General features: G+C 31.8%; 12 protein-coding genes, 1 long non-coding RNA gene, 1 other non-coding gene and 2 pseudogenes across 28 annotated transcripts; 5 read left to right on the plus strand and 11 right to left on the minus strand.

The window, feature by feature from the left end:
* Nucleotides 1-2,121: 2,121 nt before the first annotated feature.
* On the minus strand, nt 2,122-2,877 carry LOC114168927 (albumin-1-like). Its single transcript, XM_028053907.1, has 2 exons — nt 2,731-2,877; nt 2,122-2,593 (listed from the first exon to the last, which is right to left on the minus strand). Exons 1-2 carry the CDS (start codon nt 2,780-2,782, stop codon nt 2,262-2,264), a joined length of 384 nt encoding a protein of 127 aa, XP_027909708.1. The 5' UTR covers nt 2,783-2,877; the 3' UTR covers nt 2,122-2,261.
* A 1,221-nt stretch (nt 2,878-4,098) lies between these two features.
* Nucleotides 4,099-8,494, minus strand: LOC114168567 (ribosome-recycling factor). 3 transcript variants are annotated; one of them, XM_028053444.1, is made up of 9 exons: nt 8,267-8,494; nt 7,991-8,195; nt 5,596-5,739; nt 5,388-5,503; nt 5,196-5,287; nt 5,037-5,058; nt 4,888-4,956; nt 4,654-4,722; nt 4,099-4,567 (listed from the first exon to the last, which is right to left on the minus strand). In XM_028053444.1, the coding sequence occupies exons 2-9, from the start codon at nt 8,187-8,189 to the stop codon at nt 4,487-4,489; spliced, it is 792 nt and encodes a 263-aa protein (XP_027909245.1). In that variant the 5' UTR covers nt 8,190-8,195; nt 8,267-8,494; the 3' UTR covers nt 4,099-4,486. The 3 variants fall into 3 exon arrangements, with proteins under 3 accessions (XP_027909245.1, XP_027909244.1, XP_027909246.1); XM_028053443.1 differs by having other exon boundaries at nt 7,991-8,222; nt 8,339-8,492; XM_028053445.1 differs by having other exon boundaries at nt 7,965-8,494.
* A 9,706-nt stretch (nt 8,495-18,200) lies between these two features.
* LOC114170036 lies at nt 18,201-18,759 on the plus strand. Its single transcript, XM_028055504.1, has one exon. It carries the CDS (start codon nt 18,341-18,343, stop codon nt 18,692-18,694), a length of 354 nt encoding a protein of 117 aa, XP_027911305.1. The 5' UTR covers nt 18,201-18,340; the 3' UTR covers nt 18,695-18,759.
* A 12,194-nt stretch (nt 18,760-30,953) lies between these two features.
* On the plus strand, nt 30,954-42,401 carry LOC114169113 (transcription factor TGA2.2). Of its 11 annotated transcripts, XM_028054140.1 has the most exons (13): nt 30,954-31,145; nt 31,794-31,960; nt 35,331-35,428; nt 37,011-37,087; nt 37,203-37,400; nt 37,662-37,733; nt 37,826-37,885; nt 39,387-39,464; nt 39,595-39,646; nt 39,797-40,068; nt 40,882-41,130; nt 42,013-42,167; nt 42,270-42,401. In XM_028054140.1, exons 2-12 carry the CDS (start codon nt 31,860-31,862, stop codon nt 42,157-42,159), a joined length of 1,404 nt encoding a protein of 467 aa, XP_027909941.1. In that variant the 5' UTR covers nt 30,954-31,145; nt 31,794-31,859; the 3' UTR covers nt 42,160-42,167; nt 42,270-42,401. The 11 variants fall into 11 exon arrangements, with proteins under 11 accessions (XP_027909941.1, XP_027909934.1, XP_027909942.1 ...); XM_028054133.1 differs by having other exon boundaries at nt 42,013-42,401; XM_028054137.1 differs by lacking the exon at nt 30,954-31,145 and adding an exon at nt 31,216-31,234 and having other exon boundaries at nt 42,013-42,401.
* A 424-nt stretch (nt 42,402-42,825) lies between these two features.
* Nucleotides 42,826-44,452, plus strand: LOC114168203. Of its 2 annotated transcripts, XR_003600638.1 has the most exons (6): nt 42,826-42,908; nt 42,994-43,235; nt 43,408-43,497; nt 43,798-43,948; nt 44,036-44,126; nt 44,215-44,452. XR_003600638.1 is itself a non-coding variant. In XM_028052940.1 (5 exons), the coding sequence occupies exons 3-5, from the start codon at nt 43,812-43,814 to the stop codon at nt 44,323-44,325; spliced, it is 339 nt and encodes a 112-aa protein (XP_027908741.1). In that variant the 5' UTR covers nt 42,826-42,908; nt 42,994-43,235; nt 43,408-43,811; the 3' UTR covers nt 44,326-44,452. The 2 variants fall into 2 exon arrangements, 1 of the variants encoding a protein (XP_027908741.1); XM_028052940.1 differs by having other exon boundaries at nt 43,408-43,948.
* A 4,980-nt stretch (nt 44,453-49,432) lies between these two features.
* LOC114168289 (NADH dehydrogenase [ubiquinone] 1 alpha subcomplex subunit 6) lies at nt 49,433-51,990 on the minus strand. The gene is made up of 2 exons (XM_028053041.1): nt 51,659-51,990; nt 49,433-49,943 (listed from the first exon to the last, which is right to left on the minus strand). The coding sequence occupies exons 1-2, from the start codon at nt 51,869-51,871 to the stop codon at nt 49,758-49,760; spliced, it is 399 nt and encodes a 132-aa protein (XP_027908842.1). The 5' UTR covers nt 51,872-51,990; the 3' UTR covers nt 49,433-49,757.
* Nucleotides 51,991-53,050: 1,060 nt separating this feature from the next.
* Nucleotides 53,051-58,081, minus strand: LOC114168312 (peptidyl-prolyl cis-trans isomerase CYP22). The gene is made up of 7 exons (XM_028053076.1): nt 57,822-58,081; nt 57,150-57,173; nt 55,958-56,045; nt 54,504-54,596; nt 54,042-54,074; nt 53,884-53,940; nt 53,051-53,400 (listed from the first exon to the last, which is right to left on the minus strand). The coding sequence occupies exons 1-7, from the start codon at nt 58,004-58,006 to the stop codon at nt 53,290-53,292; spliced, it is 591 nt and encodes a 196-aa protein (XP_027908877.1). The 5' UTR covers nt 58,007-58,081; the 3' UTR covers nt 53,051-53,289.
* A 3,727-nt stretch (nt 58,082-61,808) lies between these two features.
* Nucleotides 61,809-64,780, minus strand: LOC114168558 (putative disease resistance protein At3g14460). Its single transcript, XM_028053433.1, has 2 exons — nt 63,759-64,780; nt 61,809-63,665 (listed from the first exon to the last, which is right to left on the minus strand). The coding sequence occupies exons 1-2, from the start codon at nt 64,462-64,464 to the stop codon at nt 61,909-61,911; spliced, it is 2,463 nt and encodes an 820-aa protein (XP_027909234.1). The 5' UTR covers nt 64,465-64,780; the 3' UTR covers nt 61,809-61,908.
* Nucleotides 64,781-66,358: 1,578 nt separating this feature from the next.
* On the plus strand, nt 66,359-68,247 carry LOC114168559. The gene is made up of 3 exons (XR_003600696.1): nt 66,359-66,460; nt 66,562-66,631; nt 68,031-68,247. It is a non-coding gene; the product is annotated as an uncharacterized LOC114168559 (long non-coding RNA).
* Nucleotides 68,248-70,955: 2,708 nt separating this feature from the next.
* On the minus strand, nt 70,956-74,773 carry LOC114168557 (annotated as a pseudogene).
* Nucleotides 74,774-76,146: 1,373 nt separating this feature from the next.
* Nucleotides 76,147-77,712, minus strand: LOC114169390 (putative disease resistance RPP13-like protein 1). The gene has a single exon (XM_028054531.1). It carries the CDS (start codon nt 77,710-77,712, stop codon nt 76,147-76,149), a length of 1,566 nt encoding a protein of 521 aa, XP_027910332.1.
* Nucleotides 77,713-80,890: 3,178 nt separating this feature from the next.
* LOC114169603 (putative disease resistance protein At3g14460) lies at nt 80,891-85,533 on the minus strand. Of its 2 annotated transcripts, none has more exons than XM_028054842.1 (3): nt 81,906-85,533; nt 81,315-81,416; nt 80,891-81,189 (listed from the first exon to the last, which is right to left on the minus strand). In XM_028054842.1, the coding sequence occupies exon 1, from the start codon at nt 85,447-85,449 to the stop codon at nt 81,913-81,915; it is 3,537 nt and encodes a 1,178-aa protein (XP_027910643.1). In that variant the 5' UTR covers nt 85,450-85,533; the 3' UTR covers nt 80,891-81,189; nt 81,315-81,416; nt 81,906-81,912. The 2 variants fall into 2 exon arrangements, with proteins under 2 accessions (XP_027910643.1, XP_027910642.1); XM_028054841.1 differs by having other exon boundaries at nt 81,270-81,416.
* Nucleotides 85,534-93,298: 7,765 nt separating this feature from the next.
* On the minus strand, nt 93,299-98,100 carry LOC114169604 (annotated as a pseudogene).
* Nucleotides 98,101-102,698: 4,598 nt separating this feature from the next.
* On the minus strand, nt 102,699-116,981 carry LOC114169060. The gene is made up of 7 exons (XM_028054081.1): nt 116,708-116,981; nt 104,168-104,412; nt 103,862-104,074; nt 103,680-103,772; nt 103,502-103,603; nt 103,068-103,418; nt 102,699-102,830 (listed from the first exon to the last, which is right to left on the minus strand). Exons 1-7 carry the CDS (start codon nt 116,937-116,939, stop codon nt 102,759-102,761), a joined length of 1,308 nt encoding a protein of 435 aa, XP_027909882.1. The 5' UTR covers nt 116,940-116,981; the 3' UTR covers nt 102,699-102,758.
* LOC114170903 lies at nt 114,491-114,597 on the plus strand. Its single transcript, XR_003601257.1, has one exon. It is a non-coding gene; the product is annotated as a small nucleolar RNA R71 (small nucleolar RNA).
* Nucleotides 116,982-137,253: 20,272 nt separating the features above from the next.
* On the minus strand, nt 137,254-141,103 carry LOC114168241 (putative disease resistance RPP13-like protein 1). The gene has a single exon (XM_028052987.1). It carries the CDS (start codon nt 140,948-140,950, stop codon nt 137,399-137,401), a length of 3,552 nt encoding a protein of 1,183 aa, XP_027908788.1. The 5' UTR covers nt 140,951-141,103; the 3' UTR covers nt 137,254-137,398.
* Nucleotides 141,104-144,179: the final 3,076 nt, after the last annotated feature.

Raw genomic sequence — 144,179 nt, forward strand, 5'->3', positions numbered from 1 at the left:
TGTCGTTTCTTGCCGCATTATTAAATCTCCATAATTTATTATCCTTTATATTTCATATTATTAATCTGCGATTAATATAAGAAGGAGAGTTTTTCAAAAGTATGTTTTGAAAAGTTTTTTATCTTTTGTTATCTCAAACGCAATTCGTAAGGAATTTTGCTAAATGAAACTTTGCTAAATATTTTAAAAGTCTTAAACATGTGCAATTTAACTCTATCTTCTATTTGACTTATTTTCCAAATATAACATTTTCTTTATCAACAAGAAAATTTATATGATATATAATATTTGTAGGAGTACAATCTAAATTAAGACATTAAAGTCTAGATGACATCTTACACTTAATATTCTAGATTACTTAATATTCTAGATTGTAATATAAATTTTATAGTTATTCTCATTCACTCCTCAATCACCTTAAAACATGGTTTACTAACTTCCAAAATATTAAAATTAGCTCATTTCAAGCCTATAAAACTGGTTTATTGCTTACTTCAAAAATAGGTTGGAATAATGACAATAGTCAGTTTAAAAGACCCATTTATTCTTTGTTTCCTAGTTCATCTCTTCAGTAGGTTTTTCTGAACAAGGTCTCAATAAGACACATTTTTTAAAAAATTATCTTTTTATTACATTGGATTAATATAATATGAAGTTGTTCGAAAATAAATTACTATGAAGGAATCCAAAAGTTGTTTGAAAATAAATGACTATCAGATGATATATGAGTTCATTTGAAAACAAATGACTATCCCAGTATAATATAAAGTTATCCAAATAATCTGAAGTTATTGAAAAATAAACAATTATCAAATCAAATCAAAGTAGTATAAAGTGATTTGAAAATGAACAGCTATCATAATAATCTATAGTCATTGAAAAATAAATGACATTAGATCAAAATTATCTAAACTTATTTATTTTCAACACAAGCGCAAAATAAACACATTAGAATAAAATATTAAATTGATTACATAGAGACCCATTAAAATAAAATATTAAATCGATTACAGAGGAATTGTTTACTTTGGTCGTTGATGTGACTTGATTATCATAATTATTTTTTAATAATAAGGTCTTTATTTTTTATTAGATATTGATAAATTATTTTTTAGTCTTAATTTTTTTAAAATAAATATATTGATGAAGAATAAAATAATATATTCATTTATTGTAAGATAATTGAAGGAAAGATATCTTTGTTGATGAAAATAATACAAATTTACTTCTTTATCTATTTTCAAGCATGATACTAAGAATTTGATTGTCAGAAAATCATTTCTTAAGATTCAAAGAATTATAAATTGAAAGTTCCATATTAATTCTTTAGAATTATAGATGTAGAGTTTGATATTAATTTGTTGGAACTTATTATACGAAAACTTTATTATCAAATATGAGAATATATGGTTAAAAAATGAAATTAAAATTTTTTATTTAAAATAGATTTTATATCAAATAAAACTCAGAACTATAATTTTTTTAAGGAAAAACATTCAATAAAATTTTAATAATAAATTATATATACTTTTATTATATTAATAATAATAATTAAATGTATAAAATTTATTTAATTATGTCACTGTCGATGGACCACTCCACCACATGCCACACTTTCGTTCTTATTAGGTAAAATTCAAAATTCATTTAAAAATATCCTCGTATTAAAGAGAGAAAGCCGTGTATAATACACACAACAAATCGGTATTCAATGTAAAAAATAACGAGTCTGATGCACTTAGATTTAAATACATTTTTAGTCATAGACAAATTCCACATTAATAACGATATCCTATCCTAAATCGAATTTGTTTACATCAATAGTACGTGAAAAAATGCAAAGCTTGGCCCATTGTCTGAATAAAACAAGCGTGTCGTACAGTTGTTTTCAACAAAAACCTCCAGAGTCACGCACAATTAACAACAAACTTTTGGGATTAAAACGTTCAAACTGAGTCTAGTTTTTCTTTTGGATTACTTCTTGTTTATCTGCTATAAGGTTCAGTAATTTTAAGTACCCAATTGTTATATCAGGTTAACAAAATGGTTACCCATTTTCTTTTTCTTGATGGTAACTATTTGTCTCTTTTCTTTTTTTTTCTTATCGATCAACAACAAAAGAAAACATCAGAACCTTTTTGTTTATTAACTCATATTCCAGGAGTCTACAGCCACCAACTACGAGTTGGAAAGATCACTCTTTTTTTTTTCTACAGAAGTAGATTCATCAAAAGCTTTTACTAACAGTAGGCATACACATATTACTTGGTGATTGTTGCAGGCATGGCCAAGAAGCCTTGAAGTGCTTTAGAATCAGAATGAAAACACCAACCATAATCGATGTAGTTATTGGGATAACGAGCACAGAAATTTCCACTTCCTTTCTTCACGCATTCATCATCAGATTGACATAAGTTGGGGTGTTCTTCTATCATCTTTGCCACAGAAGAAAATCCACTTGGATTAGTGCAGAAACCAACAAATAGTCCCATAGGGATACACCGACAGTCACCGGACCCACACGGTGGCATCTGGAACGGTGAACAAGGACCTGAGCAGACAACTGCTTCTATCTTCTTCATCGGAAACATTACTAAGAATCATGTTTCAATGTCAGAACAAATGAACACGATATATCTATAATAATGCTGTGTAGTTCTGAAACATATATAAACAGAAATGATGAAAAAAATATGAGGAAGAAGAAGAATGGAATAGAATGCTACGTACTGGAAGTGGCAAGCAGGAAGAGAGCCAAAGGAGCAAGCCTCACATAAGCCATTCTTTGATTCTGCAGATATTGTTATTGTGAGTTTTGTGATGTGTTATGGTATATATGTTGTTGCATGTAGCAATTTATAGGCATTAGTGTGTTCTCTTGGACAAGATTTATGGTGGTAAAATAGTTATTTTTTACGAGAATCTGGTGCACTGTGAAGTTTTGTCATCACTCTTCACGTTAAGACAGTAAATAAATTGTCTCTGTTCAGTCGTCGTGGATCATAGGGAATGGATGCATGCAGCAACAAAGACACGTATCATCATTTCATGAAAACTTAGTACAATTCTACCACCTAATAAGTGCTATATTAACTTGTTTCAACTTTATTAAATTTAATTTCACATTTTTTAATAAATTCTTACATTATATATTTAAAAATGTTAACTTTTAAAAGAAAAGATATATAAAAGAGAAATATGACTTTTATATTTATACCTATATATATATATATGTATGCATATAGACAAATTTGAGTTGTTTGGTTTCTAATCCGCCAAAAAATTTATAAATATATAAATATGAGTGTATTTGGGATACATCAAGCTGTTTACATGCAAAATATATATATAATGTATAGAACTAGTTTAAAGAAATTGCATATTAGAAAAAATAAAGATGATATTCTATCTTCCATCCAAAATAAGTTAAAAAAAAAAAATCAATGTCACCGAAATTATAAAATAAGGAAATGAGAACTTCCGGATTACTACTGTTTTATAAAAATATCTACTACAGTATACATATTATTAATTAGTCTTTAAAATTGAGTAAAGACAATCTAGGTTAGAGATTCTGTCATTCTCTTTGTCCTTTCTATGTAAAGACAAATCTAGGTTAGAGATTCTTTCATTCCCTTTGTCCTTTCTATTGTTCTTTAATGGTTCCCTAATTTATTTTAGTTTATTGTATGTTGTCCAGATGCTGAAAATTTTGAATGTTGTCCGGATGCAGAATTACAATTATTTTTCTTGGCAAAGTGTGCCTCCCTAGTGATCAGGGTTAGCATAGATAATGATTTAATGTTTGAATTATAAGATTAATTTAAAATATTATAATGGAATTAATTGTGATTTAATAAAGTATAATGATTTATTAGTTATTATATAAAGTTATAATAAAAATGAAATAAAGATAAAATAAAATTGATTTGATGAGCGTTGGTTTATTAAAGAAGATTAGGATTATTTCTCTTGCTATAAGATTATGATTAAATTGATTTGAACTCTCGGTAACAAACGTTATAAAATAACTGATGAAAGAAGTGAAAAATTCCAGAAAACATTGAAGCAATGACAATACCAAGTCTACCAAACAGGTGAAAGTGAAACACTGAACTTGATGCCAGCAAATGCTATATCATTGACTCGTAATTGAGTGTCAGCTTCAATTAGCTTATATTCCCCACTTAAATCTATACACAGCCTCCATGGTTAGAACAGAAAATAAACAAATTTGGACTGGGAGTTACCATAAGCACAATATTTTGATCAACCACAATACAGAGGGACCTGCACCAAGGCACCAAGGTTGCAACTCCAAACTAAATAGGTTGAAACTGGGGGACTCATCTCTTATGTATTCAAAAAATTGCCAGAACACTAGAAGAATAGTCCTTAATTCTAATAGACCAGATAAATTCCATGCCCTATAAAATTATAAGGAGAAATGAAACAGTGAATTCTCCCCCAAAAAATGGCACCAATCTCAGCCTTGACTAACTTCCTTCTCTTTTGCCTTGCATACATCTTCCGCAGTCTTGATAAACTTTTTGGTCAAATCATCAACCTGTAAGAAGGAAATATCAGAAACTAAACTACCAAAGCTGTGGAACTTCGTAATCATGTAAGTTGCAATAAGCATATGTAAGTTACTTCTTTCTCCAGTCTTTTTATGTCATCTTTGGGGAGACTTGAATACAACTTCTTTATCGCATCCATTGCCTAACGAATAAAAAAGTTGAATCAGTTCAAAGAAAGTTATGGCAAACTTTTACAGCTAAGAGAGAATTCCAGTTTTTTCCACAATTACTCTTTTCGCAATCCCTTATATTACTGAAAGGTAAACCTTCCGATAAAATGTCAAGAAATACGAAAGCCACACCAAACCTTTTGTCGAGCTCTTCTAATACTTTGACGAGCATCTTCACATGATTTAGCAACCACCTTAGCCATAGCCTGAAACAAATGTCAAACAGAAGGATATAGCAGCATGATAAATGTGTAAACAATAACTAAATGGAGTGTAACGAGTTTACCTGCATGTGCTCCTTGGTCAATCTGGTCATTTCACGGTGAAGTAAATTAGTTAATTGATATTGAGCTTGAAAGTCAAATTTTTAATAGGTACTATATTATCCAACCAAATTCACTCTGGCAGGCATGAGTAACTGAATGTCATTAGAATGTGTGCTTACGGTGGAATAACAGCAATCAATCTTTCACCGTCTGATTTAGGATTTAAGCCCAATGGAGACGAAACAATGGCATTCTCTAATTGTTTAAGTGTCTGCAGAAGTTAGGAATACCATATTAAAAAGTAATACTAGTTAAGTACTAAGCATTCTACAAAAAAGAAATAACAAACTCCAACTCCCAAGGTAATGTACCTCTGGATCATATGGATTAACAGACAAGGTTTTTGGATCTAGGACTGAAACAACAGCAAGCCGATTCAAAGGCATCTTCAAACCACTAGTTTCGACAATAATATGATCAAGCATTCCTGTAGAGGCATGCATGCAATTATCATGTTTGAGTACTATCTATCAAGGGACACAAATGATCTATAAAGAACTATGGTTAACGCAAATATACCTGGGGATGCCCTTCCTGTTCGTAGCTTGCTTAGTTCTGCCGATAACGCAGCCATTGCAGCCTCCATCTGTGAGACAGCATTTCCCTTGATGGTAGGACCAACGTTTGGTGGAACTTCAATTGTACTAACACCCCCTTCATCCCCTAAAATGTACAAACCGCTGATAATTAAAGACAATGCTTAACCACCATGGAACTGTTATGAATCACAAGAATACAACTCCGCCTTCACTGATGTTATTTCATAAACACCTTGTGGGCACTACATTAACAAACAAGAAAAAAAGAGCAACCAAATTCTGAAGAGAAAATTCAACAAACGTCAATACTCGCACCAGCTGGTCAAAAGAAATGGAAACAATTGCAACATCTCTTCATCAGAATGTGCACAAGTATAGCTTCCAGGGAGATGAAAACCATTGACTAGAGCAAAGATGAAGAGTTTTCTCAACTCCATTTTTTTCAAACTTCAAAGCAATACAACAGCAGATGCAGAAAAACTTTTCTGTAAATCTTCTTACAGGCTAAACCCAACATCAACAACTTGGTAACAAAACACATAATTTCTTTTCACAATATATATTGAGGTTGAGAGAGAGGGAGAGAGATTGCAACGCTAGATGATTCTTGTGTTTTTAATGTGAGGAAAAAATTAAGATCAAACCTTAAGAGAAGAGAATGAGAGTGAATATGAGTAAAAGGTGTCACTACAGTGGAAAAAAACATCTTCAAGGCATGTGGCATCGCTCTTATATCATGTTAGAATTCATGGCTCAATGTTGAGAAGAGAATAATGATAGACTGAGATTAAGATGTGTATTGATTAATAAAAGGTGATTACAAAGAACCTTTATATAAGCAACAAACTAAATATTCTACTAACAAACTCCTAATTAACCATATCTCTAATTATCCAAGAAAACTCGTGCATCCAATTCATAAAACACATCTGGGAAATTTAAGAAACTGTCCCAAATTTCTCTTATTCTTCATTTTCAAGAAATTCCATAGTTTCATTCAGTTTTCAAAAATATTTCTCATCTACAAGCAACCTATAATTTATGCGTCATGCTTGAAATTTAAACTAAATTCCCATGAAAAACACGAATCAGCACCAACAAAATTCACTAACAACAGAAAAATCAAAATCCAAGGAGTAGAGTGTGTTTATCACTCAATGGAGAAAATGTAGGTGCAATTCTTTAAGCACCTTAGGTGCTATTCTCCAGTCAAAATTAAAACAACTCATTATTAATCATTCACTTTAGAAGTTCCTAGAATTTAGATTCGAGCTTAATTCAACCTCAAAACTAGCTCGTGGGGTGAGAATTAACCCCACTTATATACACGAATTTAGACATATCACTAAGATCTCTAACACACCCTCCATGTTGATAACTAATAATTTCAAACATGAAGTTTGTGGGAGAAAAGTGTGCAAGTGGTCTGGTAATGGATGGTCCAATAAGCCTAACAACAAGTTGGATGGTAGACTTTGATATAACATTAGGATTTGAATTTAGGTCTACTTCCGCATCAAAGGTGAACTTGCCATTACATATATCATTAGTCAATGTCAGATATCCAATAAATGTTGACATTAATTGATAATTATACGCTAATATACTTTAGTCTTTTATCTTATTTTTAAGGTTCATTTTGTCCCTTTATCTCTAAAAATACGTATTTCGCTCATTTATCTTTTAGAATTGGATGACTTTGGACCTTCTAAAATGGTAGTCCTTTTCGATTTTTGTACATAATTTTGAGCTCATTTTTTATTGATTCGATATATAAAAATCACTAGATTCCCACACATGAAAACCATAAAACACTACTGGTGCTCAAACCTAATAATAGCTATAACAAGGTGAAAAATTGAGTCTATCGAGCATCCGGAAAATTAAAAGAATCAGATCATTTTCTGATTATTTGGAAATCTCAATTTTCACACAAACTTTACATTGTTTATTATCCTTTCTGGTTCAAACATCAATTGGATTTCAAAGTTTTCATACAAGTGAATTTCATTGAGACAAGTTTACAACTTAGAGTAGTAAAAAATTTGGTTAACAATTGAAGTCAATTACTATTTCGGAAGGGTCAAATTAATCCTAAATTAAAATATAAAGGACCACAATAAATCTTAAAGTTAAGATAAATAACCAAAAATATTATTTAATCATTATTATAAGACTTTCTAAAGTAAATCATCATTATAAGACCTAGCTAAAACTCAAATTTTAGGTGAAAAACAACACTAAAATCACCTACCAAACTGTCTCTACAAGTCCAAATTCAATTCCCCTCCTTCAACTAAATCTTCAAACTCAAAACTAAAAACAAAAGAGTATAAGAAAAAATGTTACTTTTCCTAAGAGAAGTAAAGACGTACTTGACTTTCGCCCTTTGGCGTAGGCTCTGCGACTTTCCGCAAAAGAATTAGGCGCGGCCGGAATGGTGAACACTCTGCTGCTATCACACACTTGAATGGTAGACACGTCACGAGCACAAACAACACGGGAGGCTCGGACCCACAACATGTTTCGGTACGAGAAGGCGCGTCTAACGTAACCAGACATCACCGTATTCATGAGCCCTTCTTTGATTCTTGTTAACTTCAGTGTCTGCCAATAATTGATAACGAAGGTAACGCTCTACAGGAATCAATTTCTTACAAATATTGTGAAATTAAATTATGGAAAGTTGATATCTGTGTGAAGAGAGAGAAAAAATCGCTAACGTTGACAATCTGATTCCGGTGATCGAAACGATGACTTGTCTCTGTAACTTTCGGGATTGATTTTAGGGTTTATGGAGTTTTAGGGATTATGGGGTTTTGGAGAGAGCCGTTGAAATGGGCTGGCCGGCCGGCCGGCCAGCCGCCCACTGCCTCGGCCCAAAAGCTATCAGGAGTGATCAGTCCGTTAATGGATTTCTTCTGTAACCCCTTGTTTTCCTTATGCACTCCCAATGCGCTTCTTATCCTTAAAATCTACTTTGATATTGTGTATAATATATATATATATATATATATATATATATATATATATATATATATATATATATATATATATATAGATTATTTTTTTGATGAAGAAAAATTTTATGCATTGTAGAATCTGAAAGTTTGTTTTACTTTTCTGATTATGTAATAAAAAGTGTTTTTTTTTTTTTTATGTAAAGAATCATTTCCAAATTGTAAAGTTTGATAGTGTTTTTCGAAATACATAATACAAAACATAAAAATAATCTATAACACAACACATAGATAAATATTACAGCTACAAAAATGACGTTGTGACGACAAGAGGATAACAACAATAAAAGATGGTGGTGAAAACTACGAAGGATTAAAAAATAATTGTGATCCCTTAATTTAAATCATAGCAATAATTAATAAAATAAAAATACTAATGGATTACATTAAGAAAATTACAAACTTCGAAAAATCCAAAGCAATGAATGATGGAATGCATCATAGAATGCATGGTCAATACTGTCCAACAAAATTAAAATAGAAATGTTTCTTTAGGAATTGTGTCCATATATTAATCTTAAGAGAATTACACTTTTAAGAATTTTTTAATTTTAATATAATATAATAAAGTTGTTATAGTCATTAAGCTATTGTGTTTGTGTATTGAACAAAAAAAGTCCCGGTTTCTCTCTTGAATTAATTTTTTTGTATTATCTTTGCTATACTTTTAAAATATACTATTTTTAACATATTAAAAATATGTATTTTAAAATATTAAAATTGATATAAAAGAAAATCTAAATTCGCTTGTGTTTAATTTCAACCGTGCTTAAAAGAATCAGTTTTAGTCGTGGCCGCCAAGTTGTTTGTTACATTGAATGGAAACCTCAAAATCCAAAAGCCTAATTAAGGTTGCAGTTGTGGGGTCACAGGATACATATGTGGCTCAAAAATTTAACGTGAGTCTTCACCTAAACCTAATTATGTTTTTTGTTTATTATTTTTTTTCATCTTATTATTGTTTCTCCGTCAAACTTTCCATTATATTTTCAAACATGCCTTTGACTAACACTACCTTCTTCAAGATAAAGAGAAGTGAAATGTCGATTTTTTCTTTTACAAAATTTATTTGACACGAAATTAAAATTTAGTATATTTTTTTTCCAAATTTTAAAAAATAATAAATATAATCCTTCTAATTCAATTAGGTTACATTTATTTAAAAATTAACAATTGAGCTATTTACATTGTTAGATGAGTTTCAACTTAAATATTAATCTAAAATATTATTTAACTAAAAAAAGTTATATTAATTGGCTAAAAAAATTATTAATTTATTTTTAAAGTTTAAATACTAAATACATCAAAGTTTAAAAAAAAATTCACGTCCTAATTAAGAAATTACAAATATGTTTAATTAGTCCTAAAATATTTTATATTTCTTGTGACACAAAATTTTATATATATATATATATATATATATATATATATATATATATATATATAATTGTTCAAAAAAGTTGTTTATCTAATTTTCTAACGGAACTTTCATAAATTTGAGTTACTTAAAATTGAAAAAAAAAGTATATTCATAAATAATAATAAAATTTTATTAAGATATTTTAATTGGAAATGTGATTATAGAAAAATCTAGAAATTAATAATACTTTTAGCGTCATAATGTATAATCTCTCTATTTTTTATGATATTAAATTCGTTAATATTTTTTTTAAATTAACAAAAAAAAAAACGACATCATTTTGAATATTAAATGTTAACACGTAAAATATAATTAGCCATAACCTATATCATTATTATTGTAATGTTTAATTTTCTTATTTGCTATATTCCATATGTCATGATACGTAATTATACAATTCTATAATATTTTTATTTGTAATTTTCAGTTTCATGTTTTGAGTTTCGAGATTATATCAAATTTTTATTTTTTATGATTTATATTTTATCAGTTTTTTATATACTTTTTATTTTTTAATATATAATTTAAATGTGATTTGGCCCATTATGTTCGGAATGTAAAAAAAGAAATATACATTAAAATGTTTATTCAAATTTAAATATCCCTAATTTTTAGTCAATCTTATTCAGCCATGTGAGTTTGTCACCTTTTGGCATCTCTATATTGATTTAAGTCTCCCACCACTTTTTTCTTACAAAAAATATTTTTATTAAATATAAACATCATTATATTTAAAGTGAAATATCTTTATTTCATATTTTAATAACTGTGATTAACTATTGTAAGAAAACTATTAAATATTAATATAAACTGAACCAAGTGGTTGAATAGATTTTAGATTTGTAAAACTAATAGTTTTGAAAAAACAAAAACTAAAATGTCAAAGTTGTAGAACAGAAGTAATGGTTTTTCGAATTTCACTCCTTTGCAAAGTGATGTAATATACCTCATAAATTATGTTTTATAAAAAAAATTGTTAAATAAAAAATTCAGTACTCATCAAGTTAAAAGAGTTTAATTTTCGTATCTATTGACGTAAAAATATTACAAGTAGTGGCAATTAATCATTGATTGTTCTAGATATAAAATTTAGAGTAATTAATAAAAGTTAACTTTATCTATAATCAAAGGTGAGTTTATTTAAAGTTTAAAAATAAAATGCTTCAGAACAAAGCTTTTATTAATAAATTATTATTATAAGAGCATAAATTATTTATGCTTCTTTAAAATGAAAGAGAATAATAGCATTTAAAATTATTTGCACTTTAAAATGTACTTTCAAATCAGACAAGTTGATTGTACTTGTTCAACTAATGATGTACTTAATTAATTAATGAGTAAGAAAGTAAACCATGATCAATTCACAACTTGAAAATGTTCCTCTCGTAACTGCACAATTCAAATTTATCTTCTTTTTTTTGTTAATATTATCATTTTTTTATATTAAATTATAAGGTTTTTTAAAGGAGTTTCTTCATAACTTATTTTCTAAAAAATATTTACTTTTTTTCACATACTAAAATTGCTTTATGTCCGAAATAAAAATGAAAATATATAAAAAGATTTTATAAATCAAAGTTATTGAGGTATTTGTATTGTATACGAGTTCCTTAAATTTTGTTTTCGCAATTTTAAAAACACTTAACTTTTGTCATAAAAAAATTCGATATAAAAATCTATATATTTCTCCACATCGCTCGTTAAGTGAATACACCATAAATATTCAATAATAATAAAATCTGAGTCAAATTATAAAAAAAAAAAATTACATCACTTTCTATCCAAAATCATAATATAATTAACATAAGACAATAAATATATGAATGTTTTTATATACATGTTATTAATTTTTTAATATTTACACTAAACTGACCACTTAAATTTTCTAACCATCAATAACACTAATTTTCCGTTATTTTTCTAGCAATACTATCACTACTCTTCATTTATATACGAACAATTTTATTTGTCACGATGGAGTTAATCCTAGAGTCATTCATTTTGTACGCAGGAAACGAAAGACTAAATAAAATAAAGGTATTGCAAAAAAATAATTAATTTATCAAATCAAATACTATGCAGTTTATAGTACTATCAAGTATATTTTAGTGTCCACATGTGACTAAACAACATAGAAGAAATGGTAGAAATAATGTATTCAAACAAACTGTGTAACTTTTCATTGTTATCAGTCTATCTAGAACCTTTTAGGATTTTCAGTCAACTTTGTTCTTTTCAAAATTCAAGACCAAATGCATCATCGATCATGCTCATGGTTTTATCAAAAAAAAATAATGTTAGAAGTTGATGTTAAGTCTAACTCAACTCCATAAAATCAGTTTTGTAAGATGAAATTTGCACATCACACTTATATATTGTGAATTGACCTTATATCTAGTCGAAACTTTCAACAAACAAATAAATGAATTTAAATAATTTTTTATTTTTTATCATAAAAGACAAATTCAATAATATAATTTATTATATATATATATATATATATATATATATATATATATATATATATATATATATATATTCATAATATGATTATCCAATTAAGAATTAAGGTTATGAGTTTATATAAAGGATAAGAAACGAAAGATTTAAATTTCAATATTTATATGTATAATTTTATTTTTTTATTCGTATTTATGGACTTGAGATTATGTTGTATTAATGTTTCAACTCTCGGATACAAAGAACATTTCTCATCTCTCGTATAAAACTCCACCCAAGAATGTTTAATTTCTAAAAGACCATTTGACATTTTTTTTGGATCTTGATAAAAGTTTTCTTGACCATAAAAATAAAGGGTTAAATTACTCTTTTGGTCCCTCTATTTCTCATGAAGTTTCAGTTTGGTCCTCAAGTTTTTTGTTGTCTCAATTTGGTCCTCATTTTCTTAAAAATGACTCAATTTGGTCCTAACAGTTAACTTTGACCAGACGGTGTTAAAGTCAATGCCACATGTCGATTTTTGGTTTTTTTGAATTTTTTGAATTTTTTTGAATTTTTTTGAATTTTTTGAATTTTTTTTGACACGTGTCACTTCACCGTTGTGCCACGTGTCAAAGTGACTCAATTTGGTCCCTATATTTGTTTTTAGTTTCAATTTAGTCCCATTTTTTGTAAAAATGAAGCAATATTATCCCTCCTTAGATTGAGACTCAATTCAATATTTGTATACAACTTATGATAATATTCTTAATAAAATTGATATTTTAATTAAATATTTGTAGAAATATTTTTAAATAAGTTTTTTTTTTAGTTTTATTATTAAACAAAGTTAAACCCCAAACTTAATTTCAAAAATTAACAATTTTGTCATTATATATAAAGGCATCAAGGGTATCATATTATATAAATTTAGTAAAGATTAAAAATCAAATAACTTGTCACACATAAGTTTATGAACTAAATTTCAAGTTCAAAACAAAATCAAAGTCTAATGTTTTGTGTAGAATTTAAAGTTAATTTAAAATATTTATTGAAATATTTAACAAAAACGTTAATTTTAGTAAAAATATCACCATAAAAGTTATAAAAAAGTAAATTTAGTGTCAATTTGAGGAATGACAATATTACTTCATTTTTACAAAAATTGGAACTAAATTGAAACTAAAAATAAATATAGGGATCAAATTGAGTTATTTTGACACATGACACAACTTTGAAGTGACACGTGTCAAAAAGAAAAAAAATAAAAAAAAACATAAATTGACACGTGGCGTTGACTTTAACACCGTCTGGTCAAAGTTAACAGTGAGGACCAAATTGAATTACTTTTAAGAAAATGAGGACCAAATTGAGACAACGAAAAACTCTGAAATTTTATGACAAATAGAGGGACCAAAAAGGTAATTTAACCAAAATAAAGAAAAACATTTTCTTTCTTTTAAATTAATTATGAAGATCCTACCTTTTGTTTTCTTATAATGCATTTGACGAATATTATAATCACGGGACCACACAAAGATTAAATCTATTTTGTCACCTAGGAAATTTCATAAAATTGGGTATGTGAACATTTTTTTTCTAAATATGAAAGGAGACTATCTATTCGTTCATCATTTAGTCGTGTGTTTACTTTTGTGTTTGTACGAGTGGCGAAGAAGAAAGATGATAGATGAATTTTGTTTTTTTCTTTTAATTGATTTGTGTGAATTTGCAAATGTGGATTTGAGGGAGGAAGCTTACGAATGATTCTTGCCGAAATGAGAAGAATAATGGGATGGTGAGAATCAATTCTCATTGAGAATCGGTTCTAGAGTTCTGAGTGTTATAAATAGTGAGTCTAAGTTTTAAATTGAGTAAAAATAAAAAAGTTGAACATCATATAAGGATGAAAACCCATAGACCTATTGTCTTAAGGTTTTTAGTTGAAATTGATGTCAATCCTTTATATATATTGGGCTCATGTCTTAATGGCATTGCATCTCTCCAGTGATTCTCTCTCGAAAGACGCAATAGTAGTATCAAAGCCAAAAGTTTGTCTCGGAGACCGGCTTAGACGAGTTCCTGTATCGAAAGTCTTCCTAACGAATGGTCAGATAAGCATATGTCGTTATGTGAAGGGGTACTGCGCTCTTGAGGAAAAATTATTGAGAATTCAAGTGTGAGTCTAAGTCCAACATTGAGTGAACATGAGAAAGTTGAGCATCATATAAGGATGAAGACCCATAAACTCATTGTCTTAAGGTTTTGGTTTAAGAATAATGTTAATCCCTTATATGGGGTTGAACTCATGTCTCATTAGTATTGTATCTTCCTGATAATCCTCTTTCAGAAGTTATTAATAATTTTGATTTATGGATGAAATTTTGTAATTATCAATAAGTTCATTTTCTTTAATGTAATCAACACTCCACCTTACACTCAAGTAAATAAAGAAAAAATATATCATTCATAAAAACCTTCGAAAAAAAACCCTAAACTTTTGATAAAAACAAAAGATTTTATATTAATAGTTTATACAAATAGAATATGTGTTGGGAAAAACGCATCACCTTCATCCCCAAAAATCACTTTGCTAACGGCGAAATAAGAACAACACAAGAAATAAAAAAATATAATGTGGAAACCTCAAAACTGGAGAAAAATCATGATCATGTCTAAAGACAATTAGAGAATAACATTATGTAAAAGTTTGTACAACACATAGACTACCCTCTCATGCCCTTTGCACTAATAACTCTAAAATTTAGCTTCTCCCATTCTTCTTCCTTCATGTTAGAAATTTTTCCTTCATATCAAAAGTTCTCTCTTTCAACGCCTTGTGTAATCCATATTGATTCAACACATCTTTGACTTGACTTTGACACAAGCCACAATTCATCCTTCCATTAAAATTTTCTCTCTCACATTTGACAACACTTGCAAATGTTATTGCAGCCTCAATAACCAAGGATGATTCTCCAACAATAAGAAATTAATCTTTTCTGATGTGAAAGATTAAGCTAAGATGCAACCACAAAGCATTCTAAGAAAAAAATCCTACAAAACCATAGCTTTAGATACCATTTGTTGGGAAAACGCGTCCCCTTTATCCCTAGGTTCACCCGACTAATATAGAAATAAGGTAAACACAAGGAATACAAGAATATAATGTGTAAACCCCAAAACTGGAAAAAATTACAATCGTTGTCTAAAGATAATCAGAGAATAATACTATATAAATTTTTGTACAACATATACACTACCCTTCCACGTTCTTTGATCTAAATACACTCACACTTTCTAAAAAAAAAAAAATTCAACCTCACAATATTCTACTACAAAAATATATAAAAAGTCAAATATAAACTTAAAATATATTTGACTGAAACAAAAAATACCATGCACCTAGAATTAATTATATAGTTACCTACCACCCCACTTTTACTTTAGTTTATCCTAAACTATGTATAAATATTATGCGTACATTTCTTTATCCTTAAGGAGCATATCTTTGAATTTCTCCGATCATGGAGACTGGTGTATGCGTATAAAATATGTGATGTTCTTTTTTCTTTGTCTAATAAAAACAATTTACTATAAATTTTTATGATATGCATGTCTTGAGAAAATAAAAATATAAAACCTGCTCCATCTAGCAAAATTAATTTACCAGAATTGTCTTGTCCTTCTTATCCAAGTATATTAATATTTATGCATACTTCCAAAGTCTCTCTTTATCCAGAACATGTTTCTAGAATGAAAAAAAGAATCGTTAATTTAGTTTAAGAATATATCGATTGTATAAATAAACCTAAAAAGTCCTATCTTTGAACATAAAATACTTTCGTTGAGAAGATGAATTAAAATAATTTTGGACCATTTGGTACCAATAGTCCTCTTAATTTTAATTAACTATAAAAAGTGTGTTACTGAACAAAATCGTTGGATTAAAACAAAGTGATATTTTGTTAAAAAAATTATATTCCAAAACAAAAATCGATAACGTACTATAGATACAAAAATATTTAAGACTTAAAAAAATAATAATTTGAAAATAAATATAAAAAGGGGTAGATTATTATAACACATATGAGATCAAGACAATTTTATAAACTTTTTTTAGTCAAAAATAACCCCCAAAAATAGTTATTCTAATTTCCATATTGTTAAAATTTATTAAAAACTAAAAAAAAATATATTAAATTAGAAATGAAACTAAGAAGTCTAATAATATTAATAAATTGAAGTTTACACTATAAAGTGTGCTACAGAAAAAGATTAAAAATAATGTTACTAATCCTTATCATATTTATAAAGAGAGACATTAAATAATATATAATAATAATAATAATAATAATAATAATAATCTATAAATGGGTATCTAAAATTAAACTCTTTCAATGAAGGTTAGCCTACAAAGGGACAAGGTTGAGGATATTTTATGTTTTCTTTTCTATCTTAGTAAATTACATGGAAATTTAAAAGCAGAGTTCCCTGTCACCAAATCTTATCTCAGCAAAAGAAAATATAAAACAAAGAAACGTCACTTAGTTTCTAGGGTTTCCATGCACCGAAGTTTATCTGAATCTAAGTCATACAAGGCTGCGCACGTGCGAGAATCATTCATTGAACAAGAACAAATAATCATTAAACAAACGTTAACAAAGTGGTGTCACAAGTCTCGGCATACACACAGCACTTACGGGTCACGTAAGCATCCTAAGATCTCATCCTCTAGATCAATCAATGTCCCCAAAATATTAATATCCAATTCATAAAAATCTTAATCATATATATCTTACAAAAATATAATTAGAATCTTAAACTTAATGCCAAAACATATTAAAAAACTTAAATTTAAAAAAATGAATTTGAATCTTAACTTAGTCCTATAAAATTGATATGTGATCTAATTCTTCTTTAATTAATTTAAGATTTTTAACGAGAATGTAAAACAAAATATTAATAGTCCAATAATAATTTAATAATAAATGATACAATAACATCCGACAAACAATAACTTTATTGTCATCAACTTTAGGATTAATTAGTTGGATAGTACTCATTTTGATCAGAGTGTGATTTTTGTATCCGTTTTTAAAGATATGTCAATCTAATCTTAACAAAAAAATGTCTTAATCAGGTACCTTTCAGACAAATACAAATATCAATATTTAATTTTGCAAGTCATTTTAAAAATATCAATATTATTAATGGTGTTAATAGTTTTTGGCTGAAAATGACCTAATTGAAGTATTTTTTCAAAAGTTGGGACTCAATTGACACATTTTTAAAAATAGATATCAGACTAACACATTCAAATAAAAGTGAGTATCATCCAACGAATTAAACCTAAACTTTATTTGACTTTAATATTATATTTAAAAATGTATTTTAAAGTCAAATTTAATTTCATAAAATCGACTTATAAGATAAGATTTGTACTCACTTATATATTTTAACCGAAATCTAAAAGAAAAAATTATAAAATAAAAAGATAAAATATCTCTCTAGAGTACGGATGGAGAGAAAATAAAGGATGAAATTTGCATTTAAAACAAAAACTAATAAAATTGATGTCATACTATTGCTTTCATGATTTCAATAGTCAAAATCATGATTCAACTTTTTCAAAGCTTACCCTCTTTCCTCGAAGCTCCCTCCTTGACCAACACCCTCCATGACCCATCTCTATAAAAAGGCTTCATCAATTTGTGCATTTTATATTCAACGAATGCTATGTGTTGTGAACCATAGAGACATCATAAACACACATCTCCACTTTTTCGTTTTGTTCTTGTTCGTGTTGTGTCTAGTAGTAGCACATTGACACCCCCAATTGGACCATGAAGAACAAAAGGGCAAGTAGAAGGGACAAAAAGGAGATCAAAGTCACTTATATTTCGAGCCCCGTGAAGGTGAAGACCAGTGCCTCTAATTTTAGGGCACTCGTGCAAGAACTCACTGGCCAATACTCCAATGTTGCTGAAACCTCCATGCCCATGGAAGAAGAAAATGAACACTTGCAGAGACTGGTTCACAATAAAACCCTTCAACGTGAGGCTCAACAATGGAGGGTGGATGAGTGCACCAACTTGACTATGAGACCTGAGTATAGTGAGTTTCTCTCGAGATCTTTCATGGAGCCATTCAACCAACAACAACTTCAATACGATTTGATGAGTTTTGACATGTCGTAGGTTTTGGTCTTGTTCCATATCCATCGATATATATAAAATATGAACCTCTATGTTTGTTTTTGATCTTGGTTTATCGATCTATTGTTGAATTATTGATGATGTGAATAGAAATTAAAAGGGGTTCGTGTATGTATACGGATTCTTAGTTGTAGTTATTTAGATTGTGGGATGGAGGAGGAAGAATGAATGAATAAATAAATACACCAAATTTTGAAAATATGTTATTTTTGTCAATATACATATACGATAAAATTGTTTATTTCTTTCAAAACTTAGATTATTGATAAGATTTTTTTTAAGTGTTTCAAATCTTCTTCTAATTTGACTAAGTTTATATGTAAATAATAAAAAAACTAATATTTTAATGACTTATGTTCTTAATTATATATTTTTGTCTACACAACTCTATTTGAAATTATGATTACGGAATTCGAAATCGACGTGCTTGAATAATATAACCTAGTTTCTACGTTTCCTTGCGGAGGAGGAAATCTGAATATCCTAATAATATTTTTTATTTAAAATAAAAATGAAAAAGGACAACTTCAACGTGTCTATTCAGAATGCTGCTTTCCCAATTTATCATTAGCCACGTGTGTTTAGTATACGCGGGAATATGGAAATAAAGGAACAATTAAACTATTACACGAGTGTTATTTATAGAAGGGAAAATATAATGAAAAGATATCTCAATAATATATTTTATGAAATTATTGATTTCATTAAGTACGAAGGAATAATCATTGTTACGAATTCTTAATTGAATGCCCACACTCATTTGATGTAGAAATAGGATAGTTATGTACAACGACATGTGACTGATTTCCGTTCATAGGTATTATTTTTATTTTTCTCTATGTTATTAAATATTGATAAGGACGTTTTTCTCACTAGAATCGTATTTATTGCAGTGGTTTGAAGTTTTGTAGCATTATTAATTATGATGGAAGTAGATACAAAAATTATTAAAAAGAATTATCATCATTAAACTATTTGTAGAGATTTTAAATTTTTTTTAACATAAGCTATTTGAATATATGTCAGTGATTGTCAAATAAGCGTATATTTCTACTCACTGATGGCTATGAAGTGAGTTAGCCTAAGTTAATTTTAAATTTAATCAATTTAATTTAATTTATTCTTGTACTGTATGATCTATCGATAGATCGGCCAAGCGGACTAAGGTCAGGCGGACCTCACATTGGACGCTGAGGCGACAATCCTATCGGAGTCTCAACTTTGAACACGCTAAATCGGCTATCTCGTCGGTCAGACGAACTAAACACTCCCTCCACCTTCATCTCCTCTTGAACTTTGTCTCCATCTTCATGGAAACCCTCACCTATAAGGACACCTGTCAGGCCGTACGACCCTCGATCGGCCGGCCGAACCAAAACTTGGATTAGTAAGTTAGAAATTAATTAAGATAATACAAGTCAGTAATCAAGATTAAAAAGCAATTGGACCATGATTAAGGAGCCTTAATGGGCCCCACACCGAAAACTATAAATAGGGGCCCAAGGTAGGTTGGTGAGGATCTTTAATTTGCATTTATTACAGCAGTTACGAACCGATCGGCCTTAACTAAGCATCAGAGCCTTTTATACAGGTACACCGATCACCCGCATCACCGAACGGACGAGAAGAAAGATGGTATTGAACAGAGGATTCAACGAGCTAATTGAAGAGAACGCGGATAAAAAAGATTAAAAAGTAATTTGAGTATGGACAATAGATACTGCTCCCTACACCTGAAACAATTCTTTTACGAGTTAAAAGATGTATAACTCATATCGAAGTTGAATGAATTGTTTCATTTAAATATATTTTGTTGTCCTAAGTTATATACATTTTATATATTAAATACAATAAAAAATATTGACTCACTAAACATGAATACTTATAATATTTCGTTATCTTAGTAAACATTAATAATAATTAAAAAATAATATTATAAATATAGTAAGTAAAAATCGAATTATCAAAGTATTTATATAATTAATTATGCCTTTCTTCAAAAATATGGAAAATTTTTGTATGAGTCACTATATTTTGTTTTTTATTTAAGTCTTTTTATTTTTATATTTTCTTCTCTAAATATGTATTTCTTTTTTGTTTTTGTCTTTGTTTATGTTGATTATTTTCTTTTAGCTTCTATCAAATATATTTTAGGGGGATTAATTCAAAAAATATATATATTATAAGGACTAATTGAAAGTAAAATTATTATTATATATATATATATATATATATATATATATATATATATATATATATATATATATATATATATATATATATATATATATATATATATATATATATATATATATATATATATATATACTAAAAAAACTCAAATTTCTTGCCAAATTTTTTTTTTAAATTTTTTTGCAAGAAATACTTACAAATTTTGTTATGAAATTATTTTTTCAGAAAATTGCTGCCAATTCTTTTGTAAAATATTTTGTGTAAAACACTTTTTGCAACAAATTTTGTAGGAAATACTTACGAATTTTATAATTTTGTAGGAAATAATTTCCCACGAAGGTAAGAATTACCTGTCAATTAAGATTCTTAGAAAAAAATAGTAGGAAAAAGTCTTTTCTTACAAATGTTTTTAACAAATTTACAAGAAAATTCTCATATAACATAAGAAGTTTTAGTAGTGATATATATATATATATATATATATATATATATATATATATATATATATATATATATATATTTCTATCACGCTTAACAGTTTCACATCGTTTCCCAATCGAGGTTTAAGATGATTTAAATATTCATTTCTTGTTTTATCCTCTGAGACATTTTTTAAAGACAAAATTGTGACGAATCACACATTCCAAAATGGATAATGTTATACATACTAATTGACAATAATTCTATCATCCAGACCCAATAACGAGGTTCTAAGACATTCTATCATCACACTTAAGATCATAATAGTTTATATATATATATATTTGAAGATGACTAAAACAAAATAATAAGAAGAAAGTTTTTTTTTTGTAAAAAATACGAATATATTTAAGAAACTAAAAAACATAAAATGACACTATCAACTAGCTTAATCCCCACTCATTAAACCTATGATGAATAGTTACGGTTATGTTGTCTTTGTTAATGAACTTGAGAAGAACCTTCGTTTGTGAGCATCAAATAATGAAGAGCTAGAAAGTGTGGATTTATGAACCTATGAATAGGGTTTGCGTGCAGACAACGTACATATATACATCAATGCTACATTAGTTTTCCATTTAGATGGTTAAGTCAAGCACACACCATAGAAAACTAGGCAATGGAGAAATGACACTTGATATGTATATACGATGCATCGTATGTATTCACATATTTGTTTTAGTCGGATTCGTGTTGATTACTATTTATTTTCACACCTCTTAAATGCCCTTTATTTCACTTCAACTAGTTAAAAAATTCGATCAACAATAACACATGAAAAATATATAAATTTCATTTCATCATTCAGGTTTTTAAAATTAAACAAAGTTTAAAATCTTCTTTTTATGTTAACATCTTTTGTTGTACATTTTTATTTTGAGTATAGATGAACTAATAATTTAGACTCGAATATGATGAAATCATTGATATGATTATGTTAGAGGCGATTACTAGGAAGTAACTTATCTTAGCTGAATATAGTATAAAATGTTTAAAATGTGACATGTAAACTTTATTAATAAACTAAATTACATAAATGAAAATATTCAATTAAAGTTCACATTGCTTATTCGGAATTAAAAGTCATTCCAACCCGACAAATGTATAATTATAAAGAGAAACGTGACATATGCTAGCTACCAATTAGGAATGAAATTGTGGAAAAGTTTGAAGAACAAGTATATCATAAATTATATGACGTGTGTGAATATTATATTTTTTAACATTATATGTTTTTTTATGTTGAATCGAACGATTATCACTAAGTCGAAAACAATAACTATTAATTAGGGTGTAACTTTTTTATTTAAAGATGTAACAACACAAATGTCACATTTCAATTGTGACTCGGTGGCCTATGTCACGGGATAATTGATGTCACCTATAACAATTTACCCTCAGCAATTGTCCAATTAGGAATCTCACTAACACTTTCATAAGTCATTTAGACTTATGGATGTTAATACGATCATAAGTGTCTTTAGTACATGAAAATGTTTGAGATATTTAGGAATTTGATTATGTATTTTTCTACAAATTTGTCATTAATTAATTGAATTAATTCTAATTTTACTAGATTTTTTGTTGTATGTTTTATTGTGGGATTATAATGATAGTGTCTTGGTATAAAAATAGGTGACAATATGAATATAAGTTTGTTTCATTGTTTGAGGACTAAGTGTAAATTTCACTTTAAAAATCAATTTTATAGGATTAACTTAAAGATAGAACTAGTTTTCTAAGTCTTTACATATTCTTTTTGAATTACAAACAAATATTTTTAGTAAAATGTATCGTTACTTATCATTTGAACTTAATTTAATTTAGAAATGATAAAGTAGGTCGGAGTTGACATTGATATAAGAGGCGAATTGATATCTTTAAATCACACTCAAACTTCTTAGTCCAATGAATCACTTACGAGGTGAATTAATCTACCAACCATTTTTATATTTAAAAAGTTAAAATAAAAGATAGACTAAAAATTAACTTATTTATATTGTATTAGTTGAATTATGCTATAATGTACAATGTATTAAACTTATAAATTAAGTCTCAATTACTAACTATAAAGAAATAATTTAACATGTAAAATTAATAATCATTTCAATATATTCAATTGGAGATATTAATTAATCAATAAAAAAACGTTTACATAATTAAATGAGTTTAAATATATATACATACATATATATATATATATATATATATATATATATATATATATATATATATATATATATATATATATTACAAAGTATAGGATTGTATTCCCATGATCCCAATTCCATTAATTAGGTATTCTAATTATCACAATTATGCAATTTTAATCTTCAAAATAGGTGTGAATCCATATATGTAACATGGTAAGATTTCAATTTAAACATGGATTATAATCATAAATTGCAATTCTGGATGGATTTAAGTAACATAATTAGAATGTAGAAGACTAAATTTCCGTCGTTGAAGATCTCATATCAATTAAACATATTTTTTTTTACAATATATAAATGAGTGCAAACCTTACTTTATAAGTTAGTTTTGTAAGGTTGAGTTGGGTTTAAAGTCCACTTTTTAAGATGATATTAGAGTCATCTGAAGTCTATTCTAGAAAAATTTGTTGTTTGTTGGACTTATTGTATAACTTGTTTTTGGACAACTATCGGATCACTCATTAATGTTTATTCTCAGACTTGAGATACATATACCTCGACATAAGGTGAGTGTGTTAGAGATCCCACATCAATTAGAGATAAGACGATTTTGTAGTATATAAATGAGCGCAAACCTCACATTAAAATTCAATTTTGTAAAGTTGAATTAAATTTAAAGTATGCCTTTTAAAATTCACATTTACCAAGACGAGATACCTATCTAATTGCCGCAATTGAAACATGAAAGACTAAAATCTCAAAATCATCTCATACAAAATTAAGATTCATGAAATTATAATTCATAAAAATCATTAATGTTCCAGGTAAAAAGTATCTTGGTAATTCTACACGTACTGAATATATCACATATTTCAGCTTATTGATTTGAGTGTCAGAGTATCTTTATATATTCAACTAACAATTGGTCTAACCAGCTTGTTGTCTGTATGTGCGGGAACATCTGTACATTCTCGTAAGAGAGATCAAGACTTCTTAGGACAACTCGGTTTCATACATGAACAATTAACTTTAATAATCATATTGTTTAAAAATTACTAAAATATATTTGAGTGATCATAAATATTTTTATAATTTTTATGAAAATAAATAATTAATTTAAAATTTTTATTAGTTATTTATCACGTTAAATATTTATCAAAGTGGAACTCTTTTATACTAAAAAAAAAAAATAATTTCCCACTCTTCTATGAAATCAATTTTATAAGCAACAAAAAAAATCTCAGGAAACATTTTTATTTGTTATTAACTGTCCATGGAGACACTTCCAAATAAACATCTTTTCTCTTTCGAGGTTTCACATACAATGTATGAAATCATTAACTTAGTCCACTAAATGATGAGTTCTTTACTAGAGTTTGAAAAATCTATCATACTTTTAAAAGTATTTGAACTAAAAATCTTAATCAAATAAGTTATATAAGTAACAAAAGAACAAACAGTAAAGTGAAACTAAAATAGACAAGATAAGAAATATGAAAAAAACGTGTAATTTTTAGTAAGTGTATTATTAATTTACTACTTGAGCCAATCTCCAAAATAAAATATTAATTAATATGAAACTATGAAGACACTTAATTTTACACAAAAACCAATATTATTTTATATACTAAGTGTATAAAATTATGTTCGATGGCTAATTAGGGTGTGAAAGAGAAATCCAACAAGCTAACTAAAAGGATTTAATCTTACAACACAACTGCTTTGAAAAAAAAAAAAACTGTTTGGTAGTATATGTTTGGCAGAATTAGTCCAATTACTAAGCCATTGCTAAAATGCAGTTTAATCCTTAAACATTAATTCAAGGAATGGATTAAGATCATTTGCATTAATTAAATATTTGTTCAAACTCATTTTAGAAAAATCTATTTTTTATCTTGAAGAGGTTTACTACTATAAATTTTCGTATTACATGAGATTTTTTTTGTAAATTTATTAAAAAAATTATAAGAAAAGACTTTTTTATGCAATTTTTTTAAAAAAGTTTAATTGGCAGATAATTTCTTTGTGGATAATCATTTCTTACAAAAATTATTGCTAAAAGTGTTTTATACAAAATATTTTGCAAAGAAATTGATAAGAATTTTTTCTAATTTTTTTATAACAAAATTTGTAAATATTTCTTGAAAAAAAATTTTAAAACAAAATTGACAGAAAATATAAATTTTTTTAGTAGTGATTATTTTTTAATTTATAATTGAAAGAAGAAAAAATATCAATTCAATCTTGTTTATTTGTTTCACCTTTTTTTTCAACAAAATAATATTATGATGATAAATCCTAATTATGTAACAGGTCAGTATTATCACTAAGCAATGATGGTGTGTGGTTGATATGTCTGAACATAAGAAGAAATTAAAAATATTGGTATTCATTATTTTCTTTCACTGACCACCACATAGATACACAATACAAGAAGACTTTCTCTCAATTCAACTTTAATTGATTTGATAATTTCAACTAATTGATGCAGGACAAATATATACTTTGAATGAAATAATTACAAAAGTGAATTATGTACGATTTAAAGAAACACAATTAGTGTTTATAAAAATGTTATATTTCCACTTATAAACATTTTTCAATTCATTTTTCAACCCACTACTTTTATATTGACATTTCTAAAAATTTTCTGTAACATTAAGTTATAGATAATTTAATTCTATGGATTCTCTAACGTTTTGAAATATCTGGAGGACCAACAAACTTAAATATTCATTAATAGAAGAAATACTACTAGATTTTGTTTTTTCTACATATTGTAATGCTTTTTCTTCACATTTTCCTAATAAAATCTTAAAAATAATGAGCTTCTGGACATTCGTAAAGTTTCACTAAATATTTATAAAAAAATGTCCAATAAAATATGTAGAATTTTAATACTAAAATAAAATTATTCTTTTAAATTTAATTTTAGAATGATTATTTTTTGTCTTTATTTTAGTTTTTTTTCCTAATGGTAATAATAAATAACTCATATTTAATATTACATGTTTAAATATATTTTAACTCCTTTAAAATTGGTGATTTCTTTACTTGAAGCATTGCATTTTTTTTCTTTATTGTTCTAAAATAAAAAAAAAATTAGCTACCAACCATCACACATCATGTTTGTTGAATTAATCTATTTGATTTTAATACATTATATCATCTAATAGTGGAACTTAAATTTAAATATTTAAAATATATATATATATATATATATATATATATATATATATATATTACTTTAGTTATATCTTTAATTAAAAGAAAAAATTAATATTTACATTTAGAAAGTATTTAAATAGAAAATAGAAAATAACAATATTTTAAATTGATAGTGTTGATTTGTACATAGTTTGGTGCGTTGGTTTTAGTGAATAAAATCAACTCTCCCTAGCTTTAATTTTGTTTAATCCTCAAATTTTGTGTGTTTTTGTATTATTTTGTGTTTTAGTTATTTTATGTTTGTTTTACCTCTAATCTCTATTTTATGCTAGGGGTGTCAGGAAGCTCTCACATTCCTCCTTGGATCTTCTCCTCCATTTATGATGATTTTCCCCCTTTTGGGATTGGAGAGGAAGATGAGTTGCAATTTGGAGATGGAGACACGAATGAGAGGCGTAATTGGAGCATGGAGCGGTTACCAAGAACCTTAGGAGAGAGCTTGCATCTCCTATATGGTTTCCATTTCTTCCACCATGGAGAGCTAACCATATTTGTTAAGATTAGATGTAATAAATTGAATCTTGTGTATTTTGTGATGTTAATACATATGTTTTTTCCATTTCAATGTTAGTATTTGATTTCTATGCTTAATGCTTGTCATGGCTTGATCATCCATGGCTTGATTGTTGGTTCTTGAAGTGTTGGAAAATGTCTTTTGAACCTATAATTGAAATTGAATACCTAATAGAGGTTGTATCTAGGGATAAAATATGATTCATTAGTAATCTTAAGACTCTTGAACTTAATGCATGATTTCACTTGTTGAGATTTTAGGAATTGGAACTTGATGACTTATCATAGGCTTAAAGTCACTAGGGATATGATTTAAGTATATTGGTGAGTTGATTTTAGCTTGAATATGGGATTGAGATGTTTGTGAATGCATGAGAATGAAGTGAATGAAATATAGTCTTAATTGTATATACTCTGATAAATTTATGTTGTACACCAACTGTTTGATAAAATTAAAAAAAAAAAGTTTCTTTGTGTTTTTTGGAAATTTTTGCTGTCTAATTGAATTGTGAATTGTGAGAGTTGTCATGTGTTGCACAAGTCTATGTGGAGAGAACAATATTTATTACTTGTTACGTATAATCGATGCACTTATCGTTTTCTGCTAACATAAATAATGTTTTTAAGGAACACATAACAATACCAACCTTTCAAATTGTTGATACACTTGAATTATATCGTTTCCTGATAATAATGTAGAAGCTGAATGATTTTCTTTAGTACCATCAAAAGCTTTTGTCTTATTTCTCCAAGAATGATCAAGTGGCAAAGATCAACCGCTTCCCATGTAACATTTTTTTTTTTCATTTGGTAACCTTAAATATGTTTTTAGTTCCTTAATTTTCAGTGAAAATTAGAATTAGTTCCTCTTTAAAATTTTTACCAAATTTAGTCCTTAAACTTTAGGAATGCGTGAATTTAGTCATTTTAACCAAAATTTGGTAAGTTTATTTGGCGTTTCAAACATGTTCATGATATCATTTGAGTTGTTTACACCATTTAACTCATTTCTGTAGTGTAAACAACTTAAATGTTACCATGAAAAGATTTTGCAACATCAAATAAACTTAATAAAATTTGGATAAAATGATTAAATTCATGTATTTTTAAAGATGGGGGACTAAATTAGGTCAAAATTTTGAAGAGGGACTAATTCCAATTTTTAGTGAAAATTAAGGGATCAAAAATATATTTAACCCTAATGATAATTATATTAGTAATAATGAGAGGATACAAATTATAATATTTTATTTTTATCTATTAAAACATTACTTTTAAAATATCATATAACATCATTTACTAACTTTCATATCAAATCCTTTCATTTCTTACCATCAATTATCTTAATCCAAACAATCTCACATTCACCTCATTTACCCACTCCCAAATCCATCTTCAAATAAAGAAATCTTTCCTCTATTCTTCTCTTTTATAAGAGAGGGTAAATGAGAAATCTCTGATCTTATATACTCGTAAAAATCTATACTTTATTTTTTTTCTTTTCACTTATATATAAAAAATAAAGAGGATTGACACTAAAATCATAGTAATCGTGAACTACGAGCAAATAGAACACCTTTCAAGAGTATCAATACTGTTACATGAATTGTAAATGTATGAATATCACTACAACAAAAATTACTTTAGGCTACAACACAAAACCGTAGCTTAAAGTAGGAAAACCGTGGTCTAAAATTTAGGCTTTAGGCCACGTTTTTCCAACCGTGGACTAATTTGGCGTGGCCGTAGGTAATAAGTCACAATTCTTTATATTACACATATTTGAAACCGTGAATGAGAGTGAGTGAGAAGTTTGCTACTGACTTGTTCGTGAGAGTGAAAGTGAACTTTTGCAGATGAGGAGGGACGAAATTCATTTTACTTTCAAGAGGGAGGGGATAGAAAGTTTTTTGTGGGATTTGTTTAAGTTTAGTTCACATTTTTTGCTTTTAGGTTACTTTTTTTAGTTTTTAGATTTTAAAGTTTATTTTAGTCCATGTTTTGAAGTTTTATACTACATTTTTAAATTTTAGTCCAAACTTTTTAAAGGTCACAGTTAAATAAATGTGAGATAAATATCTATAGTTTTAAAACTGTGACTTTTTACAATCCTTGAACTACATGTATAAAATTGTGGTTTTTTCTATGTTTAGGTTACACTTTTTTGCATGTGGACAAGAGTAGTGTGGACAAAAAAAATTGGTAGTTCCTAAAGGAATAAGTAACAAGTCAAGTTGTTACTTGTTGCTACACCTGAGACTGTTATCTTAGGTGCTAAAGTGTGGGTATTTTGTATTCATTGAGCAAAGATCGGTTCTAATTGTATAGCAGTATTTGAAAACATATCTTAAAGGTGTCCTAATGCATTCATGGTACCATTATAAATATACAAACCAAAACTGTGAAAACAAAAAAAGATACATATCCAATTAAGATGTGATATGATTGAATCGTGATGTCTAAATACATGATCTAATATATCGTTATATCGAATAGTCAAATCAACAAATGGGATCGAAGTGAATGTATAATAATAGACATACAACTAATTTCAGAACATCACATCTTTGTCACAAAACAGGGATCGAAGTGAATGCATAATAATAGACATACAACTAATTTCAGAACATCACATCTTTGTCACAAAACAGAAAGTAACTATGTCAGTAAAGCTCCAACTTCTGATTCTCTAACACAGTAAAAATCACTTTCAAAAAATTATAACGAAAAAAAAAATTTAAGCCACATATAGAAGTAAAATATTATCCATAAGAATTAAAAACAACTACACAAGGTTAAAGTAACATGTTAAAATTAAAAACCTTTTCTAATTAAAAAAACTAAAGAAATAATTAAAATTAAAATTTAATAACCAATGATATTAAAAATAAATTAAAATTTATAATTAGCAATGATATTATTGAAAAAAATAATAATAAACTATAATAAATATGTTCCGATTCAATTCCTTCAAAATACTTGTTCAAGTTTCCATAAAGGATTGCATTTAACAATAATCATGTCTTTTTAAGTAAGATTTCATTTTAGGTTTAGAAAGGAATTTAGATTCATTTTTTGTGTTCTTCTAATGTTGGACAGCACAAAAGAAAATCTGTAGAGAATTTAGACTTTTTAGAAAGATAATTTTATTTATTAGAGGGATCTTATTTTATTCTTAACATGTCATTTTTTCTCTGTAATTGTAGTCTTTAAATTTAAACATGTAATTTTGTTTATTTAATTTTGCATATAGTTTCTTTCTTTTACTTTATCCAATTGAATCTTGAACTTAATATATTTACCAAAGATACCTTCAAGAAATAATTTAATTAACGAAAATGTAAAACTAAAACTGTAACAAAAACTATTTAATTTTCAAAATTTAGAATAAAAATTAACAATAAAAAATTTATGAATTAAACAAAAAATATAATTACAAATTAAAATATAATTATTATTTTAAAAAACCTCTAATACATGATTCTCTAGCAGGAAAACAAATTGATCATCAATCACTTTTTTTTTTTAAAACTATTGAAATGATGCTACCAACATAGTATTGAAAATTGTTTCAACATAAAAATGTCAAACGAAAATATTAATTATCACAAATAAAATACTGATAATAATCCATGTTAAAGCACTAAAACATTACCATGAAATTTTTCATTAAAAAATCATTAGTCCTTGGAAAGTGGAAGATTTTAGCAGAAGAAGACATCTAGAGATTGGTTTCATCCCTGTTCCTCTCTCTCTCTTCTCTTGGTTCCCTTCTTTACTTAAAAGCTTAAAATCCAATAACTACAAACAAAGTTCAACAGTACCATCATCATACCCATCATCATCATCATCATCAGAATTCCAAGGTGGGTTTGCTTCATCTTTTACTATAGTTTTATGTTGCATGAGTAAAGACTGTGATGTTCATGGTGGATTTTAGTGCAACTGGGACCAGGTGATTTTTGGAAATTTGATCTAGTTGAGCTTAGATTTGGTGTTTGTTTGTTTATTTATTTTAAATTCTTATTTTATTTTTCATTTGGGACATCTGGGGTGGTGTCAAATTGGTCTTTTTCTTCTCAAAGTGTGTTGCTTTGACTTTGGAGCACTTCGTTTGGTGGGCTGTGTTCTCATTCTCGGTAAGTTGGGGCGGCTTGTGGGTGCACACGGATGTGCTAAAGTTTGCACTTTTTTAACACACGTTGGTGATTTTTTTTCTCATGGGAGTTAATTCTGCAGCTTAAGGGTTTTTCTTGCTGCTACAGTTTGTGATTTTGTTTTTCTTTCTCTGTGGTATTCACCGTGTTCTTCTTATTGGCATTCACTTTCTGGTTTCTAAGGATGTAATAGCAATTTCTGTTTTGGGGTAGGGGGTGTTAGGATTGGTTTGTTTAATGTTTGTTTCTGATTCTGTTTTGTTTTGTGCTAGGTCTTAGAATTTCCTAGTAGTTGGTTTTAACTTACTGAAGATGCCATTATTTTTATTGAGTTTGTTTTGTTTTGTTTTGGGATAGGGGTTTTAGGTTTTCATGTTTTGTTGAGCTACTGGGGAATTGAGGATGTGGTGGTGAAAACGATGTATGGGGAGTAGAACTACCGGGGGTTTTGGTGTTGAAGATGACAAGGGAGCTGAAAGAGGAATGCCGAGCTTCAATTCTGAGTTACCCATTTCCAATTCTAGGTAAATTTCCTCTTTGCAATTGTTCTTGGTTTAGTATTTGCATAAATGGGGAAATCTTCTTTTTCTCTTCTATCATTTTCTCTTATTTCTGCTGAATTTTTTGTTGTGAATCTTGGTTTTACTTATTAATTGTAGTAGGTCTTCATGCGATGTTTGCTTACACCAGTGGTACATGAGAAATTTCTTTCTGTTTTGTATTGAGATGTTTATTGGTCCTTTAATGATGTTGGGTGATACTTAGAATACCTATAACATTGTGATTTTTGTGGTTTCTTGCGTTTCTTTTGTTTTGAATAGGGAGTAAATAATACTAAAGGGCTCTGTTATAGTTATCAGTTTGCTAGAATAAATCTATACAAACTAGTGGTGCTCAAAATGGACTCATGCCCTTGTAATTGGGGATAATTACGTCTCTTCTAGAATCTCCAATCCTCGTGAAGAAGGTATCAGTTCAAGATCCTAGGGATATGAGTAGGGATCCACATAGCAACTGTTCTCACAAATGCAGCAGTTGCTCAAGATTTAACATAAAAACTTCAGCTTCAGTTGGGAGCCTGAACCTTGATAATAGTTTGTGGTACTATAAGGTATGTATATACTCCAAGATGGACCCCATAACGCCCTTGTAAGTTTTCACTCGTTGGAAGAGGGCTAATTCAGCCATTTTGTAAATTTCTAATTAGACAATATACTAGAGATAGGAGTACAAGTTAGTTGAGAATGAGCTTAGTCTAGGTGAGAGATAACACTTTCTCGTTTTCCTTTGGAATTTTCATTGGACCAGAGGTGCTATCCTTGGCTGGGAGCAAGTATTGTTCTTACGTTTTAGTGCTTTCTCTATTTTCACAAATAATATAATTCTCCTTTTTTCGTTGGATAGGTGCGAATACCTATCAATTGGTGCTTGTATTGAGAGTTATTTGGGGTTGAGGGAGATTTTTGTTCTATGCACACTTGCGTGGCTTCATAATACTCTGATGTTGGAGACTTTTGTGACAATGTTGAGAGTTGTTGGTCTTATCTTGGTAGTTGTGGCTGGAGACTTTGGGGGAAACTAAGAATAATCAACTGAAAAGACCGTGACCTTACTCATGATTGTCATAATATCACTCTCATAGGGAACCATATTGGAAATCTACGTCACACAACAAATTATACAAGAAACTGGATCATGTAAGAGAAAGTAGTCTGCAAATTATTCATGAGGACTTAGGAGAATATGTAATGTGTGCATGATTACTATAAATGAGTATCTTTAGATAAGTTATTTCACAGAGAGGGTTGAGAAGTGGGAGGATTAAATTATGATATATTGGACTAGTAAATAATTTGGTACAGTTGGCATAATGAGTGGGTTTCAGTAGCAGCCACTAGCAAATTTCTGTGTGCTATGGTCTCATTTCATTACCATGATATAGGCATATAGCCTTCAATAACCCATTTTTATATGTAGAAGCAGAATGCTGTTTTTCTTTTTGTGTGAAAAATATTGCATAAAAAGTTACCTCTGTTTTAACCTCTGTTCCTTTGCCCTTTGAGACTATATTTTCACGTGTTCTGTTTTTTCTTCTTCCTTCATGCTCTGTTCGATTGAGATAATTTACCATTTCAAAGGAAATAGTAAGATGGAATAGGAGGTAATAAATGCATTCTTTTGGCTTGATTCGAGAGTGAGTAAAAGCGATTATTTGCGGGATGTTACACTTTTACAATCTCGCCTATTATGAGCAGATTTAAGAGGATTATGTTACGAAAGAGAGAGCTGGATCCGATCCATCCATCACGTGTGGAACCAATCCATTTAACAAGGGATTCAATCCCTATAACGTTGGAATTGATCCAGTAGAGAAGGGATCCGATCCCATGTATTGTTGGAAATGGAGGGGATCCAATCCTATTCTTTGCAGATCCGATCCCTAGTGCTGGATCTAATCTTCATACGCTAGAACTGATCCGCTTCGTGGCTGAACGTTGTTGTTTTGTCTTGTTTGCAAGTTTTTTTTTACCATTGCAGTGGTAAACAAAAATTATCAAAAAAAATATAACTCATAAAATTATCAATTTATACTACTTATTATATAAAGGGCAAAATAGTAATCTATCTTTTACTTCTATTAAAACATTTTTTTAATCTATCACATTAATCAAATTATTCACAAATTTTCACAAACTTTACTCCAAATCTACTCTAAATCCCTTAAAAAACAACACACAATTCACTCTCAAATCCACTCAAACCCATCCACTCCCTCTCTCTCTCAAATTCATCCACCCAAATGAACACACCTCCCGGTTCACGTTTTGCTAATTTTTATTGATATGTTATTTCTCTATTAGTTTTATCATTGTCTTTCAATTTTTTTTTTTTGTTTACTTCATTACTATGTTTTATTGCTCCTAAGTAGGTAACTTTGTGTAAACTGTGGTTTATCATATAGTTTAAATTTGTTTAATTTTGGGTAGTTTTTTGAGTATTTACATGTGTAGTTTATACTATTTAGTTTGGATTATAACATTTAAAACAGTAGTTATTGCACTTCTCTACATCCCGCTATATCATTTTAAGAGTTGCTAGCCGCCCAATGCTATTTGAAATTGATAACTATTGGGTTGGGGTCTGGGAGAGAAATTAAAACTACTAGAAAGTATGCAGTGTTTTTTTGTAAATGAATTTGAGCTCGTTATAAGATTGTCACAATAGTTTTTTGTGCTATAGGAAATTAAATTTGAATTGAAATTTAATTTACTGCTTTAGTTAGACTTGTTTTGTTTTCTTGTGGGAGGAAGGCACATTTGTTGGTTGAGTCAATTATTGGCCTGGTCAATTATAATTTTCCAGGCTGAGAGGTTGGTGATTTGTTCTCTCTTTTGATGTGTAGTTCACATGCGAAGAGACACATTGTTAGTATCCATTTAAGCTAAACAAAAAGGAAGATTTTAGGTATATCTCTCAAAATTTAAGGAATCTAAGTTTAACCTTCAGCTTTTATTTAGGATGTGTTATGATTTAGAATAGAAGTGCCCAATCGCTTGTTGTTTTTCTGTTCTATGTTTTCAGCAGCTGTAAAGAACAAAATTTGAGTGATTGCAAATAATTGATTTCCTCTTGGATTTTCTTTATGGTGTTAAAACCGATACAATGAGTTAGATATTTTAAATTAAGTTATAGCATCGTGTCATGATTTAAGAAAAGACTGTCATAATTCTTTGAACTTGTTTTGACAAAGTTTACTGTATGCCATTGTCATGATTTGGAAACTTCATCCTGTGTTCCACTTATAGATGACTTCTGCTTTTATCGATTTTTCCCAACAATGACACATAAAGACTGCCACGTTTTAGTGTAATTCTGACAACGCATAATATTCAGTTATGCAGAGGGGAGCACAATTGATTCTTTTCGTGTTTCTGACTTTGGTGCATTTGATCAGCCGTATCGCGTAGAGGATGCTGTTGGCCTTAGTGGAAGTAAGATTTCTGCAGTCAAACATAACCAAGTTTACATGTAGCTGTCGATATGTTGTATTATCTCATGTTATGATGCCATCAAATTATCTTCAAAAGACCTTTTTTTTTTGTGTCTAGTTTTTGATTACCATTTCTAAAAAAAAAGGAGTTGTGCATCTGTGGAAGGTTGCTCTTTCTTTGTCTCGAGGTTGTAAATTGATTTCTTTTTGGCAAGGAGTTCTGATCTGTAGCTTTGTAAGGATTACATGGTAATTGCAAGAGAGTCTTATTACACAATATAAGAGTAATAAACAAAGAGCTGAGAAGTTATAACTCCATGAAACAAGTAGTGACAGTTAGGAAGGTTGTTAAGGTCATCTTGAGTAAAATAAAGGGTTTTGGACCAAGAGATGAGAAAACTTGTTGTTGGAATAAGAGTTTGAGAAAATTAAGAAACAAAAGGAAGGCCTTTAAAAGGTTGAAAATTGAGCAAGGTATCAAAAGGCTAGAAACAAGGCAAAGGAAAACTGAGTGAGGCCTGATCCAAATCTTTTGAGGACTTTTATTTAGACCACAGGGACAAAGAATGGAGAGTAAAAGATGGAAAAGCTTGCCAAAAATAGGAAAAGGAAATCAAGAGATTTGAACTATGGTACATGTATCAAGGATGAAGGTGGAAAAAATTTGGTTATAGATCAAGCTATCAAAGAGAAATGGGAGAGTTATTTTATAAGCTTTCAACAGTGGACAAGGATTAAGCCTTAGTATGGAAGCATAGTAGTGAACAGCAGTGCGGTGCGGCTACTGTTGAAGGTGATTTTCGTTAGCAAAGTTTGCTATCACCAACTACTATCACCACAAACGTTATTGTCACCTGGAAAACCCTCTTCCAGTCCTTTTCTTTACCGAAATCCCAATCTGAGTCAATATTGCCACTACCTCACCTCTCCACCAGCGCGCTGTTCCAATTCCACTACCTCAAGCCCCCTTCAAACTAGCTTCCTCTCTAACTCTGTTAAAGTAAATCCTGTCGCATCTTTAAATTCTAGGCAATAGGCTTGAAAGTCAAAACATGAAACCCCATAGTGTACGCAATTAAGAGTGCCATACCTATGTTGGCATCATCATCAAAAACAAACCTATCATTGTCCTTACTCTTGGCCTTCTTGAGAACCTCTTGAATGGTGGTGGAGACATTGGGTTCATGAAAAGGCTTCCCTTTGACCCAACGATGTTCTTTTGGGGCTTGTTGGGTAAGGTTCCAAAATCCAAGAGCAAGAACTAGTATCCCCTTCATTGTGTTGGTGACCATGGGGTGGGCCTGTGGAGAGCTTGTGCAGTCGAATCGATGATTGTGTTGAAGGAGAGGTGGGTGTAGAGGGTGGGGTTGGGGTTTGATGGGAGAGAGGTGATGAAAGCGAAGAAAAGAAGAGTAGAGAAATTAAATAAATTAGGGAAGAAGAGTCTCGTGAAAATAAAAATTGAACGCTAGTCAGAAATCGCCCGCTAGAGATTAAATTATTTGTTTTCTTAATTTGTCTACAAATATGGTTTATTTTATAGGCTTACCTTTGCTAATGATTTTTCCTAATCATGGATTCAGACCCAATTTACAACTCACTAAAAGTAAGTAGCCAAACAATTTCTCCGGGTTCTGTTCCCATTAGTAGCCTTGGTCAGGTGAGTTTCTCTAGTTCTTTTCATCCATGAATTTTCTGCTCTAGTAAGTGAGGTGAAATTTTAGCTGGGTAGTATGGCTCATTTTCTACTTTTCTGTATTATCTCTTTGATGTAGTTGCCAACTTCACTTGATAAAAGCCCATTGACGAATCAAACAGAGCCGCATAGGTTGCGATTACAGAAGGTTCAATCATCAAATCCTGACACTATATTAGTTGGTAATACAGATAACCAGGAGGAGTCTGCCATGGCTGATGCCAGTCCCAGGACTGATATTTCTACAGATGTCGACACTGATGACAAGAATCAGCCGGTGATGTTTCTTTACCTTATGTGCTGTTTTCCCCTTACTGTTCAACTGATGCTATCTAATGTTCTTAACCTAAATTTGGCAACCAGTTCAGAATGAACTTTTCAACAAGTGCCCAATTGCATGATTGAATTTAATCTACAAAGTGTTCAAATAAAATGTTGGATCATATACGTTATTTTAAATCTGTTCCTTAAATCAGCAAGAAACTTTGGTGATAGATATTCTTGATAATCTAACATTTGATGTGCCCTGTGTTTGCAGTTTGATAGAAATCAATCCCTTGCTATTGTTTCTGACTCTAGTGACAGGTCAAAAGATAAATCAGACCAGAAGGTATATTATAAATTTTATTATATAGAATGTATCTAGAATTCCATATAGTATTTGTTACTTGATGATAATTTTTTTTTAAAATACTATTGTAGACTCTTCGCAGGCTTGCCCAGAACCGTGAAGCTGCAAGAAAAAGCCGTTTGAGAAAGAAAGTATGGATTGTGTTTACTTACCTTTTTTGGTTATTACCTTTTTTGGTTAATATTCATTCATATAAATGCATATATTTTCTTGCTTCCCCGTGTTAATATGGTTATTGTGTCATATTGTTTTTTGGCTGTGCAAATATGAAATAACTAGTGAATGGCCCATTGTAGCTCTCCCTTTGCCATGCATTTTTGTGTATATGACCATATTCTTAGAAAGTGGATTTGAGTCTAATTTAACTTTAAAAGATGGTTTCGAAGGTATAGATTGCCCCTAAATTTTATACTTTAATTTGACTATATCTCTTGTCGATATGAAAATCTTTAACATCCTCCCTTATATCTAGAATTATACATCTTAAGCATGAAATGAAACTTGATACTTGCACATGTCTGATTTCAACTGCAACTGCCAGGATGAGAGTTGTGTCTAGAAATTATGAGGCCTGAAATTTATATTCAAATTTTACTTTAATTTATTTTTATTATTTTTAATTAATTTCAAAATTATTGATCAAATTTTTGTAATTAAATATTTTGAAGGTTTCACTATTAATATATAAAATACCAAATTCATTTAATGCATTCATTGAAATAAACATTTTATACTCTTCGAGTAATTTTAGTATAAATGTTTTTAAGCAATACAAATAGTTACGTGGTCAGTATTACGTTCAAACAATGCAGAGTATAATCTTTTGATATAAAATAATATTTATATTTGAGTCTGAATTCCTTTTTATATACTTCTAGCAATATCTTTATTAAAAAAGAAGATTAATATAGTATTTTTTTCATCTACTTATTGTCTAAATTTAAATTTTAAAAATTCAAATTCATGTTATTCAAACTTGCTTTCACTTGAATAGATGTCAATTAGTCTGATATGTATATAAAAGAATCTTTAGTTAAATGTGTAGTTTTATTATCAAAATATCTCTTTTAATTATCAATATTGGATTCATTGATTAAATTTAAACATATTTTTAATAGCCTTTTTTCAGAGAAGGGTAAAATCCAAAATAAATGCAACATAATAAACCAAGCCTCTTAGCCCAGTGGTTGTAATGCCTGCCCTGAGTCCAGGGGTGTTGAAAAACAAGTTTTTTACACTTATATTCATATCTCTAAATTATTCAATCTTACTAGTAGATATATTAGCAAATAATATAGCATAATGCGAATTTCTTTCGTTATTGGTTTGGTTGTTTTCTTTTTTGTTGGAATCTAAAGAAGATGCTTCGTAGCAAAAAGGAACTGGAAATTGATGTATTACTTTCTTGTTCAGTATTGTGCTTCCAGAATTTTTTTTTTCTTGTGTTTTCTGTCAAGATGATTGCTTTATAGTTGGTTCAATGGTTTGTTTATAATGTTTAAGCTTCTTTGGCCTCTATGGTAGTTCTAAGGAATAATTATGTTTACATGACCACTTTCTATTCAAATGCAAGGAAAAAGACCATCAGGCTTAAGCTCATTTTCCTCATACTTCTGTGGCTTCTTTACATAGGCTTATGTCCAACAGTTAGAAAGCAGTCGCTTGAAGCTGACCCAACTAGAGCAAGAGCTTCAGCGAGCTAGGCAGCAGGTGAGGTTTTAGTTAATCCTCACAGTTAAATTCGGCATAATTCTATGCTTTCTTTTTCTCTGCTCTTGCTTGTTGTATGACATATTTCTTGGCAATCATGTTTAATTTTAAACAAAATATCTTGTTGTAGGGTATCTTCATATCAAGCTCGGGTGATCAAGCACATACATTGAGTGGAAATGGTATCCCACATCTAAAATAAGTTACTCGTTGCTATTGTTTGAATATTGAAGTGTCTAAAACATAATAGTATAATGTGTCTGTTGTAAGCATTGTTATCCATAGTTATGTTTGGTTATCCATACCATAACCATCATTACATTATTTTCCAGGGGCAATGCAATTTGATGCAGAATATGCAAGGTGGCTGGAAGAGCAGAATCGACAAATAAATGAACTAAGAGCTGCTGTAAATTCTCATGCAAGTGACACTGAACTGCGCATGATTGTTGATGGTATATTGGCACATTATGATGAGATTTTTAGGCTGAAGGGTGTTGCAGCCAAGGCTGATGTTTTCCATTTGTTGTCTGGTATGTGGAAAACGCCTGCTGAGAGGTGTTTCTTGTGGCTCGGTGGTTTTCGGTCATCTGAACTTCTCAAGGTGAGGTTATACTGATTCTTTTCTTTCCAGTTGTCATGGTAGTAAAATTCCCTCATAGGAATTTGGGATTATTAAGTTAGTTGCAGAATATTGTGTAAAAGAACTTATGACATTCACATGCTAGGTCAGTTGTTGAATATATATTTCTAGTTGCTGTGGTGTAATGCACTATTGCTGGTTGGTCAAAATTCTAAGAGAGTGATGTTGGCCTGTTACATAGGGCTTCTTCTTTACGAAATGTGAGAATGCTGCTGTTGATGCCTCTGTGGTTTTGATTTTTCTCTTGATCAAGGATAGAGTTAGTTTTACTTGTTCCTCCACACACAAATGATTAGGGTTAAATTGTAGGAAATACAATACGCATAGTTTCTTTTTGCCCCTAGAATCTGGCTCTGCCTTTTCTCACTGTAGTTCAATGAACAAGCCTAACTGGTATGCTCCTGCATTATCAGTGTTCTCAGCAATTCTGTGTAGTTAAATTTCAGCCATAATAATATTTTGCTGTTATCCATATATCTGCTATTTCTTTAAATATATTAATAACTACAGTTCAACACCCTCCACCATGTAATTTTCATGTGTTTTGTAATCAATTGACTCTGTATCTTTTTGACTAATTTCAAAGATATATACAAATATCAATACAAGAATGAGAATCTGCTAGGTAGTGGTAGCCAAGTGCCAAAAGAAGAATAATTAACATGTGTTCTAACCTATACTCCAAGTTTCTCATAACTGTGACAAATTAGTTTCTCATAATTTTATAGATTCCTTACATTTGGATTGAGTCCTGCAAATTTGGTTGTGTTGCAGCTGCTGGCAAATCAATTGGAACCTCTGACAGAGCAGCAGCTGATGGGTATCACCAACTTGCAGCAATCTTCTCAACAGGCAGAAGATGCATTGTCTCAAGGCATGGAAGCATTGCAACAGTCCCTTGCAGAGACACTGTCCACTGGAGCACCTGCCTCATCTGGTTCATCAGGGAATGTGGCAAATTACATGGGTCAAATGGCTATGGCCATGGGTAAGCTAGGGACACTTGAAGGCTTCATTCGGCAGGTACATTCTTCTTCTGCTTCTCTACAAATACCTTGGCACAGTGGTATGGTTTTGGTGAATAATTGAAACAAATCTTTCACTGCATCCTTGATTTCCTAGTTTATTTAAAATTAATAATCAACATCCTATTATAAAAAAGTAAGTTTGTCCCTAAACCAAATTGTGAGGTATTTCGTCTCTGTATTTTATGAAAGTCATGTAAAATATCCTGCTCGTCAAATGACATGTGGAAGTTAGATTATAGTCTATAGTAGAACTCTATTTATATATGGGAAGCACTTCACATGTTTGTTCAGAAAGATGTTTTCCACAACTTTTATAAATACAATTTTTATAATAGTTTGAGGATGAAAAACATATTTAACTCTATTATTATTATTCCATAAAGAATAATTAAGATGTTTATAGATGAGATATAACATTACACTAATATTATTTCAAGTTATAATTAACAAAAAAATGTCAAAACAGAAACATGCCAAGAGGATAATAATATGATATAATTTCAAGATATGTTTAATCAACAAAAGATTTTTGGTTGGAAGACAAGAATTTTATGTTGTTAACTGTTAGAACTGTTCTACACTAAAATTTTCATCTCCTATATAAACTAGATTTGACATATGTAGTACTGATTTTTTTTTTTTGTCTGAACTCATGCCAATTTAGCATCTCAACCACCAAAGCAAGAATCATTTTCTTACCTAGACCAACTCATTTTGGTTCCATTGAAGTTTCTCATGTGTTGCAAACAATCCCCAAGAACATGCTCCTAAGAACATGCTCTTGTAAACAAACATTTCATGTCTTACTATTTGTAGCAAACAACGCTGTTCAAATATCTAAGTTGTGACTCTTTTTTGTGGTGTTTATGATCATAAGGCCGATAATCTTCGCCAGCAGACTCTGCAACAAATGCACCGGATTCTGACGACTCGCCAATCGGCGCGTGCCCTCCTCGCCATACACGACTATTTCTCGCGGCTGCGTGCTCTGAGTTCACTCTGGTTGGCTCGCCCAAGAGATTGATCGGCGTGGTAAATAGTATGTTAAATTAAATTTAATGGATCCATCACCAACCAGCAATGCTTGCTCATCATAGGTTTTACTTTGACAAATTTACTTGTGTTGTATTGCAGTCTTTGTATCACTGATGTTAGTGCTTCATTGAGTCACATTGTGTAGAAACGAAATTGGTGACAAGAAGTCTGGTTGTTGTCTCTACTAATAATATTCACCATTGAAATTGTTGAATGGCCTTGTTTCTTCCATACAACTATAGTTGCTTGTGATATATTTTAAGAGTTGTTTCAGTTGCCATTGTTTTCCCAATCCATACAAATTGGTTAGATTTTATTCTTTTATTTAGTAGTTTTGACCATTGTAATAGTAGATAGCACCAAATCAAAAGATTTTTCGATTTTTGACTGATTTATATCATGGGATTTGATCCTAAGCAACTTAATGCACGATTAAGAGTGATAATTATAAGAATTTAAGTAGCTTACTTATCATAACACACTTTATATTTATACGAATATTTTAAAAAATGTGTACAATTATTGAAAGATTGCAGTGATCATAGTTTTACTTGTAGGATAAATATTTAGGATAATGATACAATGCCCCGTTTTTTTGACCTCCAAAGTTACCCGCCTACGTGGCAGTTAATATTTTAATATTTTTAAAGCAGACGGAAAATGGAGGCAGCGGTTTGGAAAAGTTAGCGTGAAGTGTACGCGCTTTGATTGGATAAACTTTTTAAAAAAACACATTGGGTATTCTATTTTCCCTCGTTTCTTCCCCTCAACTTTCTTCTTTCCGTCAACTTTCTTCTTCTCCTCAACTTTCTTCTTCGAGCAGAGACGCAGAAAGGCATTTCAATCGCAAGGCTTTGTCTTCCCAAAAAAGCTATCGTTCCATAAAGGTTGGTGTTGTGGGTCACAGTGGAAGCGGATAGCGGAGGTGTGGAGAGTGGTTTGGGTTGTTGGAGGCGGCGGCTTCCGCGAAAAGTGGTGGGTACCGTTCGATTCATTGGTTGGGCGCTGTCTTGTTGGCGTATTTGTTGGTTGATTAAGGTCATTGACGGAATGAAGATTTCTCCGGTAGGTTATCGTGGAAAACCCCTTTTCGAAGATTTAATGTGGTTTTTTTTTACTTAGCATGTTGTGCCATTTTGCAATTAGAATTGATAACTGCAGTGAAACCCCAAAATGTGCGTATAGGGTTCTTTTGGTTTATCTACTCGTCCATTGTTAATATTGATGGTTTTGTCAGGGTTGGGATGATCCATATGTCCCTCGCACACATGAAGGTGTTCTGAAGTGGAAATACCCTATAATGCACTCTGTTCATTTCGTCTGTGAGGTTGTCCAAGTATTTGTTCCGAAGTTCAAAATTAAAATTAGTTGATTTGGTGTTATACTCTTTTGTAATATGACAATTTGTTAATGATTCCTTTGTTGGATTGTTGATTCCCGTCATATGAAGTAATTAGCCATATGAAGTAATTTCTCCAATTGGACATGTGAAGTTTATTTTTGATTCCCGTCATAACAGGTTGTTGTATTTGTGAAGTAATTTATGATTCCTTGATTTGTGAAGTGTATTTTTTGTTGAATTTGTTTTGTTGTGATTCCTTATTGTATTATTATTAAATTTTTATAGGTTGTTGATGAATCATGGCTGGAAAGAGTAGGAAAGATAAAGTTTTAGAACAGGAACGAGTAAGTATTTTGGGTATGTTATTAAATTGTGAATCGGACAAGAAGCCATCTTTTGAAGTGCAGTGTGTGGACACTCCAATTCAACCTAATGGGTAACTTCTAACATTTTGTGTGTTCAATGAGTGTAATTTAGCACTGCTTAATGATGTCTGAATATTGTGTTGTATTTCATTTCGCAGTCATGACTGTGGGGTCCTAGTATTGAAATTCATAGAGATGTGGGATGGTGTTAGTCAATTTAATGGCAAAGCCCTGCCTAACTACACTACTGTAAGTTGACCGTTATAATATGTTTTATTATTTATTGTTTTTTCTTTGAAGATTACAGTTGGTAACATTGTGTTGATGTTGTTTTTAGGAGGAGCTGCAATTAATTAGGCAGAAATTCGTTTGTGATTGGGTTTTAAATGAAGATAATGTCCTTCGCGATGAAGTTATTCAGCACTACGATCTGCTGTTGAAGAAATAGCTATTGTGAATGTAGAAATTATAATTCTATCACAAGATTTTTGAGACAATTTTACATAGGGATAGTTAGATTGAGGTAGACAAAGTCAATTATGTTGCCACAATTGTATATATTGTTTAATCATTTGTTGGAGTTAATATGTAGTTTGTACATTGACAGATACATTCATGATGACATGGTAATATAAACATCAATATACTTTAATTTGGGAAGGCAATTGTGCTATTTTCGATTGTATTAGTAAACTTCCAGTACAGCCTATACAAAAACACAAATTATGTAATGATAGACTAGAAAAACAGTTGCAGTAGTTCCTGTACAAAAACTACAACGTAAAAAGGCACTTATGGAGTCAGAAAAGGACACTTAAATCTCCAACCAGAAAACTTTATTTTTAATTCAATCTTCAATTTGAAATACTTAAAGAAGTTCTATGGTGATGGTTGATGGTGATGAAGATATTTATATGGCCTTTGGATTGTGTCCAAAACACAAATTATGTAATGATAGACTAGAAAAACAGTTGCAGTACTTCCTGTACAGAAACTACAACGTAAAAAGACACTTATGGAGTCAGGAAAGGACACTTAAATCTCTAACAAGAAAACTTTATTTTTAATTCAATGTTAAATTTCAAATACTTAAAGAAGTTTTATGGTGATGGTTGATGGTGATGGAGATATTTATATGGCCTTTGGATTGTGTCCAAAACACAAATTATGTAATGATAGACTAGAAAAACAGTTGCAGTAGTTTCTGTACAAAAACTACAACGTAAAAAGGCACTTATGGAGTCAGAAAATGACACTTAAATCTCCAACCAGAAAACTTTATTTTTAATTCAATCTTCAATTTGAAATACTTAAAGAAGTTTTATGGTGATGGTTGATGGTGATGGAGATATTTATATGGCCTTTGGATTGTGTCCAAAACACAAATTATGTAATGATAGACTAGAAAAACAGTTGCAGTACTTCTTGTACAGAAACTACAACGTAAAAAGGCACTTATGGAGTCAGAAAAGGACACTTAAATCTCTAACAAGAAAACTTTATTTTTAATTCAATGTTAAATTTCAAATACTTAAAGAAGTTTTATGGTGATGGTTGATGGTGATGGAGATATTTGTATGGCCTTTGGATTGTGTCCAAAACACAAATTATGTAATGATAGACAAGAAAAACAGTTGCAGTACTTCCTGTACAGAAACTACAACGTAAAAAGGCACTTATGGAGTCAGAAAAGGACACTTAAATCTCCAACCAGAAAACTTTATTTTTAATTCAATGTTAAATTTCAAATACTTAAAGAAGTTTTATGGTGATGGTTGATGGTGATGGAGATATTTATATGGCCTTTGGATTGTGTCCAAAACACAAATTATGTAATGATAGACTAGAAAAACAGTTGTAGTACTTCCTGTACAGAAACTACAACGTAAAAAGGCACTTATGGAGTCAGGAAAGGACACTTAAATCTCTAACAAGAAAACTTTATTTTTAATTCAATCTTCAATTTGAAATACTTAAAGAAGTTTTATGGTGATGGTTGATGGTGATGGAGATATTTGTATGGCCTTTGGATTGTGTCCAAAACACAAATTATGTAATGATAAACTAGAAAAACAGTTGCAGTACTTCCTGTACAAAAACTACAACGTAAAAAGGCACTTATGGAGTCAGAAAAGGACACTTAAATCTCCAACTAGAAAATTTTATTTTTAATTCAATGTTAAATTTCAAATACTTAAAGAAGTTTTATGGTGATGGTTGATGGTGATGGAGATATTTATATGGCCTTTGGATTGTGTCCAAAACACAAATTATGTAATGATAGACTAGAAAAATAGTTGCAGTACTTCCTGTACAGAAACTACAACGTAAAAAGGCACTTATGAAGTCAGAAAAGGACACTTAAATCTCCAACTAGAAAACTTTATTTTTAATTCAATGTTAAATTTCAAATACTTAAAGAAGTTTTATGGTGATGGTTGATGGTGATGGAGATATTTGTATGGCCTGTGGATTGTGTCCAAAACACAAATTATGTAATGATAGACTAGAAAAACAGTTGTAGTACTTCCTGTACAGAAACTACAACGTAAAAAGGCACTTATGGAGTCAAGAAAGGACACGTAAATCTCCAACCAGAAAACTTTATTTTTAATTCAATGTTAAATTTCAAATACTTATTGAAGTTGTTTGTTGATGATTGATGGTGATGGAATTATTTTGACGGCCTTTGGATTATGTCCAAACCATATTTCACGATATTATACAGTTTTAAACCAGTTGCAGTGCTTGGTGTACAAAAACTGAAACGTAAAAAGGCACTTATGGAGTCAGACAAGGACACTTAAATCTCCAACCAGAAAACTTTATTTTTAATTCAATGTTCAATTTGAAATACTTAATGAAGTTTTATATTGATTGATGGTGATGGAAATACTTGTATGGCCTTTGGATTGTGTACAAATTTATCATTATGTAATGATAGACTAGAAAAACAGTTGCAGTATTTCCTGTACAAAAATTACAACGTAAAAAGACACTTATGGAGTCACAAGAGGACACTTAAATCTCGAACCAGAAAACTTTATTTTTAATTCAATCTTCATTTTCAAATACTTATTGAAGTTTTTTGCTGATGATTGATGGTGATGGAATTATTTGGACGGCCTTTGGATTATGTCCAAACCATATTTCACGTAATTATACAGTTTAAAAGCAGTTGCAGTACTGCGTGTACAAAACGTAAAACGTAAAAAGGCACTTATGGACTAACAAAAGGACACTTGATTATCGAACTCGAAAAGTTGGTTTTTAAAAAAATGTTGATGAACAACAAACATATTAAATCCAATATAGGCAAATCCTCCACGAATTACACAATTCTGGTTTTGTTGCTCATTGCAAAAAACATCAAATGTCATTCACAAACAACAACCACAAAGCTGAGAATGTGTTTGTCAATGTCATCGGAGTTGAATGTGGAGTGTCATATCCACCAAAAAATGTGATATTCATTAAACTTACAACTTGCAAAAAAATAGATTTTGTTAAGTTGAGGAACAATTTGGGGAACAACTCATCAAAATGCCATTTCAATCATCGAACAAGAAAATACGATAATGGGGTTTCATTTCCGGAAAAACATCACAAAAATAGTGGTTTCATTTGGGGAAGAACATCATAAAAATAGGGGTTTGTAATCGGATAGTAAAACATACCAGAGCACCCTTTGATTTGCAGAACAAGAACACTTCAAAGTAGGGCTTCCAATTCGACGCACGAAGCTATGGCAGCAATCCGCACTCTCGCCGCACTCTCGCCGCACTCAAGCCGCACTCTCGCCGCACTCAAGCCGCACTCTCGCCTTTAGTTTAAACCGCAAGTGAAAGTTCTGTTTTTCTAACTTTTCCTTTTTCCTCTCTTGCGCGTGTATCACAACCTCACAATTAACTCCAACTTCTCTCACGCGTTTCTGGTCCCGTTTCCTTAAAAATTATTAAAATATTAAGTGCCACGTAAGCGGGTAACTTTGGGGTAAAAAAAAGGGGGCATTCTATCATTATCCAAATATTTATTCTTTCACAAACCTATTAAAACTCTGGTAATCACTGAAACCTGCCATGAACCCATTGTGAATCTAATTGCATCACAAAACTCTTTGTGAACTGGACCTCTTACAAAAGCGATCGTGAATAACCTCTTTCAAATTTAGTTAGTTTTTCTAACATTTCCAATGAAAATTGATTAAATAAACATAAGTTTATTAATGTGGATTTCGTATTCCCCAAAACTGAATAGAGTTTTCAATTTAAAAACACATACCAGTAAGATTCACATTAAAGTTTTATTTTTATTTATAAACAACTTAAAGCTGTTCTTTTATTGTTTTTCATAGAGAAGCAAGATGGTGCGACAGCTGGCTAAAATCAATGTCATATTGGCTATCTAATTGGATTGAATAGATAATACAAAAGTATTAAACAATATGTTAGAAACAGTCTTTTAACATATTTTCTTTTATTGGTCAAAATTTATTCAAAACTATAAAATTTGCAGAGGAAGACATAAATAAGTCATACGATCCATTAAATTCTGTAAACTCTAAATAATTTTAAGTTTTAATTATTCTTTTGTCATTGTTTTTTTTCAAAAGTTTTAAATTGGTACTTCAGTTTTTCTAGGTTTTAATTTGATCTGATTTTTTCAAAATTGATGTAATTTAATTTTTTTTTGTTATTTTTTTTAAGACGAATGATTTTTTTTTTATCAAAATTGATACTATGATTATATTAATTACATTTATCAAGCAATCATGGTTCTTCAATTTTGATAAAAGATTTTTGATCCATCTTCAAAAATTTAACAAAAAGAATCAAATTATATTAATTTTTAAAAATCGGGATCAAATTAAAACTTAAAAAAATTGGAGGATCAATTTGAAATTTTTGAACAAAAACAAAAATAAGAAAAGAGTGACTAAACCTAATTTTAACCGATGAGAGTTTTGTTCAAAAGAGTGGTAAATAATACTGCCTTCCATTTCTCTGATAATAAGTAGAAGAAAAGCTACTAATATAATTATTTGTTAAAAAAGGCCAGATACCAGAAAAGAACAAACAATTATTTACATCCACTTGTTTCCAATACCAATTCACGTATAACACTCCTATTACATTCCCAAGATATACTAAAACTTTGTAGAGAAACATGTTTGGAATAAGACTACTACAGCTACATATAGTAGGGCAACTTTTTCCTCTGTCCATAAACTATAGTAAATATCCTAATTTCTCAGATCTCGATCATCCATGATAAGATTCACAATTATTGTGTAGTTTCTATGCATGTTATTAAAGAAAGTTAGAACATTTAGTCTTACGTCTTTTAACTTCCTTACACAACTAGAAGTTAAACTTAGTTGATCGAAATGTGTAAACTGTCATAAACTCTACATCACAGATCTTAAAAAAAAGATACTTCCTTACCCAACTATTTTTACACAACCAAATGCACACTATCTTCTACTCCCCGTATTTCTGCATTCCCAAACGAACAGTAAAAGACAATTAATGGGAATGCAGTGACAGGATGCTCCATAAAAAATCATTAGCACCTGTATTGTGGTGAGAGACCCAATATCATGGAATTATTACACAAAAATACAGTATTATTTCTCTAACATGCTACCCAATGTATTCATATGGAATGATGTAAAATAGACTTACACGTCATAATATTTTCAGCAGTGTGCAAGAATGCACAACAATCAGCAAAAAACATCACTTTCTTAACTTAAGCCAGGAAGAATGAATGCAGTAGTTTGATCCAAAACCAAAAGCATTATCTCATCCAGTACTGATATACAAAAACATTTTAAGATAACTCTTTATTTGAGGAAACAGAACAGCTTATGGCCAAGTTTCAAAAGTAGTTGCTGCTGTAGAAATTCTTCAGAAAGGGAGAGGTGCCTGGATCTTTTGAGGCTGAATCCTGCACTTGGCCTTGCTGACCAACCACGTACTGACCAATGATATGATGCCTCTGCTTTGAATGGTTCACAACGTTCTTCAGCTCTTCCATCCCTTTGAAAAGCAGCATATCGATCACCTGAACGTCCACAATCATTAATGATATTCCTAAAAGCTTTCACAGATATAATACTTTTGTTTTTAATTGAAGCATCTTTTTCAAAGTCTTCCATGCATTACATCTGTGAGATACTGAATTTGAATAAAAACTATATGTCCAAATAGAATATATGTTTTTTGCACTGAAGGGGAGAGTCACTGAGCCCAAGCACACAAAAGAATAACACGTGGTTGAAAGTTTCATCATATCTACGAATCAAAGGAAGAATCTGACATATCTTCGGACAAATCCGGACATAAAATATTTTAAAAAAAAGATAGTGGTGTTCTACAAAATTTGCAGAGGTATAGTAAAATTGAACATGACAAGAAATAAGAGATAACAAATTCATACATGTAAATTTTCCGACAGCCAAAACACCATTCACAGGTTGCCAACAAAAAACCCATTATAGTCTAATAAACTTTTACTTATTCATAGGTTGTCCACTGGAAAACCCAATTTGGATCCTTAATTAAACAACGTATCAGTAAAACATATCGTATTTTTTCATATGTTCCCATTATGACATGGGAAAATTCAAAACTAAAACCTCCACCTTTACGTTTGCAAGATATCAGATCAAAGAAATGCAACCTCCTCTTCATTCAATTATAGAAATATATCCCCTTGAATTAGAGGAGAAAATCCTAAAATCTTAGTTAACAATTACAAAATTCTCCCCATTCGTTATCTTAGAGTTTAATCAAGTAATGAATCCACAACTTACAATTGTACAATTTGCTCTCGTCAAGTTAATTCAATGTGGAAGACTAAGCCCCTTTTCTGTTGGGAGAAAATAGATGGGGAGATTGGAAATACTGTTCATGGTTTGATCGAATGGAATAGAGTAGTGTCCACTGGTACTTTTCCACTCTATTTCTCACCTATTTTTTATTCATGTCTTCAACTCTCTCTTGATTTTTTCTCTATTTCTCTTCAACCAAGCACCTATAATTTCCACCTTATTTCTAGATTAATTCCATTTACCTTTTCAATTTTCGCCGGCTTTATTTATTTATTTATTCTTTACCAAACAAACCCTAAATGACGAACACAAGAATTTTCATACAGCATGGTACTCCATTAACAGAACACGCAATTTGAATGTTAACCAGATTATACATTGAAATACTTGAACAATAACCTTATCCCATAAGGTGAGGCTCGTTGCAAAAATGACATCATTAAACTTGGTTAAAAAACAAAATTGTCAGGATATTATCAGAGGGAGATTATCGAATATCCTTTCTAATATCTCAATAAAAGTCTTTCTTATAGAATTCCTAGACTTAACCAAGCTAGCTGGCTCCAATCTAATTTGAAAGAAACAACCAGCGACCCCATTGATCAATAATTGCAATGCTTCCACCACAAACAACAAAACATTACATCATTATTATCTTACCGAGAAACAACATCAATAAGAGGGCATTTACTCTATTTTATTTCTGTTTCAAATTCAGATTTTTTCCATTAATTTTTGTAATTACATAACCCTAATTCCCTGCAATGCACTTACTGAACAAAATCAAATCTCTAACACTGAAGGTGAATTGGTGAATGAATAAGTAAATACTAATCTTCGACCACTACCTTAGACCGGAATTGATTGAAGCTCAGAAGAAGATTAGAAAAATGTTCCAAAACCAAATTTTAAAAAATTAAAGAATAATGAAAAGAATGAAAAATACTTTTGGATCGCTGAGGTTGATGTTCTTGCGGATCTCAGAGGCGATGGTGGAACGAAGCTGGGCGACAGAAGTGACATCGTATAGGTTGTAGATTTCCATGACGGAGGGTAGAGAACGGCACGCTACTCTGAAGAATTCGAACACGCGCTGACGCGCCTCCTCCACACTCGCCGAGTTCGGAAGCACCTTCACGTTCCGGAGCACGCTCGCCATTTCTAACTTGTAACTCGGAACTCACTGAGTCACAACTCGATCGCCTTTGCGTTTCTTGCTTCTATTCTTCCCTAGAAATTGCAACTGGTTTATTGCGATGAGAGAGGAATGGGAGAAAGAACGTGTGAGAAACACATGATGGGCACGCGCTCGACGGCATCGTTTCGAATTTGGGCTTTGTGCTTATGCCATGTACACCCTCATTGAGGGATTACTATGTACACCACTTCTTTTTTTACATATTTTTAAATTTACATTCATGTACATTTCTTAAATTATCAATTCATTTTTTTTCGTATTTTACCATCATATTTGGGCCTCAATATGATTATTTAAAATAATAATAAAATCCGTTTATATGTTTAAATGATATTTAACATTCAAAAAACAAATAATATTGATTTTAATTAATTTTTTACGGTGAAGTCACTTGTATATTGGTACCACCATGAAATTTTTTATTATATTAAGATTATTTTTTAATATTTATTATACTAATAACATATCTTAAGACTTGTATATACACCAGTGATGGATTTGTTTTAAATAGTGATGCATTATTTTTCTCTTTTGTCGGTAGTCCTACAAAAAGCTTCTAACAATTCACCCATTCCATCAATTTATTTTAACAACATAATTATTAAGCCTCTCTATTTATATACTATTAGCTTTAGAATAAATTATGGTATAACGAATGTATTTACAATACACTTAAAATTTTAAGTGCTCAGTTAAAATAGGAAGTAATCTTCCCACTTTTTTTCTCTTCCATGGCACCGATCTGTCCACATTAAAATTAGAGAGAGCAGCCAACAACTTAGAGAAAAATGGTAACGTTTCTTCTCTCTTACATGTTCATTTGATTTATACAAATTTTAACAGGGCAATAAAAAGTGTTACCATTTTTGTTTAAGAAATTGTTGTTACCAATTTTTGAAAAACATAGTTTCGACTCTTTTTTAAAAAAAAATTGTTTTCATGGTATATCACCGTTCTGTTAATATTTAACTTATCCATGAAATGAAAAAAAAAAAATGACAAAATGTGTGGACAAAAAACTAAATTATAACATTTAAATAATAATAATAATAATTGAGTAGGAAAATCTAGAGTTAAATCTATTCTAAAATATGCTAATAATTATTCCCCTTATGCTATCATGATTATGGGCCTGAAAGATGCATCACAGGAAAATCATTCTATGATTCTCGAGCATAACCATTCAATTAACTGTGCTACTCAACTGTATGCTGATATAATTATCCAATCTTACATTAAACAATCCCATGACAAGAAAAATTTTAGTTTCAAGGGGGCACAAAGAAATACATGTAGTGCAGAAATTCCATATCTGTATAGTGAGTGCAGTTGGTGTAGAGGATTCAATCAATTGTTTGTTAGCGAAGTTGCATTAAAATTTACATTTCACCACATTCTGCAATGACACAAGCTAATTTTGGCCGGTTATTGGGTCCAGTTGCCACATTCTCAATCTTCCTCACAACCAAAAGGCCATCTCCAAGCACTCTCTGCACAAAGGGAAGACAGATTGTAAATGCAAAACACATCAAAAGTTTGGGAGAAGGAAGATGCTAGTAACATTTCCAATAGACAAGAGTGCATATGAATTTTTGAGGCAGGTTAAATTTCTTTTTAGACAATAACTGAGAAATGAGCAAGGAATGCAGTCCTCTCCTCAAAGAGAAACGTATCACTTTTTCCCATCACATTTGGCATAGTAAGCAATTAGCAATATGTGCATGCCGAAAAACCTTCACATTTTGACTTGGGTAACTTAAATTTGAAAGTTGATTTAGTTTGTTCAGCTTTCAGGCTTAAGGTATTAGTCTAAGTTTAGGATCTGATAAAATCTTGCAATCTTTGTTACCCAAGTATCTGGCATCTCAATTTGAAGGCATGGAGACATAAAACTTGAGGAGCAATTAAATTCAGATTCTGGTGGCTGTTTGAAGAATAATTAATATAAGCAACAAAAGATGCGAGAAGTGTACCCCAAAAACGACATGCTTGTTGTCAAGCCAGTCGCATTTTGCGCATGTTATGAAAAACTGCAAGAAAGGGAACATTTATCAGTAGAAATACAACATCATCAATTTAACGTTGCCACTGAGAAAAGGAAAGGAAAAGGGGGTGACCATTGGAAAGTTACCTGACAACCATTGGTATTTGGTCCACTATTTGCCTGCAGATTATAGAAACTGGACTTAATCCTTTTTTACATTATAACAAGTGAAAGCATAGCATTATTTAGACATACATATCGAATCAATTGATGCCATAATTGGTGGAAGTTAGCCCAGAAAAATCAATATGATTCTAAAGTGTTCAGGAAGTAGAACAATTGTAAGTTAGTCTGATACGAAATATAATGTAGATTTGCTTATATAAGGGCTGTCAATTAGTGCTCCATTTAAGGAGCTATTTTCACAAATTGATAATCATTGTATGATTCCAGTGTGCAGGACGCAAAAACTTTGTAGATTAACCTGTTAGGAACTGTCGCGTAGGTTTGTGTAAGTACTGTCAAATAGTGCTTCCAGTTACGAAGCTATTTAAGGAATTGATAAACATTGTAATCATCACAGTACAGAAGGCACAAACAAATGCATACCATCGACAGAAGACCAGGGCCAGTGTGTTTGGCAATAAAGTTTTCATCATCAAGCTTAAGTCCATAGATTGAAACACATCCACTACCATCACCCTGCCAAGGAAGAATTTATTATAGTAAGGATTTTATATAAAACTAGGATTAGTTCTATTTTTGCTCCTGACAACATTTATCCAGGCCATACAAATCTAATAAATTAAAATGTTGGGCAGAACTGCATGCAGGTAAATTCAAAGATAGATCAATTAATGCACACACATGAACAGCAGTACTAACTAATAAAAAAAAAACAGTAATACCAAACAAATTGAATTTAAACCCAAGCATGTCCAGAAGTGTTTGATAAGGTTTGGAAATTGGATTATTGGTATTTTGGAAGTGGATACCATGATTTAACATCATTTGTCTTCAAAAAATTGATCAGGTTTAAGAAAAAGATAAGGAGCTATATAATACAGGAATTAAACTTTAGTATGAGGGAGTATTAGAGGAAAGAAAGGACCACAACTGAGATTAATGTGGTGGATATAAAAAAAAGGATTAGAGACAATATCTTATCTTTAAAACTAATGGTTGCATGGAAGACTATCATTATCATAGTGCTTACGCACCTCAAGTGAGATTTCTTCTGAAAGAAAAGGTTTTGGCAGGTGGCGGTTCACTGCATTTTATAAGATAAAAAGGAATCTTATAGGCAAGAATCAAAATGGACATATTGGTAGTGAAACAAGGAAAATTGATAGTTAAATGGTGGTTTTGGTTTTGAGGAGATAAACAAGGACTACAATTTCTTCTTATGAAGGCTTGTTTTAAGAAGTGGGAGTAACATCTAATTCTAATTCTAATTATCTACAAAAGGGAACCTTGAGGTTGTAAATTGTGTTTTTTTTTTTTTTTTTGTAGGATTCCAAATAAAAAGACCTTGCAAGGATTACAAGAAAATTCTAGAAGAAAGCCTTACTACACTTCATAGCACAACTCGATTTTCATGCAAGTACTTTTTGTCTCAAAAGTTCTTGCTTTTTTTGTTCTGCCTCTGCTCTGGAGTGTTGCTCATCCTTTCATTTATAACTTACTCAAATTATTAATGTCTTAAATTTTGGAAAATTTTTTTATTTTGAATATTTTTGTGTGTAGTATAAATTTTTAAGGGACTGTATTTAAAATCTTCAAAATAGCAGTCATCCCACTAACCCACTACAGCAGTTTCACAGTGAACCTCTTCACACAGCTATAAGGGATTCATCACTAGTAAGATAGTTTCCAAAAAAATGTTGGGCAAGAAACATGGAGTTTATAACTAAGTTAAGCATCCTGTCATATGCGTACAATAAGATCAAACCATGCATATGCATCACCTTATTTTATTTTCATGAATGTCGACATAAACACCTCAGCTATTGCATAGTACATATTTAACAGACAAAGTCAAGTAAACCAGACCAGAACAGTACCTTTACAAAATCACCAGCTTGAATCATAAAATCCTTAATCACTCTATGAAATTGACAACCCTTGTAACCAACCGGAAGTCCAGCTTTTCTGCCAATAAAATCAGATCATGAGAAGTATTATTTAACTTAAACCCCAAAAATGCAAACAATCTGGTCGTTTGAATGAGTTTCGGGATAGATTTGGGATGACTCCAGCCTTCCATATTCACAGAATTGTACTTCTATGAGTACAATAATGATTTCAAGTACCCCTTTCCCAATAAATAGATGTATGCAGCCTTATCCCATCAAGTGGAGAGACCATTTCCAAAATTCAAAACGTCTGGTCAAAAGATAACAACCTTATTGCATCGAGACAACATTTGACTTAATACTATCATTATGAATTCAACATTATGACAATCATGAAAACAAAGACTGAAAAACAAGAAAGCAACACTAAACATCCCAGCACTGATCCTCATCCAACTTTCAGACTTTGAAAGCAGGAAACAACAATAAAGTGTTGCCAACTAGGATTAAGGCTAAGAATCTTACATTGAAATTCACTCGTTTAAACTACCAGAGTATACTACGGTGATGATAATGATGCTGTGGGCATCTCAACAAAATGCATAGTAATAGATTGAAATCCTAATAACTATCTTGAGTCCAAGTGAAGAATTATAAAAAACAAAATATCCCAGTGAAACAGTTTGGGGATATTATTGGGATGATTTTAACATCCATCTCCTTTTTTCCCCATAAGTGGAGAAACCATTTCCAGAATACAAAACTATAACCTTCAGGTGATAAGATAACAACCTTACCTTATCACACCATACCAACATTTGACTTAGAAATACTATCATTATGGCAATCATGAAAACAAAGTCTGAAAGCCAAGAAAGCATCACCATTCTAGCAGTGATCCTCATTTAACTTTCAGACTTTGAAAGCAGAAAATGACAAGAAAGTGTTGCCATCTAGGATTAAGGCTATGGATCTTATATTCCAATTCAGTAGCATAAACTATCAAAGTATACTACAGGGATGATAATGATGCCATGGACACCTAAAAAAATGCACAGTTATAGATCAAAACCTTCATAACTATCTTGAATCCAAAATGAAAAATTATAAGAACAAAAACAAAGAGAGACGGAAGACCACAATAGATTGTTGGATAGACTGCAGAAGACTGTTTCACTACCTGTACTCCCCAGTGCAGAACTGCCTGCCAAATAACAAAAACCAAATTCATCAATTGATCTGGAGATGATTGTGTCAACAGACAGAATCTGAATGCAACACAAACATCCACAGAAAAAGTCCAAAACATAATTAAGGAGTGAAAACAAAATGAAATGGTTTCACTCCCTTGTTAGGGTCTATATAAGCACGTGTAGTTACAGAGGAAACATCAAAACTTGAAATATTTTCGGGAACAAAAAACGTACTTAAAACCATTTTTTTTTGTTTTCTCCAATTCGTGGAAATTCGTTCACAACCTTAACAGCAAGGTTAACTAACAAGTAAGGCTCAAAGCCAAGTGTCAGAAAATAGTTATCAGCATAGCCCTCAGTGGTTGCAGCAGAAGTACCCAAAGTCAAGGCACAGATAAATAGTTATCAGCATATAACCTCGGGAGGAATTAAAAACCAACAAAATTTTTATAAGGACAAAAGTCAAAACCTGAGATATTTTCTCGCACATAAACATATTAAAACTTCCTTTTTCTAATTCGGGAAAGTTCATTAACAGCATGATAGCAGAAGCCAATGTTCAAATGAAGAAGTATGAGCATAAAGCACAGTGGTTGCACCACATCTATTCTAAATAAGTACCAATAGAGGCTTTACAAAAATCGAACGGAGTAACGAACCTGAAATTCTCGGCGGTTTTGGGCGCAATGTCGGCGAAGAGTTCCATCTTGATTCGACCAGCGGGTATGTTGCCGATGGTGACATCGAAGAAGACGATTGGGTTCTTAGGGTTTGGAGGACGCACGTGCCACTCCACACCCGCGCTCGTGTTCGTGGTCGCGCTCCCTGCAACCGAAGCAGCCATTTTCACTTCAGACAACTACTGCGTAAGGATTCCAAGAACTTCAAGCTCGCTTTTTAAATTGAAGTGAAGAGACAAAAGGTGGAATAAAAACCAAATGGAAAATAATAATAATAATCTATATAAAAAAATAAAAGTATAAAGAAATACTTTCTTTTGAATTTATATTTTATATTTTTATTTTTACTCTTAATTATTATTTTAAAAATTAATTATTTTATAAATAATTTATTTTTTATTATTATTTTATAAATATTTTCTTAATTATTATTTTAAATACATTTTTTATCTACTAATAATTATTTTAAAAATTAATTATATATTATTTATTAATCTTAATTTAAATTTTTATAAAAATTAAAAAATAGGTTACAACATTATGTTCGCTAATAATAATAATAATATTAACAATTTATGTAAGAATTATTAAGTGTTAACGGTATAATTTTTCTGTTTATTTTTAAATATAATTACTTGTTTTTTTGTCGGTTCTCTCATAAAAATTGTAAGAATAATGAACTTTGGCTAAATTACAGTTTTAATCATTTTATTTATTTATAAAATTCAACTTCATACCTCTACTTTTTAAATGCCTAATTCCATAATTTTTTTTTTAATTTCAAAAGTACTATTTTAGTTTAAATCAATTGGACATCTTTGAAAAAAAGATTGGGAGATTAAAAAAATTGACTTAATTAGAAAATAAACTGATACTAACTTCTGTCTGGACTCTCTGTGACACAGATTTTTATACATTATTTAAATTTTGGAAAATATAACACTTAAACAATTATTACTGTAATAAACATAAAACTTAATTACACATTTTACAATTAAATTTCTCTTTCACTCACCAACAGCACTTCCTCATTTTCGCAATCATAATTTCACCAATATTAACTCAATTCTACATATATGTTGATGGTGGTTCTGTACTTCAAAATGACGACGAAAAAGTAGCGAAAGACAGAAAAATCACTGGTGGAGGAGACAATGTCTTCAATATTCCTAATCGAGTAAGTTTCTGTTTGTTTCTTTTAGAGTCTCTTCGTTGATTATGGAAAAAATGTGAAATGTTGATTTCATTGTTTATTCATCTCTTTAAGTTTCAATCTTTGTTGATGAGTCTTACAACGGTATCTCCACAACCATTCACAGCTTGAGCTTATGATGTGTTGTTCTGTGGGACATCGAAGCCCTTTATGACATATGCAGGCACTCTCTTAATCTTAATAGACCGATGATGAACGCTACGTTAAGCTCATTAAACATAAAAGAAATATGTAGTTTTTAAGATTAACCTAGATCATAATCATAAGGAACATGAATCATTATTCCAATTTTGATTCAACAATTTTAAAACTTACTGTTTGCATATCTGTTCAAGAACTACACCCTGAAACAATCCTTCAACCATTTTATGGTTTGTGAATAGATTGAGGTCCTTAATTCTATACTGTCGCAAAACACTGATGTTTCAGAATATTCATTGCAATATGAAAAGTTAAGACAATTATCACCTTTGTTGGACAAGTTTGTGATTTTTGTCAAACATCTTAAGACAATTATCTTCCATTGTCAAGACAAATCCTTTATGCAGCAGGTGGCATAAACTCAACAGGTTTGTCTTCATGCCAGGCACATATACAAGCTCTGCCATTGTTTCTTTGCCATCTTTATCTCTAAGAAAAACTCTGCCAAAGCCTTCTGCAGTGAGACTGCTATCACCTACACGACAAACTCTTCTCTATGATAAATTATCCAAACTAATGAACCATTCCCCCTTTGCTGTGATATGAATAGAACAGCCAAGATCTAAGTAAAAGGAAGTTTTATTTGAGGATTTAATGCATGTGGTTGACATGAGCATCACAACTTTAGAATCTGATTCTTCATCTTGGGCCAAATTTGGACGATTCATGGGCTTGTTCTTGTCACCTTCTCCTTCTCAACACTCTATTGCTACTGACCAAGTTTTTGACAGTTATGACATCTCACTTCTCTCTTGTCAAATTTCTCTCCTTACTATTGTTGGAGTTGTTCTCTTGCTCTTATGGTTGATAATTTTTCTTTCCTTTAAAAGAATCACGAGTTTCACTAGATTTATGATATTGATGTTTCTGGTTAACACTTGATTTGTTTCCCTTCTAGGACCCTTTGCCTTTTCCCTTGTAATTTGATCGTGCTTGAAGTTCCAGTTCTTGAGTGGATGTTCCCTCATTGATTCTCATCTCATATTCCTCAAGGAAGTGTTGTAGTTCTTCAATCTTCACAGTATTTAAGTCCTTTGACTCCTCAAATGCAACAACTATATATGATCAAATTATGGTGACAAAGCCGTCAATATTTTGTCTACCACTTGTAGATATGAAATCTGCTCCTTGCAGTCCCTCATAGCTTTGACCAGTTCTTGAACCTAGCAGTTGATTTTGCCTTCTTAATGTATGCAGCTTAACCTTGTTTTTTTTTTTTTCTCTATCACCATATGTTTTCATCAAAATCTCCCATGCTTTCTCTGAGGTAGACACCTTGGAAATCTTTTTGAACATCTTTGAATTGACACATTAGTAAATGAGAAACCATGCCTTACTATCAAGTTTTTGTTGCTGTTTGAAAAATAGTTCCTCAGTTGCATTCCTACTAAGTTCTGCAAAACTAGTTGCCACACCAACTCTAAGACAATCTTGGAAGCAAAACACCACCAACATTTTAACTCTCCAATTATCAAATAATTTCTCATCGAAAACAGGTAGAGATCCTACAACAAAATTGCTTGAGTCAGCCATATTGCACCTTAATCCTTCTTCAACTTTCTTTACACTGCTGTTACCTCGAAAGATTCTTCTACACATGTTCTTGACTTTCATGAATTCCACTCAACCACCACACTCTCAAATATAAAGGTGAGAAAACAATGAAGAATCACTTATAACTTATAAGTCACAACTCACAGAAAGATTCGTACAAAACGGATTTATCTTGGCTGCTTTTTCTCAATTATCAAATGCACTGGTTTAAGCTTTTAATATCAAGTTATCAATCACTCATGAAAAAAAAAAAATGAATTATATATTTAATAGATTGTGAGTATTACAATTACTTAAAAACAATATGCCCAGCGTTGTTTGTATACAATCTTGTATTAAATTTAAAACTTTGAATTATGCGTAACAGCTTTTACTATTATGCAATACTTTGAAGAAGCTAAGAGGCAAGAAATATCAAGACAAATGGAAATGTTATTGTCAACCTTTTCTTTATGATCTCCTTCTATTGCTTGTAAAATGTAGGTTCCTTCTAGTTTTGGAGATACAATGATTTTATCAGTCTTAGATTCAAATTTTGCACCTTATTACTGCTTGTTAAGTTCTATAACACAAGTGCTACCTTAGAAAGATTTTTCGGACATATCATTTATATTTTCTTAATAGTTGTTTTAATTATACAGTTGTTGTTTTAACATTTCTTAATGTTTTAATATATATATATATATATATATATATATATATATATATATATATATATATATATATATATCATTGATGTTTTCATAGATTCCTCTTTAACCTGAACTAATCATAGGAATGTAACAAATAAATTTCCAACAAGCTCTCAAGTATCAGTACATATAGGAGCTAAAATCACATGCATAATATTAAATCTTCACAATAGAAGAAGATGAACAATTATCTATTTAGTGGTAAACTTTTTAAATTATCAAACAATATATCAAAAATAAGTTATCAATGACAGTCTATCGTAAGAATTTAGGAAACAAAATTCAATGTAGAATTTGATCCGATAGTAAAGAACTCAAGGTCATATATAAGAACATATATACACATACAAATTATTTAGTAATGTCCTAATGCAAGCATGTATATGTAGAAGTTTCATCATAAGTCTTAAGAAACATCATCACTGCAATATGTACAATTTTTGAATGTGAGCAATCTTCTCCCAGTCTTGCAACGTTGTTCAAGCAAAGGACAATCATCGATTTCAAGACATGAAACTGATTTGGGAAGGCCCTCCTTTGGTAAGCGTCGGAGGTTGGGGCAGGAGTAAAGGGTCAGTGTTTCGAGAGATGAGAGTTGATAGAGGCCCTTGTAGTCCAATTGTATTAGATTTGGACTATAAGTAATGATTAGAGAAGTTAGAGAAAAAGGAAGCAAACCTTCATCAGGAAAACATTCTGCATCCACATTTTCAATCCACAAGTTTTTCAAAGAAGGATTGTCTCCCAAAGCACCTTTCAATAAGCCAATAAGTCTGGAGCAATTCATGAGTCTCATTTCACATAGATTTGGTGGCAAACCTCCATCAGGGAAGGACTCAAGTCTTGGACAATCTTTTATGCTAAGCATAGTGAGAGATGGAAGCAGCATATGCATGTTTGCAGGCAATGATTCAAATTTTGGGCAGTCCCTGATTGTCAGATATTGGAGATGATTATGAGCTTGATCATGTGAAATCATGTGTAAATTACTAAATCCTTTGAGACTAAGCATCGTGAGTGTCGGGAAGAAATGTAATGGAAAGGTCCATAGAGAGACAGAGTCATCACTGATTTGGCAAGCGTTACACAAATCAAATGAGCAAGAAACAATGTGCCCAACCATTTCCATGAACCATACTTCCTTGTTGTGTCCGCCGATGCTGAGCTCTGTCAAAGTAGCCCCGTTAATTTTCAGCTTTCCATAGTCTTTTATTCGTAATACTACAGCTCTGGGAGCGGAAGCATCAAGTTGTTGGCAGTCTCTAATGTCTAGTATTTCCAAAGGAAAAAGTTGCTCTGGGAGCTCTCCTTTCAGCTTGGGACAATCATTTATATAAAGTCTTTGAAGATTTGGAAAAACACCTTTCACAACTTGGCATTCCCATTTTTCCCATTGTTTCATAGAGGAGAACTCCAATGTTTCAAGGGATTTAAATGAAGAGGAGTTGTTACCATGAAAATCAGCATCAATACTCACTATCCCATCAATTCTTGCAATCCTCAAGTCCTTGAGAAATGGCAAAAGTCCAAGGGGAGGTAAACGTTGGCAAGATTCACATTCCTCCAACACTAAGGACATCATATTCCTCAACGAATTTTCTAGTAACCAATTTGGAAGTTGTTTGCCACCATAGCTAAAGATCGACAACTCCTTTAAGTTTTTGGAAGGTTGCAGATTCTCAATTACATTCTCTTCCTTTTTTGAATCAATAGAGTTCCCATTCCTCCTCGAGTCCCATCGCAACTTTAGCTTCACAAGGTTTGTTTTATTCTTCAAATCTGCCTCTAATGCATCCAGAGAGTTCTCAATATTCTGCAGCTCCTCAATTGATAGACTTCCATCAAGATTTAGCTCTCCTAGTCGGTGAATACCGAACTCCTTGCTATGGCCAACAATAAAGGGACTCATCATTACTTTAAGACTCTTCAGTTTTCCCAAATGCAGTGGCACTTTTCGCACTTTAGTCTTCATAAATTCAAGTCGACACAAATTTGTGAGTAAATGCAAATCTGAGGGTAACTCCTCCAAATCTCTACAATAGTTCAACTTCAGTATTTGCAAGTGGGAGAGTGAACATATCGTTTCAGTTAATTTTTTTATTGGTGTATAGGAGAGGTCTAATGATCGGAGATGCTCAAGATTGCCGATAGAGTCGGGTAGCTCTTGAAGGGCAGAACAATTAAACAGAGATAAGATCAGTAAAAATTTAAACTTGGAGAACAATTCATGTATTGACATATTGATACGAAACTTACCTCTACCTTTTGGCATAATAAATGTACGTAACTTTTCTGTATTACATAACTTTCCAAACCCATCAAAATGTTGTTTGTATCCAAGTTCAACTGAAAAATGACGTGTTACTTTTTGTATCTTCTCTGTTTTATCAAATTCCCACATGAAATATATGCCTCCACCAACATATTTTGCCAAATCGTTTAGAAGGTCATGCATAACAAATACTTCTTCGTTTCTAGCTAATTGTTGGAAGAAGGACCTTGATAGTAAATCATTAAAGTATTGTTGGCCAACTTCTTCCGGAGTTCTGCTGTGTTGACAATGTAGCAAATTTTCAGTCATCCACAGCTGAATCAAACACTCCTTTTCAAACTTATAATCCTTGGGAAATAGGGCACAGTATGCAAAGGTTTGAGATTCAGATTCAACATCCACTTGGCTTTTGGAGAGATTTTGTAAATCATCCAAGAGATCCTCTGCATCAAGGACAGCATCTTTGACCTTAAGCAGCCAGTTTCTGACATGTGGATCTGTGAACTGCTTTCGCTCTGCATCATCAGCAAGAGAATGGATAGAGTGCAGGTTGGTTTCCAACTTGTTCAGCAGCTTCTCGTCAAGCTTTCTTGCACGAAAGAAATCGAGAATTTGAGGAGAAGCTAGCTTCTCGAATGCAACCTGAAGAAAAGCAGAAAGAAGAGCACTACCAACAAATTCTAATGCCATGGTATGGATTCAAGTGCTGCTGCTAGCTTGTGCCAATGACTCAGTGCAGTGCAGGGTTAGTGTAGTATTGAAAGGGCAATAAGGTATTTGGCCAACACTTTCTTCTGCGATAGTGAAGCCGCCAATGATTGCTGAGTCTTCCCCACATCACATACTTCAACAGCTGAATCCCTTCAATGAATGATTGGCTATTATTATACTGTTAATTAATTAAGCGATTTTTTGTTTTAAATTTAGATATATATTAAAAAAACATGTTAAAATCTATTAGTTTATTAGTCTGTATATTAACTTTTCATGTGATTATTTTTTTGGCTCTGCAGTGTATTTTACTGTCGAAATTTTTTTCAAGATATAAATAGTATGTATAGTAATAGTCCAACATTTAATCTTTGTAGAATAATCTTACACTGTATTTTCTTTGTTGGAATTCGATATATTCTGGTATAATATTTTATGAATGATTGTTTTATGATGAAGTGAATGATGATATTGTTCTTCCATCCCTTTGAGATATGCAAGATGGTCTCTCTCTATGTACGTCACCAGATTTTGACTTATCAGCAAGTTCTACATAATCTTTTTATTGATAACCTCACTCTTGAACTTATACCCCTACAAAACTTTTTACACAGTTCCTTTTCTTGTGCAGTACAGGGACGGTAATGGATCAATTATTAAATTAAGTTTGTATGTATATAATTTTTATTTTGATGTGTAACATATGTGTCAATTATATTTAGTTGAAAAAAATGAAAAGTAAATATATAGTTAAAAATAATTATTTATTTAAAAATAATAGGTATTTTCATATAAAGAATAAAGTTGGCAAGCAGATAGGTTTACCATATTAATATTAACTAAAAATAATATAAATTAATAGAATTATTTAAGTGACTATGAAAAAAGAATAATGAACATTTAGAGTTCCTCATTTCTTTTATAGTATACCGACAAAAAATAAACATATATTAAAACTCATAATACACCTAAACAGATAACTGAATACGACTTTGAAATGGAAAGATCACAACGGAAACACAAATTGTAACATGGTGGAACATAGACTCATTTTTAAACCGCACATACCCCAATATTTAAACATCGAATATCTCACATAAGTACTTCGGTTTTCCAAAACAAAACAACCTATAGTATACGTCGACAGAAAACACTGAACAAAAGAGACATGAGAGATTGAGATGATAACATATAGTCACAACCTTCGATTGCTATGAAACCACGATTCCACCGAACACGTTCCCGGAGAGATGAAAACTTTCACCAAACACCTCAATCTTCTATCAATCTTCCATCCCCATTTTCCTTGAAAAAGAAAATCCTAATATCGCAGCAAAATGAATGTCAATATCTGTTAATTAAAATATCCTATTCTAACACATTTTTAATATATTAATTATTAGAAAAACAATAATATACATTACTCATTTTATTTTGCCTGGTCATTATTTATTCATCATAATCATGCCTACTGTTCCTTCAATGACGTTTAACCCAATAAAACAGAAAGGGTATGATAGATAACATTTTTCAAATTAAGAAGCTCATTGATACATATAAAAATAAAGGGATCAAAATCAATATTTTCTTATAATTTAATCGAAAAATATTTTTCTGACATTTGAAGAGCCTATCCATGAAAGTTTGAAATGTGAAAACTTAAAATGTTTAAAAGGTAAATGATTTTTAATTTTTGCAAAAGAAAAAAATCTCTTTGAAATTTTTAGCAACTGTAAGGCCCATTAATTTTGGCTTACTAATTTTCTGCCCTAAAGTTAAGGGCTGCCCCTTGTGTTTGGGCCTAGGGTTGGCCCAACTGTTAAAACCTGTTCCAGTTGCCCTAACGCTCCACTCTTCCTTGCATTCACATAAACCACAGCCGTTTCCCCTAACTGGTACGCTAGAGCTCTGCTAGGGTTTGTCCTTGTCTCAAACCAGTTCGTCCCAAGAGCTCAACTAGCGATTTCTACTCCACGTAAGTAACTCTAAACCTATTGTACTTACCTCCTAAAGCTTTATATTCATTTCCCACCGATTAAAGTCCGAAAATAATCGAGTCCTCCGCTGTCCCGCCAGTTCTTAGGTCCATTACACGAGCTGCTGTGCTCCAAGGTTCCGCGTCGAAGTTCTGTTAGCCGCTTTCCAGGTACGGGAAGTTAGGGTTTCCAGTTCTGTGTTGTTTTGACTTGTTTGTGGGTTGGTTACTAATTGTATGGTTAAATTCTTTGTTTTGATGCGTGAAAGTACTCTGTATGATTGGTTGGTCTATAAAACATGCGCGTTGCAGGTGCGAACAGTGACGAACACTGTTAGACTCGCCCAGGCGAGCTTGACTCGCCCAGGCGAGATGTGCAGAGGCTCGCCCAGAGCTTCCTGCGCGAGAGGTCGCTCAGGCGACCAGGGTGTGTTTTGAGCGAGCACACGACTCGCCCAGGCGAGAGGGATCTCGCTTAAGCGAGATCCCGCGTTGCCTTCTTGTTCCTGTTGAGCCCTCGCCTGGGCGAGACTGTCTCGCCTGAGCGAGATCCCTCAGCCTGAGCGAGGTGCTGGGCGAGGTAGTGCTGTGATTGAATATTTGTTTATTCTTGAATGGTCTGTTTTGGTTGGGTATGAATGCATGATGAGTGATATGTATATAATGGAGTATGAGGTATACGTGGTATGATTCCTGGATTACAAATGATGGGTTTGGCATGAAAGTTGGCATGATCCCTACATGACTTGTATATGATGAGTTGGTTACATGTGTGTGTGTGTGGGGTCACAAACTTGGTATGAGCAATAATGAATCTCGGTGGTTGGTAAAGCTTTGGTGTGGTTGGCATGAGGAGAAACACCTTACTCCTGATCGAGAATAACAAGTTGGTAATGATTCAACATATGAGCAATGGAGTTTTGTTGTGGATTTTGGGTTGAAACCTTGTGTGCAATGTATGTATAAATTCCTGGTTGTATATGTATGCTGGTCCGTGTCAGTGCCTAATACCTTGAGGTCTCTAGGTGAGACTTTCAGGGTTGCGCTTCAGTGGTCGGGACGTAATTCCATGGCCCCTGTTAGTGGTTGTCCATGGTGGTGCCCCATCTGTATAACTAAGTAAGGATTCAAGGTAAGGACTGTATCCTGACACTCTAAGGGGCCAGTTAGTCTCACTTAGAGCGGACTGACTCCTGTGGTGAGAGTAGCAGGAGGCCTGAAATTCATTAAGGGCTAACCTTGTGGTGAGGGAGATTTGATTCATCATAACACTTGTAACACATAGCTCGGGGATGAGCAGCTCAGGTTCGAGCAGAGGTATCCACCACAAGTGCAAGCATCTGCTGAATCCGACTAAGTTATACGTATCCGGATGAGTCGAGTCGAGTCGTAGTGTATTGATTGAGAGTCATAACATGTTTGGTTGATTACTTGGATGTGAGATGATGAAAATGCTTTTGACTTCATGATGCATATGTTGTTGGCTCTAGCTTACCCGTTTCGTTGCATGGTTGTGTTGTATGTGGCTATTCTTTCTTGCGATGATCATCGACTTGGTTGATGGGAGCAGATGGGCGAAGTTCTCGTGGTCAACAGGGGAATGGTGATTCCACCGCTTAGCCGTCTGGGCTGGATCTTACACTTCTCTTCTTGATGTCTTCTTTAGGGCTATGGCCCCTGTACTCGTTGTCTTTGGATTGTAGACTCTTAGTTAAACTGTTATCCTGCTTTTGTTGGCATCGTGGTGTGCCTGGTTTTGTAGGGGTGATGTTGGGAACCCCAGGACTGCGTGATTTGACTATCTTATGTGTGACGTTTCCTTTAATTGTATTTATAAATTAAATGGGACGTTACAGCAACAATAAAACATATTTATTTTATTATTTAATTCATATTTTATTTTATTTTTTTGTAAATTTTTAGATGTTCAACACTAATTTTTGTTGGATTTTCTGCTAATTTAAATTTTTTTACGTTTAATTAAATTCTAATTTTTAACAACATTAAAATATAATTATTTTATTATTTTTAAAATTTTTATTGGTGTGCATCAAATAAAATATTAAACACATTTAATAATACTAATGAACATTTTTATCCTCTAACTAAAGTAAAATTATATTAATATTTATTAAGTTAGAATTCATTTGATAACACATCTGACTATACAATTTTTTGTAAAATTTAATGAGTATTAATTATTCTTAACCAATACTGTGTAGCGGAATGTAAAAAAATTATTCACGGATAAAACTCACAAGTATATAAATGGATACCCATAGGTAATGAATACAAGTATTTTTAATACCCACATGTTAACGGGACGACGGGTACGAGTATCATAATATGTGTGCTCGTGGATACTCGTACCCATTATACTCTAATTTAAATTAAAAAAACATGATTAAAATATTAATATATTGATTTTGAATAAGCTATTTTTTTATCAATTAGTTTTTAAAAAAAAATTCATTTCTTTGTAAACTGTCATTCAATACTATTTAAATGAGTTATTTGGATTTTGTTTGAAATTTCTGAATGTTATATATATTGTATTTTATTTGGATTTACGATTAAAATATATTGTTAAATATTTTTATTTTTTTTTAAATATTCGTGGTACCCGTAAATATTAAAAAATTATGTAGGTTCCGCATAACAAATACTTGATGGATATAGGTACAGGTACGGAGTAAATATTTATTTAGCGGGTAGGGTACGAAAAATTACTACCCGTACCCTACCCGTCCCGTTGACATCCTAAATAACAAAACTTATTAAAATAATATAAATTTATATAACGGATTTTCAAAAACAAAAATACTCTTATATTCTTTCATGCCTACGATAGTTTTCTTAAAGACTAACCAAACATTTTAAAAATTTTGAAGTCTCTACCAAACAAGAAAAAATATCGATTATTGGTAAAGTTCCCCTTGTGGTATTGAAGCCTCGAATGGTCGCCCTTTTATCCAAAAATAAACATTTTTAAAACTCTAATGTCGGAAAAGTTCACTCTTTCGACATAAAAAGTTCCAATTTTTGTCACAGTTTTCAACTTTCACGTATTTAATGTCAAATTTTGGACTTTATGCCCAAAAGAGGGAATTTTGAAAAACCTAATTTTCTTGAAGTTCAGTCTTTAGCCAAAAGGAGTTCTGATTTGTGGCAAAATTTCCTCTTTCACAGTTAAAAAATCATGATACTCAATGGAGATTTTCCTTTTTAATCTGTATAAGAGTCAAGCAAAACAATAAATACAGGAAGAAGATCATCATTGACAAGGCAGGACATGACACTGTGTGTCGAGCACACGTGAAGAGTGAAGAATTAGATAGACAGACAAAGGAATATGTTACTATATTTGCAACATACGTTACGACAAGAATAGGTTAAAATACTCCGATGATTCTCGTTTTGGTTCAGAAATCTTAAATTGGTCCTCAAATTTTAATTGATTTCAATTTCGTCCTCATTTTTGTAAATGTGTTTTAAATCAACCCTTTCCGTTATCAGTTGACAAACGGCGTTTATTCCTGATGATGTGACTGTTTTGTGTATTATGACGTGTCATTCAGTTATTTTGGCACATGTGTTCTTGGTTTCTCTTTTAAAAAGTTCATAACTTTTGAAGCTTAGGGTTTGAAAAGGGTGAGGTGAAGTTGTCTCCTGCGTTCTGATTTAGTAAGATTGGTAATGTTTCCCTCTCATTCTTGCTCGTTCTGCACTTGCAATGGTTGGAAAATGAAAAATTCCAACGTTTCTTCTCATGGAGGTGCAGTGAAGAGGTTCGATTTAACACCTGTTTGCACTTGCAATGGTTGGGAAATGAAAAATTCCAATGTAATTGGTGGTGTTGATTTTTCGTTGGACAGGGTAGAAGTGAAGAAGTTGTTGGCTGCAATATTTTTTCATGGTGCAGTGAAAATCGCATTTGCTACCTTCACCACCCAATTCCAATCCCCAATTCAGTAATTTAGGGTTTCAAGGATGGTGCTTATTTTAATTATCAGGGTCCACACACCAATTTTTCAGTCCTCAAAATAATGCATAAAGCCATGTCAGAAAATTAAAATGAAGTTAACGTTAATAATTTTAACACTGTTAACGATTGGGTTGATTTAAAACACATTTACACAAATAAGGACGAAATTGAGATCAAGTAAAATTCGAGGACCAATTTGAGATTTCTGAACCAAAACGAGGATCATCAGAGTATTTTAACCATAAAAATATAAGAAAAACATATCCATTACTATGATACAAATAACTAAAAAACACATTTAAAAATATTTAGTATAAGTTAAAAGAAATAATATAATATCTAACACAAAATATAAATAAATATATATTTCAAGGATTTCAAACAAAATTGTATAATTTATTAGGTATTTTATTCACAAAAATAATATAGGGGTGAATTTTTAGAAGCTTTTTAGGACTACCAACAAAAGAGAAAAGTAGCTGATACAAATTCCAAAGAAAAATAAATTGTAATTAAACCAAATGCACCACTATTCAACACAAACAACATCACTACAATATATGCAGATTTCGAATGTGAGCAATTTTTTCCCAATCCTCCCCTCCTTCTTTCTGACAACGTTGTTCGAGCAAAGGACAATTGGTTATACAAAGATCTGAAATTGATCTGGGAAGACCCTCCTCTGGTAAGCATTGGAGGTTGGGACAGTTAACAAGAATCAATAATTTGAGAGATGAGAGTTGATAAAGACCCTTATAATCCAATTTTTCTAGATTTGAACAATCACGGATGGTTAAGGAAGTAAGAGAGAATGGAAGCAAACCTTCATCAGGAAAGCATTTTGCATCCAGTTCTTCAATCCATAAGCTTTCCAAAGAAGAACGGTCTCTGAAAGCTCCTTTCAGTGAGCCAACAAGCCTAGAGCAATTATTCAGTTTCATCTCTTCTAGATTTGATGGCAAACCTCCGTTAGGGAACAACTCAATTCTTGGACAGTCTTCTATCCATAGCCTCGTGAGAGATGGAAGCAACATATGCATGTTTGCAGGCAATGATTGTAATTCGGAACACTTAATGATTATCAAATGCTCTAGATTTGATGGCAAACCTCCGTCATTGAACGTCTCAAGTCTTGTACAGTCTTGTATCCATAGATATCTGAGAGATGGAAGCAACATGCGCATGTTTCGAGGCAACGATTCAAATTGAAGGCACTCTTTGATGGTCAGATCCTTGAGATGATTATGAACGCGATCTTGTGAAATCATGTGTAGATCACCACACGCATTGAGATTAAGGGTCTTGAGAGTTGGGAAGCAATCTAATGGAAACATCTTTAGAGAAACAGAGTCACCGCAAATTGATTGTTCAATTTCCAAGCGTTCAAGAGTGTCAGACCCAATCATTTCCATGTTGTGGCCACCCATTGTGAGACTCTTCATGGTAATCCAATCCAATTTCAGCTTCCCACAATCATATAGTTCTAAATGCAGAGCCCTCGGAGCAGAAGCCTCAAGTTGTTGGCAATATCTAATGTGTAGTGTTTCCAAAGGAACAACTTGCTCTGGCAATTGGCCTTTGAGCTTAGGACAAGAACTAATAGAAAGACGATGTAGACTTTGAAAAGCACCTGTCACAACTTTACATTCCCACTTTTCCCATTGTCTCATGTTGGAGAAATACAATGTTTGAAGGGATTTAAATGAAGAAGACTTGTTCCCATGAAAATCAGCATCAATACTCACTATCTCATCACACCCTGAAATCTCCAGCTTCTTCAGAAATGGCAAAAGACCAAGGGGAGGAAAACGGTGACAAGATTGACAGTTGCTTAACACCAAGGAAACCAGATTGAGTAATGAATTATTTAGTAACCAATTTGGAAACTTTTTCCCTCCATAGTTAAAGATTGACAACTCCTTTAAGTTTTTGGAAGGTTGCAGATTCTTAATTACATTCTCTTCTTCTTTTGAATCAATAGATTTCCCATTCCTTCCCCATCGCAAATTTAGGTTCACTAGTAGTGTTTTATTCTTCAAATTTGCTTCAATTGCATCCAGGGAATTTTCAATATTCTGCAACTCCCCTATTGAAAGGCCTTCATGAAGGTTGTTGAGCTCTCCTAGCCGTTGAATACCGAACTCCTTGCCATGGCCAACTTTAAAGGAATTCATTACTACTTTAAGATTCTTCAGTTTTCCCAAATGCGGTGGCACTTTTACTACTCTAGTCTCTGTAAATTCAAGACGACACAAATTGGTGAGTAAATGCAATTGTGAGGGTAACTCCTCCAAATATATACAATAGTTCAACTTTAGTATTTGTAAGTGGGAGAGTGAACATATATTTTCAGTTAGCTTTTTTATTGCAGTATAGGAGAGGTCCAGCGAACGAAGATTGTCAAGATTGCGAACAGAGTCAGGTAACTCTTGAAGGGCAGAACAATGAGACAGAGATAAAATCCGTAAAAACTTAAACTTGGAGAACAAAGCATGTATCGACATATTGATATCCCAACGACAAAAATAGTTCAGATTTCTACCTGTTGGCATAAATGTACGTAACCTTTCTGTATTACATAATGTTCCAAACCCATCAAAATATTGACCGTATCCAAGTTCAACTGAAAAATGACGAGTTATTTTTTGTATCTTCTCTTTTTTGATTAACTTCCCACCTGAAGTATATACCTCCACCAACATATTTTGCTAAATCATGCAAAAGGTCATGCATAACAAATACTTCTTTTTCACCTAATTGTTGAAAGAAGGATCTTGATAGTAAATCATTGAAGTATTGTTGGACAACTTCTTCTGGACTCTTATTGTTCTGAGGACAGTGTAGGAAATTTTCAGTCATCCACAACTGAATCAAATCCTCCTTTTTAAACTCATAATCCTTGGAGAATAACGCACAATAAACAAAGCTTACCTTGAGATGGGAAGGAAGGTGGATATAGCTCAAAGCTAAAGCAGGAACAATATCACAATGCTCTTTTGAAAATTCCCATATTTCACTTTGAAATACAGATTCCCATTCTGAAACATATGATTTGTTGTATAAAAGACTTCCCATTGTTTTCAAGGCAAGAGGTAGTCCTTTACACTTTTTCACAATCTTTGTGCCAATCTCCCTACACTCTAGATTTGGTTGAGTGTCATCATCTCGAAATGCATATTTAGCAAACAACTTTAAGCAATCATCTTCTTGTAATTGCTGTAGGGAGTGTTGTTCTGACCGCATGGTAGAAGCAACATTCTTACTACGTGTAGTGACAAGAATTCTACGCCCTTGGACTCCGAAAACAAGGGGCTTCTGCACTTCTTCCCATTTAGATTGGTTTTCGTTCCAAACATCATCCAAAATAAGAAGAAATTTTTTTCCCGTTATTTTTTCTTTCAATCTTCTCTGAACCATCTCTGTATCTCTACTATCATCAGTTGATCCAGTAACATCCTCAAGAATTGCTCTTGATACCTTGAAAACATCAAATTCATCTGAAACACAAACCCAAGCTTTCACATCAAATTCGGCCTCATCAATCCTTGGATCCTTGAATACATGTTGGGCAAGTGTGGGACCCACCCCAGCCATTCCCACAATAGAAAGTATAGATAGGTTGTTGTGAGTGTGAGATGTGAGCCAGTTAAAGACAAATTCTTTGTCATCATCTCTGCCATACATAACACTTTCGTTTGGCAAATATGTTGATCGTAATTTACTGCCCCATCCTGATCGGACCCCAACATCATCAGCCTTTTTCAAATCTAGAACATGACTTTGTGTTCCAAGATGTTCTAGGTCTTCAATGAGTTTTTCCATCCTTGATTCAATTTCATTTTCAAAGAAACTGACAAAAGAGGATTTGAAGGAAATCCACACCTTTTTAACAGCGCTCAGAGACTTAGCTTTCAGTTGACTTTTGGAGAGTGCATAATCTATTTCATCCAAGAGATCTTCTGCATCAAACACGACATCTTTGGCTGAGAGAAGCCAATCTCTCACCCGTGGATCTGTGAACTGTCTCTGTTCTGCATCATCAGCTACAACATCAACGGCTAGGAGCTTCACCTTCAAGTTGCTTAGCAGCTTCTTGGTCCTTTTTTTTCCACGAAATATTTTCCCAAAACGAGAAGCCAAATTGTCAATAGTCCTCTCAACGAAGGTGGACACAAGAGCACTGGTAATCAATTCAACTGTCATGGTAGAAGATGGTGTCGATAAATGGTAATGACTTATGTGAATGCAGAGATAATAGTGATGGAAATCACTCTCAAGATTTCTTGGAAATTGTAGAAAATGTCTTAATAAGTACAAAGATTTGAATGACATTATCAAATTTGAGTTTATAGATATTAAAGAATATGAAATTATGAAAGGATACGATTATAGAAATTAGTTAGTCAAAGATAATGTATATGAGAAAAATATTCTTGATATGAAAGATGTCAAGAAAATTTTAGTTTTTGTTATGATGCAATCGTTATTACAATTGAAGAAGTCAAGGGTATACCTACCTCATCGATGACAAAATTAATAGATTTTCCTAAGGGATATGAGAAAAGATTGAAAATATATTATAAAAACTCTCCCAAAAATGTTTTTCAATCAGAGCTCCAATTATGATATCAGAATAAGGAAAATGGAGAAATTTTTTTAAGAGAAAACAAGAATTTTATAAGTTTCTATAAGTCCAATCTGAATATATAAGTGACATCTACAGCAAGTTAAATCACTTGAAAAAAGTTTGTTGGTATTGCAAGAAATTTGGACAAGTGAAAAAGAATTATTTCCTCAAAACAGGCATAAAGCAAATTTTGTTAGTACCAACAAATAAAAATTTATAAGGTGAAAATATATCCATTAAAAATTAACTTTAATAATTTGTTATAGCTTAACAATTAAAATTACAACTCGTTTTAAAAAAGGTTTCATTGAAAAAACAAAAGTAAAACATAAGAGGAAGATAAGGAGATAATAGAGATCATGCTCCAAAACAATATAAACAAAGACCTTTAAGTCTAACTATGTATATCAACAGAAACCATCCAAAAGAGTTCATAATAGCATACAGAATGGAAACCAAATATGGATTGTGTGGCTACCATAGCAGTAAATAAACCAGAGGACACTTAAAATCTCTCATATATGACAATGTTCCAAGTGACACAATCATGTAATAAAAATAATAAATTAGAAAAATAGACAATAATGAAGTGGGTGTGTTCTGATAATGTCTGCAGAATAAAAAAAATTGTGCATTCAAATTTCTTCAATTTGCTGGCTTTCAGATATATATTACAGGCAGTTTAATGAATCTAGTCAAATTTGGTGTCTAACTAATGAATAAACAAACACAAACAACACATTCAAAAGAAAAATAAATTGTAGCAGACCAAATGCATCAATATTCAAAACAAACAACATCACTAAAATATATACATGTTTCTAACATGAGCAATCTTTTCCCATTCTTTATCTCCTCTGTTTGGCAATGTTGTTTCAACAAAGACCAATCATCTATTTTAAGATATGAAATTGATTAGGGAAAACCCTTCTCTGGTAACCGTTAGAGGTTGGGGCAGCTCCAAAGTCTTTTATGAGATGAGAATTGATAGAGACCCTTGTAGTCAGGTCCTTCATTAGGAAAACATTGTGCCTCAACTTTTTCAATACTTAATCATTCCAAAGAAGGACAATCTTAGAAAGCTTCTTTCAGTGAACACCCAACTCGCCTGCCATGGTCAACATTAAAGGAATCCATCATTACTTTAAGATTGTTCAGTTTTCCTAAATGTGGTGGCACCTTTGCCAATGTAGTGCTTATAAATTCAAGTCGACACAAATTGGTGAGTAAATGCAAATTTGAGGATAACTCCAAATTTTTACAAAAGTTCAACTTCAGTATTTGCAAGTGGGAGAGTAAACATATCTTTCCAGTTAGTTTTTCTATTGCAGTATGGGAGAGGTCTAAGGAACGAAGATGCTTAAGATTGTCAATAGAATCAGGTATCTCTTTAATGTCAGAATAACCAGACAGAGATAAAATCCGTATGAACTTAAACTTGGAGAATAATTCATGTATCAACATATTGATACCACAATGCCAGTGATAAGAAAACCTGCTTCTACTTATTGGCATAAATGTACGTAACCTTTCTGTATTACATAAAGTTCCAAACCCATCAAAATATTGATCATCATATTCAAGTTCAACTGAAAAATGACGAGTTTCTTTTTGTATCTTCTCTATTTGACCAACTTCACACCTCAAGTATATGTCTCCAGCAACATATTTTGCCAAATCATTTAGAAGGTCATGCATGACAAATACTTCTTCCTCTTGACCTGATTGTTGTATGAAGGATCTTGATAGTAGATCATTGAAGTATTGTTGGCAAACTTCTTCTGGAGTCCTACTATGTTGACGACAACATAGATTTTTAGTCATCCACAAGTGCATCAAGTGTTCCTTCTTAAACTCATAATCCTTGGGGAACAGGGCAAAGTAAGAAAAACATGCCTTCAGATGGGAAGGAAGATGGATATAGCTCAATGCTAAAGTGGGAACAATATCACAACGAACTTTTGGCAATTCCCATATTTCGCTTCTGAACACAGTTTCCCACTCTGAAACAGATGATTTGTTGTATAATAGACTTCCCATTGTTTTCAAGGCCAGAGGTAATCCTTTACATTTTTTAACAATCTCCATGGCAATATCCCTGCACTCTGGATTTGGTTGAGTATCATCATCACGAAATGCATATTTAGCAAACAACTTCCAGCAATCATCTTCCTGTAATAGTTTTGGAAAGTATTCTTCTGACCGCATGGTAGAAGCAACGTCCTTATTACGTGTAGTGACAAGAATCCTACTCCCTTGGGCTCCGAAAACAAGGACCTTCTGAACTTCTTCCCATTTAGATTGGTTTTTGTTCAAAACATCATCCAAAACAAGAAGAAATTTTTTTCCCATCAATTTTTCTTTCAATCTTCTGTGAACCATCTCTGTATCTCTACTATCATCAGTTGATCTAGTAACACCCTCAAGAATTGCTCTTGATATATTGAAAACATCAAATTCATCGGAAACACAAACCCAGACTTTGATATCAAATTTAGCCTCAGACATCCTTGGATCATTGAATACATGTTGGGCAAGAGCGGTCTTACCCAGCCCTGGCATTCCCACAATAGAAAGCACAGAAAGGTTTTTGGCAGTGTTAGAATGTGAGCCAGTTAAAGACAAATTCTTTGTCATCATCTCTACCATACATAACACTTTCGTTTGGCAAATATGTTGATCGTAATTTACTGCCTGATCCTAGTTCCACCCCAACACAACGAATATTGATGACTTTCCTAAAGTTAAAGTCAAAAAACCGATGACCTCGAGGTAAAGAAAAAGAAAGTTACGGAGTATTAAAGATATCTTATTTGTTATGAATTTAAATCTGAATCTGAATTTCACTTTAAGTAAAAATAATAATTAGTTGATTGCATTCATTGCTTACTTAGTTGCTTTAGAGAAAATTGTTAATGAAACTTGTTTTGAGATGTTGGAATAAAAATTTTAATAAGAAAAGAATGTTATCTGCTTTGAATTGAAAAATTTATTGTAGTCCCGTCCAACTGCAACTTTCCATAGTCTCTTAGTTGCACTTGTACAGCACTAATAGTGTAAGCTTCAAGTTGATTGCAACAAAAAACTTCTAGACATCTTAAAGGAACTAGTAGCTCTGGTAGGTGCCCTTTTAGCATGGGACAATCTCTTTTGATTTGATGCATATTGATATAATATGGGGATCTATAGCTATTACTTCTCTTCAACGTCATATATATATATATATATATATATATATATATATATATATATATATATATATATATATAAGTCTCACGTTGATGGGAACAGTCCCATGTTGATGGGAATTTACTTTGGGACTTACTTGGACATTCTCATGAAAACAAAAAGTGAAACTGATCTTTTGTTATTCACTTTTGTTATGTATGTAAAGAATCAATTCAATAAGAACATTAAAACCTTTACATCTAAAAATGGTAGAGAACTATTTTACTATGACAAATTTGGCATCTTAAATAAAAAAGCTTGTGTTGAGACTCCAAAGACAATGTTGTTGTTAAAAGGAAACATAAGTACATATCCTTAATGTTACCTGTAATCTTCATTTTCAATCTGGTTTGCAAAAGATTTATTGATCTTATACTGCTTTTCATGCTATTCATCTAATAAATAGACTCTCCTCTCACACTCTTAATGGAAAATCTCCTTATGAATTATTACATAGGAAGCCTCCTATACCTATCTAAATTTCAAGATTTTCGGTTCTTTGTGTTTTCCTTCAAGTTTAGAAAATAATAGGATTAGACTTGAACCAAGATCTAGAAAATGTGTTTTCCTTTATTATAAAACTAGTACTCAAGGATATATGCTTTTGGATGCTAAGAACGGACAAATTTTCATAAGTAGGAATGTCATATTTTGTGAAAACTGATTATTCCAAATAAGTAATTATTTCATATCGACATTCTACGATAAAAACAAAACTGATTATTAAAGTTCCATTTAAATAAATTTTAGTCCCTGTTGTAGGATTGATATTTACTCTAAACATGTAGTTTCTTTTTGACTTAGTTACTTAATAAATTAAACATATTTATCGAAATTTGTTGTGCTTTCTTTATCAAATTTACTATTAATGTCTAAGTTTGGTGGAAACATCCATTTCTTAATCTAGATGACAGAGGAATAAGATACATTAAGTATATTAGAAACTTAAGCTTTACAACTATTTCATTTTATATTTCCAAATTTAATTTAGTACTTGAAATTTTAAGTCTATTGTAAATATATGTGTTCTACCAGAAATTTATCCTAGACCAAATTGTCTATACAAGAGAGTAAGGGTTAATAATTATGATGTTAAAAAAAAATCATGAAAGGGGTGAATTGTTGCATGTCTTTTTAGGACCACCAACTAAAAGAGAAAAGTAGTTGATTTTCAGCATCACTTCTCTTTTTGGAGAGCACTTGTATATCATCTAAGAGATCCTCTGCATCAAGGACAGCATTTTTCTTCTTCCATGGTTAGTCAACTAATAATTTTAGTCTTCCCCACATCACAAACTTCAACAGCTGTATTCCAATTATAAATGAGTGGCTATTATTATTGATGTAGATGACATCAATTATCCGAGGATCAAGTAGGCAAGTGATAATCAAATCGTGTCGTTTGGAAGTTACATTCTTAATTAAAAAGAGTTGCACTCTAACTAATGATTATAGTTTTTGGTCTAATGATAAACGTTCGATCTTAACAATTATAATAATTATACGCTCTATGTAATCTCTTTTTTGGAATTTTATATATTCTGGTATAGTTTACATATTTAAGATGGCAGAGTGAATGTATACTGCTACCATTGTGAAACAACTTAATCAAGTAAACAAATACTTCAGTAACTCAAAGATTCTTTTCTTTCACTGTTATTTTTATATGTTAATTTTGACTGGACCAAATACAGGGTTGACATTATGATGAAATGAGTGGTTATGTTTTATTTTATGAATGATGGTTCACTGATACAATCTGTGACGCAGCAAGTATTACATTGTCGGTCGTGTGTGCTCTTTCACAAGTGCATTGAATGAATGAATAAGGCCATGATTGTGGAGAGGGAAACCCTTGGCATATTAATTTGATAGTTAGGGGGTTACTAAATTTAGTTTTTGAAAGAATAAAATATGTTACTGTTGGGAATAATTCAAATGTGAATCAAAAGTCTCAATTGGATAGGAAAGACAAAGTTAAACACTATATAAGAATAAATACCCATAAAACCATTGTCTTAAGGTTTTGGGGTTAAAGTAGTGTCAAATGCCTTATATATGTGTAAGACTAATGTCATATAATCATATATATGTCCATATGAAATCCCAATTTCTCAATAACCATGACTATAACCATAACCATATATGATAACCATATATGATGAAACATAACCCAACAGTTACTTAATTCATAAATGTATAAATTAATCTATAAATATTATAATTGTATTTACCAATTTCTCTCTTCTTTTATCTATAGTGCATTCACAATAGTCTTAAGTCAGATTTGAGGTCTTACCTTCTACACACCAACACTACCTCGCAGCAAAGCGAGGTAACATGCACCAAACATTATTAAGTGCTTCCATTTCACAAAATTGCTGAATATGACTCACCTCTGATGTCAATATCATGCATGCCACCATATTAGCCTCAATTCTTGTCAACATAAAATCAGAGAATAAAAATGGAAAAAAGAAACAGAGTAGACCAGAAAATTGGGAATTAGATGAGGTTGCAGGATGTCTCAGAATACTTATAGTTTAAGGAAAAATACAGCAGAGGGAGTACCTCAAACTTCCCATGAATGTGAATACATTTTATCATCCAATATATTCTAGTGCTTGTAAAATGTAGGTTCCTTCTAGTTTTGGAGATACAATGATTTTTATCACCCTTACATTCAAATCTTGCACCTTATTACTGCTTGTTAAGTTCCATAACATGCTCTGATAAGATTAAGTCTTTATAATAATAGAAGAAGAATAATTGTATTTTTTGTAACCAAACATATATGTGAAGTAAGTCTGTCCCCTTCTCTTCTTCCCTAACAGGTGCATCCACACTTCTTGAACGGATAAGTGCTGTCAAAAATGATGAATCTCAGACCTGTGAAATAACAGAGAATATGAGAAGTTAATGAAAGAAAAAAATATGACAAGAGGCATGCTATTATCAAAGTAACTCACAATGCTAATTGAGTATCTTCATTCTCTCTTAATCATCCTTTATACCATTCAAAACTTAAACAGCTATGTGTCGAATTGGTCACAGAATTCAGGAGTTGTTGTTTGAGAAGTTGCAAACGTTTGTTGGACCGATCCATCTCTCCGCTTCTGATTCAAACGCCCAAATGACATTTAGCCAAATATTTACAACATAGGTTATGATATGAAAGAGAAAACACACATCCATTATTACGATACAAATAAGTTAAAGGACTAAAATATATAAGACACTTGAAATTTACTTGAGTTTTACGGCTATTACATTTTATATTTTCTAATTTAATTGAGAATTAATAAGAACGATGTTAAAAATAGGAAAATGATTCATATACACTAAAGAGATGTATTAACATTTAATCTTAATTTTGAAAAAGAATAAAAATGATAAGTTAATAAGTTATGTTACTTCTAGAGAGAAAATATAAATGATAAATGAATAGGTTATATGATTTGAGAAGAAGAAAAATCAAATAACGATAGGTTTATATGCAATGTGAATTTTATGGAAGGAGTGAATTGTTAAAAGATTTTTTCAGGACAACTAAGGAAAAAGAAAAGTAGTTGATATGCACTTAAAAGAAAAATAAATTGGCCTACCAAATAATTAGTTGAATAAATAGATATATCGAATCTGAGCAATCTTTTCCCGGTCTTCGCCTCCTCTCTGGCAACGCTGTTTGAGCAAAGGACAATTTTGTATTGTAAGATTCGAAATTGACTCGGGAAGACCCTGCTCTGGTAAGCATTGGAGTTTGGGGCAGTGCTCAAGAGTCAATGATCGGAGAGATGAGAGTTGAGAAAGCCCCTTATAGTCTAATTCTTCTAGGTTTGGACAATCACCGATGGTTAGATAAGTAAGAGAGGTTGGAAGCAAACCTTCTTCAGGAAAACATTTTGCATCCAGTTCCCTAATGGACAACCTTCCCAAATACGAACCGTCTCTGAAACCTCCTTTCAATGAGCCAACAAGTCTAGAGCAGTTCTCGAGTCTCATCTCGGTTAGATTTGACGGCAAATCTCCGCCAGACAACAACTCAAGTCTTGGACAGTCTTTTATACATAAGCTCCTAAGAGATGGAAGCAACATATGCATGCTTCCAGGCAATGATTCTAGTTTAGGACACTTACTGATTGTTAGATCATCGAGATGATGATGAGCTTGATCAAGTGAAATCATCTGCAGATTCTTTAACCGACTTAGAGTAAGGACCTCGAGTGTTGGGAAGGAATCTAATGGAAATATGCTTAGAAAAAAGCTGTCATCATTGATTGACTCTTCAATTTCCAACTCATCAAGAGTGTGGGACCCATCCCTTTCACAGAATAATGCTTTCATGTGGTGCCCACCCATTCTCAACCATTCCATTGTAGCCCAATCCAATTGCACCTTTCCACAGTTATGTAGCTTTAATTCTAGAGCCCTGGGAGCGAAACCTTCAAGTTGTTGGCAGTCTCTCATTTCTAGCATTCCCAAAGGAGCAGGTAGCTCTGGCAGCTGTCCTTTCAGTTTCGGACAATCCTTTATAGAAAGAATTCGAAGATTTGGAAAAGCACCTGTCACAGCTTGGCATTCCCATTTTTCCCATTGCCTCATATTGGAGAACTCCAACCTTTCAAGGGATTGAAATGAAGAAGAGTTATTCCCATGAAAACCAACATCAATGCTCACTATCTCATCAAACCCTGAAATATACAGGTCCTTAAGAAATGGCAAAAGACCAAGCGGAGGTAAACTTTGGCAAGATTCACATCCATCCAACTTTAATAACACCATATTCCACAGTGAATTCTCTAGTAACCAATTTGGAAGTTGTTTGCCACCATAGTTGAAGATTGACAACTCCTTCAAGTTTTTAGGAGGTTTCAGATTCTCAATTACGTCCTCTTCCTTTTTTGAATCAATAGAGTTCCCGGTCCTCTCCCATCCCAACGCCAACTTCAGTAGGTGTGTTTTATTCTTCAAATCTGCTTTTAATGCTTCTCGGGGATTCTCAATGTTCTGCAGCCCCTCAATTGCTAGGCTTTCATGAAGGTTGTTGAGCTTTCCTAGCCGTTGAATACCCGACTCCATGCTATGGTCAACTTTAAATATATCCATCCTTACTTTAAGATTCTTTAGTTCTTCCAAACCTGGTGGCACTTTTCTCACTTTAGTGGATGTAAATTCAAGACGACACAAAGTGGTGATTAAATGCAAATTTGAGGGCAACTCCTCCAAATCCATACAGTAGTTCAACTTCAGTATTTGCAAGTGGGAAAGTGAGCATATACTTTCAGATAGTTTTTTGATATAAGTCCGGGAGAGGTCTAACGAACGGAGATGCTCAAGAATGCCGACAGAGTCAGGTAACTCTTTAAGGCTATAACAACGAGAGAGCGATAAGATACGCAAGAACTTGAACTTGGTGAACAATTTATGTATGGACATATTGCAACTCCAAAAGAAAATCATTTTCCAAAAGAAAACCATTTTCCTATCTGGTGTTAGCAGAAATGTTCGCAACCTTTGCGTTTTACATAAAGTTCCAAACCCACTAAAGCATCCATGGTTACGAAGTTCAAATAAAACATGCCGAGATACTTTTTGTATCTCATTTGTTTGACCAACTTCGCACCTGAAATATATGTCTCCGGCGACATATTTTGCCAAATCATTTAGAAGGTCATGCATGACAAATACTTCTTCCGCATCACCTGATCGTTGAAAGAAGGACCTTGATAGTAGTTCATTGAAGTATTGTTGGCCAGTTTCTTCTGGACTCTTACCGTGTTGTAGGAAATTTTCAGTAATCCATAACTCAATCAAATGTTCCTTTTTAAACTTATAATCCTTCGGAAATAGGGCACAGTAAGCAAAGCAGACCTTCAAATGGGGAGGAAGGTGGATATAGCTCAATGCTAAGGCGGGAACAATATTACATCGCTCTTTTGGAAGGTCCCATATCTCGCTTTGGAACACAAATTCCCATTCTGAAACAGATAATTTGTTGTATAATAGACTTCCTATTGTTTTCAAGGCAAGAGGCAGTCCTTTACATTTTTTAACAATCTTCTCGCCAATTTTGTTGCACTCTGGATTTGATTGAGCATCATAATCATCTGCAAATGCATGTTTAGCAAACAAATCTAAGCTAGGACCTTCCGGCAATTGCTCTAGAAAGCGTTCTTTTGACCGCATGGTAGAAGCAACTTCCTTACTACGGGTAGTCACAACAATCCTACTACCTTGGGCTCCGTAGAGAAGGGGCTTCTGCACTTCTTCCCATTTAGATTGGTTTTCGTTCCAAACATCATCCAAAATAAGAAGAAATTTTTTCCCTGTCAATGTTTCTTTCAAACTTTGGTGAACCATCTCGATATCTCTACTATTATTAGTTGATCTAGTAACATGCTCAAGAATAGTTTTGGATACCTTGAACACATCAAATTCATCAGAAACACAGACCCAAGCTTTGACATCAAATTTAGCCTCATCCGTCCTTGGATCATTGATTACATGTTGGGCAAGAAGGGTCTTACCCACCCCTCCCATTCCCACAATAGAAAGTATAGACAGATTGTTGTGAGTGTGAGATGTGAGCCAGTTAAACACAAATTCTTTGTCATCATCTCTGCCGTAGATAACACTATCGTTTGGCAAATACGTTGATCGTAATTTACTTCCCGATCTTGATCCCTCCCCAACATCATCATTCCTTTTCAAACCTAGAACATGGCTCTGTGTTTCTAGATATTCTAGGTTCTCAATGAGTTTTTCCATCCTTGATTCAATTTCATTTTTAAAGAAACTGACAAAAGGAGATTTGAGGGAATTCCACACCTTTGTAGCAGTACTATGAGATTGAGCTTCCACTTGGGTTTTGGAGAGTGCATGATCTATTTCCTCCAAGAGATCCTCTGCATCAAACACGGCATCTTTGGCTTGGAGAAGCCATTCTCTAACACGTCCATCTGTGAACTGTTTCTGTTCTGCATCATCAGCCACAACATCAACGGCCAGGAGCTTCACCTTCAAGTTGCTTAGCATCTTCTTGTTGCTTTTATCTCCACGAAATATGTCTCCAAAACGAGAAGCCAAATTGTCAATTGTGATCTGAACGAAAGAGGAGACAAGAGCACCTTTAATCATTTCAGCAGTCATGGTAGAAAATGGAGTGGATGAATGGAAATGAGTGATCTGAATGAGTGAGTGCAGAGATATCAGTGATGTGATAAGAAGGTATTTTATTATGAGTTATGGTTTACTTTTAAGGTCACCGGTCAACCACTAACTGTTGAGTCTATCGAACACTACAAACTTTAACATTTATTAAGTTTTCCTCAAAAACACTTTTTATTCAAACTAGAAAAACCCTGTCAGAATTTTACTTCAAAATATAAATAAAATGCTTTTAACTAGTAAAATAAACTCCAAAATTATCTTAATATAGAAGTTATCTGTCTGTTTATAATATAGATGAAAAGCTATTTAATAAAAGGTGGATACAGAAAAAAGGGAATATGCATATGAATGGAAATGAGTAATTTGAAAGTGAAGCTTAATCAATGAATAATGCAGTTCAGAAGTCTTCCCGTCAACACAAACTTCACAGCTGTTTTCCATCAACGAATGAGTGGCCACGATTTTGTTTCCACATATTTATTAAATTGTGTTGCAATTTTCTATTCGTTTAATTTTCAAAATATAGATAATATACAGAAGTTTATGTTCCAGTTTTTTTTTTACTACACTGTAGGAGATTTATTGAAAGTTCAATCCTTGTATTGTGCATAGGTCATACTCGTTGCATTAATAATTACTCTTTGAAAACAAATATATTATTTCATTTAATTTTCAATATCCTCTGTTATTCAACTCAAATTATTTCTCAGACATCACACACCTAAATTCAAGCTAAAAGAATCAATTAAAAATATATTGTGAAACATTATTCTTAAATATGGTTATATATTACTGTATATTCACACCACTTTATAATGTTTTAGAGTTAAGTCTAAGCTTATTAATAAAAATCTTAATGTCTTATATCTTTTTATTAAAAGTTTGCATTAAGTTTAGATGTTTAGAATGACAAATGATTACCTTTTCCATGTCTAGAGTTAAATCTTTTAGTTATTCTATCCTAGTTTGGATTCCAACCCAATAATCATATGTCTATAAATATTCAATCAATCAATTATCATGTGGCTAAGAATGAGAATAGGATACAAGAGTATGGAAAATAAGTATATTAAATAGCAAAAATCATAAAGAATGAAAATACATTACATCTGACCTCAATGAATCTTGGAGTTAGTTAATGATATACACTAGTACTTTTACCCGTGCAATGCACGGGGCACGAGATTTTAAAAATTTAAAAATTTAAAAATATAATTAAATTTAATAATTATTTTATATAAAACTAAATAAATTTTTAATTAATTTTATGATAAAAATTTATTTAAATTATTTATATATTTTTTTAACAAAATATATTGTATATAATTATTTTAAATAATATATTAAAATCGAGTTAATTAAAATTAAGAAATTAAATAAAATTTTAAATAAAATATTTAATAGATAATGTAGAAAAATGTAATAGTTGATTTTTTAATAACAAAGATGATGAACGATATATAAATTGTTAAGTAGACTCTATAAAAATACAAAAATAGACAATAAAAAAATGTAAAGAGTAGACAATATAAAACTATAAATGATAGGTCGTGTATATAAATGTAAATAATGGATTCTTTCAAAATACAAATGTTAGACAGACGATGCAAATAAAACATCAAGATATAAACGATCAAAAACTACATATGTAAATCCAATGTAGAAAGATATAAAGAATAGACTATTCTTTTGGAGTCATTTTTCTATTTTTTTTTTGGATATTGAATTTCAAATTTAAATTTTGTTACCATATTTTTATAGTTTTTACAGTTTAGAATTTTAAATCCAAACTTTATTACTTTATATTTTGAATTTTAAATTTGTCAATATGAATCTTAATTTAGAAAAAAAATATTGAAATTGAAATCATTAGTGAATTTTATATCTTTAAAAGTTTCAAGAATTTATAATTTTCACTTTGCAATGATACACGGATGCCTATGTTATAAAAATTATGTTTTAAATTATTGTTTAAGCTTTTGTGAAATGTCAAAAATATGTGAAAGTTGTTCAAAAATATTTAAAAATTCATTAAAAAGACTTTAATGTTACAGCTTTTTGTAGGGTGTCAAAACGTGCCAGCCCGACCATTTTGCCTCTCCTTGTCTTTTCACTTTACATTTTGAAATATTTTTTGTAGTTTAAGTGGAATATTTTTATAGCTTTTTGAAATTTCAAAATTCAAATTCAAACTTTATTACTATATATATTTCAAATTTCACAATATTAAAATAAGATTAAAATTTAAATGTTGAGCATTTTCATATTTTAAAGTTAAAAAAAGTTGTAATTTTTACATTATATTTTAATTATTATTATTAGGTTGATATCATTGTGTTATTTTATAATTATATTTTTATTAAATATTATTATATTTTATAATAATTATTATAATATCGTTATGAATTTTTGTATTTTTTATGAGAAACATTAAGAATATTTATTAGAAAAGCTTTAAATTTTTGTACATGTTTTATATTTTATATTTTAAATGTTAAATTTAATTTTATTTACAGTTTTTTACAATTTCAAAATTTAAATCCAAACATTATTATTTTATATATCAAAAATATTTTGTTTCAAAAAACTAATTTAAAAAGCAGAGAACATCTCGGTTGTCAATAAACTATTTATATTTAGTTTCAAAATACATTTTACAATGCCTTTAACATATATTAGCATTTGTATGTATGAATGTGGTATATATTTGAAAGTTTGTAAAATAAATGAACGAAGGTTGTAAAATAAATAAATAAAAGGTTTAAATTATGAAAAACTTAAATTATGAAACACTTGAATAATCAGTTATAATATTAAAAAAAGAGCTCCAGCAACATCCTAAAAGTGTAGGAGGTCAACAACGTTGTAATTTGTAATGTTGATGACAAGCTGATCATACGAATCAGGTAAACTCTGTAGTAGAAGTTCTGCACGTTCATTTTCAATTATGTTGAAATTTGTCGCTGAAAGTTGGGCAAACAATGTATTTAGATTGTTGATGTGGTATGTCACCGATGTGGACTCACTCATTCGAAGAGTATAGAGTTTTCTCTTCAAGAATATTCTTGTGTGAAGTGACTTAACCTCGTAGAGGCTTGTGAGAGTATCCCAAATCTCCTTTGCTGTAGTCTTCTCCGCAATGCTGGATAAAACCGTATATGCCAATGCTAAGTGCAAATTTGCTATAGCATTGTTATCTATTTCCTTCCACTTTTTATCTGTAATGCCCTCTGGTTTTTCTTCAATTGCTTCTAGACAGTTGTCCTTTCTCAAAATTGCCTTCATCTTCAGTTTCCACAATGAGAAATTTTTCCCATTGAATTCCCAGGAAAGAGAGGTGGGTCACTAATGGACACGCTTAAGTACCAAGTCTTTCCTAGCCAGAACTTTCCTAGACATGCACTTTCACACTACCACACTTTATCCACTAACACAACACTATTCTAATGACAATAGTAGCGGAATATAATCACACGAACCAACCGTTCTGATACCACTTTGGATATCAGAGTACCAGCACAAGTACTCACAACTAAAATAAAAGATGAAAATAAAGAAACAAAAATAGATAATAGGGAATGAATTTAATTTATTCAAGAAAAGGAAAAATTACATATCATTCTCTCTAATCCCAACGAGAAAACAATGACAACCCCTCTCTTGGAAATAGGAAAAATTAATACAAGGAGAATCTTAAAGGAGAAACAAGCTAACATTCTCTCTTAGATGAGAAACTAATATTTTCTCTTAATTCTTCTCTCAAGCAAATAAAGCAAACTAATAGTTGATTGCATTCATTGCTTAATTAGTTGCTTTAGAGAAAATTGTTAATGAAACTTGTTTTTGAGATGTTGGAATAAAAATTTTAATAAGAAAACAATGTTATCTGCTTTGAATTGAAAAATTTATTGTAGTCCCGTCCAACTGCAACTTTCCATAGTCTCTTAGTTGCACTTGTAGAGCACTAACAGTGTAAGCTTCAAGTTGATTGCAACAAAAAACTTCTAGACATCTTAAAGGAACTGGTAGCTCTGGTAGGTGCCCTTTTAGCATGGGACAATCTCTTTTGATTTGATGCATATTGATATAATATGGGGATCTATAGCTATTACTTTTGTTCACGGTCATATCTCATGAAAACAAAAAGTGAAACTGATCTTTTGTTATTCACTTTTGTTATGTATGTAAAGAATCAATTCAATAAGAACATTAAAACCTTTACATCTAAAACTGGTAGAGAATTATTTTGCTATGATAAATTTGGCATCTTACATAAAAAAGCTTGTGTTGAGACTTGTTGGGATTTTTGGGGCTTTTGAAAATATGAGAGATATATGTGATATGTTATACGGAGGAACATGTTTTTGTATTTTATTGATATACTCTATATATAGAGCAAAATATAACAAATATCAAGTATAAAATATTTAGAATATCTCACTCCTAATCTAAAATAATAATAAATTTCTAAAACTGAAACATATCTCTAAAACTGAAATATTTTCTAAAAACTAATTTAAATAAAAAGATATTAAGTAATATTCTCAACATTCCTCCTTGCTTAATATCTGTTTATTTTATATCTTCAGATTTGATTCTCCATCTTTTGATGCTTGATTTTCTCCTCTTTTTGTATTTGCAATATTTGTTTTTCTCCTTCTTCCATGGCATCACATCTTTCTTCAATTTGGCATCATCCTTCATATTTCTTCTTATATTAGCATCATCTTCTTTTTCTTTGTTCGGTGTGGATTTCATTGGAGTGGCATTGGACATTTTGTGAATATTAAAATGTGAACCTCCATCTACTTTCTTCACTTGGACATCTACTTTCTTCCAAAGATATTTATCTTCTAATTTTGATCCTTCTTTCATGCTCACTTTATTTGTAGCAAATTCCTCCTTCATAAAATCCAGCGCAAATCTTTTGTCTTTCATGTGGACTTTGAATACCTCTATGTTGTTAGTATTTTTGATCACACATACTTTATTTTCAAAGGAGACCTTATAACCTTTCTCTAACAATTGAGCAACACTTAACAAGTTCTGGGTAATCTCAGGAACATATAAGACATCAAAAATTAATTTGATACCTGAATGAGTTTTAATTGAAATTGTTCCTGTACCTTTCACAGCAAGTTGTTCTCCATTCCCAATTCTTACCTTGGAAATATTTGATTTATTCAGCACCTTGAAAATTTCTCTATCATGAGTCATATGGTTTGTGCAACCACTATCTATAATCCAATCTTTTGAAGATTGGTTGGTTGTGACACATGATGTTGTAAAAAGTAGATCTTCCTCTGATTTATCCTCATCTGATTTATTCTCCACAATCTGAACATCTTCTTGAGAATCTTTAGATTTGCATACCTTTTCCACATGTCCCAATTGACCACATTTGTGACATTTGACATCTGGCCTCCACCAACACCAGTTAGGTTGATGACCTTTTCTCTTGCAATGGGGACAAGATGGAAAAACCTGTGTGTTGTTGTATTTGCTCCTTCTATTTTTCTTGACTATGAGAGCATTATCTTCCGTGTAATTTAAATTACCTTCAACCGCCTCATGATCTTCTCTCATCAATCTTCGTTGTTCTTGTGCTTGCAAGGCATGTATCACCTCTGTAAAGGTGATTGTAGACAAATCTTTTGTGTTTTCTAAGGAAGCAATAGATGCCTCATATCTTTCCGGCACCGTCACCAGAATTTTCTCAACGAGTCTGGAATCTGGAAACTCCTTTCCTAACAATTTTATCTTGTTGGCAATACCCAATAATTTGTTTGAGTATTCTTTAACCGTCTCTGACTCTTTCATTCTTTGCATCTCAAACTCCCTTATCAAGTTCAAAACTTTCATGCCTCGAATTTTCTCGTTCCCTTCATATTCTGCTTTCAAGTATTCCCATATTTCTTTGGGAGACTTTAAAGTCATGATCCTGGTCATAATCATTTGTGAAACACCTGCGAACAAGCATGATTTTGCCTTTGCCTTTCTCGTTTTCTTTTCTTTATGTGCTTTCATTTGAGCCGCGGTGGGATTTTCAGACAAGGGAACATCATCTTCCTCCACAACTTCCCATAGATCTAGCCCCTCTAGATATGTTTGCATTCTTACTGCCCATAGATCATAGCTTTCACCATCAAAGAGTGGAATAGCGACGTGTGACATATTTCCTTCCATTCTATCGGCAGTAAGAACAATGGCTCTGATACCAGTTGTTGGGATTTTTGGGGCTTTTGAAAATATGAGAGATATATGTGATATGTTATACGGAGGAACATGTTTTTGTATTTTATTGATATACTCTATATATAGAGCAAAATATAACAAATATCAAGTATAAAATATTTAGAATATCTCACTCCTAATCTAAAATAATAATAAATTTCTAAAACTGAAACATATCTCTAAAACTGAAATATTTTCTAAAAACTAATTTAAATAAAAAGATATTAAGTAATATTCTCAACAAGACTCCACAAGACAATGTTGTTGTTAAAAGGAAACATAAGTACATATCCTTAATGTTACCTGTAATCTTCATTTTCAATCTGGTTTACCAAAGATTTATTGATCTTATACTGCTTCTCATGCTATTCATCTAATAAATAGGTTCCACTCTCACACTCTTAATGGAAAATCTCCTTATGAATTATTACATAGGAAGCCTCCTATACCTATCTAAATTTCAAGATTTTCGGTTCTTTGTGTTTTCCTTCAAGTTTAGAAAATAATAGGATTAGACTTGAACCAAGATCTAGAAAATGTGTTTTCCTTTATTATATATGCTTTTGGAACCTAAGAACGGACAAATTTTCATTAGTAGGAATGTCATATTTTGTGAAAACTGATTATTCCAAACAAGTAATTATTTCATATCGACATTCTACGATAAAAACAAAACTGATTATTAAAGTTCCATTTAAATAAATTTTAGTCCCTGTTGTAGGATTGATATTTACTCTAAACATGTAATTTTTTTTTAACTTAGTTACTTAATAAATTAACCATATTTGTCGAAATTTGTTGTGTTTTCTGTATCAAATTTACTATTAATTAATGTCTAAGTTTGGTGGAAACATCCATTTCTTAATCTAGATGACAGAGGAATCGGATACATTAAGTATATTAGAAACTTAAGCTTCACAACTATTTCATTTTATATTTCCTAATTTAATTTAGTACTTGAAATTTTAAGTTTATTGTAAATATATGTGTTATACCAGAATTTATCCAAGACCAAATTGTCTATAAAAGAGAGTAAGGGTTAATAATTATGATGTTAAAAAAAATCATGAAAGGGGTGAATTGTTGCATGTCTTTTAAGACCACCAACAAAAAGAGAAAAGTAGTTGATTTTCAGCATCATTTCTCTTTTGGAGAGCACTTGTATATCTTCTAAGAGATCCTCTGCATCAAGGACAGCATTTTTCTTCTTCCATGGTTAGTCAACTAATAATTTTAGTCTTCCCCACATTACAAACTTCAACAGCTGTATTCCAATTATAAATGAGTGGCTATCATTATTGCTGTAGGTGACATCAATTGTCTGGAAATCAAGTGGACCGGTGATAATAATCGTGTAGTTTGAATGGTTACATTCTTAATTAAAAAGAATTGTACCCTAACCAATGATTAAAGCTTTTGACCTGGTGATAAACGTTTGATCGTAAGAATTATAACAATTATACGTTATATGTAATTTCTTTTTTGGAATTTTATATATTCTGGTATAATTTACATATCTAAGATGACAGAGTGCATGTATACTGCTATCATCGTGAAACAACTTAATCAAGTAAACAAATACTTCCCATGAATGTGAATACATTTTATCATCCAATATATTATAGTGCTTGTAAAATGTAGGTTCCTTCTAGTTTTGGATATACAATGATTTTATCACCCTTACATTCAAATTTTGCACCTTATTACTGCTTGTTAAGTTCCATAACATGCTCTGACTATATAAGATTAAGTCTTTATAATAATAGAAGAAGAATAATTGTATTTTTAGTAACCAAACATATATGTGAAGTAAGTATGTCCCCTTCTCTTCTTCCCTAACAGGTGCATCCACAGTTCTTGAACGGCTAAGTGCTGTCAAAAATGATGAATCTCAGACCTGTGAAATAACAGAGAATATGAGAACTTAATGAAAGAAAAAAATATGACAAGAGGCATGCTATTATCAAAGTAACTCACAATGCTAATTGAGTATCTTCATTCTCTCTTAATCATCGTTTATACCATTCAAAACTTAAACAGCTATGTGTCGAATTGGTCACAGAATTCAGGAGTTGTTGTTTGAGAAGTTGCAAATGTTTGTTGGACCGATCCATCTCTCGGCTTCTGATTCAAACGCCCAAATGACATTTAGCCAAATATTTACAGCATAGGTTATGATATGAAAGAGAAAACACACATCCATTATTACGATAAAAATAAGTTAAAGGACTGAAAAACAAATTTAAAGTATAAGTTAAAAGAAACCCTATAATATTAAACACAAAGTATAATAGACACTTGAGTTTTACAGCTATTACATTTTATATTTTCTAATTTAATTGAGAATTAGTAAGTACGATGTTAAAAATAGGAAAATGATTCATATACACTAAAGAGATGTATTAACATTTAATCTTAATTTTGAAAAAGAATTAATAAGTTATGTTACTTCTAGAGAGAAAATATAAATGATAAATGAATAGGTTATATGATTTGAGAAGAAGAAAAATCAAATAACGATAGGTTTATATGCAATGTGTATTTTATGGAAGGAGTGAATTGTTAAAAGATTTTTTCAGGACAACTAAGGAAAAAGAAAAGTAGTTGATGATATACACTTAAAAAGAAAAATAAACTGGCCTACCAAATAAGTAGTTAGTATAAATTGATAAATTGAATGTGAGCAATCTTTTTCCGGTCTTTCCCTCCTTTCTGGCAATGTTGTTTGAGCAAAGGACAACCTTTTATGCAAAGATCTGAAATTGATTGGGGAAGACCCTGCTTTGGTAAGCATTGGAGTTTGGGGCAGCACTGAAGAGTGAATGATTGGAGAGATGAGAGTTGAGAAAGCCCCTTATAGTCTAATTCTTCTAGATTTGGACAATCCCTGATGGTTAGATGAGTTAGAGAGGGTGGAAGCAAACCTTCTTCAGGAAAACGTTTTGCATCCAGTTCCTTAATGGACAAGCTTCCCAAATACGAACCGCCTCTGAAAACTCCTTTCAATGAGCCAACAAGTCTAGAGCAATTCAATAGTGTCATCTCTTTTAGATTTGATGGCAAACCTCCGCTAGGGAACGACTCAAGTTTGGAGCACTTAACGATTGTCATGTATTTTAGATTTGATGAAAAACCTCCGTCAGGGAACGACTCAAGTCTTGGACAGTCTTTTATACATAAGCTCCTAAGAGATGGAAGCAACATATGCATGCTTCCAGGCAATGATTCTAGTTTAGGGCACTTACTGATTATTAGATCTTTGAGATGATGATGAGCTTGATCAAGTGAAATCATCTGCAGATTATTTAACCGACTTAGTGTAAGGACCTCGAGTGTTGGGAAGGAATCTAATGGATTTACAAAAACACTGTCATCATTGATTGAATGTTTAATTTTAACCTGTACAAGAGTGTCGGACCCAACAACTTCATTGAATGATGCTTCCATGTTGTGCCAACCTATTCTGAGCCATTCCATTGTAGCCCAATCCAATTGCACCTTTCCACAGTTATGTAGTTTTAATTTTAGAGCCCTGGGAGCGAAACCTTCAAGTTGTTGGCAGTCTCTCATTTCTAGCATTCCCAAAGGAGCAGGTAGCTCTGGCAGCTGTCCTTTCAGTTTCGGACAATCCTTTATAGAAAGAATTCGAAGATTTGGAAAAGCACCTGTCACAGCTTGGCATTCCCATTTTTCCCATTGCCTCATATTGGAGAACTTCAACCTTTCAAGGGATTGAAATGAAGAAGAGTTGTTCCCATGAAATTCAACATCAATGCTCACTATCTCATCAAACCCTGAAATATCCAGGTACTTAAGAAATGGCAAAAGACCAAGCGGAGGTAAACGTTGGCAAGATTCACATCCATCCAACTCTAAGGACACCATATTCCATAGTGAATTCTCTAGTAACCAATTTGGAAGTTGTTTGCCACCATAGTTGAAGATTGACAACTCCTTCAAGTTTTTAGGAGGTTTCAGATTCTCAATTACGTCCTCTTCTTTTTTTGAATCAATAGAGTTCCCGGTCCTCTCCCATCCCAACGCCAACCTCAGTAGGTGTGTTTTATTCTTCAAATCTGCTTTTAATGCTTCTCGGGGATTCTCAATGTACTGCAGCCCCTCAATTGCTAGGCTTTCATGAAGGTTGTTGAGCTTTCCTAGCCGTTGAATACCCGACTCCATGCTATGGTCAACTTTAAATATATCCATCCTTACTTTAAGATTCTTTAGTTCTTCCAAACCTGGTGCCACTTTTCTCACTTTAGTGGATGTAAATTCAAGACGACACAAAGTGGTGATTAAATGCAAATTTGAGGGCAACTCCTCCAAACGCCAACACCAGTTCAACTTCAGTATTTGCAAGTGGGAAAGTGAGCATATACTTTCAGATAGCTTTTTTATTTTAGTCCAAGAGAGGTCTAATGAACGTAGATGCTTAAGATTGCCGACAGAGTCAGGTAACTCTTCAAGGCCAGAACAATGAGAGAGTGATAAGATACGCAAGAACTTGAACTTGGTGAACAATTCATGTATGGACATTTTGCAAATCCAATACCTATCTGGTGTTGGCAGAAATGTTCGCAACCTTTGCGTTTTACATAAAGTTCCAAACCCATGAAAGCATCCGAAGTAACTAAGTTCAAATAAAAAATGACGAGATACTTTTTGTATCTCATTTGTTTGACCAAGTTCGCACCTGAAATATATGTCTCCGGCGACATATTTTGCCAAATCATTTAGAAGGTCATGCATGACAAATACTTCTTCTGCATCACCTGATCGTTGAAAGAAGGACCTTGATAGTAGTTCATTGAAGTATTGTTGGCAAGTTTCTTCTGGACTCTTACCGTGTTGTAGGAAATCTTTAGTAATCCATAACTCAATCAAATGTTCCTTTCGAAACTTATAATCCTTGGGAAACAGGGCACAGTAAGCAAAGCAGACCTTCAAATGGGAAGGAAGATGGATATAACTCAATGCTAAGGCGGGAACAATATTACAACGCTGATTTGGAAGGTCCCATATCTCGCTTTGGAACACAAATTCCCATTCTGAAACAGATAATTTGTTGTATAATAGACTTCCTATTGTTTTCAAGGCAAGAGGCAGTCCTTTACATTTTTTAACAATCTTCTCGCCAATGTTGTTGCACTCTGGATTTGATTGAGCATCATAATCATCTGGAAATGCATGTTTAGCAAACAACTCTAAGCTAGGACCTTCCGGCAATTGCTCTAGAAAGCGTTCTTTTGACCGCATGGTAGAAGCAACTTCCTTACTACGGGTAGTCACAACAATCCTACTTCCTTGTGCTCCGTAAAGAAGGGGCTTTTGCACTTCTTCCCATTTAGATTTGTCTTCGTTCCAAACATCATCCAAAATAATAAGAAATTGTTTCCCCGTCAACTTTTCTTTCAATCTTTTGTGAACCATCTCTGTATCTGTACTATTATCAGGTGATCCAGTAACATCCTCAAGAATCGCTTTTGACACCTTAAAAACATCAAATTCATCTGAGACACAGACCCAAGCTTTCACATCATACTTAGCCTCATCCAACCTTGGATCATTGAATACATGTTGGGCAAGAGTGGTCTTACCCACCCCTCCCATTCCGACAATAGAAAGTATAGACAGATTGTTGTGAGTGTGAGATGTGAGCCAGTTAAACACAAATTCTTTGTCATCATCTCTGCCATAGATAACACTATCGTTTGGCAAATATGTTGATCGTAATTTACTTCCCGATCTTGATCCCTCCCCAACATCATCATTCCTTGTCAAACCTAGAACATGGCTTTGTGTTTCTAGATATTCTAGGTTCTCAATGAGTTTTTCCATCCTTGATTCAATTTCATTTTTAAAGAAACTGACAAAAGGAGATTTGAGGGAATTCCACACCTTTTTAGCAGCACTATGAGATTCAGCTTCCACTTGGCTCTTGGAGAGTGCATGATTTATTTCCTCCAAGAGATCCTCCACATCGAACATGAAACCTTTGGCACTAAGAAGCCATTCTCTCACGCGTTGATCTGTGAACTGTTTTTGTTCTGCGTCATCAGTCACAACCTCAACGGCTAGGAGCTTCACCTTCAAGTTGCTTAGCTGCTTCTTTCTACTTTTATCTCCACGAAATATGTCCCCCAAACGAGAAAATACATTGTCAAAAAAGTCTTCTCAAAGAATTTGGACAGAGCAGCATCGGTAATCAATTCAACAGCCATGGTAGAAAATGGAGTGGATGAATGGAAATGAGTGAGTTCAGAGATATCAGTTATGATTAGATGATTAGTAAGAAGGTGTTTTCTTATGAATCATTCATGGCTTTTCTTTTGAATCATTCACCGGTCAACCAGTTATTTTATATATCATTTTGAATTAGCGTAACTACTCTGTGAAAGAAATATAATATTTCATATCATTTTGAATATATCAATATTGCATTCCTTCAAACAGATTGCTACACGCCATAATATTCTGCATATGAAAATTGTCAATAAAATTTCAGTTTTTATTTTTCATAAATATGATGCAATCATTATTGCAATTGAACAAGTCAAGGATATATATACCTCATCGATGACAAAACTGATAGGTTCTCTTGAATAAATTAAGAAAATAGACAATAATCAAGTGGGTGGTTCTGACAATGTTTGCAGAATAAAAAAATGTGTAATCACATTTCTTCGATTTAAGTCTTTGCTTTGCCGGCTTTGAGATATATATTAAAGGCAGTTTAATGAATGTAGTCAAACTAATCAATAAACATACCCAAAAAACCAGAAAAATACAGAATGGAAACCAAATATATGGAAAATCTCTCATATATGACAACGTTTCAAGTGACATAATCATGTAATAAAAATAATAAAATAGGAAAATAGACAATAATCAAGTGGGTGGGTTCTGATAAGTTTCATCCACATATACATACATGCTAGTTTGAATCAAACTTTCTGAATTACGCAAGCATAACATAGCTATTTTTATTCAAGAACTTTATGTTATATTTTATATAATTTTATTATATAAAATTATTATTCTTTATGTTGTTATTATTATGGATTAATATTAATCAATAAATTAAGTTATTTGTTAATGTTAATTATATTGCACATAATTAATTATTGTATTGGTGATATATATAGTTTTGGATTTCTAATGAACGATCAGTGATGGGTTGGATTGTTTAGTAAATATTATGTGATGGGCTTGAATAATCAGATACATTTTGAGAGGTCCATGGTCTCTGCTGAGAGGTTATAAAGTTGATACCCATTAGTCAGTTTTAAATATAGTAACAACGTAAAACTGTTAGAAAATGATTACTCAAGTAATACTATTAATAACAAAAATATAAAATGATATAATAATAATTATTCAATCACTAATAATACTAAGAGATATATATAAAACAATTAATATTAATCAAAGATCAACAATTATAAAACAATAATAAACAAAAAATAAACCAGGAAAGGAGTAGAAATATTCTGGGTTGAGGCACGCGTAGCGCTATCCTTAGAGAGAAAACGCCCATACTGCACATGCCTAAACAAATACACAATCATGTGTTTCAAATCATATGCGTTTCTCTCCCAAGATACAATAACCCGTCAAATCGATCAAGTGCAGCGAAGGATCTCTGAACCTTATGAACACCACTGTCTTAAAGATGATATAGAGAAGAAAAAAAAAACATTTTTAAGAAAAACTCTAGTGTTTGTTGTCTCTGTTATTGTTGTTGTTGTTGTGTCTTTCCCCATGCACCTAGGTGGTATTGATAGGTAGCAAAAGGAGACAAAGAAGTAAATAGTAATAAGAATATAGCTGTTAGCCATAAAAACATTAACCCATAAATTCAAGGTCTATAAAAACATGAGTAACAGGAGTAACAATAAGTTTTTTTATTTTAATTATTTATTTTTTAAATTATATTAAAATATTTCTAACAATCTCCCACATAATTTAAAACATAAAATAAAACAAAAAATATATTATCTTTTAAAACAAAATATTGTAGTTCAGCGTAAGGAACCTTCCGGGTCTGACCCTTACACCTAGTGCTTATAAACTTCCACCTGAAAAAATGCAGAGACTTAATTGCCTTGAGCTACATCTCCTGTGACCGGGTTTTAGTAAATAACACATATAATATCGATGTTCATTATAGGTTCTAATCAGTGGGTGCACATTAGGGCCTTGTGCACAGTGGCGGAGCATTAGTGTAGCAGGGAGGGGCCATGGCCCCCCAATATTTTTTAATTTTTTTTAAAATTATATATATTATTTTGAAATTTTTAAAAATTTTGAAATTAAAATTATAGATAGTATATTTTAAAAATTGATAGAAATTAAATTATCTCTTTTTATTTCTTTTATAAAATACAACATTTAATGTTAATAAATAATAAAACATAAAATCAAATTTAATAAAAAATAAAAATATTTAGGTTTAATTACTCTTTTGATTTCTGTTTTCGTCTAAAAATATCAAATTTCGACTAAAAAATTGGAACTAAATTGAGACTAAAAAAACTGGAGAGCTAACATGACATTTTAAAAACACTAACCAAGTAATTAAATCAAACATTTATTAAGATATTTTTTAATTTTTTTCTGCCATTGCCTTCTTATTTTTTACAAAATTGTACTCATCTCTTACTTTCATTTTTTTTTTTGAAGAAGAAATGAAGTCAAACAGATAGTCATTATTTTTCTCTCATTTCTCATTTGTTTCCTTCATTTCTCGAAGAAAAAAATGTAAGTCTTTCTTGTTTGACTTGATGATGAAATATTAGTTTAATAATTATTAAAATTATTTTTTATCTCACGAGCCTTTTGTATACTCATTTTTTATGATTATAGAAGCAAAAAACAATGTATAATGTGTTTTTTATAATCGATTTTTAATTGTGACTTGATTATAATATATTTTTCTTCTAATAATTATGTCTCCCAATCTTTTATTAGATTATGGTAAATTATTTTTTAATATATTAAAAAAAATTATATCGATGAACAATAAGATAATAGATTCATTTTGTAAAAGTTATAAAAGGCTCATGAGATAAAAAAAACTATATGTGAAAAATGAAAACAAGATAAATTATACTTCTTCATTGTTTTATAGAAGCGTAATTCTTTGAAACGTTATACTAATGATCCAATCAAATGATCAAATCATTATATTACGTTGGCCCCTCCAGAACTCTTGGTCAAGATCCGCCACTGCTTGTGCATGTATCTTGTTTCATGAGTGTCACTTATAGACTTGTCCATGTCTCACAATGGCGGCCCCACCATCACACTCACTAGGTAAACCCTCAAAGGGTGGTTTGTGACACACACCCCTACAATAATTGTCATTGGGTTTATTAAGAGGTATTTTATAAAATAATATATAAGCATAACAATGCATATACCTCAACCTAATTATTGCCACAATTTATAGTGCACCTCGCCATAGGAATTTTAGTTTTTAGAAAATTTTAGTTTTTATTCTCCCATATATAGGATTCAATCATTATTTATTACAATTGAACAAGTCAAAGATATATCTGCTTATCGATGATAAAACTAATAGGCTTTCTTGAAGCATATGAAAAAAAAGGTTGAAAAGATATAGTGAAACCTCTGTCAAAAATGTTTTTCAATCAAAGCTTAATTGTGGTATCAAAGTAAGGAAAGTGGATAAAATTTTATGAAACAACCAAAATTCTAAAAGTTTCTCCAAGTTTAATCAGGATAAATATCATCATGTTAAGTCACTTGAAAAAAAAGATGGTTGGTATCGCGTATGATAACAATGTTAGTATAGCAGGAAATTTAATACGTGAAAAAATTATTATTATCACAGAGCAGCATCAAGCAGGTTGTGAATAAAATATCTCATATATGACATCCAAATGACATAATCATGTAATAAAAATAATAACTTAGAAAAAAAAGACAATAATCAAGTGGGTGGGTTCTGATAATGTTTGCAGAATAAAAAGAAATTGTACATTCACATTTCTTTCATTTGGTGGCTAACTGTGAAAAGAACATTAAAACAACCATGAAAACGACCACGAAAAGAATAAATTTGACAACTGAATAGAAGACAATAAACTCCGATGAAACTAGTTAAATAGGTCATTTCTTTTTCTTTCTTTTCCATCCTATTGATTACATATTCATATTACTGTGATAACTATTTTTTTGTAATTTTCTCCTTTACTTGTTTATTGTAAATCGTTGATCAGTTTGTTTTTCCATTTGGTGAAGTTGGTGAAGGCTACATGTTTCAGAACCACATATACCTCAATAATCCAAATTTTGGTGTATGAGTTTCTCTGTTTATACAAAATATGTGACTCTAACACTACAAAAAAAAAGCTAAATTGTGGAGGTTTTAATTTCGTTTAGTGAGGGTTTTTACCCTCCACAAAATAATTTGCAGGTGTTTTTCAAACCTCCATAGTTAGGTTCCCCACAAGTTATTTATGGAGGTTTTCTATAACCCTTGGTATCATGTTTATATTGTGGAAGTTTTTTAATGGAGGGTTATAACCTCTCCTATTCATGACTATTATTTTGTAGAGGTTTAAAACTTCCTTTATTTCTATAAACCTATTTGATTCCAAAATTCCTATTTTTCATTTTTTTTGTGGGGGTTAATACCCTCCTCAATTTGAGGATTATACTGTAAAAATTTTAACATGTTTCGTTTGTATTATTTAATTTGTAGATTTAATAATGTATTTTTCTTGCATTATTCAAATCTCATAAAAAAACAATATTTTGTTTGTAATTAGAATTTCCTATTATACTTGATAATGTATGTCATCATTTGAGGTTCCTATATTTTTACATCAACAATATTTTTTGTAAACTTCAATCAAATACTTCAACCAAAGTGCTCAAATATATATCATTAGAACTTTTGATTCTCAAAATCAACATATTAACATAAAAGCAATTCAAATTGAAACAATGACAACTTAATCTATACTTACTCAAAGTTCATAATACACTAAAATAGTTTCATCCTAAAAAACATCATCAACATCCTAAATGTTGCTACCACCAGATGATCCTCTTGTACCCATAGAAGACTCAGGCTCATTTGCATCACCTGTTTGCTGAAATTATAAAAGATAAATATTAGCTGCAAGAAGGAAGTCAACCTCAAATCATGAAATCAACATGCATATACTAAAATAGTTTATTACTAGATCATTGACCTGCACAAAAATCATGAATATTTGGTATCGATGATTAACTCACACCGATATAGTACCAAGATAATTCTTGTATCAAAAATCACATCACAAATAAGTACCAAGATAATTAGTTTCCAAAGGCTGGACATAACTTACTTGTGGTTGAGGATCAAAGAAGGCAGTTAATTCATCAGGGATCTTTCCCTCCTTCATTATCATGTAGGCTTTTAGTGCACCCAAGGTGGTTTGAATTTGGGATTCTAAATTAGTGTACTTTTGTTGCCACTGATCAGAAGATGTTGATGATGTGGCAGCACTAGATGAAGCAATGCTTAAATTCGAAAGTCGAAATCTTGTATTTCTAAATGAGTTAGTAGGAGCTGCTCCTAAACCCATGCATCGCACCCTCCCAGAATGCTCTGGGCCTAACACTTTACCAACAACATCATTAGGGGAAACCTCTGATTCATCATTAGTGCTTTGAGTCAAACCCACTTCAATTTGTTCCTATAGGCATACAACAATATGTAGTGAAAACGCTAAACATTGAAGGAAAATGCACGAAAATATCATATTATGGTACAACTAACCGATATAGCCTTTGCCGCATCATTTACAAATGATCCATCCTTTCTTTTATGAGTATCAATGTATAACTTTCCCCAACTAGGCAGCTGTCCAGTTTCCAAAAACTAAATAAAAAGAGAAGTTAAGTTAAATAGTAAAAATTAAAAAATAGTATAGTGTCATGTTAACTAATATCATTACCATCTCATGTCTTCTTCTTGACATAGGTTTAGAACCACCGGTATGAGGAATTACTTGCTTTTTGCGATTTTCTCTATTTTTTTTACAAATCTCCTATGAACAAAAAAATTGTAAGTTCACACAACAATAAAAAAAATATCTACAAAAACAATTCACACCATTCAAAATAATGTAACTTGTACCAATGTTTCCGGTTTTAGACGATAAGTAATAAAATGAGCCCACTGAGTTTTGTCTATACCATTTGGCACATTACTTATGATTTCATTTTTGCTTTTTGTTGGATCATAGAACTCATTCCATAAATTTTGCCTATGTGCAGCCCACTTCCTACCAAGAGTTAGTTTGCAATACCGTTGTGCACTAGCTTCACCAGTCTTAAAACAAAACCGAGGCTTTTGAAAAAAGAAGACATAGTTAGTGTGTAAACATTTGAGTAAATGTAACATTTACAAAAGATATAAGGTCATACATGCATAAAGATATACCTGTAATATTTCCTTAAAGCATTCCAAAAAGCAAGTGTCAGGCATGCCTGTTTTCCCAGACCATCTTTCAAAATTAATTGGAAACAAATTACAATCAATTGCCAATGTACCACAATATCCTGCAAGCACGCCTTGTCCTTCACCAATTGCCATGCCCAACTTATCAAAGTCCACAATGATGCGTTCCCCACGAGGTAAGTTATTTACTTCTCTGACCTTCACCTTAATTTTCTTGATAACTCCTTCTTAGTCTTTAACCATAAAACAACTTACTTAATGTTGTTCTCTTGGCAAGCGTACCAAAAGTCAACTGTAGTATAATGATTTGAAGTAAGAGTGTCGAACCCACGAGGAACGGATTCAGTTAAAATAATTAATTATCTCGATCAGCATATATATACAGAGATTTTAATTTGATTTGACATTAACTTTTGCATAAAATTAATACAGTAAAAGCAGAAAAGTTTAGAAAGATACAATAAAAGAAACTGGGATTGAATTTCATCTATCTCCCTTGTCTGTAATCTGGATGAATATAATATATATAACATCTGAAAATACCAATATTGATGCACACTCAAAATCATTTATACCGATCCCTCGCGTATAAAATTCATAAGATTAGTTTCCTGAATATTGATTCCTCACATATTCAACAAACTATCCAGCATTACGGTCGAGTGTTAAAAGCAATTGATATATTGAGATCTATTCCTAGCATCACAGTATATCAAGTATCATTGTTCAAATCAGATTTTAAGAAATACTTTCCAGTCAGATCTAAAAATCAAAATCAAAACATCTATTGATCAGATAGAAGTAAGCATTAAGAGTAGAACAATAATACCAATACTGAGTAAAACAGAAATGCTATATATAAATATCACCAGATTACATCCAAGTTCGAGTAGATTACATTCAATCCCATAGAGAAGATGATTAGCCACTCATGGTAGCCAACATAATCCTATGAGCTAAGAAGAAGAAGAAGAACATGAGAAACTGTGATCCTCCTGGTATCAACTCTGCAGCACGGACCTCTTCTCTCCCAAAATTCCAAGCTCCCTTCAGTTCTGAACCTCTAAAACATATATACCCACGAAGTCTCGCTCAAGCTACCTCAGTCTCGCTTGAGCGAGACAGCATTCTTCATCCCAAAGAAAGCCTCTCGCTTGGGCGAGATGTGCTGAAGCCAACATCTCGCTTAAGCGAGCAAGAGTACTTCAAGCTGAAGAAAGGATCTCGCTTAAGCGAGATTGGCAGCCTCTGAACTCGCTTGGGCGAGAATGGCAGCAAAGGAAGGTCTCCACTGCACGAGCTCTCGCTTAAGCGAGAGTCTGCTCGCTTAAGCGAGAATGGCGGTTGTGGCTTTGGCTTAGGCGAGAATGCTTTGGTTTTGAGCGAAGTTAACAGCATTTTTTCCCTATTTTCTCTATTTCTTACTTTCTCCTTCACTCTTCTTGAGTTCTCTTTAATCTTTCCTGAAAAACACACAAAATAGGATCAAATGATTTCTTTAAATCAAAACTTGGAAGCATGTGATTGAAACTTAGGTTTAGGGAGAATCAATATGAAATGAACACAAATTTAAAGCATAAGTGCCAGAGTTTGTTATGAATCTTTACTGAATTTTGGCACTTATCAACTCCCCCCAACCTAGCATCTTGCTTGTCCTCAAGCAAAGTAACAAAATCAACAGCCATTCAAGACTAAAACTGAAATTGGTTATGGAGAAATCATTTTCACAGTTCCTGTCCAGACAACTTTTGCATTCCAAACCACAGATTCAAAATCAGAAGCAAATGGTGAGTCCAATTATCAAACAACGGTAAAATAAGAGTGCAGATAATTTTTCAGGAAACCTAATTGTAAGAACAAATGATTCTAACCAAGGAAATTCTCTCTTAAATCTCACAGGCATGTGTTTTTCTCATTTTTCCACTGAAATTGAACAAATCAACATTGTCAGTCATTTACAATTCAACAACAAACACACAATCAGCATGGATCTTAAGGTCTTTTCAAGGTTGTAATGAGGCTAGGCTTTCAAGAATAATGGTTTTTTCAAGATCACAAAAAGCACAACTTAGAAAAGAGAGCATAACTACAATTCAAACCCAATTCTACTCTCCATTCCTCATAATTCAGACCTCAATACACCAAATTTCTCTTTCATTCATAATTCACTCTTATCTCTTTTTTTTTTTTTTTGAGTAAAACATATACATTCCTACACAATACTAGAGAGTGAATTATGATACTCAGCCCTTTTCTTCCTTAAGTACAATTCTACCAACCAATTACCCTTACAGTTGAAAAATACACCTATGCTCTCTATCCCTAAGTGTGCAAAGGGAAAGGATAATAATTCAAGTTAAGGTTAAGGTGCATAATTCAAACAATTAGGCTCAAATGGGCTATCAACAAAGGATGATTATTTACAGGTTGGCTATTTGGCACTGAGTTATAATTTCAACAAAATTGCCTTAATCATTTCCATGCTTTAAATGTGATGTTATCAAATGAAAACTCAAGCAATATCAATTTGTCAACAAACAGTGGAAACACTCAAACTGTTTAAGGATTCACACACTCACTGGGTTTTCTAGTTTATTTCCTTGGTATCTCACTTGTTGTTACAACTGATTATCTTGACTAACTATGCAGCACTAATATCCTAATTCTGTTTAATTATGAATTCAACCAAAATTTCCCTTTTTCACCTCTGTGTTTAGTTCACTCAGTTGTTCAAGACTCAGGATACTTACTGAAATCAGATTTCTTTTTAACCAATTTTCTCAAGAAAGATTTTCAAAGTGATTCCCAAAAAGTTTTAACTGTCTCTAAGTATTATAATAAAATACTAAGCCAAAAAGTAAAATTAAACAGTTAAGCAACTAGAAAATATAACAAACAACTAAAGCAAAATAGTAGTAATTACATAAATACTGCAAAATACTAAAATAATAAAATAAAAAAAACAATGAAACCGTATTTATAGAGTTCGAAGGGTGGAACGATGATGTGGATCAATCTCCTCCAAAATCAATCTCATCCTCAATGTTTGCTCCATCTTCGTCAGCAGCTCCTGATGGTCCCTCACCTGCAACAGGTCCACCTCCCCCTGGGAAAATAGGACTGTCCCCAGGCCACTGTAGATAAGTGAAAAAATCTGGTGGAGTCATGCCTGGGTATGGTCCGCGGACATTGTGATAGAGGTACTCTTGAAGGTGGAGTTGTCCTCTATGAATGGAAGCATTTTGCTGGTGAGTGTGCTCCATCTGCAACCTCAGATATCTCATCTGCTCAAGCAACTCATTATTCATGTTGAGTTGAGGTTGCTGTGTGGGCCCTGTTTGCTGTTCTTCCATTGCTGGTTGTTCTTCAGCTGGTTGATCTTCAGCTTGTTGGTCCAGCTGGGGCTCTTCTTGCTGCTCCAAGTCCTCTGGGTGAGTACAAAAATGTTCAATGAATCTCTTGGTAATTGCAGGTCTTATCTTTTCAGTTAGGTCTACCTCCACCCCTTGTTCCTGACAAAGAGCTGTGATCAAGGCCGGAAAACCCAAAGCACCTTTGGCCTTGACATTCCTACTGTTGACTTCGTATCTCACAAATTTGTGGATCTCTTTAGATATAATTGTGTCGACATCAACAGTGAGATCCTCCCTCATTATGCAATAAAGGAGATGACATCTAGGCACGTTCAAGTCTGATACGTGGCCAATGGGCACTATGTTTGCAAGTAAGAATGTGGTCCAGACTTGAGCCAAGGTTTTCATATCCCCTCTTAGAATTCTGAGAGGATTTCCAGTGGGTCCGACTTGATAGGATTGATTTGCAGCGCATATAAGGAGGGCCACTTCATTTTCGTCATAAGGTTCATGACTCCTCCTTCTTGTTGTGAAGTCACAGCGTTGCCATGGTTGTAAAGGTAGTGGGTTACCAAGAAACTCACTGATGGCTGCTCTATCATAGTTTATCCACCTCCCCCTAACTTTAGATCTTTTTTCACCAGGATTGTCCTCAGATTAAGCATTTGCATAGAATTCCCTGACAATTTCTGGGTCAAATTTAGGAAGCGGGTCAGCCAACTTCATCCAGTTTCTCCTGATAAGGCCATTCAAGAAAGGATCATATTCATCTGGAAGTAGAACCACCTTTCTTTCCTTGATAAAGACCCAGTTCTTTATCTTTTCATAACGTTCTTCTCTTTCAGGGTCCCTAAAACGGTTGATTATTGGCCTTTCAGGAGAAGAGCTACTTGCACGTCTTCTCCTTTTCCCTTTATTGGTTTCAATAATGGGATGTTTAGCTGTTGTCTTCGTTCTAGCCATTGACCTGCAAGTATGAGAATTAACCCACCAAAAACATGACCAATTCAGCTTAATTCACTAACCAATCCAAACAAGAACAATTTCAATATGGCATTTTATCAAACACATGGAGTGCATTTTCAAATGGTGAAAATTTTTGAAACAAGTCAACCATAAGCAACCCACATTTTTCAATTTCAACATCAATTCAAACTAAACCCCACAGTATAAACAAAAAACGCATCAAATTATAGCATGGATACTACCTAGGGTTTATAAGAGCACAAAAACGTGATTATGCTTGGTGAAATTGAAGAAAATGAGGAAGAAGAACTTACCTTGAAGTGAAATTAGCAGAAGGAGACAAAATTTGTGAGTTAAAATACAGAAAATTGAGTGAGTGAAGGCGCGCTCAAAGCTGAGGAGGGAAGAATTCTGGGCGAGAGTTGTGAGCAAGAGTTTGGGGAAAGAAAAGTGAGTGAATTCTGCCCCTGTCCCTCGCTTAAACGCGAATTCTCGCTTAAGCGAGCCATTCTCGCTTAAGCGAGATGAGCGTGAGAGGAAAAACTAAAAAGTCTCGCCCAGGCGAGGCTTTGTCGCTCAAATCACCCCTGGTGCAGGGCATTCTCGCCCAAGCGAGCCTCTACTCGCTTAAGCGAGTATATCAGAAAAACTGGATGGCTCAGGTTCTGCATATCTCGCCCAGGCGAGACATGTTTAGCTTGGGCGAGATTTTGTGCAGTTTTCACACATACTGATTTTGCCACTTTTCAGTTTTTGGTTCAACTTTCACACACTCAATTCATGATCCTTTCAATCCAATTAACTCATAAACACACAACAAACCATACTTCAATCAATTCTTTATCATTCCAAAAGGTTTCACATCAGCAAACTCAAAATCAAGCTTATAAACTCAAATTTCATAATTTGGCCAAAACAAGGCAATTTTTAGCATTTGATGATCTCAATTCTGGCACCAAAACTCATTCCCATGCTTAACATACCAGTTTTGTTTGAAAACAACCAAAATTGCATGGTTTGCCTTATTGAGATGATTGGATGCTAAAATTCACCTTTTTACACACAAACATAGAACTTTAAACACAAACACATACTTACATACACAAACATATTTAATCACACAAGATGAAATTAAAGTGCAAAAACATAATTAAAACACTGGGTTGCCTCCCAGGAAGCGCTTGTTTAACGTCACGAGCTTGACGCCTGTTTCATTTAAGGTTCATCAAGTTGAATGATTGTGGCGAGCTTATCAATCTCACCACCAAGATAGGGCTTCAACCTTTGCCCGTTTACAACCCAGCTCCTTTTAGATTCAGGATCCTCTAGTTCAATTGCTCCATAAGGTCTCACATTCTTGACAAGAAATGGTCCTGACCACTTTGATTTTAGCTTTCTTGGGAATAGCCTCAACCTGGAATTGAACAATAACACTGATTGACCAGGATAAAATTCTCTTTTGAGAATTTTCTTGTCATGATAAGCTTTCATCTTTTCCTTGTAGAGCTTAGAGGACTCATAAGCGCTGAGTCTCATTTCTTCCAATTCTTGCAGCTGTAATTTTCTCTTTTCTCCTGCTGCCTTTGGATCAAAATTCAAGAATTTCAAGGCCCAGAATGCCTTGTGCTCCAGTTCAACCGATAAGTGACATGACTTACCATATACCAGCTGGAATGGGGATAAACCTGTGGGAGATTTATAAGCAGTTCTGTATGCCCAGAGTGCATCATCCAACTTCATTGACCAATCTTTTCTTGAAGATGCTACAGTCTTCTCTAGAATACGCTTGATTTCCCTGTTTGACACCTCCGCTTGTCCATTGGTCTGTGGATGATAAGGTGATGCAATTTTATGCCGCACTCCATAATGTTCCAAACATTTCTGAAGTTGAGCATTGCAAAAGTGTGAACCACCATCACTAATCAACACTCTTGGAGTACCAAACCTGCAAAAGATGTTCCGCTTGAGAAATTTGATTACAGTTTTGGCATCAGCCTTAGGAGCTGCTACTGCTTCAACCCACTTCGTCACATAATCAACTGCCACCAAAATGTATTCATTTGAGAAAGAAGATGGCAGTGGTCCCACAAAATCGATTCCCCAACAATCAAAAACCTCAACCTCTAAAATGATATTCAGTGGCATTTCATGTCTTTTTGAAATTCCCCCTATTCTCTGACAGCTATTGCAGTGTTGCACATATTTGTGTGCGTCTTTGAATAAGGTGGGCCAATAAAATCCAGATTGGAGGACTTTTGCAGCTGTCCTCTCTCCATTAAAATGCCCTCCATATGGGGAACTATGACAGTGCCACAGAATGCTCTTTGCCTCATCATTGGATATACACCTTCTCAACAATTGATCAGCCCCAATTTTGAACAAATGAGGATCATCCCACACATATTGGTGTGCATCTCTCAGGAATTTCCTCTTCTGGTGCTAATTAAGATCTTCAGGTATAACCCCTGCAGCTTTGAAATTTGCCATGTCAGCAAACCATGGCCTTTCTTGCACCATCATCAATTTTTCATCAGGAAACTCCTCCTGCACCTCTGATTGAGTGTTGGTCAACTCAGTATTCACCAATCTAGACAAATGATCAGCTACAAAGTTTTCACTTCCCTTTTTGTCCTTAATCACCAAATCAAATTCCTGCAACAATAAGATCCATCTAATTAGTCTTGGTTTTGAATCAGATTTGGTTAACAAATATTTAATTGCAGCATGATCAGTATATACAGTGACAGATGAACCAATCAAATATGCTCTAAATTTTTCCAATGCATAAACTATAGCTAGCAATTCCTTTTCAGTTGTTGCATAATTAATTTGAGCTTCATTAAGGACTTTGCTAGCATAGTGTATAGCATGAAAAACTTTGGATTTCCTCTGTCCTAGAACTGCTCCTATGGCATAGTCACTTGCATCACACATTAATTCAAAGCCTAAATTCCAATCAGGAGCAATTATCACAGGAGCTGAAACCAATTTCTGTTTTAACAATTCAAATGCATGCAAACATTCAACATCAAAATTAAAGGGTGTATCCTTGTTGAGCAGATTGCTGAGTGGTTTGGCAATTTTGGAGAAATCTTTGATGAATCGTCTGTAGAACCCAGCATGGCCTAGAAAACTCCTGATACCCTTCACATTTTTGGGTGGTGGCAGCTTTTCAATGATCTCCACTTTAGCTTTATCAACTTCAATACCTTTAGCAGAGATTTTATGGCCCAGCACCACACCTTCAGTTACCATAAAATGGCACTTTTCCCAATTCAAAACCAGATTAGTATCAACACACCGCTTCAGTACGGTGTTTAAGTTTTCCAGGCATTGATCAAATGAAGCCCCAAATACAGAGAAGTCATCCATAAAGACTTCTATGCATTTTTCCACCAAGTCCGAGAAAATTGCAAGCATGCATCGTTGAAAGGTTGCTGGTGCGTTACACAATCCAAACGGCATTTTCCTGTAAGCAAACACACCAAAAAGACAAGTAAAAGCAGTTTTTTCTTGGTCTTCTGGATCCACTGCAATTTGATTATAACCAGAATATCCATCCAGAAAACAATAGAAAGCTTGCCCTGCTAACCTTTCTAGCATTTGATCCATGAAAGGCAAAGGAAAATGATCTTTCCTAGTGGCCTGATTTAATTTTCTATAATCTATACACATTCTCCAACCTGTGACTGTTCTAGTAGGAATTAATTCATTTTTATCATTACAAATAACAATCATACCTCCCTTTTTTGGAACTACCTGGACCGGGCTGACCCAGGCACTGTCGGAGATTGGATAGATCATACCTGCATCAAGCAACTTCATTACTTCTTTCTTGACCACCTCTTTCATGGTTGGATTCAATCGCCGTTGAGGCTGTGCTACAGGCTTGTAGTCTTGCTCCATATGAATTCTATGCATACAGTAGGATGGACTAATTCCTTTAAGATCAGATAAAGTCCAACCTATTGCACCCTCATTGGCTTTAAGAACTGAAATCAGCTTTTCCTTTTCAGAAGCCGTTAAAGCACTACTGATCACCACTGGTTTGTTACCTCCATCTGCAAGAAAAACATATTTTAAATGAGGAGGTAATACCTTTAGCTCCAGCTTCTGACTTTCAGTTCTATTTTCTTGCTGCAATTTCTCAGGTTGTATATCATTTGATTCAATTTCTTTTGCTGAATTTAGATGTGTCATGTATTCATCAACTTCCTTTTCTTCATCTTCCTCCAGATCATCACAAGCACCAATCAAAGCTTTTTCTAATGGGCTTGCCTTTGTCAATTGCTTCCTGGATGACAGAAAAAGTTCATCTATCACATCCATCCTGAAGCATTGTTGCTTGTCCTTCGGGTGTTGCATTGCTTCAAATACATTAAAGTTGACTTCATCATCTTGCACTCTGACCTTCAATTTGCCATCATCAACATCAATAATGACTTTGGCCGTCTTCATGAAAGGTCTTCCCAGTATTAGAGGAACTTCAGTGTCTTCCTCAATATCCATTACTACAAAATCAACTGGGAACATGAATTTGTCAACCTTAACCAAGACATCCTCTGCCACACCATAGGGATACTTCATGGATCTGTCAGCTAGCTGTAATGTCATCCGTGTAGGCCTCACTTCCAGATCTCCTATTCTTTTTAGCATAGACAAAGGCATCAGATTTATACTGGCACCCAGATCAAGCAATGCCTTTCCCACTGGTAATGTCCCGATTGTAACTGGAATAGTGAAGCTCCCAGGGTCTTTAGATTTCTGAGGTAATGATTTCTGAATTATAGCACTACACCCTGCTTCAAGCTCCACTGTCTCTTCAGAAAATTTTCTTTTCTTTGTTAGGAGCTCTTTCATGAATTTTGCATATGTCGGCATCTGCTCCATAGCTTCCACAAAAGGAATGTTAATCTGCAGTCGCTTGAAAATGTCCATGAATCTTGCAAACTGCCTTTCCTTGTCTTTTTTGGAGGGATTTTGAGGGTATGGTAGGTTCTTCAACTGAGGCACCTGTTTCTCACCCTTCTCCCTCTTTTTCTCCTCACTTTTATTTTTTTCTTCTTTTTCTGCTCTCTTATTTACAAACTCTCTTTTATTTTGTTCTTCCTCTCCCTCACACTCATTCTTTTCATTCTCTCTCTCTTTTTCCTCCAACACCTCCTCCTCTACACCCAGGTTGTCTCCAATCCCTCTTCCCACAACTTTACCACTTCGGGTGGTAATAGATTTACAATGCTCCTTGGGATTAGTCTGTGTGTTGGCTGAAAATTGACTTGTCTGCTGATCTGATAATTGTTTCGCCAACTGTCCAACCTGTGTTTCAAGATTTCTGATTGAAGCTTCTGTATTTTTCTGATTAGTCAAAGAAGCTTGCATAAACTTTTCCAAAGTATCCTCCAGTTTAGATGTTCTGTCATGCACCGAAGGATAATGTTGTTGCTGTTGTTGATAAGGAGGTTGTCTGTTTGAAGGACCAGCATCTTGCTTCCATCCAAAATTCTGATTTGGATTGTTTCTCCACCCCTGTGAAAAGTTGTTATTGTTGGAGAAATTGCCTGGTCTTCCTTGGTTGCTCACATATTGAACTTCTCCTTGTGAGCTACTCTGATAAGAACAATGACCATTTGGATGATCTCCTCCACAGAAGTCACATCTCATGGGTTGTTGACTAGGAGAAGACTGCACAACTTGCAACTGCTCTGGCAATTTACACATCTGCTTCGTCAGTGCTTCAATCTGTTGAGTCAGAATCTTATTCTGAGCTAAAATCGCATCTGTAGTACTAAGATCAAGCACTCCCTTCCTCTGAACAGTCTGCCTATTATGCTGAGCTTGATGATCTGTGGATGCTAATGCCTCAATGATTCTTGTTGCTTGCTCCGCATCTACACTCATCATTGTTCCACCTGCTGCTGCATCTAATATCATCTTGGTGTCAGGCCTCAGACCATTACAGAATATGTTCAACTGAGCAATATCCTCAAATCCGTGATTTGGGCATTTCCTTAATAAGGAATTGAACCGCTCCCAAGCTTCACAGAATGGTTCATCTGGTCCTTGCCTAAACGTTGAAATATCAGCTTTGGCTTTGATGTAGCGAGATGGTGAAAAGAATCTGTTCAAGAATTTCTCCTCAACATCCTTCCAGCTATTCAAACTCTGATTTGGATGTGACTTAAGCCATTCCTTTGCTTTACCTGCCAAAGAAAAAGGAAACAAACGCATGTACACATGCTCAAGATCTCCTGCTTGAAAGCCCATGGTTCCTATCAATTCATAGAATGTAGAAAGGTGAGTGTATGGATCTTCATTATCCATTCCAGTGAATTGATGAGAACTGATCAAGCTGAGGAACGCTGGCTTCATCTCTAGAGTTTTAGTGGTGGATGGTATTGCTATGCTAGAAAAATATCTCGGCCCTTGTTGCATAGCATAGTCTCCAAGTGTCTTCCTGGCTGGAGCTGGTCTTTGATTCTCCATGTTTTCTGATTGAGGTGTGATGGAAGTACTGGAAGATTCTTCCCTTGTCTTTCCTTGCTTCTTTTTGCTTTTGCCTCTGTTCCTTCTAGCTGTCTTTTCTATCTCCGGGTCAAATGCTAATTGATCTTCAGGAACCTGACCTCTTAAGAGCATAAATCAAACAGCTCATGCAAGGATTAGTACAAAGGGAAAATTTAATAAGCTATCTAATAAAGAAAAATATACAGAAAGCTGGATGAGATAAATAGAAATTTCAAAAGAACACCGTTCCCCGGCAACGGCGCCAAAAATACTTGTTGTTCTCTTGGCAAGCGTACCAAAAGTCAACTGTAGTATAATGATTTGAAGTAAGAGTGTCGAACCCACGAGGAACGGATTCAGTTAAAATAATTAATTATCTCGATCAGCATATATATACAGAGATTTTAATTTGATTTGACATTAACTTTTGCATAAAATTAATACAGTAAAAGCAGAAAAGTTTAGAAAGATACAATAAAAGAAACTGGGATTGAATTTCATCTATCTCCCTTGTCTGTAATCTGGATGAATATAATATATATAACATCTGAAAATACCAATATTGATGCACACTCAAAATCATTTATACCGATCTCTCGCGTATAAAATTCATAAGATTAGTTTCCTGAATATTGATTCCTCACATATTCAACAAACTATCCAGCATTACGGTCGAGTGTTAAAAGCAATTGATATATTGAGATCTATTCCTAGCATCACAGTATATCAAGTATCATTGTTCAAATCAGATTTTAAGAAATACTTTCCAGTCAGATCTAAAAATCAAAATCAAAACATCTATTGATCAGATAGAAGTAAGCATTAAGAGTAGAACAATAATACCAATATTGAGTAAAACAGAAATGCTATATATAAATATCACCAGATTACATCCAAGTTCGAGTAGATTACATTCAATCCCACAGAGAAGATGATTAGCCACTCATGGTAGCCAACATAATCCTATGAGCTAAGAAGAAGAAGAAGAACATGAGAAACTGTGATCCTCCTGGTATCAACTCTGCAGCACGGACCTCTTCTCTCCCAAAATTCCAAGCTCCCTTCAGTTCTGAACCTCTAAAACATATATACCCACGAAGTCTCGCTCAAGCTACCTCAGTCTCGCTTGAGCGAGACAGCATTCTTCATCCCAAAGAAAGCCTCTCGCTTGGGCGAGATGCGCTGAAGCCAACATCTCGCTTAAGCGAGCAAGAGTACTTCAAGCTGAAGAAAGGATCTCGCTTAAGCGAGATTGGCAGCCTCTGAACTCGCTTGGGCGAGAATGGCGGCAAAGGAAGGTCTCCACTGCACGAGCTCTCGCTTAAGCGAGAGTCTGCTCGCTTAAGCGAGAATGGCGGTTGTGGCTTTGGCTTAGGCGAGAATGCTTTGGTTTTGAGCGAAGTTAACAGCATTTTTTCCCTATTTTCTCTATTTCTTACTTTCTCCTTCACTCTTCTTGAGTTCTCTTTAATCTTTCCTGAAAAACACACAAAATAGGATCAAATGATTTCTTTAAATCAAAACTTGGAAGCATGTGATTGAAACTTAGGTTTAGGGAGAATCAATATGAAATGAACACAAATTTAAAGCATAAGTGCCAGAGTTTGTTATGAATCTTTACTGAATTTTGGCACTTATCACTTAACCATAAGTAAAATTTTAAAAATTATGGTCATGTAAAAATAAATATGACATATACCTATTGCATGAACAGTCCAATATGATGAAGATTCACGTCGAGCATGTTTTGTAGATGTTTCGGGTTGCTGTGAGTTCTCATTGGGTAATGAGGAATCTATTGGTGGTGTTGTGCTCATTGAAGTGTGTGATGAGATTTCATTTGTTGGTGCATGATTTGTTGATGGTAAAGAATTAGTTGGAGGCTGAAGTGATGATTTTTGTGGATTTCGGAAACGCTTCACCTTTGGCATGGCTACATATATTTATGAGAAACCAAAAGTGAATCACAACAATGAAAACTAGATATAAAGAATGCATGGGGATTATCATAAAAACAGTGACCATAATTCTTTAATATGTATGTAGTTCTAAATCAAGGAAATTAGATAGTATTTAGAAAAATCAAATCCAAGGGTGAGACTTGCCTGTAGCTTGATCACTTTCAGCATGGGGGAACAGAACAGGAAAACCAAGTGAAATCCAAGGGTGAGTACCCTCAACTCAAACCTATTTACATGCAATGAATTTGTCATTACAAAAGTACACATATAATAGAACCAACTTGTTGTTCATAAAACATAATAACATAGATGAAAATAGAAAAAACAAGAAAATCCAAGGTTATCACCCTACTATAATCCATGAGTTTTCCATTTAGATATAGAGTTATTCTGTTATTGTGAATTGAGTGTATAATCACACTTGTAAACCCTTTATTTATAATCATTCAAATTGGCAGCGCGGGATATCCTCCAGATATTCCTCCAGAGTACTATTCTCATGCCACAACAACAAAGAAAACTTATCTATCAAATTGGACTAATCTATCCAATTCTAGATCATATAGGTAACACATGATAAAAAAAATGTAGATGAGATAGATTTAAGCTCCATTTATATTAAGATGAGCACTCTAGGAGAAAACAATCTGAAAGATATACCAAAAGAAACATCAACTTTTGGAAGAGTCAGTGGTGTGGGTGAGGAATCCTTCTTCTTTGCTCTTTTTGTTAGTTATGTCTCTTTTTTAAGTGTTTTTGTTTTGTTTGGTGGTTTTGTTTACTTGAGGTGTTGCTAGACGGTTCTTTTTTGTGTAAAGTTATAATGAGGTGACCTAAATGGTGTTTGTAAAGAATTTCATTTGAAAACAAGTTTTAAAGCAGTTATGAAAATGAGCATACAAAAGTGTAAGAACAACTTTTTTTATATTGATCCAGTTTATCTCTGTGTGAGACCAACACTTGTGATCAACATGAAGCAATTAACTACTTTCTATAGGTTGCGAACAAGGATTCTACTTAACTAAAATTGACAATAACAAAGACAAAAACAAGCACAATCAAGAGAAATTACCAGTGGAAGTTTGTAGCTACAGTATTACCAATTTGGATGGCTGATTGCAAAGGGACAAGGTTCACTGTCGCATAAGACGATAAAAAATTATCCACTACAAATATCTATTCTTGTTACAAAAAATAAGCAGGATAACAATTCTAGATAAGTGCAGTATAGGAGTATAGAAGGACTATCGTAACAGAACTTAATAAGCAATCATATATCCGCATAAAACGGATTATGCTATTAAGTAGCACTGGCAAGATGTTCTGTCCCACACGAACACTTCATTATGAGTTGTCTCTTTTAATCGTGCCAACCTCGAATTATAGAAGTTTCCAAATGAACAAACACAAAGTCATCTCATCTGGGTGGTCTACCATGGTTTTGGTTTCATGGTTTGAGCCACATCAGGAATGGCCACATATGTTGTAACTAGGACATCATACATAGATTAATCTCCTCTACTCCTATTATTTCTCAGCATGCAAAGTAGTCACGACTCACGTGTTACCCTTTATCCAAACCATATCTGCATTTTTCATTTTGTTCAGTGTTCATCAATGCAATAGATGTCATTTCATTTAGTTCATCACCCAAGCTGTATCTATTGGATCATGTTTGGGATGGCCTGCAACTGCAATACTACTAGCCACATTCTAGATAAAAAAAAAAAAAAAGTGAGAGAGAAGGGTGTTGTTGTGTTTTGTCGCATTTGGGGGAATATTCTCATGTTGTGCTATGTCACAATAATTGGTCCACACATTTTTCTCTTTCCAGACAGTTCACAGGTCAAGGATGTGAATGATGATAAGTGTGAGAAAGTGGCCTCAAAGGTTACAGCCTTGTTAATAGGTTACAGCCTCACAGTAGCAGTCAAATTTTTATCCAACCAATTCGCCAAAGCCAAAATTTTTACATTCCCTTTGGTGGTGTAGATTTTGACATCAAAAGAAACTAAAAAGTAAAGCTAAAAGTGAAGAAGCTAGCAGCCAAATCCTACATATCCAATGCTTTTCTTAAAAGCTTTTTTCTGCTTGGTGAGACTATCAAACTCTGAATCATCAAACTCTCCCGCTTGAAGGAATATATTCCCTTCTACCAGTAAAACAAAAAACAATTCAAACTTTGCTCAGACCCAAATATTTTTAACAAAATAACAAAATCTTCCACCTTGTTTTAGTTAAAAACTTACTATTGTATACAATTTATATGTTAGTTATTTGCCTTAAGATGTTGATAGGCTTAGATTCTCACAGCACACTAAAGAATTTGATCTCATCACTCTGCTGCATGGTGTAGACTACCTCACTTGAAGGGAACACTGTCACAGCTTATAGAATTTGATTATAGAATTTGATGATTCACTTGATGAAAGTACCAAAGTGACTGTAACAGAAAAAATCATTTACATATACTTGAATTTAAATAAAGATATATTTTTTTAAAATAGAAATGGAAAAACATATTAACATTCTACTCATGCTTAACAAATACTCTTTTATTATGTAGAGGAAGACCATGTTTAACAAATACGTAAATAACTTTAATGGTTTCTTTCCAAAAAAAGAAAACATGCATCCAAATCTATTTTTTCTCGTTAAAGTTTATCATTGTCCATGTTTTTTTGAACCTTGTTTATTAGCTTTCAAACATAAAAATCTCAGTTTTTTTACCGTGACAGTGGGTGCTTACTGAAACAAAAGAAATGGAGAGTGTTCTAATATAGAAGAGGAAGGGGACACTAAAATGCCAGTTCAGTTCATACACGGGTTAACTTATATAAATTTGGTTTGTTGAAACTGAACTGAAAAACAGTTCAATTTAGTTTTAATTACAAATAGTTCAGTTTTTTTTTTTCAGTATAAAACAATGCAGTTAACCATGAATCAGTACAGGTCAATATATTATGTCCACCCCTATTTCTATCTATTCTTTCTAACACACATGAAGACACTCAAACCTGATGATAAGATTCCATTCCTATTGAAAATCATTAGAACAAATATAGTGTTCTACTTTTTTATTTATAATCAATGTGGGACTTAGACTCATACTTGAATTATTAACAATTCTCTCTCTCAAGGATGAGTCCCTTCAACCATATAAGGTGAGACTTAGACTTATACTTAGATTCTTAACTGTCTCTCCTCCAAGGGTGAGTTCACCAAATGAATTATATTTTTATTCTTATCCTTTTACTTGTTCACTGTCCTATTCTACACCTTGATGTTGAACATTTATGGTTCGTCGTTAACAACCAATTAGGGTTGAGTCTTCCCACATCTCTGTCATTCACAATTGTACGCAATCTGCATGAATGAATGAGTGGTTATGATATAGTCAAGGTACATAACTTTTGTGTCATTTCTAATACTTGTCAAAAGAGTAGAAAATGAATCACAAATCATCTCCACATCTTCGAGTGAATAGGGTAGAAAAAAGTAAAAGATAAAAAAAAAATTGATATATGATAAACATAATTAATATAATAAAAAGATTTAATTAAGTTTTGAATCTATGAAAAATTTGATAACTTCTGATTCAGTTTCTATTAAATTTTTGTGATAAATTTTTTTTTTTTTTAAGTTTTAGAACTTTTCAACATCCTACAATTAGATTGATATGCTAACTTGATAGTTATCTTACTTGTCGCTATGGTTAAATATTGTTCGGAGTTGTTTTCAATCTAATTTATTTAAATTATTTATTTTATTTAGTTTTTTTATTCTTTAAAATCATCCATCCAATTAGATTATCTCTTATTTAAAACTAAATTAGTAATTAAATTTAATTATAATTTATATATACATATTAAATTTCTTTTTAATTTATACATGTTACAATTTATATACTTTTACAAATTTTACACTTATAATTTTTTACACTTAAAATTTTTTACATATATAAAAGATAAAATAATTTAGATATTTAGGTAGAGATTTAATGTATAAATTAGATTGATATGCTAACTTGATAGTTATCTTACTTGTCGCTATGGTTAAATATTGTTCGTAGTTGTTTTCAATCTAATTTTTTATTTAATTTAGATTTTTTATTCTTTAAAATCATCCAATTAGATTATCTCTTATTCAAAACCAAATTAGTAATTAATAATTACAATTTATATATATATATATATATATATATATATTAAAATATTTTTTTTATAAATTTATACATGTTACAATATATATATATATATTTTTTTTCTTTGTAATTAAGTTTATTTACTAATTTGGTTTTAAATTGGAGAGGACAAAATTGGATGGTTCTAAATAACATTTCATTTATCAATGGATAATTTCTACAGCTGAACTCCCATAGAAAAAATACATACTAGTCCATATCCCTTCCAATAGCATCTTGTACAGGTACAATTTCACATTAGTTTTTCTCTCTCGAGCTAACCACTAATTATCCCTTTTTTCGTAGTGTTGTTTTTTTTTAATGGAACTTGCTGACCTGACCCACTATCAAGAAAACTTTCGATACAGGGTCTCGTCTAAATCGATCACCTCACGAATCCAAACTTTGATACCACTGTTGAGTCTTTCAAAAAAAAGTCTCGTCTAAGACGTTGTACTCTCCAAAAGCCAAGCAGAAGTTGAATCTCAGAGTGCTGCTAAAAAAGTGTGGAATTTTCTCAAATCCTCTTTTGTCAGTTTCTTTGAAAATGAAATTGAATCCAGGATGGAAAAACTTATTGAGAACCTAGAAGATCTAGCAACACAAAGCCATGTTCTAGGTTTGAAAAAGGCTGATGATATTGGGGTGGAATTAGGATCAGGCAGTAAATTACGATCAACATATTGACAACCTAGAAGATCTATTTTTTTTTTATTCTTTTCTCTATAATTAACTTTATTTCATAACAGTAGTCACATTTCTTCCACTTACGTGGTTGCTTTTCTGGCTTTTATATATATATATATATATATATATATATATATATATATATATATATATATATATATATCAGTTAAATGAATGTAGTCAAATTTGGTGGCTAGCTAATCTATAAACAAGCCCAAACAACCATGAAAAGAACAAATTAGACAACTGAATAGAGGATAACAAACTCCAACCAAAATAGTTAAATAGCTCAGTTTTTGTTCTTTCTTTTCTTTTCCATCCTTTTCATTACACGCTTAAATTATTATGATAATTATCTTTTGTATTTTTCTCCTTTACATGTTTATTCGTTACTTAATTATATTTTGGCTTATTCCCCTTAGTCCATTATATTCAATTATTGTTGTTCTGATTGATCAGTTTATTTGTCCATTTGAAAAATGACTTTCATATATATATATATATACATTCTAATTTGAATCAAACTTCCTGAATGGAACCATAACACTGCTATAAACAAGTGTCATTTTGAGAGAAGAGATTTTGAAAAGAGAAAACGCCAACTTTAGTTACTACTTAAAGAACTATATATTGCCAGAGTTGAGGCATTTGATTCCACAGATAGACAATGGTTAAAAGAAACACAAAATTTATGGCTGGCAACAGAGTGATTATAATTGCCAAACTTTTTTTTCCTGTGGGGTCAATTTCAAATAGAAATTCTAAACAACCAATTATTTGTTTTAGATCAGTCCAATCGGTGAAAAACTATTTTTACAATGGACTAATCCAACCATATTTGAGATAATAATTAAATATTGGTATATTTTAATGTTACATAAAATAACATTTAATGGAAGTCATATTATTAGATTTTTCATAACATTAAGAATTAGACATACAAAACGGAAAACGAGAATGAATTGAATTAGAAAGATTGCTACAGAATGTTTGAAGGAAATATATTAATGGAATATATTATTCTGCTAAGTTACTTTGAGATGAATGCTTCCTTACTACCTCTTTCCCCATTTTCGAGGAAATTATGTAAGTGTTGGGTTTATATATATTTCTCATTTGAGTTTCCGACATCGACATATGTGATTTTATATATATAACATTATATAAGGGATATAACACTTCTTTTAACCTAAAATTTTAAAACAATGGTATTATGAATTTTTATTCTTATATAGTATTTATTTTTGTCTATTCTATTTAATGTGGGACTTTTACTTACACTTGAATTATTTCTTACAATCTCCCCTCAAGGGTGATTTTCTTTCTTTTTGCATATGATATATTTTTCCTCAAGTGTATGGTGACCCCTTTGTTCTGGTTTTGCAGTTAGTCACCTCGGTGATCACTTTTTGGTTATAGTTATATGGTTAATCACTTTGAACCTTCGGCTCTAATACTACTAATTAATGGTTATGCGATCAGTCACTTAAACTATTCCCAATATAAGAGCAAGGGCAGAGGCAGATGTTAGAAAGAGCAAGGGACCACGACATCCCCCCCACCCCCACCTTCAATTTTTAAATTATATATATCTTTTTAAATTAGGTAGTAGTATATTGAAAATTAATGAAAATTTAATTATGTATTTTTTTATTTTTTTTATAAAGTATAATATTTAATATTAATAAATAATAAAAGGTTAAAATACCTTTTTGGTCCTAATTTTTGTCAATTTTTTTTAAATAAGTCATAATTTTGGTTTTGTGTTCAAATAGGTCCCAATTTTCGTCAATTTTGTTCAATTGGGTCCTTTTTTGCTAACACCGTTTAAATCATTGATGACCATGAACAGTGATGGTCACATGTCACTTTGTGATTTTTTTAAATTTTTATTTTATTTTTATTTTTTTAAATTTTTTTAAATGTACACGTGTCAACCCAGTAGCATGCCACGTGTCACTTCGTGGTATTTTTTGAATTTTTTATTTTTTTAAAATTTTTTTAAATGTTCACGTGTCAACATAGTAGCGTGCCACATGTCAAAGTCAATGTTCTATATTCAATTTGGTCCCTATATTTGTTATTTTTGTTCAATTTAGTCCCAATTTTTGTTAACATTAACCAATTTGGTCCTTCTCCAAATTGAAACCAAATTTAATTTTTATATTAAAATTCACATTTTTTATTAAATATTTTTATATAATATATTAAAATTCACATCATTATAACTTTGATATAAAATTAATAATATAGGGACCAAATTGAATATAGAACATTGACTTTGACACGTGGCACACTACTGGGTTGACACGTGGACATTTTTAAAAAATCAAAACAAAAATAAATAAAAAAGACTACGAAGTGACACGTGGCACGCTACTGGGTTGACACGTGTACATTTAAAAAAATTTAAAAAAATGAAAATAAAATAAAAATAAAATTAAAAATTAAAAAAAAATCACGAAGTAACACGTGGCAGTCACTTTTCATGGCCTTTAATGATTTAAACGGTGTTAGCAAAAACGGACCTAATTGAACAAAATTGACGAAAATTAGGACCTATTTGAACACAAAACCAAAATTAGGACTTACTTGAAAAAACTTGAGGAAAATTGAGAACAAAAAGGTATTTTTAACCATAATAAAAACATAAAATCAAATATAATAAAAAAATTATTAAGATATTTTTTATTTTTTCTCTCATTGTCTTTTGAGTTTCTCATATGTTGTACTCATCTATCACACATCTATCATGTTTACCATTTTCTTTTTTTACTGAAGAAAAAAAAAAAGTTAAAACAGAAACTTGTTATTTTTTTCCTTTATTTTTCATATTTTCTCTTCCATTTTAAAGAAAAATAAAAGGTAATTATCTTTTGTCTCACCTGATATTGAAATATTTGTTTAATATTTAGAACTATTTTTATCTCATGACCATTATATATATATATATATATATATATATATATATATATATTCATTTTTATGAATATAGAAGAAAAAGTAATGTATTATCTTATTTTTCATAGTCAATTTTTAATTGTGATTTGATTATCATAATTTTTGTAGTTATTATGTCTCTCAATTTTTGAATAGATTATGATAAAGTATTTTTTTAGTCTTAAATTTCTTTTTTGAATAGGTATATTGATGAAAAACAAAAGAATAAATTCACTTTTTAAAATTGATAAAACAAAAACTACTAGGGGGAAGATGAAAACAGGATAATATATGGTTGCTCATCATATAAAAACGAAATAAAAACTTGTGAAGACTTTTGAATCAATATATGCATGTTAATAAGATGGAAGATGAAAACGATCGACATTCTTGTATACATGTGTAATTTCTATTATGATTTAACAAATTTTGGTCAAGATCCGACACTGAGAAGGGTAAGTTCACATTAACAAATTTATAAATCTAGCTGATTTCATACTTATATATATATATATATATATATATATATATATATATATATATATATATATATATATATATATATATATATATATATATATATATATATATATATATATTTTATGAAAATCTAGAAAATCTTATTTTAGGAGTGTCAATGATTTTAAATAATGATATCCTATTAATATTTTAATAATAAAAGCTTTTTATATAAATTGAAATTCATAAAAAGGATCTCATTATCTAAAAACACTTCATCTCTCTAGAAAACAGTTCTAAAAGCTCTCTCCCCCTTCTCTCTATAGTATCTTACTGTGCGTTCATCTGTTTGATGATCACAAACGGCTAGGGTGGCACTTATAGAGTGCTCTCTAATTCTATTTGATTAGTTTCCTCCACATAGTAAGTTGATATTATGCTCTTTTTCTCTATCATTGTTCTTAGATTTGCATGTGATCATTTATGAGATGCATGTGATTTTTAAGTCTTCTTTAAGATTCTCTATTGATTAGTGGTTTTAATGATGTTCTCTGTTCATATTTGTACTAATCTTAGGTTGAGTTGAGATTTTTGACGCAAAAAGGGGGTTTTCGGTAGTCTTTAAGTCATATGAAATATCTTCAGGTAAGGGAAGCTAATTTGAAGTTGTTTAGTTAGTGTGTATGTTGAATTTGGTGTTAAATAAATAGTTTGATTATGAATTTTTATTGTGACATGGACTATGAAGGAATTGATTGCAAATTTGATTGTTGATTTTAAGTTGAGTTTGTGAAATTAATAGTATGTTTAAAGTTTCTATGGCGTTTGTTGTTGTAACTAAGACTTTGGTATTAATGGAATATCTAGGAAATTCTCTAGTAGCAAAGTATCTGGACTCTGCAATGCACCCTTCTGCCGATTTGGAATACGCACAAATTATGCAGAATTTTGATCTGTAAAATTATGCAAACTCGTTGGGCGAGTAGGGTTGTTGGGCGAGTTGTAAAAATAGTGGATCTCTAATTCATAATTCGTTGGGCAAGCACGAGCTCGCAGGGCGAATTATGGATTAGGGATTCACTGGTTTTGGGCGTCGCTGAACGAGTCCTAATTGCTGGGCAAATTATGAGGGAATTATTTCACTAGAGTCCCATTGGTCAATTTTTTGGGCGAGCTATGCGTCATTGGTCGAGAGTGGACCAGGACTTGGATAAAAGAATTTCCTTTCATTTTAGAGAATATGATATTGCATTAATTGTTACTGGAACTTGAAATGTATGTATATATGTGTGTGGATTTATTTGAAGTGTGAAAGGTAATATGATTTGTGGAATTTCAAGGAGGAATTCTGAAGAGTAATATTTAGTGTATGCAAAGACATAAAGACTCGTTATTGGTTGCTATCCTAACACTCTAATAATCATTAATGCTCACGTAGAGTAGAATGAGTTATGTCGTGAAGAGTAGCAGAAAATCCTAGTCACTGAACTTGATCAAGTCCAAGGTGTGCAGGGGATTTACCTTGTGTGTGATTAGGTGATAACTCCTTGAGACCAAACTTTGCAAAGTTTGGGAATCACACACAGGTGCAAACCACCAAGAGATCCGATGTCACTTGCATGAATCTGGATAATTGAGTCTAAAGTCAACTGTTGATATGTGTTAGATTGAATTATGTATTAGACTATGGTAGGTAATTAGTAATGTGATTATGACTTAATTGAATATTTCTACTATTTGTAATTAGCTTACCCTGTGTTGTTTTGGTATTGTTTGTGCTTGGTTTATTCTTTTGCAATGATGACTTAATTGTGTGAGCATAATATGTTGCAAGTGAGGATACCCGTCTTATGATCAGTAGGGAAGCGGCTAAGTAGGACATGTCCATGTTTTTAGCTATTTTTAAGTTTTGAGTTTAGAGTTAGAATATCTCTAGCTCTATTTAAAGTTGGCTTGCACATATAGTAGTTATTATTATGGTTATATTCGGGATGACTGTATTGATATTCTATAGTGGTCTCAATGCTATTTGTTTTGTGCTATCATTATATGATGTTTTTTTAGTAGTTTAAAAGTTATTAAGTGAGATGTTATACATTAATAACAAATAATAATCATAATAACATTAATTTCTATTATAAGGGCAAAATAGTAATCTTAGATTTTAATATATTAATTCTTTTTTATCTATCGTATCAATCAAATCATTCACAAATTTTACTTTCAAATTCACACACTTTCACCTCTAAATCTCTTCAAAGAAATACAAAAAATCATCCACTCAAATTCACCCATATCCATCCAAATTCATCCTTACATTTTCCCCCAAATCCATCTCTTCAAAAAACATACCCTAACATAATGTTCCTTTGAGCATATTCTACAAATCTACTATTTTGCACGGATGGATTCATAAAGCTTTTTATATTCCCTTTCAGTGATTTAAGAGTATATGTAAAGATGGATTTGCGAGATTGTACAAAATTTTCATCCTTCCCAAAAAAAATGCGAAGATTTGCAAAGATAACAAATAATTTTACTATTCTAACCATCTCCGGTACTTTCTTTTTTTCTTTCATAATATTTGAAATATTTATGATTATAAAATATATTATTCTTAAATTATAATTTACATATATATTATTAATAATTATATACAATTATTATTACTTTTATTATTATTATTATTATTTTATTATATATATATATATAATAATAAATAATATATAGTAATTAACAATAATAATTAATAATATAATTAATAATATATATAATAATATTATTAGTTATCAACTAATAATTTTGAATAATAATAATTTTTTTTAAATAATTATAATAATATAATACTTTATTTTTGTATTAATTTTTATTAAAGTTTATTAAATGACAGTTTTTAAAGTGTAATATTTTTAACTAATCTAAATTTTAGTAATTATTAAATTTTATCTATTATAATTTTTTATTTTATCTAAATTAATCATTAATTTTTATAAAATTTATCTCTAAATTCACTCACTTAATCTTCTAATTCCACATAAAAAAATACATATTCATCTACATAAATCCATATAAATCTATCTTCACATTCTCTCCTAAATTCATTTATCCATAAGAACACGGCCTAAGTGTGTTGTTGTCTATGAATTTGAACATAACATGATACTTAAGATACAAAGAGGTTGAGTAATCAATTACTATAAAATATCAACTACTGCTGAAAAATCAACCTGTAGGTGAGGCCACATACACAAGAGAATTTTGATCTAATTACCCCATTTTTTCTGACTATATGGTAACTAAACCTCTATGATTTTGAAACACTATTCAACTACTATAGAAAAAGCAATTTGTAAACTCCAATTTCATAGAACAATAATATACTAAAAAATTACATAGCTAATTAATTAGAATAATTCATTTATTTGAAGAATTTAAAATTTTTTGAAGTAAAATAACTTGCTTGAATGAAAAAATTAAAATAAAATTAAAATTGAGAAATTTTAAGCAAACATTTCAAATAACTAAAATAATAGTTGAGATTCACTTAAAAAGAAGAAAATTAAAATTTCACAAGTTTTAGAATTTTTCATTGTTCAAGATGAAATGATGAGGCTCAAATCATGTGATGGCTGGATAGAAGGAGCTTCATGAAGGATTAGCATAAGCAATACAACAAGATTGAGACTCGATGGTGGTGAACTTGATAGGTGAAGGTAGAACTCCAATAAGGTTTGGCCAATTTTAGAAGAGAAAGGCTAGGACAGGTTCCTAATGGAAGTTCTAGCAATTGACTCTCAAAAGTATGTTCAATGTTCTTATCCTTTTTTCTCTGTTAATCATACGTGTTTGTCTCCCACTTTCATTCATGCACAAACCTTGTGATCTTCCACGCGTAATCACACACTAATCAAATCCTCCAAACCCTCCCAACACATATAAGGTATTTGACACCACTTTTACTCTATTCTATCCAATGTGGGACTTTTAACTCACACTTCGACTATTCCCAACAACATCCCCTCAAGGGTGAGTCCCTTGTTTTTTTTTTCCTTTTCGTATGATATATTTCCCTTCAGGTGTATGAGTGACCCCTTTTTGGTTATGGTTATGCGATCAGTCACTTAGGTGAACCATCAACTTTAATACCACTTATAGGTTATATTTGTTTTTTCATATATGGTTATGGTTATAGTTATAGAGAGATTGTGGTTCCATATGGTTATATGACATTAGTCTTACACATATCAGGTATTTGACACCACCACTTTTATCCCAAAACCTTAAGGCAATGATGTTATGAGCCTTTGACTTATATAGTGTTTAACTTTGTCTATTCTATCCAATGTGGGACTTTCGACTCACACTTGGACTATTTCCAACAGTTGTGAATATTAAATATCTACCTATTGAAGGGTATTTGATATCCTCCTCGTATAGTCCAAGTTTAAGAATTTAATTGAAAATATTTTTATGTCCTTCATAAGCAATAAAAATGGTAAGCAATGTTAAAAGCATATTTTTGTTGATCTCATTGGTAAACAACTATATACAAAGTTCAAAATGGAAATTAGTGTACAATGTTAAAAGCATGGTTTTCTTTATGATTACTAATTTTGTAAGAGCCTACAATGTTATCTAATATTAATTTTTGGTTCAATTTGTGTCAATAAACCACGTTGTCTCCTCTTTCATCTACTGATTAATCAATTTCATGACGTTCCATTTGTAAAGGCACCCCTTATCACTCTATGCTTTTCAACATGATATATAAATATACGTGAATTCTATGTTGTTGCAGCTTTCTGATGGGAAAAACTCCTGAAAATCACTTTATTAATAGAGAAATAAAATAAAACACAAGGAAACACATAGACAACTCTCTCATGCCCTTTGACCCTGAGTACACCCACTCTTTCTAAAGCAATAATTTAACCCACACCTCACACAACGCTCTTATTACAAGAGTATAAGAAATAAGAGTCAAAGACAAGCTTGAAATTTTTTTGACTTAAGACAAGGAACATCATAGACTTAGAGCCCATTATATAGTTACTAACACCCACCCTGTTAATTATCTTAAGCGATGTGGGACTTTTCAAGACATGTTATTTTTATTAGCCCAACACTTTCATATTCTGCCATTACATCATGTTTGTAAGGCTGAAAACAAAAAGAAGAGCACCTAATATTTTTCTAAAAGAAAAGTTGTGTGGTTCAAAATTGGATGGTAGAAAACCATTCATGCTATTAGAATCTAAAGCCATTCATGAAACCACACTCATTCTGCATTAACTAAGCTGGAAGGTGAGTGGGTCATCAAAGATGACTTGTATTTAACCCATTTAATCTTGAGACTTTTCATACATTATATTAATATTATTATTTACATGAGAAAACTTAAAATATCTAATGAGATATCCCTTAATAATTACTGATACTCCCTAATATTTTCTATAAATATTCTTTGTTATTATAATTGATTTTGTTACCATAATTATAATATCTATTATAATTGTGACTACTTGTACAAATTATATTTAGGAATGGTTTAAATGTAATTAGTATAGATTGAGATAACTAGTTATGTAATCTTTGTGTATATATATTATGGCTAGAACAACAATAAAGGGGCAAGAATTACATTGTCATTTCTTCTTTATGGCATCAAAGTTTTTTTCTTTGATATTACCAAAATGACGAACGAAGATGAGGTGAGAAAGACAATCTCACCTTATGATATAACTAATGCTGACAATTCTACTACTGGTGGACTAAAAGATAGGCAATGGTGGACTTTGGTGAATCTCTTAAATAATGTTAAATTAGGCACTACTGAAAAGCTAACTGGTAAGCGTAATTCTACTCAATGGATTATCGATATAGGTGCTTCTCATCATATGACAGAAGAGCTAGAATACTTGACTGATTCGAGAAATGTGTTGGAATGCCCAATAGGGCTTCCATATGGAAAACAAATTTTTGCTGCTAAGGAAGGAATGATGGTGCTTAGTGAAACATTAAAATTAAGCAATGTTCTTTATCAGCCTAACTTGAAATGCAATCTGATTTCAGTATCACAACTTGTTGATGAATTAAATATATGGCCCAATTTACTGACAAATTTTATGTTATCAAGGACTGTGTCTCGATGATGGTGATTGGAATAGGTGAACGAAGAAAGGGGATGTTACTGCTGCTTCTGTAAAATCTAGGAATGATTTCGATTTATGGCATAAAAGACTTGGACACCCTTCTTGTAAGGTTATAGAGCTTATTCCAAATATTGTTGTTAGTAAAAATAATGCATTATGCAATAAAGCTTGTGATGTTTGCCTTATTAGAGCAAAGCAATGTCGAGGAAGTTTTCCTCTCAATATTAATAAAACAATGGATATTTTTTAACTAATTCATTGTAACTTATGGGGACCCTATCGAGTTGTGTCTTACTATCGTGCTCAATATTTTTTTGACCATTGTAGATGATATTCATGAGTTGTATGGATTTATTTATTAGAAGAAAAGAAAGAATTTTTCACACGCTTATGTCAATTTTTTGCTATAGTGGAGCATCAATTTAACAAACAAGTGAAATTTTTGTGTATTGATAACGACACGGAATTTGTTTGCATAGATAATTATTTTCAAAATCACAAGATTGTGCATGAAACATCTTATACAGAAACTCCTCAACAAAATGGGCGAGTAGAACGAAAGCATAGACATATTCTCAATGTTGTTCGTGCACTACATACACTTTCAAGCCAATCTTCCTATTGAATTTTGCGGCGGATGTGTTCTAACTATAAAATACCTAATCAACCCACACCCTCAATTGTATCACAACATCAACAACTTTTATTAGTAAATTAGATATACGCTAAACAATGTATTAACCAAAATCAATTTGTGAAAGAATGTTATTATTTCCAAATATCAATTTCTTTAAAGAAAAGTATTATTCTTACAAAATATTAAAATTAAAATTTAATTATATTAAACTAAAAAAATGAAAAATCCATTTAAATTTCAGGTCTACATAACCAAATTCTAAATTGATGAAAAAAAATTAAATAGTTAAATTGGGGTGGTGGATAAATCCATTGTAATTGAGATAGTGGTTTACTGAGGTATATAAAAAATAAATTTGGATAATATTGTAAAAAGAAAAATATGTGGTTTATGGTAAAGCATGTGTTGTTGTTGGTAACATTGTGTGTAACACCCCAACTAAAACCCGGTGTTACTAGATGTTCTTTACTTGTCTAATGTATCATTTACTTATGTAAGGAAAATTTATTTGTATTCATTTAACAAATACCAAACAAAAGAAATTATAATACATCACTCAAATGTATCATCTGTTAGACTTACATGATATTTATGCGAATAAAATGTTATCATACATATTAGTGTTTGTAATAGAAGTTTGTGTATACTTTTACAACCAAGTAAAGATACTTCTTAGTTTGAAATACATCACAAACAAGTCACACCATATCAGTTGTAGCTTTAACAGAATCCAAATTTGCATGAAAAGTTAAACTAGACAATCTCATTGTTACATTCTAGGTCTGCAATTTCTTCCTATGAAAAATAAAGAAAGTAAGAGTCTTTCCCTTAACTCTGAAGCTTCATCATAACATTTCAAAATATGGTCATTTGAATAAACTTTCAATTGAATGAAACATTTTCACAAAAGTTTAAATCTTCATAATGTCATAACTAACCATGCCCAAAAATATCAAAATCAAATTAATCAATAAAATAATAATTTCCGTATGTTTTAAATTTAGGATATCAAAATCCTCATTTTCAATCTTTTAATAATCATATTCGTATAAGTTTGAGTTTCAACTCATCAATATATTCATCTCATATTCTTTTTCTATATACTTTGGGTCCCAAACGCTGCCATTAGACTTTTCCGAATCATAATGGTCTTACGCCAATATAGATAGTGTCAGCAGGCTAAACGTTCCACGGATACAACGTGTACGTTATTCCACCTTCCTGGTCTTAAAATATAGTCAAGAGGACGGTCGAGAATAGAGTGTGAGACCTGTGAATTTTCGAATACCCGGCTAATTGTATACGTCAATCTAGGGTATCTATATCACCACCCTCGATTCTCCTAGGTCTATCAGACCTTTCTCTGGACTCTATACCCAGTGTATCTCTGTACTATCTATACAGTCCTTTTTATTCTTTATTTCTGTACTTTAATTTACAATCATCCTTTCACATTATCTTTATAATTCTTGAGACTTTCACAAAATTTTGACAACATAACAAGTGCGTTTTTAATTTGTCACAATTTTCAAAATAGTAAAAGCAACCGAGTTAAAAAGAATTTAAAATTAATAACGAAGCATGAATCATTCTTTCTCAATAACTTTACAGAAAATTAATCAAAACAGTAATCATAATTAAAACATAATTTTCGTATAAAATTTTATAAGTAAAATAGCAAACTTGTTTTATTTATAACTTTTTGTGTAAAACTCCAAATAAGATGATTCTTGAACCTAACCCTAGGTTTTCATACCCAAGGAATCCATTTTTCAACTCAAAATTTCAAGATAATGTATAAAAATTTCAGAATCAAGAAGATAGATTGTATACTTAAAGAAAACTTGCTAAGATAAAGACTTAGAGATTTGAGATAGACCCCATACCTTGGAGATGCTAATTATACTCTAAGATGAAAATGAAGACCTCAAGATTCTGGATTTACCTCTCCTACTTTAATTTTCTCCCAAGAGTTTAGACCTCCCCTTCTCTATTGTTTTGGATTTTTGTGAAGAAGATGTGTGAAATGAATTACTATTTATAGGAAAAATCTTGGACAAAGCGATAAGGATGCATTGATGGTAAATTTATGAGATTCCTTAGTGAGGATAAGTTTATTTTGACCATAGAGAGAAGCTTGGTCGAAATTCCCATTGTAGGAGACTTCATGGTAGTTGCAAGAAGACTTGTTGACTTTCTAGAAGACTTGTTTTCACTCCAAAGTGTAAAATTCATATCTCTTAACACACAGCTCTATTTGTAAATCCCAACGGTAAAACTAAATACCTATGTCTCTAGAATAGGTCGAAGAAATTGGAGATCAATCCAACGGTTAATAAAACGGGAATGAAATTTTTACTAAAATAACCCAAAACAGGACGTAACTGACGCTAGTTCAAACTGCAAAAATTATTTATCTAACCACAGACCTTTAAATACAAATCCAAACGGTCAAACTTTAGTACTATGTCTTAGTAACTCTGTATAAAAAGTTCATCTTGATCCAACGGTTAAAAAATCGGGAATAAAATATTTACTAAGGTAACTCAGAACTGGACAGCTGCTGAAGACCTTACTTTTACTCTAAAGTGAGGAAGTAACGGCTCCTTGCATACACCTCCAATTCAAAATCTCACCGTTCATATTGAAGAACTATGTTTTAAGAATGCTCTATAAAAATTTCAGCTTAATCCAATGGTTAATGAAGCCTTAATCACACTTTTACTTACACAACTCAAAATAAGAAGTAGTTAGCACAAAAAGAAATCATCATTTACATTGTATAAAGCCCTTTATCAATTTACTTATGAAATCATAAAATTACTTCCTACTATATATTTAAACAAGAAAGTTAAATATAACTAATATAAAATAGAGGGTGTTACATTGTGCCTCAATGAGAATATCATTTTATGGTTACTACCATTTATGATCTAAATTGGCTTAAAAAACTATTGTCATGTTTTGATATTAATCATCATAGACCTATAAAATTCTATTGTGATAATCAATATGCTCTTTACATTGTCTATAATTCTGTTTCCATGAGCGCACCAAACGTATAGAAGTGGACTTTATCCGTGATCAACTTTTGTGATGAACTATTGCTACCGGCCATGTGCCTTCTTATGCTAAACTAGCAATGTTATAATCATGACAATTTGTACAGATCATAGTTATGAATGGTTTAAACATAGATCGGATAGATTGGAGGTAGCTAGGTATGTAATTTTTTTGTATATATATTGTGGCTAGAACAGCAATAAAGGATAAGAATTACATTGTCAATTCTTTTTTAATATCTCATCATGTTTTCCATCATTAATTAATATACTTAGAAAGCTTAGATATGTCAATTTTTATTAAATTTCTAATATTTACAAGAAAATGACTATTTACTTTCGGAATAATAGAACTGGTTTGTGAATGAGAAATTACAAAACTAAAACGCCTAAGCACTAATCACAACGAAAAAAGAAATAAGAATTCAACTTTTTAGAAGAAGCACCAATTAGAGTTAAAATTCCAAATAATTAGTACGAAAGGATAAAAATATTAGACCAACTTCATGGTTTTACTAAATAATCCCATGCCAAACTAAATAAGTTGGAAGTTACGGCCAAGTTCATGATTTTACAAGTCGTTATTTTTTTAAAACCATTTAAATGACATTCACATTTAATCCAAAATTCGAAAATATAGATTTTATTTACTTTTATAAATTCTGTTAACGTAATGATAAGCTTAATTTTCATTCCTTTTATGATTCCGGAAAAATATTAGTTATTCCAATTTATAACACACTAAAATATATATTATTTTATTACAAAAACAAAATCTAAGATATGTAGGGTGTGAAATTGTTACCTCTGTTCGAGTAAGAGAGGATGGTTTTGAAACAAGGCTTTATTTGATAAATGCATGTGAAATGTTTAACTAACTTTGATTTTCTTAGAAGGGTTATGTGAAATGTTTAAGTGATTTTTTTAAACATTATATTTTATATAAATGTTGAGACAATTCAATTATTTTTTAATTATATAATTGTTTTGCTGATAAAAAAATTATACTCTTATTTTCATTTAATTTATTTATAATTTTAAAAATAAAAAATGTATTATTTTTATTTTATGTAAATTTTATTACATAAAAATAAGATAATTAAATATATTATTTATCATACATTTATAGTGTAAAAAAAAAAAAAATCAGATATTCTAAGTACTTAACCCATGCGTATAATACGAGTAATTACTTTTCTATTTAAAAGTCTATTGCCATTGTCTACAGAAAATTCCATTATATTATTATAATTATTACTAGCGTAAACACATGCACGATACAGAGACGTTGTGTGTACGTATTTTTTGAATTATATTAATAATTGATGATATTGTAATGTTATTAAGTTAATAAATTAAATAAAAGTATATTTACAAAAAATAAAGTAAAATGTATAGAGAAAATATGAGAAAAATAATTGTTGATGAATAGTAGGAGAAAAAAAAAGAAGAAAATAAGTAAATAGTTTTATAAAAACTTGTAAAAGTAACCATTAATTTTTAAAAATTTAATAAATAATTAAATTGTAAAGGATAAAGTTGAAATTATGAAATGTGGACACAAAAGATAATCTCCTTTATATATAGTTATAGATTATTATTATTATTATTATTATTATTATTATTATTATTATTATTATTATTATTATTATAGTTTACATACACATCATTATATTTCATTGCTTAAAACACACAATTTCATATATAAACTAATATAAATAAATTAAATTCAATCCAAACTTCAACTCGTCAAGTTAGAAAGTCATTATCAAACGCGCAAATGAATCAGATCGATACATTAAGTCAATTTTATCACCTATTTTCAACATAGGTTATGATATAAAAAAAACAAATTTAAAAATATTTAAGTATAAGTTAAAAGAAACAATATAATATTAAATACAAAATACAAAATAAATATATTTTTCAAGAAGTTCAAACAAAACTTTATAATTTATTAGGTATTTTATTATCAAAAGTAATTTATTAGATATTAAAAATAAAAATAAAAAATATATTAGAAACTTGAAATTTATTTAAGCTTTACAACTATAACATTTTATATTTCCTAATTTAATTGAGCACTTCAAATTTTAATTGCAGATATATTTGTTATACCTGAATTTATTCTAAATTTAATATAATATAAAGAGAAAGACGGTTAATAATTATGGTGTTAAAAAAAAAAATTGATGGAAAGGGTTGTCATAAGCTTTTTGCAGGAGTGCCAACGAAAAAGAAAAGTAGTTCATACACATCCAAAAAAAAGAAAAATAAATTGTAGCCTAGTATTCAAAACAAACCCTTCACTACCATATATCCAGGTCTTGAATGTGAGCAATCTTTTTCCAGTCTTTGCCTCTTTCTTTCTTACAACGCCGGTTGAGCAAAGGACATTCGTCAATACAAAGATATGAAATTGATTTGGGAAGACCCTCCTCTGGTAAGCATTGGAGGTTGGGACACTTAACAAGAACCAATGAATTAAGAGACGAGAGTTGATAAAGCCCTTTATAGTTCAGTGTTTTTAGATTTGGACAATCACGGATGGCTAAAGAAGTAAGAGAGTGTGGAAGCAAAGCTTCACGAGGAAAACATTCTACATCCAATTCTTTAATGGACAACCTTTTCAAAGTGGATCTGTCTCTGAATTTCAGGGAGTCAACAAGTCTAGAACAATTATTGAGTGTTATGTCATATAAATTTGATGGCAAACCTCTGTCAGGGAACGACTTAAGTCTTGGACAGTCTTCTAAGTATAACCAACTGAGAGATGGAAGCAGTGTATGCATGTTTGCAGGCAATGACTCAAATTTGGGGCAGTTTTTGATTGTCAGATCATCGAGATGATTATGAACGTCATCCTGTGAAATTATCTGTAGATTACCAAACCCACTGAGATTTAGGGTCCTGAGTGTTGGGAAGAAATCTAATGGAAATGTCCATAGAGATACATAGCCATCACCGGTTGGCTTCGAGACTGAATAAATGTGTAAGTGTTGAAGAGTGTCAGACCCAACAATTTCCAGCAATGATGCTTCCATGTTGTGGCCACCCATTTTCAGCCTTTTCATGGTAGCCCAGTTCAACTGTAGATTTCCACAATCACGTAGTTCTAAATCTAGAGCCCTGGGAGCGGAAGACTGAAGTCCTTGGCAATCTGTAATCCGTAGTGTTTTCAAAGGAACAAATTGCTCTGGAAGGTGTCCTTTAAGTTTGGGACAAGAACTTATAGAAAGATGTTGTAGACGTGGAAAAGCACCTATCACAGCTTGACAATCCCACTTTTCCCATTGACTCATATCAGAGAACTCCAATGTTTTTAGGGATTTAAATGAAGAAGATGTGTTCCCATGAAAATCAGCATCAATTCTCACTATACCATCAAGTTTTCTAATTTTCAAGACCTTAAGTAATAACAGAAGACCCAGCGGAGGTAAACGTTGGCAAGATTCACATTCATCCAACTCTAACAACACCATATTCCGCAATGAATTTTCTAGTAACCAATTTGGAAATTGTTTGCCACCATAACTGAAGATAGACAACTCCTTCAATTCTTTAGAAGGTTGTAGATTCTCAATTACGCCCCCTTCTTTTTCTGAATTAACACTGTTCCTATCCCCACCCCATCGCAATTTTATCTTCTCAAGGAATGTTTTATTCCCCAAATCTGCTTGCAATGCATGCAGAGGATTCTCAATATTCTGCAGCTCCTCAATTGACAGACTTCCCTCAAGGTTGAGCTCTCCCAGCCTTTGAATTCCGAAGTCGATGCCATGGCCAACATTAAAGGAATTGATTACTACTTTAAGATTCTTCAGTTTTTCCAAATGCAATGGCACCTTTCTCACTTTAGTCTTCATAAATTCAAGGCGACACAAATTGGTGAGCAGATGCAAATTTGAGGGTAACTCCTCCAACTTTGTACAGTAGTTCAACTTCAGTATTTGTAAATGGGAGAGTGAACATATCTTTTCTGTTAGTTTTTTTATTGTTGTATTAGAGAGGTCTAAAGAACGAAGATACTCAAGATTGCCTATAGAGTCAGGTACCTCTTTAATGTCAGAACAATGAGATAAAGATAAGATTCGTAAGAACTTAAATTTGGAGAAAAGTTCATTTATCAACATATTGATACTCCAATGCGAGAAATAATCAATGCTCCTACCTGTTGGCATAAATGTACGTAACCTTTCTATATTACATAATGTTCCAAACCCATCAAAATATTGATTAGATCCAAGATCAACCGAAAAATGACAAGTTTCTTTTTGTATCTTCTCTTCTTTATCAACTTTCCACTTGAAGTACATGTCCCCACCAACATATTTTGCCAAATCAATTAGAAGGTCATGTATGACAAATAATTCCTTTTTACTTGATTTTTGGAGGAAGGATCTTGACAATAGATCATTGAAGTATCCTTCGCAAACTTCTTCTGGAGTCTTACTATGTTGACAATAGTGTAGGAGATTTTCAGTCATCCACAAGTGCATCAAATGCTCCTTCTTAAACTCATAATCCTTGGGTAGCAGGGCACAATATGCAAAGCAGATCTTCAGATGGGAAGGAAGATGGATATAGCTCAGTGCTAAAGCAGGGATAATATCACAATGCTCTTGTGAAAATTCCCATATTTCGCTTTGGAACACACTTTCCCACTCTGAAACAGATGCTTTGTTGTATAATAGGCTTCCTATTGTTTTCAAGGTAATAGGTAGTCCTTTACATTGTTTAACTATCTTCATGCCAATCTCCCTGAACTCTGCATATGATTGAATATCATAATCTCGGAATGCATGTTCAGCAAACAACTTCCAGCCATCATCTTCCTGTAATAGCTCTAGAGAGAGTTCTTCTGACTGCATGGTACAAGCAACGTCCTTATTACGTGTAGTGACTAAAATCTTACTCCCTTGGGCTCCGGAAAGAAGGGGCTCCCGTAATTCTTCCCATTTAAATTTATTTTTGTTCCAAACATCATCCAAAACAAGAAGAAATCTTTTTTCTGACAATTCTTTTTTCAATCTTCTGTGGACCATCTCTAAATCTCTACTATCATCAATTGACATAGTAACCACCTCAAGAATTGTTTTTGATACTTTGAAAACATCAAATTCGTCTGAAACATAAACCCAAGCTTTGACGTCAAATTTAGCCTCATTCACTCTTGGGTCATTGTATACATGTTGAGCAAGAGTGGTCTTACCCACCCCACCCATTCCCACAATAGAAAGTATTGATAGCGGGTTAGGATCGTTGTTTTTGGATATTAGCCAGTCCAAAATCTTTTCTTTAACATGATCTTTACCATAAATATCAGTTCCAACATCCAACGAAGTTGAGGGGAATTTCTGTGGTCGTTCATTACTCAACCCATATCTATCACCTCTGGTTGTTTTCGATCCTAGATAACCCTTTTGACTTAAGAGATATTCTAGGTTGTCAATGACTTCTTGCATCCTAGACTCAATTTCCTGGTCAAAGGAACTAATAGGAGAAGATTTGAAGAAATTGAGTACCTTGAAAGTACAACCACTAGTGCTTTGAGGTTCAGATTCAGAATTCACTTCTCTTTTGGAGAGCTTCTGTATATCATCCAAGAGATCCTCTGCATCAAAGACAGCATCTTTAACCTTAAGCAGCCATTTTCTGATATGTGGATCCGTGAATTGCTTTCGTTCTGCATCATCAACCAGAGAATCGATGGAATTCAATTTGGTTTTCAATTTGTTCAGCAGTTTGTGATCAAGCTTTCTTGCACGAAAGAAATCGAGAATTTCGGTAAAGGCTAGCTTCTCTAATACAACATGAAGGAAAACAGAAAGAAGAGCCCTACAATCAAAATCGAAATCCATGGTATGGATTCAAGTGCTGCTAGCTTTTATGCCAATGACTCAGTGCAGTGCAGGGTTAATGTAGCAATGAAACGGACAATAAGATATTTGATAACTTTATCTTCTTCCATGGTCAGTCAACCAAAATAATTGCTGAATCTTCCCAACAGTACGTATTTTAACAGCTGTTTTCCATTTATGAATGAGTGTATACTATGAACTAATTAGAGGACCAAAAGCGAATTGTTTAAATTAAGAGATATATTAAAGAAAACGTTTAAACCTTTTATTTTATTTCTTGATGTATTAACTTTTGATGTGATCTTTTTACCTCTGCAGTTTGTTTTACTATCGGAATTTCCGTCATGATATTAAAATAATATTTATTATAATAATCTAATGTTTAATCTTTCTAAAACAATCTACACTATATTTACATATTTAAGTGGACGGCTAAATTACCCTTTTGGTCCCTCTATTTGTCATGAAATTTTATTTTGGTCCTCGAGTTTTTCGTTGTCTCAATTTGGTCCTCATATTCTTAAAAATGACTCAATTTGGTCCTCACCGTTAACTTTGACCAGACGGTGTTAAAGTCAACGTCACGTGTCGATTTCTGGTTTTTTTAATTTTTTTAATTTTAATTTTTTTAATTTTTTTTAAATTTTTAAAATTTTTTTAAAAATTTTTTTAAATTTTTTTTCTTTTTGACACGTGTCACTTCATAATCGTGCCACGTGTCAAAGTGACTCAATTTGGTCCCTATATTTGTTTTTAGTTTCAATTTAGTCCCAATTTTTGTAAAAGTGAAGCAATATTGTCCTTTCTCAAATTGACACTAAATTTACTTTTTTATAAATTTTATGGTGATATTCTTACTAAAATTAACATTTTTATTAAATATTTCTATAAATATTTTAAATTAACTTTAAATTCTACACAAAACATTAGACTTTGATTTTGTTTTGAACTTGAAATTTAGTTCCTAAATTTATGTGTGACAAGTTATTTGATTTTTAATCTTTACCAAGTTTGTATAATATGATACACTTGATGCCTTTATATATGATGAAAAAATTGTTAATTTTTGAAATTAAGTTTGGGGTTTAACTTTGTTTAATAATAAAATTAAAAAAAATTATTTAAAAATATTTCTATAAATATTTAATAAAAATGTCAATTTTATTAAGAATATCATCATAAGTTGTATATAAAGATTAAATTGAGTCTCAATCTAAAGAGGGACAATATTGCTTCATTTTTACAAAAATTGGGACTAAATTGAAACTAAAAACAAATATAGGGACCAAATTGAGTCACTTTGACACGTGGCACGACTATGAAGTGACACGTGTCAAAAAGAAAAAATTTAAAAAAAAAATTAAAAAATTAAAAAAAAAATTAAAAAAATTAAAATTAAAAAAATTAAAAAAACCAGAAATTGACACGTGGCGTTGACTTTAACACCGTCTGGTCAAAGTTAACGGTGAGGACCAAATTGAGTCATTTTTAAGAATATGAGGACCAAATTGAGACAACGAAAAACTCAAGGACCAAAATGAAATTTCATGACAAATAGAGGGACATTTAGCCTTAAGTGGACTGCTACCATCATAAACAACTAACGCCAAGTGAACAAATACTTAAATAACTCAAATTCTTGTCTTTCACGGTTGTTTTTCTATAATAATTTTGAATGGCCGGACCAAATGCGGGGTTAACATTATGATGAAATGAATGGTGGTATTTTATATGAATACGTTGATAATTATTATTAAGGATAAAAGAAATAAAATAATTTATTCAATCAATATATATATATATATATATATATATATATATATATATATAGTTAACATAAAAATAATAGTTATATATAACAGCAAAATATATTAATAAGCTGAACATACAAAATAATTGATCATATCATATAATATAATATATATATATATATATATATATATATATAATTGTAAATTAAATAATTGATTGTATATATAATGTCTAATTATATTTTATTTTAATATTTTCTGTTGATGATTTTCAACTTGTCAATGAAATTAATAGAAGTAGTAGGAGGAGCTTTTATGAATATATTAGCTATTTGATGCAGAGTTCTAACACAAATGAGAGTTAATGCATATTTTCGAACAAGTTCATATAAATGAAGTGGTAGTCAATATATGTTTGGATTTTTTATGGTGAGAGAGATTAGAAGCAAAGTATCTAATACTATATACAATTCTGAACTAACAAATGGAAAGTTTTTCTATTAAATAATATATTTGATCCAATTCAATTCAAAATTTTCATTCTACAACAGGAAAAAGTGCTAACGTGTCAATCAAACAAAATTTTCAGCGTTCAAAAAATAATTCAAAATGCGAAAGTTATCTCACCTTTTTTTTCTGTATCTCTCTCTTTTCTTCTCAGGTCTTTCTCACTCGCACACTCTAGACTCTTCAGCTTCTTCTCAACCTTCCTCTTTTCTATGTTTTTCTCACGCGCACACAACACCTCTTCATCTTCAGACTTTTCTTTTTCAATTTCGCTAACTTCTTCAGATCTGTAGTTTTTTTTGTGGTATATCTGTGTTGTTCATTCTTTTCAGCTGTTTCAAATGAGAAGATCTGAAGATATCGTTTTCGTTTGTGTTATCACATTTCTCAAGCAAACAACTCATGTTCTTCTTATATTTTGTCAGATCTAACTATTTTTTGCTTTTTTCTACAGGTTTAATATGTGTCAGTGCGACATATGTTTTTTGTACCCAGATTTCGTTTTCATTTTTACGTTTCTCAAGCGAACAACTCATATTCTTCTTTTATTTTCTCAGATCTAACTATTTTTTGCGTTGATGGTATTTATCTTTTGATTACAGCCTTCAAATGAAGATTTCAAACACATACAAGAGTCTTTCTCGCTCTACAACTTAACTGGTATGTATATTTTTTTTCACCTTTTATTTTTACAGGTTTAAACCCATAAGTCGTTTTTATTTTGAGCTTTCTGAAGCAAACAACTCATATTCTTATATTTTCTCAGATCTAACTATTTGTTGCGTTTTTCTACAGGTCTAATATGGGTCACTGCGACATATGGTTTTATTACCTAGATTTCGTTTTCATTTTGACCTTTCTCAAGCGAATAACTCATATTGTTCTTTTATTTTCTCAGATCTAACTATTTTTTGCGATGATGGTATTTTTTTATTTTTTCTACATGTCTAATATGGTTCACCGCGACAGAT

This window comes from Vigna unguiculata, chromosome 11 (genome assembly GCF_004118075.2).
Source record: "Vigna unguiculata cultivar IT97K-499-35 chromosome 11, ASM411807v1, whole genome shotgun sequence".
Classification (NCBI taxonomy): Eukaryota; Viridiplantae; Streptophyta; class Magnoliopsida; order Fabales; family Fabaceae; genus Vigna; species Vigna unguiculata.

Bases quoted from the DNA above. Each gene is read 5' to 3' on its own strand.
- LOC114168927 (XM_028053907.1), bottom strand. From the start codon at position 2,782: ATGGCTTATGTGAGGCTTGCTCCTTTGGCTCTCTTCCTGCTTGCCACT. The intron at 2,594-2,730 runs GTACGTAGCATT...CATGATTCTTAG, and splicing joins CTTCCTGCTTGCCACTTCCA to TAATGTTTCCGATGAAGAAG.
- LOC114168567 (XM_028053444.1), bottom strand. From the start codon at position 8,189: ATGAATACGGTGATGTCTGGTTACGTTAGACGCGCCTTCTCGTACCGA. The intron at 5,059-5,195 runs GTAAGCACACAT...TGAAATGACCAG, and splicing joins TTGATTGCTGTTATTCCACC to ATTGACCAAGGAGCACATGC. The intron at 4,568-4,653 runs GTAACTTACATA...TCCTTCTTACAG, and splicing joins TAAAAAGACTGGAGAAAGAA to GTTGATGATTTGACCAAAAA.
- LOC114170036 (XM_028055504.1), top strand. From the start codon at position 18,341: ATGAAGAACAAAAGGGCAAGTAGAAGGGACAAAAAGGAGATCAAAGTC.
- LOC114169113 (XM_028054133.1), top strand. From the start codon at position 31,860: ATGGGGAGTAGAACTACCGGGGGTTTTGGTGTTGAAGATGACAAGGGA. The intron at 35,429-37,010 runs GTAAGATTTCTG...TCATGGATTCAG, and splicing joins TGCTGTTGGCCTTAGTGGAA to ACCCAATTTACAACTCACTA. The intron at 37,401-37,661 runs GTGATGTTTCTT...CTGTGTTTGCAG, and splicing joins CTGATGACAAGAATCAGCCG to TTTGATAGAAATCAATCCCT.
- LOC114168203 (XM_028052940.1), top strand. From the start codon at position 43,812: ATGGCTGGAAAGAGTAGGAAAGATAAAGTTTTAGAACAGGAACGAGTA. The intron at 43,949-44,035 runs GTAACTTCTAAC...TTCATTTCGCAG, and splicing joins ACTCCAATTCAACCTAATGG to TCATGACTGTGGGGTCCTAG. The intron at 44,127-44,214 runs GTAAGTTGACCG...TGTTGTTTTTAG, and splicing joins CCCTGCCTAACTACACTACT to GAGGAGCTGCAATTAATTAG.
- LOC114168289 (XM_028053041.1), bottom strand. From the start codon at position 51,871: ATGGCGAGCGTGCTCCGGAACGTGAAGGTGCTTCCGAACTCGGCGAGT. The intron at 49,944-51,658 runs GTATTTTTCATT...GTGGACGTTCAG, and splicing joins TCAACCTCAGCGATCCAAAA to GTGATCGATATGCTGCTTTT.
- LOC114168312 (XM_028053076.1), bottom strand. From the start codon at position 58,006: ATGGCTGCTTCGGTTGCAGGGAGCGCGACCACGAACACGAGCGCGGGT. The intron at 57,174-57,821 runs GTTCGTTACTCC...GTTATTTGGCAG, and splicing joins AAAACCGCCGAGAATTTCAG to GCAGTTCTGCACTGGGGAGT. The intron at 53,401-53,883 runs GTACACTTCTCG...CCCTTTGTGCAG, and splicing joins ACAAGCATGTCGTTTTTGGG to AGAGTGCTTGGAGATGGCCT.
- LOC114168558 (XM_028053433.1), bottom strand. From the start codon at position 64,464: ATGGCATTAGAATTTGTTGGTAGTGCTCTTCTTTCTGCTTTTCTTCAG. The intron at 63,666-63,758 runs GTAAGTTTCGTA...CTGCCCTTCAAG, and splicing joins TATTATGCCAAAAGGTAGAG to AGCTACCCGACTCTATCGGC.
- LOC114169390 (XM_028054531.1), bottom strand. From the start codon at position 77,712: ATGATGACAAAGAATTTGTCTTTAACTGGCTCACATTCTAACACTGCC.
- LOC114169603 (XM_028054842.1), bottom strand. From the start codon at position 85,449: ATGACTGCTGAAATGATTAAAGGTGCTCTTGTCTCCTCTTTCGTTCAG.
- LOC114169060 (XM_028054081.1), bottom strand. From the start codon at position 116,939: ATGCCAAAGGTGAAGCGTTTCCGAAATCCACAAAAATCATCACTTCAG. The intron at 103,604-103,679 runs GTAATGATATTA...CTTTTTATTTAG, and splicing joins CAAGAAGAAGACATGAGATG to TTTTTGGAAACTGGACAGCT. The intron at 102,831-103,067 runs GTAAGTTATGTC...TTATAATTTCAG, and splicing joins TCTTTGATCCTCAACCACAA to CAAACAGGTGATGCAAATGA.
- LOC114168241 (XM_028052987.1), bottom strand. From the start codon at position 140,950: ATGGATTTCGATTTTGATTGTAGGGCTCTTCTTTCTGTTTTCCTTCAT.